General features: G+C 42.3%; 1 protein-coding gene across 1 annotated transcript; it reads right to left on the reverse strand.

Moving 5' to 3' along the window:
* Positions 1–12,730: 12,730 nt before the first annotated feature.
* LOC147684531 (extracellular calcium-sensing receptor-like) lies at positions 12,731–66,276 on the reverse strand. The gene is made up of 6 exons (XM_086939692.1): positions 66,080–66,276; positions 43,392–43,683; positions 37,562–38,398; positions 37,183–37,410; positions 19,096–19,219; positions 12,731–13,662 (listed from the first exon to the last, which is right to left on the reverse strand). Exons 1-6 carry the CDS (start codon positions 66,274–66,276, stop codon positions 12,731–12,733), a joined length of 2,610 nt encoding a protein of 869 aa, XP_086795818.1.
* Positions 66,277–144,179: the final 77,903 nt, after the last annotated feature.

Below are 144,179 nucleotides of genomic sequence, written 5' to 3' on the forward strand. Positions count from 1 at the left end.
CTTCAAAGTTACCAATGAGTTTAAGTAATCAAACTCAGCCACCACCAAGACAGCACACTTCTGGTCCTATAGATACTCTGCCTGAAACAAGGACTGCTGTGCTGCTGAAGGAATACCACTCTGCTGGACAGCCGTTTTGATGGACTTCAGCTATGTTGTGCTTATCTGCAGGCCAACTGCCCACTGGCCTGGGTGAGGAGGACTGGACCTGCATTACTTGACCCCAAAACCCAGATTGACTTGAAGGGCTAGTTGGCTGGCCTGCTGATCTGAAGCCTCAGGGACATGACAAGCTTCCAAATCCTGCAACAGGACTCTGCCATCTTGGAGTCTACTCTGCCAAGTGGTGCTACTACAGTCCTGGACCACTGGAAGTGGCCTTAAGGCAGAGGTCTTCAAACTTTTGTTGGTTGAGCCCCCCCAGCTAAATTTTTTTGGATGTTGGGCCCCCCCCACCACCTGACAGAAATTTTAAGCGCGTAATCGACACCAATAGGCCGTGGGAGGAGCTAGGATTGTGCCCACAGAGGCTTGACGTGCGCACCACTTGTTTTATTTGGCAGCGCGTGACCGCCTGCCTTTATTTTCTTCTGACCTTGCCCCTTTTATATGTATTGTTTATTTATATATTTTGCAAGCACGGCACGCTTTTACTATAGTGGCCTTGCACTTTTTCCCCCCTGGAGAAGCAGACAATGGCAGCCCCATGCCTTTCTTTCCAACAACGAGAACCCCCCCCATCCCCTTCTTTCTAAAATAGCCGTTGGACCCAGAAGAAGGTCCCTCCGTGGAAACCAGCAGCTGTGAGCAGTCACATTCTGAGGTAATATTTCACTTCTATGGGTAAGTAGAAATCCTCGTTGTACAAAGAGGCGTGGAGCTCTTACTACCATGGCTTCCCCTCAGTTCAAACACATCTTCAAAGAGTTTCTGAATTTTGTTTAAATCAACAAAAAGCACATGGTAACTGGGCTAAGTCGGCGCTAACACATCTGATGTACAGAGTGGGACGAAGCGGTCTGATTTTAATGGTTTTCACATATACATATATGCATTTACAGCCCACAGATGATATAGACTCGATATTAAATGACAACCTCCCACCTACGTGCAATCCATACCATGAAAATAAAGGGACAGAATCCAGGTGAATTAGGCTCCTTAAGATGCTTCCTGAAATAGTTACACAAAGAGCCAGAAACATCTGCTTGGAATGACTTAAATGTGCATTTTTATACAGAACATGAAATGATAGCGGTCTCCTTGATTTCCTGCCTGCCACTGCTCAACACTTACCAAGGAAGCAGTTTATATACCACGATTAGGACTATAAAATCCATTCAATTCATTATATAAATTTGTTACAGGAACCGGACATCATTTATCGGCACTACTACAAATCTGTCCAAAAAGCTTGTCGGATCAGTAATAATAATAATTGCTTTGCATGAGTGCTTGCTGGGAACAATATCCCCACTTAAAACAAACACGCCCTCAAAGTATGAACTACCTTGAAACATCAGCATCCCACCCTCTCACTTAAACTCCAAGCAGGCAACTACCACACGCACTCAAACACATACACATTTCATCGCACCATATGCTGGCAGCCGAGCTCTACTTCTCTCAAATCAAAAAGACCGACAAGAAGAGCTAATAGCAACAATGTATTTGTAAGGGAGCAACATTTAGAGCACATAAATATTTGACAGTTATATCCACTGCTTGGCAGATGTTCAATGCATGTTTTAAAATGTTTATTCAAGTTATTCATACTGCTTAAAGGGCCTCTTGCGGAATTGGGAGATTTTAAATATAAGCAGCACAGTTTCATGATAGTTGGACTGTTTTGTTAGGCACGGGGAGATTGTGATTTGCCCAGAATCACAGGATGTTCAGCTTTATTGCCGAAACTCGAACTCTGGAAACGTTGTCTTTCTACGAAGAGCTAACTCTCCAAGGAAGGGGTTACTTCACGGAGATAAAATGCTTCAGCTGCAGTGGGAGGCGAGGTGTCTCCACTGCTAAAACCGAAAGTCTGTTTGTTTGTTTGCTTTCGGTTTTAGCAGAGGAGGCTCCGTGCCTCCCACTGCAGCTGAAGCTGTCGAATTAACCCCCTCCTGGGAGAGTTAACATGTCAAAAGAATGGGCACGTCCTGCCCCATCGATCTCCCCTCCCACCCCCTTAGACATACCAGAATCCTACAAGAAGAATGGAGCGACGCCGGGAACAAAGGTCAGATTTAAGTGGAGTTCGCGCCCCCCCTGGGAAGGTGTCGCGCCCCCCAGGGGGGGGCGCCCCACAGATTGAAGAACACTGCCTTAAGGTGTGTGCCAGTAAAACTGATGCATCTTCTCTGCTGAGCTACACATCCCTGAGCAGAACTGATGCATTTTTGCTGCTGCGTGGATTGGACCCTTCAGAAAAGGTTTGCATTGCTGCTGCCTTGCACATCTTAGGACTAACGTATTGCTTTCAGAACTACTGCAATGTGATGCTTTTCCCAATGGCAGTCTTGCCAATTACGGGTAAACTCTGCATTGTAGCTTCCATGCTTATCGGAATTGATTATTCACCTCAGCTGTGCCTCGCATCCTCGATACTCGACTTCGCATCACAAGCCCTGTCGACAGGATCATTAATGCTGATACAACAGGACCTTGTGCCGAAGCCCCACGAAACCTTGGAGCCAGCGCATTGCTTCTGCTTCTGCTGCATGAAGCATCTTTGACATGGATCCATGTAATGCTCAACAAACAGGATTTATGATATTGAATTCAGTGGGCCTAAATGGGTCTCTATCACAGCAAGCCTGAACTTGGGACTTTTTCCCAGTCTGGCATGACCAGATATCCCTTGATAGTAGTTTGTGCTTTTTGGCACTCCTCATTATTTATAAAGACGCATTGAGAAGAAAATATTTTGGATAAAACAAGTGTATGATGAGGTTACCACATGGGACTTCCCTGCAGTGTAAGAAAAGCTTGGATTAGGGGAGGTGGAATAAGGAATATATGATGTGTAAAAATAATGCTGAACAACAATCTAGAACAAGTTGACTCCATAGAACTCAAATGGATTGATTTCCTAAAAAAGGACTTTTAGTTTCATGTTGACAACTATCGAATGAATGTACATAGGCACATTTGGATACCCTCATAAACATGTAGAATGCGGATGTGAATGCTGGCAATCCTCAGGATGTTTTGGGATATACCGCTTACTCCAACAAAATGTGATTAATTGAAACTATAGGATTTCTTTAAGAAAATATCAGCGTGGTCTACAACAAGAAAATGTGGTGGCTATGTAAATTCCATCCAGCTAAACTGACAATATACGCTAAGGGATTAGCTTTGAAGCACAACGGTTATCATCTGGGATATTTCACAGTAGAAAAGGGATTACTCTGCCAAATGTTTGCATATCAAGGTTAGTGCCAAGTCTTCATCATCACCTCCCCTGGGCATCTTGTCCTCACCTATGTGATATGTTGTCTTGTAAGGACATTAATAACCAGTTTATATCTCAGCAGGGAACTGTTCAATGTTTAAATTCAATCAAAGGTAAAAATGTTGAATATTATTTACATTTTGTGCATCCTAGTGTGCAGTAGGAGCAGAAATATGGAAGAATATAGCAATAAGGAGCTCATGGAGATCTATGATATATAGAAACTCTCTCTTCAAAGCATATTTGAGAGAAACCTTCATTCATCCCGCTTCTCATAGATCTATGCGGGTAGAGGTACCTGGATTCATGATAGAAGCCTTAACCAAATGTGTGGCGCCGAAGTGCACCCACTATGTTGTGAGCAGCGTCGTGTGGGCGGAAAAATGAATGCATGTCGAGGGTGTGAGCTATAGTTACTTTAGGGCACAAGTTATAGTTACTGGAGATAGCTATAACTGGTCAATTTCAGAGGTTTTGTTAATTTAAAATGGTATGTTCTAACTGACTTTTTGAAGAGCCCCATCTCATCTCCTTATATTTCAGGTCCTTCAAAATTGTCCTCTTGTACTTGCAGTTGGTTAAAGCATCGCTGCCTGTGTCATTCATATCTTTGAAAATGTATAATAGGCCTTCAGCCAGCTTCTCTCAATCATTTTTCTTGCACTAAAGGTTTCAGCTGTTTGTTCAGTTGCTCTAAATTATTAAGGACTCCTTGTTGCCAAATTCTTCCCTATTACTGCTTCTACTGCACACTAGGATGCACAAAATGTGAGTATTATTCCACATTTTTACCTTTGAATGTATTGTACCACTGAACAGTGACCTGCTGAGACATAATCTGCAGCCTGATTCATCAAGCATAATTGCGCTCGCAAAGGGCCAGATTCTGAGAATCTGGCCCTTTGCAAGTGCAATTTTTGCTTTTGGGATTCATCATCCCAAAAGCAAAAGTCTCTATTTAAGAACTCGCAAATTTGCGAGGAATAGCATTTAAGGGATCTCTATTAGAGATTCCTTAAATGCTATTCTTGAAACATTTAAAAATTGCGATTTCGCTATTTTGAGCCGCTATTTACTGCGAGGTCAACTTCGTGGTAAATAGCAAAAACTTAGAAAAATGCTTTTAATGAATGGGGAGTTATTCCTTATTTGCGATTAGCAATTAGCTAATCGCAAATAAGGAATCAGTAGGACTCGCAAAAAATATTGCGAATCCTACATGAATCCCGTTTTGCGAGTCTGGAATAGCGATTCCTTATGAATCGCTATTTCAGGCTCGCAAAACTTCACATTGATGAATCTGGCCGCTGGTTATTAATGTCCTTACAAGAAAACGTATCAGATAGGTGGATGAAAAGATGCCCCGTATAGGTGATGATGAAGACTTGGCACTAACTGTGACATTTAAAAACTTAGCAGAGCAGTGACATTTATACTGTAAAATATTCCAGATGATAAACAATGTGCTTCAAAGGTAATCCCCTCGCATACATGTCAATTTAGATGGATGGAATTTACATAGCCACCACTGGTAATTTTCTTGTTAAAGACCACACTGATTTTTCATAAAGAAATCCTGTACTTTCGATTTATCACATTTTGTTGGAGTAAGCGCTATGCCCCAAAACCTAATGCAGTAGGGTGTCATTCACTTCAACATTCCACGTGTTTATGAGGGTATCCAGAAATGTGCCTATTTTCATACACTCTACAGTAGTCAACTTGTATATACTTGAAACTAAAGGCCCTTTTTAGGTAATCGATCCATTTGAGTTCTATGGAGTCAAATTTTGCTATATCGTTGTTAAGTATTATTTTTACACATCATAGAATCCTTATTCTACCTCCCCTAAACCAAGCTTGTCTTGCAAAACAGGGAAGTTTAATGTGGTGTCCTCATCACTTGTTTCATCAAAAATATTTTTATCTCAACCCGTCTTTATAAATAATGAGGCGCGTCAAAAAGCACAAACCATCTATAAGGGATATCTGGTTGTGCCGCACTGGGACAAAGTCAGAAGTTCAAGCTGACCACGATAGAGTGCAGACAGGCTACAGAGACCCATTTAGGCCCGCTGAACAAAGTACCATAAATTCTGATTACAGAGCACTGCATGGATCCACATCAATGCATCACACAGCAGAAGCAGAACCCATGTGTGGGTTTTGAGTTTTGGTGAGACTTTGGTGCAAGATCCCATTGTGGTGTCATCAAGGATCCTGTTGACGGGGCTATATGTGAAGTTGGGTGTCGAGGATGCGAGGTGCAGCAGAGGTGATAATTCGATTCAGACAAGCATGGACGTTATGATGCAGAGTTTCGACATAATTGGCAAGACTGCCATCAACGAGGGATGTGAGGAGCTTCCACCGGAAAAGCATCACATGGTGGCTGTTCTGAAGGCTATGCGTTGGTCCTTAAATGTGCAAGGCAGCGACAATGCAAATCATTTGCAATGGGTCCCATCCATGCAGCAGCCGCAATGTATCAGTTCTGCTCAGAGATGTGATACTCAGCCAAGGAAATGCATAGGTTCTTCTCAGGGATGCGTAGCTCAGCAGAGAAGATGCATCAGTTCCACTGGCAAGCACCGTAAGACCACTTCCAAGGGAACTAGGGCCAGATGTTGGAAGGCAAATACCGGTTGGTAACGGCCGATTTTGGCCGTTACTGACCGGTATTTGAAGTTTGGGATGTAAGGGCATTTTAAAATACAGATTCGGTAATTTTACCGATTCGGTAAAATTACCGATTCTTTATTTTGACATGTAGGTAGCACTGTAATCAGTGCTACAGGGGTTTAAGAATTTGTTATTTACCACCAACTAGATGTTGGTGGTAAATAATTACCACCAAGGGCCTTTAAAAAGCATTTTTTTTGCTTTTAAAACAGTGCCATGTTGAAGACCTACATGCCCTAAGGCCATGTAGGTCTGCAACATGTGCACCCATGCACAATTGAGGGGTGCAACAGGGTGTCAAAGTGACACCCTGCCACCCTTCTATGTTTCCCCCAATTACTGAATCAGTATTTACCGATTCGGTAATTGACATTCATTCCTATGGGCCTCCAGACTCATAGGAATGAATGGCAATTACCGAATCGGTAAATACCGATTCGGTAATTACCGAATCATACCAATTCGGTAAATAAATCGGGAAAATTACCTACATCCCGATTGCCAGTTCTTAAATACCGAATCGGTATGATTCAGTATTTAAGAATCGGTAATCTGGGATTACCCACATCGGGCCCAAGGACCATGGTGGCACCACTTGGCCGGGTAGACTTCAAGATGGCAGAGACCAGGTGCAGGGATTAAGAGCCTGGTGTGTCCCTGAGGCTTCGGATTAGGAGGCCACCCATATATCCCTTGGAGTCACTCTGGGTTTTGCGGTCAAGTGATGCAGGTCCAGTCCTTCTCACCCAGGCAGGAGGGCAGTAGGCCTGCTGATCAGCACAGCACAGCACATGAGGAGTCCAGCAAAACATCATTCCAGCAGAGTGGCAGCTATTCAGCACTACAGTAGTCCTTCCTATCAGAATATCCACAGGACTAGAAGTTTACTGTCTTGGTGGTGGATGAGGTTGAGTACTTATACTCATTGGTGCCTTTGAAGTGCGGGAACTTTCAAAAGACATGTCTTTGAAGTGCAGACAGTTCCTCCCTTCCTGTCTTGGCTCCAGAGTCACTACAGGGAGGTTTGTAGCCCTTTGTGGGTGGACAGAACATAGCATATTCAGGTACGTAAGGCTCTGCCCAGCTTCCTTGCATCCTGCCAGAGATGGCCCATTGAGACACACCTAAGCTCCCAGTAGGTGTGGCTGTTGAGGAGGAATACCCAAAGCCCAGAAGCCAACTACACCCAGTCATGTGGCCCAGGCACCAAACAGCCAAATCAAAAAAAAATCAAATTTTCAAAAAGTGATATTTTCAGAGTTGCAATTTAAAATCGACCAACAGCATCTCAATATATCTTCCCTTAACCTATGGAATGATTGGAATATCAGTAACACAGGCTTAAGTCTTTGTTGAGTGGACATCAGACTGTCTCAGTAGTGGGATTCTTCACTATTTCCTGAAACATGTGTAACATTATTAGGTAATGCAGCATATCTCTAGTGATGTATATGTCACCTTGTTAGTTTAATTTCTCTGATGGCCTAAAGTTCCTTTCTTCTTTACATGGTCCAGCTGCCTAAAGTTTGGACACTCAATGTAAGCTGTGGGTTACCCTTCACAGTACCAATATGAGAGTTTATCAGTAATGTATGCGCCTGTTTGGAGGTAGAGGTTACCAATGAGTTAGCTTTTTATAAGATAAAAGATAGATTTCAAGAACCATACAGCTAGATTCATGAAAGAGCCGTTTTGCGAGTCCTCAATAGCGATTATTAAGGAATCGCTATTAAGGACTTGCAAAACAGGATTCATGTAGGAATCTCTAAATAAATTGCAATTCCTACACATTCCTTATTTGCGATTAGCAAATTGCTAATCGCAAATAAGGAATAACTCCCTATTCATTCCTATGGGCCTAAAGGCCCATAAGAATGAATGGGGAGTATTGGCCCATAGGAATGAATGGGGAGTTATTCCTTATTTGCGATTAGCAATTTGCTAATCGCAAATAAGATAGCGATTTCAAGGGTGCTAGGGGTGTCCAAAGGACACCCTGTAGCACCCCTGAAATGCAAATTTACACAGGTGTTGCGCACACACATGTCCAAAGGACATGTGTGTGTGTAACATGCAACAGATAAAAATGCACAAAAGTGCATTTTTCTATTTTTTCGCTATTTACCACGAAGTCAGACTTCGTGGTAAATAGCGGCCAAATATTGCAAATTCGCAATTTAACATTGGTTAATGAATTGCATTTAAGGAATCTCTAATAGAGATTCCTTAAATGCTATTCCTCGCAAATATTCGATTTCGCCAATAGCGATTTTTGCATTTGGAATGATGAATCCCAAATGCAAAAATTGCGCTCGCAAAGGGCCAGATTCTCAGAATCTGGCCCTTTGCGAGCGCAATTCCCTTTAATGAATCTGGCTGATAGTGTTAGGACAAATAACGTGTACCATGGATACCATTAGATTGTGGTGGATGGAAGGCGCTATGAGATCTCTATGTGTCTCTTCACACATGTAAGTGGAGGTGCAACACAAATAACAGGGATTGCCAAACTATATTTGTTTCATTTTTAATTTAATCAAATAAGCTTTACTTTGGCATTTTGTCATAAATGACAAGTACATAAATAGCTAAAACATAATGTAGTGCAAAATGTAGCTTTGACCGGCAAATAGACAAAATAGAACAATCTACTTACTGCACAAACAATAAAACATCAAAATAGTAAATATTAAGAATAATACAATTAATTCCTCTGCTGGTATGTCATGTCATACCATAAAAAGAGTGTTATGTTTTTAAGCAATGATGAATCAATATGCAATAAGACAGTCTTACAGAGAAAAAAAATCATTATTATTGTACATATTAATCAATTCCCAACCCCTCCTTCATCATACACTAAGAAAGATACATGTCATATACATGTGTATTATTTACTATTTGCCCATTAGAGTACAAAACCTCTATTATTAAACATATTGGGTTCCACTAAGTATAGCCTGTTTATTTCCAGAGTAGTGAACACAAAAACGAAAATATTAGAAAGTCTGCATATTAACTTTTAATGGTGCAAATTTACTTCTAATGCACCATATAGCAAATAAATATTTTGAGACTGCAAATACTATAGCTTGTCTAGTGTCAGTTTTTTTTATTCTAAATGCCTCATTATGCTAAAAGGTCCCAAAGTTCCTGCACAAGGGAACTGTCCATTTTCTTCTATCCTTGCTAAAAACAGGACAGAAGAAATTAACATGGACTCTGTTTCACTGATTGCACCACATGATGGGCAGGCCTGTTCTTCCCAGGAATGCCCGTTTGTAGGTATATGAACACAGAGGAAGAGTACCCGGTTTAAATTGAACATACAACTTCCTGGTCAAGTTGGGTTAGGAATCCTTATACATTAAAAAGCTACCTGTCAATTAACCCAATGTGGAACTGGCCAAAAGCATGTTTAATTTAAAGATTTTATATCGCTTTTTTAATTTAGCTTTGGAAGTGTGTAAACAGACGCTGCTGGGATTGTCCCACAGAACATCTTTCCCCATGTTTTTTTAGAGTTTTTCTGACAAACGTGGCCCAAGGTAATTTGCCAGCACCCTGGATACCAGGCATCTCTTCCAGGCCTTGTCCTCATTAGATCAGTTTAGGGGTAACCCTAACTCTCCTCCAATGGAGGAATAGCCTGTGGGCAATCCCCTCTAAAATTGAATCAACCCCCAGAACAAGACTAATTGGAACAAGTGGTGAACTAACCGGGAAGTTCAACAATTGCCACAAAAAGACAATCTCAGACAGAACAAGGTTTTTCGCTGGCTTATGACTCCAGAGCGCTAACCCATACAATACAGGCCACAGCACTTAATGTAGATAGATCTTAATGGCTGGGGAGATGGGCTTAAAAAAAGACCCCTGGTGCACCAGTATGATGCTCTAATCTGAGTCTTTGCTTAGAGATGTGTGTTTTCCAATCCATCTGCTCACAAAGGGTAATACCAAGAAAGGTGTTTACCTGCTGTAATGGGGTCCCATTTAAAGTGAGGTTTCACCATGTTGATCTACTGGGATTAAAACCATAAATTTGATTTTGGGCAAATTTATTTCAAGTCCCCTTAGTGCACAGAAATGACTAAATTTGTTGAGATCTTTCTGTATACCCATGGGTTATTTAGAAAGGAGGAGGGTATAGGAGCTGGTACGTTCATAGAGATTAAACTATGGGCATCATTAAACAGGGGCCTAAATTCCCTATTAACCAAAAAGGGTTTGGACACCTCCCCCAGGTTAATACATTGCACCTGTGCAAAATTCTGCCTGATAAGACTTTCTATAACGGAAAGAAGGGAAGGCGTGACTGCCATGTCAAACAACACCTACAGCAAAATTCTCCTGGGTACCAAGTCAAAAACTGACCTTGAGTCTTCAAAAAACAGTCTACCCCTCCAATACTATAGTTTTTCAGTAGAGAAGCTGCAGCCTAAACACCTGGTTAATTATTAAGATATTTTGGCAGAAGCCTGCGAGCAAGGGGCTTCGAATCAATTCTTGAAGTCTTTCTAAAATGCCGCTAGAATTTTTTTACATAGTATCTATTAAAATGATAGGTCAATAGTTTATTGGGAGCAGAGGAGAGCCTTTTTTGAAAATAGGGAGGTTTTTGCCCCTGCTCAAGAATGTGTTCTGGGCATACCTTTCAAAATGCCATTAAATAATAGCGTACGGTAGGGGTCCCATACCTAAGGTTCTGACATGAATAAATCACCAGGGGCCAGATGTAGGTAATCTCAATTTACCTATTCTTAAATACCGAATTTTACTGATTCGGTATTTAAGAATAGGTAAATGGGATGTAGATAATTTTTTGGTCCAAATTACCGAATCGGTAAGATTTGGTAATTAAGAATCGGTATTTACAGAGTAATTCCCCTCATTCCTATGGGCCTGGAAACCCATAGGAATGAATGGGAAGCCATTCAGTATTACCGATTCAGTAAATACGGAATCAGTAATAGGGGGAACATTTTCAAGGGTGACAGGGTGTCACATTGACATTCTGTTGCACCCCTGAAAAGTGCATGGTTGCACATGTGGCACACATACAAGCCCTAAGGGCATGCATGTCTGCCACATGGCACTGAAAAAAAAGCAAAAAATGGCTCTTTAAAATGTATTCGGAATTTAACACCAGCTTATAGTTGGTGGTAAATAACGAATCCTTAAATGTAAAAAGCACTCACTTGAGTGCTCCCTACATTTCTGATTCGGTAATTTACCGAATCTGTATTTTAAGAATTCAGTAATTTACTGATTCCTTAAATTACCGATTCAGTAAATTACCTAATCAGAAATGTGACCCCTACATCTCAAATGCCCAATACTGGTCGGTAACGGTCGAAATTCTGCAATTTCGCCCGTTATCGACCGGTATTGGGCCACCTACGTCTGGCCCCAGGTATTTTATCAATATATGGTGCTTTGTTGGGGGCAGTCTTTTTATGCTCATAATTACCTCATCGATCATAACTGCTGGATACCCACTTCTAGCGCATACTACCTTTGGACGTATTTTGTCCTTAGCGTTATGCGCGCCCAAAGGAACAGGATCACCACATAAACTTGAAAAATGCTTATTCCAGGCGTCAGCTACTGAGCTTTTTCATACAGTCATAATGCCCTCTGAATTCTATGTTGAGACCAGATTCTGGATTGCAGTGTGGTCGTTACGCCTTGTGGGGCTAGGTAGATTCCCATCTACCTTGGTCCCTTTCCTTCTAAGCAGTGTTGACTGACTTTTTATAAGTCGCTCGCACAGCTTGGGTTAGGCTTTTATCCTATTAGTTTATTGCATTAATTACTGCCAATTTAGTTTGTCTACACTGTACATTAAACCAAGAAGTAGTGATCTTTCTAACTCCCACAATTTAGACTGCCAGAGTAAATTTCGGTGGACCCTATTGAATGCTGCCTTCGATGAAACAGGCATGTACAGTTGATTTTGAGACAAAGGTTTTCTTAAAAAGAGGGTCAGGCAGGCAATGTTTGACGTGGTTCCCTGGATGGAGCAAAATTCTGCTTGATTCCATTTACCCATTCCATGCGTCGGACGGCCCCCGGCCATCCGACGTCTGCGAACGCGTCAAATTTGGCTGCACCGCGGCGTAATTTGTGCCGCGGCGAAGCGGTTAATGAGTACTAGATTATTCGACTATTCCTGCAGGTCTTGAGACGGTAATTTGCTGGGTCACCTTTTCATCCTCTTTAAAAAACCTAAACTATAAAACAGGACATAATGTAATTTGATACCCTAGAAAGGGTACTTATGATAAACAATGGATACCAATTGGAAACATATATGGTGCAATAGCTAAAATGAGATGTTGGAATCCCAAATATAGAGGTAGGCAGTCCAAGATATGATATGTCAGCAAAGGATATGAACTGCAAATCAACACAAAATATCTTAATTATAATCCTAGAAAAATTATATTATGAAAAACACATAAGGCCTTATGAAACAAATAAGGCACACTTTATTAACCAATGAAGAAGGTGAAAAATGACGGCTTGCAAACTGAGGATTTTTAAAGTAATCGGTATGAAGCATATCTACTAACACATCCTCCTCTACATTCAAACAATTTGTGTTTTAGTTCTACTAGGCTGTGCTGACTTTCTGACCACAAGATTCTTTGTTAACATCTCTGGTTTTAAAAAGATGATGTAAATCTTTGGAGCAAAAATGCAATACAGAAGACCAGCACCAGATGACAAGATAGCAAAAATCTCAGTTGCTACCAGGTATTTTCCTTTTGTGCTGAGATAGGCTGGAATAAAAGAGAGCCAGACACTCAAAAACACCAGCATGCTAAAGGTGATAAACTTGGCTTCATTGAAGGTGTCAGGCAAATTCCGTGCTAAAAACGCAATCCCAAAACTCACAAATGCCAAAAATCCCATAAAGGCCAACATGCAATAGAACATTTGTATTGAACCCTCGTTGCATTCAGCTTCAATCTTCCAACTGTTAACACTGTTGTTAAGTTCCGGGAAAGAGGGCCACGTCCACTGCCAGATAACACCAAGGCTCAGCTCTATGAAGGTGGCAGTTAGTACAATATAGAAAGAAGTCCTGTTGCCAATCCATCTCTTCAAGTTGCTATTGGGCTTGGTGGCCCTAAAGGCAATGACCACTGTGAGTGTCTTAGCCATTACACAGGAAACAGCAGTTGAGAAGGATATACCAAAGATCACCTGACGGACCATGCAGGTCACTCTGCTGGGCAGACCGATGAACACCAAGGAACAGAGGAAGCACAGCATGAGGGACACAAGGAGAATATAGCTGAGATGGAGGTTGTTGGCCCGTACCACTGGAGTGTGTCGAAATCTTATGAGTATACACAAGATACCAGTGGCATTGACAAAGAGATAGATTGAGATAAAAGCCAGGATTAACCCCAGGGGCTCCTTGTATGTCAAAAAGTCAATCTTCTTCAGAACGCATCTGTCTTTTCCATTGCTTGACCAGTGATCAGTTGGGCACATCATGCAGTCCAAGGAATCTAAAAATAATAGCAGATGGAATAATTTATATAAACAAGTCAACGGTGATGTATGATATTCGACTGGTAAATAACCTCACACACATATCCATTGATTTAAAGAGACCACTGTATGACACTTTACTGTAATACCATCTAGAAGGAAAGCTACAGATTTAGGAAACATTCTCAGCCATCATTATTCCAGGGTAACTGTAATACTGAATGGATCAAATGTTTGAATAATCTTTATATTGGGTGCACCACCATTCAGTGAAACAGAGACTTTCCCCAAAAGATGTGTAGCTGACTTGTCAGTGGGGGATTACAATTATTTATATGAATGATAAATATTCAATGAGGATATTTCTTGTGAATGAAGAATTCCTATTTTTTCACAGAGAGCATTATTGCTGCTGATTTGCAGGATAATGTCCATTTACCTCGCTAATGAGATGATCGGGATCCTGCTGCAGATTAGATACACGTTACATAGGGAATCGTGTGAGTGTGCAATATATTCTTATAATGTGTGGGATTCATGACCGAATAGCGACCATTATCCAGATTAGAAGTTTCTCTTTCAGTAAAGTGGAATAATTATTTTGTGAATATTTGAGAATTTATCAAAATTGTTGATAAGCACCAGGAACATATTGTGCCAGAATCAGTCAGTGGAATTACTGTTTTCCTTTGTTCATAATAGGGTTCCCTTATTTTTAAGTTCAAGAGCTTTGTGCAAAAAAACTATTGTCCTAAAAAGATAAAATCTTACAATTGCATATTCAAATATGATTTAAAAAACTAGTTGGAGTCATCCTTTAAAATGTGAGGAGTACTTATACTGAAATATGTTTCAGTTAATTTGTCTACCTTCTTGTTGCCCCGGGGTTTTTGGTGTAATGTCTTTACTTTTTTTTCAATGCCCATTCCAATGTTTAATTCTTCAGTTTTATTGCCCCAGGAGGTTATTGTTTTTCTTTTGCATGTTACATAGACCCTGAGTTAAGGTGCTGATGCTTTGTGCAAATGTATTATTTTACTTTAATCGAAAATTAATCTAATCGTTTTGCTCACCATTTGTGATTTGCTTATTAAAGTACAGGTGACATATTGATTGTTCTGCTGCATTCATGTTTAATATTGCAAATTTGACCCCCGACACATAAGCGGTATAGTGGTGCAGCCCAGCTAAAACGTCACCGCTTGCCTGCATGTGCGTATTTCTAGCGCTCTAAAAAATTCCTTTCAGCATTTGTCTCCTTTCTTTCAGATACCTCGGGCAAATGCAAAAAATGTGAGCACTTCTTTCTTTCTTATATTTACACTGGGGCATTCCCTATTCAATGTCTGATTCTTCCAGGGTGGCCCTAGATCTTTTGTCACCCATCTTCCAAAGCGATACTGGATGGACTGTGTTAAAACGAAGTAAGAGCGCAGACATGTCTTGAAGATGGTAATAGTAGATTTATTCTTGTAGTAATCTACAGGTCCTCAGTTACAAGAAGATCTATAGTAATATCTGGTAATCTCTGGTAATGCCCCACCAGGAGCAAGGTCCTCTCTGCTCAGCCCATCACACCAAGTGATTCTCAGCTACATACAAACCAACCTAAACACTCCAAGTGACCTCACCTCAGGCTGAGCAGACAGGCAGAGAACCACAGTGGAGAGACTGCATTAGTAAATAGCACATTACAACAGACTGATGTTTTCATTTCAATGAAAAGTGTGCTGCAAGCTATTCCTGGAGCTGTAGTTTTTTGTAGGAATTAATAACTGTTCAGGAATGTCCTCTGAGTGCAAGGTTGGTCTTATCTGTTCAATATGAAAGGTGCTTATCAGTGGCTTTTATTACCTTGTAAAAGGCCTGTTTCCCAATACTTGCACTCCAGGCTTCTTATAATCCCAGATTCTCTATAGCCTGTGTAAATGTTTCCTCCTCTATTTCCTGCCAGCACATGTAGCTGTGCGTAGTCTCTAACATAGTTTTATAAAGGCTCCTTTGCATCGGTATTTTTGATTCACCAATCCAAACTCTAAGCACACCTGTGCTGGGGATGCTGTTTTCGTTATACCGAACACCAATTTGTAAACTCTTGTTTTAATTTTATTTAAAATGCCTTCTTCACATCCTTTCAGTGTTTCCATTCCGTAGGTCACTGTTGGCATTAACTGAGCCCTCATCACCGTCAAAAGATGTTTGAATGATGGACAGCATAGTTTCGTACCTAGGATTTTAAAGCCGTAGTTCAAAGATGGCGTGTTTCGCCTGCATACATATGTTGTTTGCCGTTCATTTGAAACTCCACATTAAATCCTAAATATTTATAAGACTTTACTTCCTCAACTTTTTTCCCTTCCAAGAACCACAAATGCTTCTTTTTTCTGGGGTCTACCAGGCGGACCACTTTGGTTTTCAACAAGTTTAATTCTAACCCATGGATGTTCAGTGTAAGTTTTTAAGGCATCCATACTTCGCTGATTGGATTTAGGCTAAATAAGAGGATATCGTCTCTGTACAGTAAATATTCTATTTCTTCTTGAGCCAGTATAGGTGGATGAGAGGTGATTTTCTGCAAGGCTTGTGTGTGGAGTGCTAGATATATGTTGAATAGGCATGGAGCAAGTTCACACCCCTGTTTTAATCATTTTTTTGTGAATCCTTTATTTGTTACACTCTTGCCGTCTCCTATTTTGACCTGGCCCAGGTTCCTGTGTTTAACTCTTTATTGCATTCAAATGGCTACTTGGTTTGCCCTATGTGGCCAAGAGCCCTCCCGTGGCTCTCGATCAAAGGCAAACTTGAGGTTTAAAAGGCAGGCGAATAACTGGGTTTTCCTTTTTTTGGCCTTTTCAGCTAATAATACCAGGGATGTTAGGTCTGTTAGAGTCCCCATGGCAGCCCTAAAACCTGCTTGTAGCTGGGGTGAAAGGTTGATGTCTGCTAGCCATATTTTAAGATGCTGAAGTAAACAGGTTGCATAAAGCTTTACCTCCACATCAATCAATGCCAGACGTCTATAGCTTGTTGGTACAGACAGGCTTCCACTTTCCTACTCATTCTCAAACTCTCCTTTTGAACTTGCAGTTTGTGTTTGTCTTCCAAAAGTTCTTACATTTAGACATCTTTCCACAATGTTACTGGGATGTTGTTAAAAAAGTAGGTTTGAGTGTAGTTTTCTAGGATTTATGGATACACTATTGATTTGTAGCCAGGTACAATGTCCTTACAGATAGATCCTTTGACCAGGTTTGTAATATCAGCTGTGACAGTCAACAGCAATTGCCTGCCCTGTGATGCCAGACATGGCCCAGGTGGCTGATTAGGTGGTTTGGTTTTCTGAGGCAGTCTAGTAGCATTCTCCACTTTCGTGAGTTGGAAGATGTAAGAACAGTACTTACATCTGGTAAATGTATATTCATCTTTTTTCAATGATGCAAACTAGTTGTCAGATCACACATTGTGGAAATGGATCAGATTTGCTAGGTGAGGAATGGTTGTGTCACCAAGGGCGGAAACGTTTCAGTCCTGGAATTCCCTTTTGAGAAAGTGCATCACAGGTATGTGGTTTCTCTTGCAGGACAGAAAGAAATATTTTGTGTTTTGATGTTGCTGTCGTTAAATGTGATGCTAGAGGGTTGTGTGATATTAGCATTGCTGTTTTACCTATGTATAGACTTTAGGAAAAGTGTCAGAGCGCAGAGCTGTGCCAAATTTACTAGAATATGGTGTAGCCCTGCGTTTCCCCCTGAGCTAGTGCTAAATTAAGCTGCCTAGCACCAACGCTGGCCCCCTTGCACCATAGTGCAAGGGGGCCTGTGTTAAGGGTAAGATTGTTTATGTACAGGAAGGTTCTCCTTTCTGCACATAAACAATCTTTAAATGCTGTTTTGTAACTTCTATGTGTGCTGCTGCTAAATGCTGCACACATAGAAGTTGCAAAACAGCATTTTTTTAAATGATTGCTTATGTGCAGGAAGGGGGACCTTCCGGCACATAAACAATCTTTGGCGTTGTGCTGTTTCTATGTGTGCTGCCCAAACCAGCACACATGGAAACAGCAAGAACGAGGAGAAATAAAGCATTTCTCCTTGTTTCGCCTGTTTAAGACCAGATTTTCCTTGGTCTTAATTGTGGCGATGCCTCCTATTTACACTGCTCTTGTAAATAGGGGGCAGCATCAAAACCAATGGGTTTGTGGTGGAATCCCCAACACAACCTCCATTGCCTGCCCCTTTCACGCTAATTGTAGCATGAAAAAGGGGGCCTAATTTACAGGGCAGAGTAGGCAAAGCTCCTATCCCCATCACAATGTCACTAAAGGTGATGTTGTGGTGGTGATAGGAGCTTGTAAATATGCCCCCATGGTTGTTGCCACACTAAGTGGCTTAGCACCACCTTGCAAATATGGAAAATGGCGCCACGCCATAGGAGCGTCAAAACAGAGATGCTCCGGTGGCAAAGGGGGGTTTGTGTATATGCCCCTTTCTCTACATGACGGGCCATCACATTGTGAAAACCAGCCTAAAAACCATGTCTGCATCAATGTCATATAGTCCCCTGTAAGGCAATGATAGTAACTGCACAGGTAGTGCTCTGTGAATGAACCAATTATTCAAATATGGATGCTGTTTATATCAGTTTGAATCTTCCTGTAACACTGAACATGTTTACAAACTTTCATGGGTCTGGACGCCATAAGAGTTCTCAGTTGACCATGCGCATTTTCTATCTACGCAAGGGTTTTGAGTGACTAAAAGGATTGGTGTTATGTGCATGAATAGTGTCTTGTCCTCTGTGCAGTTTTGGTATTCCTTGAGGGAAAGATCCTACAACCTGCTAATTAGTTTTGGTTGATAGTAGCAAGTTTCAATCATGTGATTCAGGTACATTGACCTCCATTTGGGAAAAAACACACACACACACACACACACACGCACGCACGCACGCACGCACACACACACACACACACACACACACACGCACACACACACACACACACAAACACACATGCCAGTACTATTTTTGTGTGTTTTTAACTTGGGCTCCAAGGGACCGTCTTCTAACGAGATCCCTGGTCAGATGAAATGACCATTTCCTCATATATCTTGCTGTCCTGCCTGATATTTTGCATTACATTACAAGCTAGTTGGACTTCCGGCTTCCCGACATCTAGTGTTTTATTTTGAAGATGTATGGCACTATCTGTGGGCATATTCACCCGTTTGTAACATACATTTTATTATTCCCTATTCCCCCCCCCCCTTTTCCTTGCCCAATCCATCAGAAACAGATTAATGGGATAGACATGGTAAATATTTACCTTGCTTAAGGTGCACCAGTCCTAGTACCTTGACCTTCTCATTATATTTCATACATATCCACAAGGAGGGATATTCATTTTTTTCTGCATATCTTAAAATGCATTTCTCTTGTACAGCTCAACGTACCTGTTTGGTTAGCAATGCTCCCGTCAGGGCAGAGCACACAGGAGAAACAGCACTTGGGGCGTCCTGTGATGGCAGACATCCTGTATCCTGCAGAACAACTTTCACTGCAGACTGAGAGAGGCACCTGTGGCAAAGAAACATATTGTAGCATCAGGGCATCCCTGGTATCACCATGCCTTGCTTGAGACTTGTAACCACTTGACAGCAGTGGCAATTTGTCAATTGGTCAAACTTGATATAAACATCAGGCCATTAAACCAGTTGCCCTATTTAATTTTAGGATAAACACAGGCCATTTAATATATATATGAGATTTTCATTTGAAGTAATTCGATGTAAATTTATATAGAAGTATTTTTGTTGCTATCCTGACCATCTCACTTGATAGCATTAATTCTAATATTTGAGCACCCCTGTTTTAGGGCAGCCATGTAAATGTAGGACCCATTGTGCAAATGGAAACCGTTATTGCTGCAGCAGCAAATCTAAGCCATCACTAGGAGTAATGTAATACCCTTGATGGATACCTGAATTATTGTCAGATGATAAAGGAAAATGGTGCAATGGAAATTACCGGTCTAACTTTTTGCCCCCTAAAATATAAAAACCATTGGGTTATCATTTTTTTCTGGAACAGAAACATGCCATTAAACCGAATATCTTGTAATTGTTCTGGAAAACTAGTCTTGCTTTAGACTCTTGGGTGTTCATTGATGATTCGTATTGTGCCTAGGTGACCTCTGACTACAACCTCTGATATCTAACTTCTGTTTTTGCAGCATATTGTACATTTGATCACATTACGTTTTGAGTAAGTTTAATACTTGTGGATATTCGCAAAATCTGAATTTAAATTACTTCTAAAAAAAACAGTAGAAAGTCCAGCACTGTACATAGCCAAACACTGGTACTGCAACACTGTCTCATAGAAAATAGCCAAAGACGAACTGCCCCACCCTTAGGAAAGCCTGGCGCAACAACCAAACCACAGACAACATGACTGCCCTCAAGCACGCCACCCGCAAACACCACCAGCTGATTCTAGAAGACAGCATTCAAAGAACGACTGGACAACAACGCCCACAACAGCAAGGAACTCTTCAGCATCGTCAAAGAGCTCTCCAACCCCAGCGCCGGGAACAACGACATCACTCCCTCGCAAGACCTCTGCGACTCTCTCGCCTCTTTCCTCCACCTCAAGATCGCCGAAATACACAACAGCTTCGGCGCAACAACCACGCACCCAACCACCGAACCTACGCCCCCCGCCACCACCGCCTGACCTTCTACACGCCCACCCGCCAGCTACGGTCGACCAGCCTCACCCTCGTTGCCGTTCAACGCATCCACAGAGTCACCGCCAGTGGAAGATCCTTCTCCTACCTGGCAGCCAAGACATGGAACTCCCTCCCCATCCACCTCCGGCTAACCCAGGACCATCTCTCCTTCAGGAAGCAACTCAATACCTGGCTCTTCGAGCAGTAATGTACCCCTCCCCCACCCCCAGCGCCTTGAGACCCTTCCGGGTGAGTAGCGCGCTATACAAGTGTCATGATTGATTGATTGATTGATTGATTGAAAATAAAGGCAGTTGCAGTGCCATTGGTTGGCAATGTCTATTGCTGGACTTATTTCAAAATATAAGGCCCTGAGTTTACATTTTTGAGAAACTTTACTAGCTTTCGGTATTCCCAAACTCTCAGTGTACCTTACTACTGGAAATATTAATTGTATTACATCCAGCACTACACATGGCCAACCACTGGTTCGGCAGCTCCGTCCCATAGAAAGTAAAGGAGAATGCAGTACTAGTGGCTGGCGATGTGTAGTGCTGTATTTATTAGAAAACTGTCAGTTACTACATTTACCTAAAAGTGTAAACATACTCAAAAGTGCAGTTTGTGAACCAGGCCCTATATTTGCACAGAGAATGCATAGCATTTACTTATAAAGTATAGTGCTTCTTGTACAAGTATAAGGAGAAAATGATGGACAGAATGCTGAACAATGCAAACTAATCAGCTGATTACCCCATTGGCCCTGTTTGGTTTGTCGAGACAGTTTAAAACATTTACCAGGGCAGGCCAGTGTTTTATTTTTACGGTCACTAGCACTGCAAAGCTGAAAGTTAATAGGATCTCCTACAATGTATCATTGGGTCGATAAAATTTCAAGGATTAAAAAGTTTGTAAACCAGTAAGCTTTGGGAAATGAGAGGTTTCTAGATTGTAATCAATTTAGAGAGTGTTTGACAATAATGTGTGCACTGCACTTTAAGTTTTTTTTAATTATTTGTTGTGGTGTGATAAGCTCTTTAAGCCGCCTTTCCTCTGCAAGCAGCAAGTGTAAGAAGTGGGAGGTTAATACAAAATAAATCCTCCTCTCCAATGTTATGAGCATATTGCACTTTCATATTGTAAGTATCTAAAGATACCTAAAAGTGTGGTAAAATTGTATTTTATTAGTTGGATGTTTCATCATTAACTGTGAGAGAGCGCAAAACTGTGTTAGAATTTGTAGGGGTGCATCATATTCCCGAGTAGCTTGCACCCGCATATATAGAGGCTTATAATTATGTTCAAGTGTGACACAAAGCTATGAACTCATGTATCAGAATTATATCCAGCTGCAACATGAAGTGCTTTTGAAATCTTAATGCCATGTAACCTAGAAATGGATTTGTGAAGGTAATACTAATCCTGTTAAAGTGTGCTTGAAGAGACATCATGTATTTCAATGCATGTTTAGTAATTCATTATTGTATTCATGTAACGACATAGAAGTGTTTAGTTGGAAAATGTATTCTTTTCTTTTGTTATAATGATGTAGGCCTAACGAGTAAAACTGTTTGCCAAAGTTAGGGGGGTGACATCTCGAAATGTGCAGAGGCCCAGGTGGGGATAGCGGACTGTGTAGGCCGAGCTGTGGAATGTGTCTGCTAACGTTAAATCATGGAACTGCCTTTTTCCTAGAAGGTTGCCTTAAAGAATTAATTGCAAGTAGCACGTTGTTGCAAATCAATTTATGTGTGTTCCTTTGCAGGTGCAAGGTTAACCAAAGATAGTAAAGAAGGGCCCATTGTATATGAGAGTTAGGATGATAGTTACAGACCCGGAGGAGTGGTTGTGGAATTTTAGGGAAGCAACTTCAAGAGGAGACGACTGTGGGATCCAAGGGCGTTTTTCAACGAACAAGGATGAAGACATCAAGATGAAGACCCTTTGAAAACTAACACTCTGAGAGGGGCGTCTCTTGGGGCGTGTCAACCGAATAGTGGGTTTCGTATTAGGGACAGCACCCCGGGAGGAGAGCAGAGTAGAAGCGCACAAGGGCGAAGAAAGATGCTGGGTAGGCAGAGAGCTGCTGTGCGAGATGAACTCAAGAGGCTAAGTCCGAACTAAGTGAGTGTACTTCTTTGGAAGTCACCACGGCTGACACCTTTGTTAGGAGAGAATCCGGCTGTAGGGATGACACTTAGTATAGTGTAGGGACAGACTTATCCTGATGTATTTCTTCTTTTCTTCCATGCCTACCAAGACCCAGATCATAGCAATTCTTGCAAGCCTGGTGGTCCTGGAAATGATATTAGTGCTGTTTCTCAGTCGTTTGAGACTTTTCCGTAGGATTATGTTTGTATTAGTACCTGTGTATTTGCTGAACCTTTTACTGAGGTGTTTATATACACAATTGCTTTTGGCTTTATAATAAACTTTCAAACTTGACCTTTTGTCAGTGGTTCTTTGGGGAAGGAAATGGAAGTGTTTCGAATTGATTTGTAGAGAAAGATTACCTTCTACACTCTATGACAGGTAAAAAGGTCTAATTGACCCAAAACGGGATTCTGGAGATCTGGTTCAAATTTCTAGATTAAGTTTCCCACCTTTTCAACTGTTTTGTATTATTGTACAAGGCCACTTTAATCAGTAGTGAATTAATGAATTCTAGATGTTTATGTTGATAATCGACAAATGCTAATGTCCTTGGTGATTTGGTAATGCAAAATTGTGTTTGTAGATGCATTTTGTATTGGTGTATGATGCCCAATAAAAACAAAAAAACAAGAGGACAGAGAGTGTGCAGACAGAGCTAGAACCACAGGTAAGGACGGACAGGGAGGGCAACAACAATAAACAAAACCTAGAATGGCAAGGTAACAAAGAGAGAGTAAGGAGCAAAAAAGCAAAAGGTAAAAGGGGAAACCAAGGTACCAAGGAAGATGCCTGGAATAAGAGCAACTAGACAAAACCAGAACAAGTGAGTCTACAGATGAAAAGACTGTTGCAAACCCCTGCACATTGAACTTCCAAGGCAGAAATAGCTGGAGGTAGAGGTGCAGGGGCACAGATGCTGAGAGTGAGCCAGGTGTGGGTCATCAACCAACTGCAAGGAATCAGGGAACCACCAATGAAGGGAAGGCTACACAGGAAATGGAAGAAAAGAAAACTATGGATGCCAGCTGAACAAAAAGGAGGAGAGGGAAACCAGAAATGCAAAGTGAGAAAGGGAGATGAGAGTGTGACAAGTCAAGGAAGCAAGACTGAATGAGTCAGTATATTTGTAGGATACAGGAATAATGATGCCAAACTGAGTACTACCATTAGGACATGATTTAGGCAAGAGTTTGCAACATGAGAGACTAATGAAATGCATCAGGATGGTAAGGGGGGCATGTGAACTGGGACATAAAGTGGAGATGTGCTGTGTGTTGGCGAGTGTACTGGCATGGTTAGATCTGAAGGCAGGACCTCAAATAGTCCACAGGAGCAGTACCTAGTGGGTGCGTAACATGATCCTGACCACCCCCCCCCCCCCAGCATTACAAAAAAGAAGTGCACGAAACAGAATTGATATTTTGGGTCAGTGACTGCCCACCTCCAGGAATAATCTCAACTCTTGTCAGGGTTAACCCCTAAAGTCACTAAATGAACCAGAGCTGCTTTACTTATGGTGATGCATAAAGCATGTGTGCAGTGCCAAAACAGTAATAAATTCAAAACACCAAGCAATTAAAATCCATAACTTAGTTAGAACAATGGAGTAAAATTAATAATCAAAATGAAACCAAAACTACAAAAACCCAATAGTGGGAATCAAAGGTGTTAATTTTTGAAGTTGTAAGTAGAAATAGCATAAAAAATCACTATGCATCAAAAATCACTATGCGTCAATTGGAGTTAGTTACAATTTCGGGCTGACCATGAAGGATCACAAATTGAACACACTAATGACATTCATCTGAGTAAAAGATTTAACCATGTTTCTTTTAGGTCACACCTTTCAGGGTTTCTGGAGCATATTCTCTGGGACACTTCTAAGGCTCTCAGGACCACAGGGGCCCATTTAAGGGCGAGTACTTACTTCAGGAGCAGTCACCAACAAGGTCCTCCTGTCCAGGTCCAGTTACTAGGGATCAGGAGAGCATGCTAGAGAAAAGACCTCTTGCAGCTTGTTGGGTCCTATTGCCACACAAGAGGTCAGCCAACTGATCATTGGAGTTCACTTCTTTGTCCAGAGATCGAGGGGAGCATATCAATTCTTTCAGCTTTTCTCTCATGTCACAGCCAGCATCCAGTCCTCTTATGTTCTTCTGCAGGTCCAGAAAGTGTTATGTCTAGGTGCCTTGGTGTTCCACATTAATGCCTGGCACCAGATTTCAGCCCGTTAGCATAAAAATTCCTGGGGCATCCATGCTCACTATTTTAGTAGTTTCTGTTTGAATACTGCAAACAGGCCCAAAATGCTGTACATTAGGGAATTTTCAAGAAAGGGAGTACACTATGATAATCACTAGTGTCCTACCACATCTAGCACCAATCTCCAGTTTTAAACATGCACTGTACCCACAACAAACCCAGAGAAAGAGGTCTGGTTGGGCACAAGTAAGGATCTTCAACAATCAGACAGGGAATAGACAAGATTTTTACTGACATTCCGGTCTGACTTTTAAGTGGAACAAAGTGTTACATGTGGCCCAACTCACTTATTAGGTAGAATTTGACACTGAGGAGTCAATAGAATGCCTACTGCTTCTACCCTACATTTTCTATTGAGTCATCTCTGCCCATTCAGGCCACCCTATTTTTGTGCCTCTGGGAGGAATCACGCACATCTTTCCCACCTCTTCCTTGGCTGATCACAGGCTGGAAGCTGCACTAGAATTAAACCAATTTAGCCTCCAGGATTTTCAGGCATGGAAAAGGTAACCTTTATAAATTTACATTTCCTTAATATTTATTACAAATTCAACATCTCAATCGAATTGAATTTAGTAACTATTACACAAACTTTGTAAATTATGTTCCTAGCTGGGTCCATTCATGAAAAATAGTATTAGTATTTAAATCTGTACCCTGATGTACTATGTAGAACATCAGGGCTTGTGGGATTGACAATAGCTTTTATGGACTTGTCATTGTATGGACATGGTAATATTTCTTTTCAACCTGCCCCACTTTTAAATTGCATGCACCCTGCCTTATGAGCTACAAGGCCTACATAGGGGTAAGAAAGAGGTCTGTACTTGTCAAAAAGAATGATTTGACAGGTTGCACATCAAGTTTTGCACTGCAGCAGTTGGGCTACACAGAATAAGCCTGGGGCCATGATTGGACTGCTAGTGTAAAGGATGGCACATGAGATGCTGCATTCCATGGGTGCACTTTTTTTTACCATATGCCAGGAACTTACAGGCAAGTTACATGTGCCAATCAAAACGTCCTTAAAATGGTAGTGCCATCCATATTCCAGAAAGCATGCTCTTCAGGAGATCATACACCAATCCTAAATTCTATGTTATTTCTTTCTCAGTACTGTTGTTCTCAGAAAGGCAACCAGACAAATAAGTCTGCTTTGCCTTCAAATAACATTCTCCCACATGAGGTAACTGTAGTTCACCACCTTCATGGTTTAATTCCAGAGTGTTCAAGAAGCATCCAGCATAAGACGGCCTCTAAGAAAATCCCGCAGTGCCAGATGAACCAATCCCACAGGTCAGTGTGTGCGTTGGTTGTGTTGCTTTGTGTAGGCTTTTTATTTGGTACGATGGGCTATTTTTGTGGCTGTGTGTGGGCTGGGGTTATACATAGCTGTAAATAAAGAGTTGGCAGCACAGCAAGCAGAGCGACGTCTAGGCTTTCCCAGGCATGGACTTCAGATTTCACCTGTTTGGAGCTTTTCCTTCTTCATCAATACCTGCAACAGACTCCGCTCTTCAGTAACACAATGCTGTTGATCTGAACTTCTCATCCAATCTGCAGCTTGCCGGGATGAGTACTCAACGAAGACCACTTTTTCTAAACGTTTCCTTAAATGTTTCCAGGTCAGGAAGTAAATGTTTGACTGGAACTATTCTGGTCCCTGCATCTGACCGGGAATCCATCATGGTTGTCCTTAACTTTTGAGTTAGACCCAGTCTAGCGTGACCAGATAACTGTGATTGGCGCTTTGTATTTTTTGGCGCTATTTTTCATTTCACAATTCAGAACTCCGGTTCTACTTATAAGATTTTTGTCATTTATCTAATTCAAATGTATATTTTTCTAAAAAGGGGCAAACCAGCAAGCTGAGTGTGAGAAGCAATTTGACGGTTCTCCAGGCAGACAATTAGCAAAATCGTTCTAATTCCTATTTCTTGCACTTTGGGAAAATGAAGCATATGCTGTAACAAGGTTCCAGTACATGAGGTGCACCACTTGGGGCAGGAGGGATAGGACTCCAAGAGTCCAGTACTAGGGTCCAGGACATGTTCAGTAGGTGCTGGTCAGCTGGCACTTGAATGGGAAGGCCCTCTGTAAGTTTGTTGCGTACCTATAGCTCAAACAGACCTTCAGCCAACTGTTCCATAGAGTCCCTTCTGGGGTCCTTGGTTCAAGGCAAGCAGGTCCTGTGTTCCTTCAGATTCTTCAGACAGCAGGCAGTCCATCCTATGATTTTTCATTTGATCTGGCGTGTTCTGAGAAGGAGACTGTAGGGCCCACTTCAATGCTCAATGGAAACCTGCACATGGAGGGCTAGCCTTTGTAGACCCACAAAAGAGTTATGTTATGTTCCTCTGCTCCAAATGGGTTTGATCCAGGCTGACTAGTGTTATAAAGGGGAGGCAGGCCTAGGTGTGAGCGTTATCTGCCAGTGACAAGGTAGGCATCCTTTGAAGCTCAGGAAGGGGCTGTGCCAGCCCACCAGGCATCCTGTCCAGGGAAGAGTCCCCCTCTCCACACCCAGATCTCTTTGTGCACTGTCTGGGGGCAATAAACATCCCAAGGAAGCCATCAGGTGTCAGGTGGCAACTGGCTGGACACTGACAGGTCAGATTTTTGGTTTTACGCAGGAAAATTACACCTTTCTAAAAGTGACATTTCCAAAATAGTAATATGAAATTCAACTTGACCATTAGGCTGTATTTTTAGATTACTATTAAATCGAGTCCTTGAAACATTTTACTAACTCCTCCTAAACTGAATTTAGCACATATTAAAGGTAACTGTGTAGTTTTAACCTATGTGAGATACAGCCTAGCCACAGTGAAAACCAACTCTGCCAGTAAACGTAAAACTTAAATATACATGTCCAATTTTTTATATACCGTGCACCTTGCCCTACTGGCTTTTTGAGGCATACCTTAAGGGTGACTTAAAGGAAGGTTTAAGACTGGCAAAAGGTTTAGGTTGACGGGTTGAAATGTCAGTTTAAAACTGTACACCAGTGCTGCATGTGCATGCCTGGAGACAGGAATTTCACTGCTTCTTTAGTGGTTGACTGTGAAAAAATTGGGTTGTTGGTTGAGTGGGGTGGAAACCCCGCTCAGGCAACAGCCACAATCCCTGTCAGGTTTAACCAGTAAAGTTACTAAATTAACCGGTGCTTAACCCTCTGACGGCTTGGCCAAAAGCAATCAAAATGAACTGGCAAAGTGCAAAATATTTATGCAGCACACAGACAGTAATAAAATGAAAACACAGCAAAATCATACACCAATTTAGGAAAATAAAGACAATTGTAATAACTTATTTGAAAAAAATAAAAAAAATCCAATTAGTAGAACCGGAATTTAGAATTTTTTAAGTTTAAGATAAAAAACTAACACCTAAGGGATCAAAACGCCAACTGCAGATATGTACTCTTGTGAGGCCAGAAAAAAGTTCAAAGTTATGGCTGACTGGATGGAGCGTGGGTCAGATAAAAGGAATGGATTGGGACTTGTCTGCACTTTCCTCACAATTAGGAGCATGGAGGGGCAAACGAAGGACCCAGGTAACCCTCCACTCAACGTGTATTCAACAACAAAACCTGGTCCTGATCCTCATAGGTAATACTTCTTACATCAGCTGTCTATTACTGTGTGTGGATCTATTTAGATATACCACCCACATTATTTCTGTAGATAGGGTGTAGCTTTTAGTTATATGACTAATAAAACCAGTGTGTGTCTACATACGCCTGCGTGGCTATCATCCAGACGATGTACTACGTGTCTTTGAAAAAATGTGTGTGAGGAAGGAAGGAACCTCACGGGAGCAACCACCAGGGAATTGCTGACTGGTACTCGTCAGTTTGTTCCTCTTAACATCATTGGCTCCTTCCAACCACGAAACAAAAAGATACAAAAGAAAGAGTGTAAAATGAAAAATGATAATATAAACTCAAAAGTGGTTCTACCTATTTACACCTATGTTCACCTGCCCCCATGGGTGAGAGAACCGCTATTCAGTGCTCTCCCCTGTCTAAAAATGGGTTAGATATCCCTAGCTGCATGATACTCTTTATTCTTTGCTGCATACCTACTCCTATTAAAACCTATACTCTACAGTTGAGCTTCGTTTTAATTTATAAGAAGCCAACATGTTTTGTTGCTTGTCCTTCTTGGTCGGCAACTTCTTCAGGGCTGGGGGTTTGTCTTGCCACACATTTCTGGAAACATCCAGCGCTCAAATCTGCAAAGACACAGACACACAAACGATAAAAACATAGAGTGACACTACTCATTAATATGCCCATATTCCAACTGGTTATCTTGTTTGCCAACTGTATCTTGGACGTTATTGGTTTACCTTGTGGTCACCTGTTAGCATACCTGTGGCCACTCATGTACCAGACCTAAATATAGGTCTTCTTTAATTCGATGCGGTCGCTGTATGTCAACCTAAAACGTGGTGGACATTGTGTTAGTATCCCGTCGATTTGTATAACGTTTGCAGTCACCCCACTACTCCTGATAGTGAATGCGTGTCTTACGTCACTGTCATGCATAAACTGGGCGCTGCTTGCGGTTCCTATGTGTAACCCGTTCAGCGACCATGATGTTTTGGCTTTTCATATTTGCCTCCCGCATACTTCCTTTCTTACTTTTGACTCCCGCTCTCCCGGTAGCACCGTGCCTGCCCAAGTGCCCATGCTAATACCATCCATACTCGTACCTTGTTTAAGCGCGGCACCCACTCAGTCATCTCCTCTTACCATCACATATGGTCGGTTATTTCTTCTATCGGGCTCCCGTGCCCGCTCCGTGCGCTGCACTCCCAGTGTTGATACTTAAGAGGACAAGGGACGCCCCGATGTAAAACGTCATGACGTGTATCTACGTGTCACGTGTTACCATTCCTGCTGGTGGCTATCTTGGAATGGTGAACACATTGCGCGTGTCATTGTTATCGCTATTATACTTCACGGTTTATCTTAAAAACACTGTGTTTGTATCCCTGGTTTGTCATCTTTTCTCCCGCCCCGGCGAACACCCTATTAGAGGTCACCCAGGTAGTTGCAATAACGTGCACTCCCCGTACGAGGTAATATTGGAGCATCTGTCATATATTGTTGATGGTGACACCCTTATCCACGGCCGGGTGGAATATTAGTCACTATTACCTTTCTGTATACTGAACATGTCCTTCTTAATACCATGTCACAAATGAACATCATTTTATACATGATATACAGAATAATCAGTACAATATTCTGTATGGCTGGGAATAATGCAGCAAGCTGGTTCTCGCTATTATTCAGTCTAGTGTGGTTTTTATTATTAGGTCAAGGGCAGATTCTATTGTTATTTCTAACCCCTCTCTCATATCCATTAAACGTTTATACATATCCCTCAACCATTCTAGTTTCTATTCAGAACTTACAGTAGGGATATAGTAGGCCTATGTGCTGTGTGTACTACCCTGCACTTACCTTGGAACTTAGAAGACATTTTGGGGAAAAATGCCTGTGAAGGTAAAGCTCAGTGGGGCAAGGCTACAACTGGTGTCTGAGGAGGAGGCTTTGTCATTGAGGAGCAGCTTGACGGAGCTGCCGTGAAGATTTCTACATTTGGACTTAGGGGCATATTTACAAAAAAATGGGCAGCCAGCACCAGGGAACAATTTTGTGGCTAGTGCCAACGCAGGCACCCTTACACCATGGAGCAAGAGTGCCTCTGCAGCAGGCTGGATTGTTTTTTTGCAGAAAGGGGCAACTTTCTGCACAAAAAATAATCAAGAGAGGTGTTTTACCCATTCTATGTGTGCTGCAGAATGCAGCACATATAGAATGAGGAAAAATGGAGGAGAAATTAAAACATTTCTTCTCATTACGCCTTCTCTGGGGAGTTATAAGGTTTTGGAGCTGCCCAGGTTCATGTGATTTTGTAAATCTGGGGCAGCATCAAAATCCATGGGTGTTGCGTGGGAACACCCTGGACAACTCCCATGGAATGTCTCCTTGACGCAGAGAAAGGTAAACCAGTGTTTTGAGCTGCTTTGCCTTACTCCATATCTATGAGGCCATGCAAAACCACACAGAGTGGCTTCGCATGACCTCATAGATATGACTGGCAGGCTTGTACCAGTTGAGTATAAAAAAAGTGACACTCCGGTGGCTCTTGTTAATATGTCCCTTAGTCTTTTTTTGAAAGCCAAAAACCTCCCGCGGCATGAGCTTGCAAGCTGTAGCTGATGAGGGCTTCACGTGGCCGGATACCCCTTCTGTGAAGGACTGCTAAACAGGATTTGCTGCTGCAGAGAAGAGTGTAGTGGGAGCTGCCAAAGAGTCATGTCGCTAGTTGATGCACCATGGGCAAAATGACAAGCAGGTAGGGCCAGGTCTCCTTTCGGTTCTAAGAGCACTTTCTAGACAAAACTTTACCAAAACCCAAGTTTTGGGTTTAGTGTATCGTGGCTCCTTAAGCACCACTTCGATGGGTCCACGACTGGAGAGGCACCACTTGGAAGGTCAGGACCCACTCATGCTGGACCCTGGTACAGTTTCGAAAAGGTTGAAGCCTTTTCTAAACCCGAAGCTTTGATCAGAAAACCAGCCAACTAGCCTTGGGGTCACTCTGGAGGTCTTGGTTTCAGTTAGTCGAATGGGGCTCAAACAGAAGGGCAGGCCTCCGAAGGTTCAAGTCAGGCTGCAGGAAGCGGAGCAGTCCCACTAGGTGCAGCAAATCAATGTCATAACAGACACAGCAGACCACAGCAGCAGGCAGTCCTCTGAGAGTCCTTCCACAGGTCCAGAAAGTGAACTGAAGAGTGGGTCAGGGGGTCCTATTTTAATACATGGGGCCTTCTTTGAAGTAGAATTTTCTAGAGATTCCCTTTGAAAGGTGCTTGTAATTTCCTGCTTCTCTGCTCTGTCTCCTGCTTTGCTGCAGGTAAAATCGGTTTGTGTAAAGTCAAAGACTGTTTTTTTGTAATATAAAAGTGAAGATTATGGCTTGGCGGGGGGTATTTTGCCAAGTCAAATTGGCAACTTAAAACTGCATACAGGCTATAATGGCAGACATAGGACATGTTTTAAAGGGCTACTTATGTGGGGGGCACAAAAAGTGCAGCAGGACCAATTTTAGCCAGGTCTGGGGGAAGTTTGTGTAGTTTATTTACACGGAACTCCGAGAACTCTGCGGAATTCCGCAACTGGTGGAGTGCATTGCGAACTGCCATTCATGTTGATTTTCCTGCGGCTTGAGTAGAAATTCTACCTAAGCGGCAGCTCTCACTGGCCAACTTACTGTTCGCAAGAGGGGAAAAAAACTCTGCTGCACTACGTGGAGGGGAGTTTTCTGTACTCCGTGAGCTCCGCTAAGTGTAGAGTGTAGAAAACTCTGCAAATTCCGTGAACGAAGCGAGTTCCCCGCCCTGGCCTACTTGCAGCATTTAATTTACAGGCCCTGGGAATATGGTAAACCACTTTACTCTGGTCTTATCAGTAAATTTAAACCGCCAATCGGGTGTAAGTCAATTTTACCATGTTTTAGGGAGTGAGCACAAGCACTGTAGTACTGGTTAACAGTTGTAAAGTGCATGCCTAGGCAATAAAAATGAATTGAGAAAAAAATAGGAGGGCAAAGATAAAACATTTAGACGTGAGCCTGCAGAGAGAGCCAAGTGAAACACTGGCAGAATGAATCCTGCAGTCCACTAGTAGCATTTCCTTACTGGCCTTGGCATATGTGAAATCATTACGAGGGACTTAAAAGTAAATTAAATCTGACAATTAGAAGTATGCCAATTCTAACATGTTCAAATGGGAGAACAAATGCACGCTCCCACTGGTTAGCAGGAGGAAAGTGTGCAAAGTCCTATGGCCAGCAAAAACAGGTTCCGCTAAGGAAGGCAAAAATACAGGGAATTTCCAACATTGTCATTTCCAATAAAAGCTTACTGCTTTGTCGGCTGCTGCAAAATGGCTAAGGGCTAAGGATCAGCTAGCCCCCAAAAAAGAGCAACATAAATAATATCATTAAGTCAGCTAATGGTCTGTTGCAACAGTCCCTGGCCTTACAAGAAAGTATATCTAAGGCATTTTACATAGATGCCATGTTAACCACAGTAATACTCTAGAATATACAGATACCCCATCTTCAATGAAGGGCAAAATTGGGAAAAGGGGCTTAACATCTCACAATTTTGGCAGTATCTTAGAAAATTGGTGGACAGAGTAAAACAATTTGAATGTTGTCTCTCTACATAGTAGGATTCATGGTTCATAGTCTACCTCCTCAACTCCACAAAACACCTGGATAAGAATGCAGCAGTTGTGGAGAGAGATCACATCACAATATCCTTAGGACTGTAGGAAAGCTGGAAAATGTGGACGACTTCTGTCTTCAACAATTTCTGTACCCTTGGTTTCAATCTTGGATGGTGCCAAAAGACCTGTCTGCCTGTTCTATGATCGCAAAGGCACACTATGCTCTGACTTTGAGGTCTCCCTGGGTGCAACACTTAAACCTATTATAGTGAGGCTATTTAGCCAAATGGATTGAAACAGAACCCTGCTTGCTACCTGGCTTCTAACAGAAAAGAGACCTATTTCCTGACTCCTCCAAAGTAACAATAGTTCCATACTATATTAAAGTAATCGAGCATTAGCTGAAGTCCTTTATGAATATCAAACTCAGGGCAATGTGGTTGGTTTAAATGTTACTTCACTCTGCTAAATTAAAGGTATTTCTTGGTGGCAAATCAACACTTTCAAAGGCACCTTGAACTATGTGGGGGAAAGTAATGACCTCCTTAACCCAACTGAGATGGCAAATGCCATACATACATAACATTCAAACTCTCATTAATGGGCCCCAATGGAGAAATGTGGTCACTGGAGATGCTGCTGCAGTGGCATAAAGATGATCAAAGGCACATGAGAGAGGTCCAGCATGCGTCAATGATAGGAGACAGTAGAGAAGATAAGACAGGATCATTACCAGGTTAGGGGCCTGGCAAGTGGCATTGATGCCTGATTTGTTGAAATAGTCACAAGTGGCATTTTGTCTCAACAGCCACTTGAATGATAATACTTGCTATCTTTATGAAAGACTTTTACTTATCTTTCCATGCCACAAGACCTCTTTCTGAAAACTTAGGTGAATGTGACACATCCACTAAGTGGGGATACCTACATATATCTCTCTTAAGTAGAGCTCAACTCTACATTATCTGATAAGAAGTAGGTCTGTTGAAATTGCATCTGTTTACAGGAAAAGGTCCAGCCTTTTAAAGACCAAGTGCTCACACTACAGTTAATATTTGTTCCCTTTCAAGAAATAATGGAACCTCAATTGGGCAACAGATACTTCTTGATAGAAGTGTAGGGACGGGAGGATGCTGGATGTATAGGCTCTGTATAGTTTGCCTGCTTTTCTTCATATTGTTGCAGCCAAAAGAATATGCAAAAGCGGTCAGTGGTTTTCGAATGGTCCCACGAACTTGAACTAAAGAACCAAATTAATACTGGTTCCTGACACAGAATGTGAACTCCCTCAAAGACAGCAGTCCTACAGTGTGCCCAACATTATTCCTGTGAGGAGCCAATGGTAAAGAAACTCTCCTTATGGGCATAAATTAAAGTTTTTGGATAGGTATGGGAGCTCTTAGGTTTTCAATCAGACTTCACAAAGTGCTTTGGAAGAGCTCTAATCTTATTGAATCAGTTCCTCCCATAAAAATCTTTCCAGGTAAAGACATATATATTGAAGTGTTTTGTACTGGTGGGAAGTTCACTTAATGCTTGGACTCAAGGATAACACTCTAAAAGTCTGCACAGAAGTACAGAAAGAAACTCTCAAGTGTCAATTATTGCAGGCAGCTTCATTGCTGTTGTGGCCATGGGACCTGACACATGGTTCTCCAAATGACTTACCATGCATGGAACTGGATTTGCAACTAGGTGGGCAATCTCAACAGGGTGATTAAAAAACTGTCAGGCCCTGTATCTACAAGTATATACCTTGTATGATGTTCTCCATAAATCTTTCACTCCTGTAGACTAATTTTTCTTATGGATATTCACTTCTCTGGGATAGAAGGAGCGCTCATACTCTCACCAGGCTTCTCTGATCATTCGCTGGTAGAGTTGCAGCTGTATCACTCAGAAGGACTAACAAGCAGTGTCCGGTGCACTATTGTCTGCTGTTTATTAGAAAAAGACTTCTTGGGATTCCTCCTCAAAGAGGCCAGTTCCTATTTATGCTTAATTTAGGCTTGGTCTCATTTGCAGCCACTGTGTGGAAGACATTAATGACAGTTAGTCAATGATAGTTCTGTCCATGGCCTACCTCCATGGTAAGGTAAAGAAACACAAATTGGTACACACTAACGACAAAGATCACCATGCTAGAATTAACATGGAAAGAGATGGGCATTGTAATGGAACCACTTTCAAGATGTTTGACCTTCATGGGTTATAAAAACACATGTGGTGGTAAATGCTTTGACTACAATGGTTTTTCACAAGGAAGGTGTTTTTCTATTAACACTTTGACGTTTACCTGTTGTGGTGTAAGAAATACCCTCTGCTTTCTTTGTTTTGCTGCCTAAAAGGAATACAAACAATTTGATTTGTAAAAGAACTGTTAATATAGTGTGTGAACATGTGAGATTGTTAGAGGCTGTGTTGAGTGAATTTAAGGAATTTGAGTGTGTCGTATATGTAAAAAAAAGCTGTAGTTTTCATTAAGCACAAATTGTGACGTGTGCCATTGATTGTCCTAAAAGTGATTAGTCAGAATCTGGTCACCATTTTCAAGCAGGTGTGTGACTAAATCAATAGAATCCTCCATTTGGCTTTCTCCAATAGTTGTTGCATGCAAACAGAGCAACAGGTATCTTCTATGCATTGATCTAACCAGGGAGATGCAATCTATTTTGGCAGATAGGAACCCTCTCCTGAGAAATAGCTAACTGTTAGCTAATTTATTATGGCATATTTAAGGTGCTTAGAAGTAACCAAGTATTCCAGGATAGCATCCTGGTGTATGGTGGAAATTAGTCTGGGGCTTGAGGAGAGACAGGATGCTATGTTGGGTCAGCTGGACACAAGAAGATATAGAATAAGGAAGTATAAGTGCATTTTAATAAGTTTGAGTTTGAGTATTTTTAAGCGTTTCATATGCAGGGACGGTATGAGATCAAATTCTAGGTGGTTAATTAGATTGTGGATACAGGACATGAGTAAAAAACCTGTGAATGTCCCATCCACCGCATTGAGTGCATATAGACACATATACATACTAAGTATGGTGAGAGTTATTGGGGAGTTTTGTTCGGTCGCAAACGGACCGATTCTCAGAATCGGCCCGTTTGAAAATGGAAAAAAGGCCTTTTCTGATGCATGTCCCTTTTTCCATTCTCAAATTAGAGAATCTCAATTTATTGTGATTCCCTAAATCGCGCATGCATTTAGGGAATCGCAATTTGCGATTCCCTAAAGGTGATGCATGTAGCCGGTGCGAACTGCGCATTTAGGAAAAGCGAATTACCATTAACTTCAAGTTCATGGTAATTTGTGCATGCTTTCAAAAATACATGAAAATGCATTTTTCAAAGTGCCATGTAGCGCACACATACCCTTAGGGCATGTGTGTGCTTCACATGTGCACACTTACCTATTTTTGGGGGGTTGCTTCAGGGGAGCCTTAGGCCCCCGGGCACCCTTGGATTTGCATTCGCAATTTGCGATTGCCAATTTGTTAATCGTAATTTGCTAATGCAGTGCCATTCATTCCTTGGGGCCTGTTGGCCCATAAGAATGAATGGAGTCACATTAGCTAATAGCGATTCTTAATTTCAGAATCGCTATTAGCTAATGTTAAGGCATCGCAATATTTATAGCGATTCCTACATTCATAGGCATTTGCGATTTCCAAATAGCGATTCCTTAAAAATCGCAATTTGGTAATCGCAAATTCGGATGTTGATGCATGTGCCCCACTATCTTGTATTTTTCTTTTGGAACAGCTAACGAACTGAATACATTTCAAAAATCCAAAGAATGTTGCACTCAATACATCTCTTCTAAAAGAGGGGTTTGTATTACCTAATTTAATGCCGGTCATTGCATTTCTTTTTTAAGAGCTGTGTCTATAAGGACCTTTTTACACAAATAACGGAACCACGTTTGCACAAATTCACTGAAATATGAGAAAAAAATGTATTTAAACAATGTACAAAATGTTTAGGTGGCTTCAACCCTTAAACCAAATGATCCTATTCTTTAAATTAATATGTTTGCAAAGGCTGTAGTCTAGAAAGGGATGCCATCTTCCCAGAACAGCCTTGCATTGATGGCTCATTGATATTGCTGCTCAGTGAAGGTATCACAAATGATTCTCACCTGAGTGTGCTTTCCACCCCATAAGATAGCACTGTTGTTAATGACCAGTTTTAATCCTGAAGGGGCTCTGCCATTGTAGGTTCCCACTTTTACAAAGCTGCTGCTGTCTCTGGATGTCATGTGCCAGTATAACACATCAAATAATGGTGGGGAGTCTCCCTGTGAATCAAAAAGCTTTTCACTGGCAGCAGAGGTCTTCACATGAACATTCTTCACATAGTGCAACATCTGTATACAAAATATGAGAGTGAAATGGATAAAAAAGAATGGGACTTGGTTTGCATTGAGACTTTAATGATACAGTTGAGGCACTGAAAGAAATAATACTTGAGATGCAATGCTAGAACCAGTGAAAGTGCCAATACATGGGTTCTCTCACCTGCCATGGTTGAAAACCTTTAGGGTCTGCACAAGATCTATTGATGAAGGGACCATCTTGATGTTTGCAATGAAGAAGATCGTGAAGTGCCTGAGCCAAGGCATAGGTGGCTTTGTGTGCATAGTAGGGAAACATGAAATAATCCACCTCAAACACAGAAGTATCAAGCTGTTGTAGCCTTTCTGTCCCAGTGCACAGCCCTTTCACACCTGTCATGTTCCCAACAATTGTTTCTTTTAATGTTTCTGCCCATTTGCAACTGAAGACCTGTTCCCAGAATGACTTTAGGAATATATCCTCAGAGTCCTTCTGTGGGTCAATATTGTAGAGGAATTCTTTGAACCCATGGATTTCTCCTCTCTGCAGTGTCAGTCCCAGTGTGCCATTCAATTTTTCCCATAGGCCCCTCTGGGAAAACACTGGTGAAGGAATCCAGCTTGTCACCCCAATCCATATTTTAGTAGATGTCCTTTGATGAGATATTTCATTTAGAAATGGGGCCATATGCACTGCAAAGGCGTAACAGACTATAACTTTGGCTGTGGATGAATGTATGATATGAACAACATGGGCTAGGGAGGCCCTGTCTGCTTGAGTGGGAAGGGTTTCAAAAATGTCAATGCAGATCCCATTTCTTACTGCTGCTTCCTTAAGCATCTGGCTGCCTTGAAGGCCAAGGTCATTATTGGAGGCAAGAATTCCAATCCATGTCCAGCCAAAGTGGAGAAGTAAGTGAACAATAGCTTCTACCTGAAAGACATTATTTGTCACTGTCCTTAGAAAGGATGGGAACTGGGCTTTGTCACTCAGGATGGGGAGTCCAGCACCGTAGCTAATCTGTTGAAAGGAAAGCACATTTACGGTGATAGTTAACAATACTTTGGTCCTGATTACATTTCCATTTTCAAATATATACCCCATATGTTTGTAATTAAATATATGTCTGTGATTACATGACCAAAGGGGTGTCGGTGGGACTACGGTGGTTCCAATGTGGCGCCATGCCTCTGTTCATAGAGAGAGCCTGAAGCAAATGCCACCATAGTACAGCCCCACTTGCATGTCGGGTACACTGTGTACCATGCACCATGTCATACAAGCCACTCAGTCCACGCACAACAGTGCAAACAGAGAGGGGTACAACATGTGTCCCTAGATACAGTCCACAATGGGCAAAATCACCCAGGGGCCCTGTTTGAGGACCTTTCTCTGCCTTTCCACCAACCTTTTCATGGCGGGGTTCCCGCCATGAAAAGGTTGTCAAAAAAGCAGGTTATGGTCAGCATGGTGGTCCAGGAATCAGCACTGCCTCAATGGCCAGCTGCTTTCTCACCACCACAGATCCTAGATCCTGGTGGTGGTGGCGGTCGTGTGGCAGTCTGACTACCATGCTCATAATCGGGCCGTCTGACTGCTGAGGAAGCGGTGGTCAGACCACCACAGACGGTACGGCAGTCTTCGGGCAACCGTACTCGTAAGCAGACAGCAAGAGGTTATAAAAGGCTATTGTGCTAGCTCATAAAAACATAATAAGTAGTTTGTAATTGGTTTAGTATGTGTTCCTGGTGAGGAGGCCATGATCAGGATTTTTCGCTGTGTATCTTTCAAGGGCACTTTGTTAGATATTTCTCTGAGGTCCATGCAATACTTTTGTTTTTGTTGCAATCCATAAATGCAATGTAATTTCCCTGTTTTATGTACACATCATTCAATAATTCGCAGCTAAGTAGGCATGTCTAGATGTATCTTTCTTAATGTATCATGTATATTCAAATAATGATTAGCGCCTCATCATGTGACTTTATCAATCCGGCCCTATTATGTCGTGTTGCACCATGTTGTGTGTGTGGCTTTTTTGCTTAGAATCATATAAAAATGTCCTTCTTTTAGGACGTGTGCCAGACTTTTCTGGGCTTTCTTTGGAGGCAAACTCTATGTGGGTCCTCTTGCTGAACCATACTTTGCTACTGGATGTTCAATTGTTTTAGACACTAGCCTTATGCATTTCTCCTGCATTATTTGATTTTCATTTATTATGATTGCTAAAATTTCCATGATTTGACTAACAACTTTTTGCTTTCTGTAATGATCTTAATTTTGAATAAACCTTTATGGTTTCGACTTTGAATTTTAACTTGTGAAAGTTTGTTGATGGTGTGGGGCTTAGTGTTGTAACTTCCTCTTTGAATTATTGTACTCCATTGGAGTACAATACATCAGCGGCAGACTGTGAGAGCCGCAGTTAAGCGAGTTCAGCTGCTTGGAGAGTCAATGCAGCTGTCTGTCCGGAGGGTGTTAAAATAAACTCCTTTGATGTTCCCAAGACTATTGTTTTGTTACTGGCGACGATGAGCGGAAAACACCCACCGAGGAACCCAGTGTGCCAAGAAAACAACTGACGAGTTTGGCTATTTAAAGCGCTGCCTGCAGAAAATGTGCTAAGAGGTAATAATGTCCTTAACGAGTGAGAGAGCACATGGAGGGCTAAAACAACGAATATTTTTCAGTCGTGGATAAAGAAACTGTGAAGTTTATTTGTAAAACAGATGTGCATTGTTCAAATTGTAGTGCGAAGAATGTGGTTACACGCGCCCAGGCTTAGCGGTTGAAGACATTACAGAATGGAGGCCCGATTCACAGAACTAACTTAAGACAAAATCCTAAACTTACTACCATTTTGGTATTCACAGAAGGCACTTACTCATTTCGGTATTCACGGAAGTTAGGAGTCCTAACTTTAGGACTCCTAAATGCCTTCTGTGAATACCGAAAGTCTTAAAATTAGGATTTTTCTCAGTTTAGTAGTAGTTAAGTTAGGACTCCTAACTTTAGGAATCCTAAATGTCTTCTGTGAATACCGAAAGTCTTAAAATTGGGAGTTTTCTCAGTTTAGTTGTAGTAAACTTAGAAAAATCCTAATTTTAAAACTTTCGGTATTCACAGAAGGCATTTAGAAGTCCTAACGTTAGGAGTCCTAACTTTACACCTACTAAACTGAGAAAACCCCAAATTTTAAGACTTTCGGTATTCACAGAAGGCATTTAGGAGTCCTAAAGTGAGGACTCCTAACTAAGGATTTTGTCTTAAGTTAGTTCCTGGGAATCGGGCCCATAGTTAACAGAGAGCGTGGAAGGTGTCACTCAGGCATTGGATTAGCGTGCCAGAACAAAAGCGCATTGTTCAAGTGAAAGCATGAGCAAGTAGGCTTGTGCTCAGTTCCATCGTGTGAAGGAAATCAACAGCATTTGAGCACTGAAGCACATTATTAAAGAAGAGTAACAGGCACACTGATCCATTGTGCTGATACTTTTATTTAAAGACAAAAACGTGAATCTTGCCATGTACTGCAGGTCTGTGTGCTAATTCAGTGATACCAATTTAACAACAAGTTCATTACAAAGAGCCTTGGCAAACTATTTGTTTTAATGTATTATATTAATTGTATCTTTATTTAATTGTAGTGTTTTTAGCACATCTAGAATGGTCTGAAGAGAAGAGAAAGACTTGGAACAAATTTGACCATGAGTTTGGTTAACTTGTTATTTAACTTCTTTATGTTAGATTTTTATTTTAGATTATTGTATTACTTTATTTTATTAGCGTGTTTATTGTCTTTCTTTTCAGCATGACGGTGTCTAGTGGTATGAGCCAACCTCCACAGTTTTTAAGTGAGCGAGGTGAACCTGTTCTTCCGTGGAAGAAATGGAAACCACTTTTTGATTCCTATATTTTAGCCATTGGTGGTGAGAAGTTCTCTGCTGCAAGAAAACAAGCTGTATTACTCCACAATCTTGGTATTGAAGGAAGAAACATTTACGACAGTCTAGATCCTATACCAATTGGCAGAGGAGGACGAGAACCAAGTGATGTTTATGAAATGAGTTTACTACAACTACAAACACATTTTGGACCATGACTAAATGTAGTTATGGAAAGACACATTTTTTATGTGTATGCAAGCCAATGGAGAGAGAGTTGGCAATTATGTCGCAGCATTGAAGTCGTTAGCACAAACCTGTGAGTTTGAGCAGTTAACTGACTCTCTTATTAGTGACCAACTAGTGTGATGCACTAATGACTTGAAAATTCAAGAAAAGTTATTATCTAAAAACCCAAATCTTAAAGAAGCTACAATGGGTCAAGGAGATGCGTAGTAGCTCAATTTCTAGTGATCCTGCTTCCAGTGTTAGCAAAGTGGATCAAGAATATGTTCCGTATGTCCTTCCAGTTGCAGCAGTTAGTAAGTTGAATGCTAAACAGGACAAGACTTCTACCAAGTTTGACAGGCAAAAATGGTAAGTTAAAATGTCCCAGATGTGGCAGCCAAAACCATGGACTTAATGTTCTGAATTGCTTTGCAAGAAGTACCAATTGCAGGAACTGTGGTGAAAGAGGACACTATGCTAGGATGTGTAGGAACACTAAGGTAAACATGATAGTAGATGATGATGAATTCTCACAATTAGCAATTCATTGCATCACTGACAATAGGGAAAATTATTAAAAAGTAAATCTAAAATTTATATATACCATACCGCTGACAAGATGTATGATCACTGTGAAGTCTTGGGGCCTGATTACGAGTTTGTCAGTGTGGCAGTGGCCCGCCACACAAGCACCACACCGCCAAACCCGTACTGAGACTGCCCACCAGATTCTGAGGCAACAGGGGCCCGATAGCACTGCCTTCGTTTCCTCACTGCCACACTTTTCATGGCGAGTTTACCGCCATGAAAACCACTGTGGTGAGAAAACTTGTAATATGCCGCAACTGCACCACCATCATATAGTGTGCCTCATACAGCTGCAAAAACACCAGGGATCGTGGATCCCTGGCAGTAGCAGTGGTCCCATGGCCGTATGACTGCCCAACTTGGAATACGGTGGTCCGATAGCCGGTGTGGCCTTAGCCACACTGCCACCATGGGTTTGGCTGTCCATCGGACCACCAAAGTCATAATTAGGCCCCTACTTTTAATTCACAGATAATATTTCTTTCATTGCTGCTATTGTCAGTGAAGGGGATGGCAGATCTTGTTGAAATGATCACACTCCCCCGATTACTATATTGTTTTGTAAAACTTCCCTTGGTCCTGCATTTTTAAAGGATTAGATCAAATGATCACAGTGCTGTTCTGTGCTAGAAGGCCACATTGAGGATTCCGCATAACACTGCAGCTCCCAGTAGAAGTGGGAGACCTTTGCCTTCCAAAGGTAAAAAAATTACTTGACAGCTTCCACACAGTGTAGGTATAATATTCTCTGAGACATCACACAATCTACAAATGTGATCAATTATTAGTTTCCCTAATATGATTTTGGTTTGGCACTACTAATAAAAATACTCTGCTCCAACATCATATTCCCGTTTCTCCTAGCTTCATTTATTTTGTTTTATGAAACCAGAAAAATACCACATTTTCACACATACAGGCCCGGGTACATATAGTACCAGATACTGGGGACTTATAAGTAAATTAAATGTGCCAATTATGTGTATGCCAATTTTACCATGTTTAAAAGGGAGAACACAAACACTTTACCACCCCTGGTTAGCAGGTATAAAGTGCACAAAGGCCAGCAAAAATCTAGTAGTGAAGGCAAATAACCTTGGGGAATAGAATGCAAAAGATGGTCATTTCAGACAATAAGACATCATAAAGACAATAAAAAGTGTGGCAATATTTATGTGAGTAGGAGAGTGGAAGGAAGGTAAGCATTGCGGAGCAGGACAACGATTCTAATAATAAGACTTTAGCGAAAAATCAGGCAGACTAAGCAACACTGAGTGTAACACAACAAGGTTGTACATGAAAGGTCACTAACGTACCTGAGGGATCCGGCTGACTCCAAGTATTCTGGCCATAGGCAGAGCTCCTACGGTCAGACCATCTCCAAGGAAGCCGACTAACTTGGGACTCTTTTGATAGCTAAAGTTGGGTATTGTCTCTTTCCCTCCTGAGAGCTGCTGCAAGGTGCCCTGAATAGCAACCATTTCAGAGGAACATGAGTCATAAATCTGAAAACCCAAGGTGGTATTAGGTAGGAGATCAGGACTTCTATTGATCTGACTAATAGCTAACACCATGGCAAGGACACATTGGTAGAATTCCGTATAAATCCTATAAATAGAGAATAATGGTTCATGATGACAATTAGGGATTCTGTTTTCACACATTTATCAGCATTGACTACCACTCACTGAATGCAAAAAAAAAATTACAATTTTCAAACACCTCAAGCAGTCATGGTTAGCAGTGCAACAGAATTAAATTTGTACTTGTATTTGCAGTTCAGAATGATGCCAATGAGTGACAGAGTGCCTTCGAGGTAAGTAGGAGCAGTTAGGAGGCAGTACCAAAACACTAGCACTGTAGTAGGAGTGCAGTAATCAACACTTTTATCAGTTATTGAGCTCATCATCTAGGTCATTGTGCTTGTTTGATCAAACAGCCCATCTGGGTCCTATCTGAGGTTAATAGGATCAGATAAATGTTGACTTGCAGCAAGACAATTTTCATCAGATGAGCTATGCTCTGCTTCTATCATTTGCATTCTTCAGTTCCTGTTTGGAGAATGGTAGAGCAGGATCTCTGCATCTGTAAAGAGACTTAAAATGTTGTTTTAATTCAAATTTGTTTTAGAAGCTAATGCCTGATGCTCAACTAGCTGCATCTCCAAGGCTTTATCAGAAGGTGGAGGCTATTTAGCCAGAAATTGGGTAAACTGTGAATTCCCACTTCTATTTAAAATCCTGCAAGCTAAATTGCAGAGATTATGCATGAAAATAGGTAGCACATTTCATTATTTACCTTGCTGCTGCCTAGATAGCGGTGATCACCTACTATTTGTCTGGCAGCATTGCAAACAGCAAAGAAAATTCACTCTTAACCTGGATGCCAACTAGATAGCAGAGATCACAGACAATCTGGTGGAGAAATCTTAAAATGTATGCTGGCCCTGATTAAATAGCAGATATCCTGAACTAGAAAGCCTGTTGGAAGATGATGACTGACATTTCACTGTATATGAGGTGCACTTGATGACTACAGTAGTAGTAAGTAGGGGGAGGAAGGATGTTGTGGAAATTTTAGGAGACTGCCAGAGGGATGGTTCTTACAATGCTGTGGCATGATGTTCATAAATGGCAGCGTTGGGCTTTTCATTCCTTATTTAGTCTCTGCTCTTCCTCTGCAGACTTCTTTCTGCATCTGCTCTCACAAACATCTGGCCATCCATGTACTTCATCGTGAAGTCTCAATCTATTTCTGACAGCCTTTTGCTTCTGTTTCTCCTACACTCCTATGCAGTCAGTGCCCTATGATTTCCTCAGTGTTTGTTCACTGTAATACTTCTGTAATTTTGGGCTCCTTCTGGCTACTTACCATCTCAGGTTGGCCCAGGCAGTCTATGCATGTGATGCATTTTGTTGTACAGGCCACCTCTGATCCCTTTCAGTTTTTTGATTGTTCCAGATCATAACTACTTACCTACCTATACTTGGACTCCCAGTCTTTGCGATGAAGGGTAGTGGGTAATGGAGGATATGACTATCACAACAGGGATATTGATGGCCAAAAAAACTGATTCAGCCTTTCATTCTTTCAAGATTGTTCAATTGAGCTTGATATTAACACCGGTAATGTAAAATATCTGAGAGCAGCAAGTTAGCCTGTCACCGTGGTAAATAGTGACTTTTCTCTGCTACTTTATCACTGGCTAAATAGTAGAAAAGATTTGCTATTTGGTGGGTGGCCTTCAAAATAGAAGGAAACTATGCTATTTACCCAGCTGCTGGCTAAATAATAGACATTCTGCACTGTTGTGCCTGCAGCCATGCAAATTGCAGAAAAAAGTTCACTATTTATTCTGCTTCTGGCTAAGTAGTGGGGAATCTGCTCTGTGTAGCCAGCAACCATCAGAATGACCAGGAAACATCACTATTTACCTGGTCACTGGCTAAGTAGGTTATGTTCCACTCGGCCAGCAGTCAAGAAAATAGCAAAGAAACGTCTGTCATTAAGTGACTGCTGGCAAAACATCAGGCAATATTTAAAATAGGGCCTGCAGCCATAAATGTAAGTATTTTCCTGGCTTCTAGTTAGATAGCTGATATTATATACTATTTCAATGGTAACCTAGCAAATGGAAACCAAATATAAATATTTACATAGCTGCTGGCCTAATAGCAGAAATGATGTATTGTTTGGCTATTTTCCTTGCAAATAGAAAATAAACATCAGTATTCACCTTTTGGTTTGCTAAATAGCCGACCATTTGCACAACTTGGACAGTAGCCATCCAGGTAGCAGAGGAGCTTTACTATTTACCTGACTGCTGTCTAATATCTGAAATGTTGTGGTATTATACCTTAGGTAGATTTCATCAGGTGCTTACCTCCAGGTAGAACTGCAAACAAGGAGTGAATATAATTGGCATCCATACGCATTATGAAATGAAATGCTGATTCATGAATATTTTATCCACAATATTTGATAGTTACACACATACAAATGGAATAATATTTTACAAACAGACCTGTGAGCTTGTATGTTGGTTCACGAAATACTTTATCGCAGGGGTGTTCCAGAGTGACCTGCCTAAATGTTTGCATTAGGCAGGTGCCAGATTACCACCCACATTGATTGCCTGTACTTTCAGGAATGATGGTCTGCAAGGGAGTATTGTAGGCAGGGGAAACCCAATCAACCCTTGTAGGCTTGGGCGCTGTGTAATTAAAGTCAGAGTGTGCTACAAGGGACTTATTCAGAAAAAGTTAAGTTTGTTTGATGAGTAGTACAAAGGTACCCAACTCAATAGTATCCACAGGATAACAGTCTTGATGTAAAAAAGTAAATGAATTAATGGAAGGAAAAGAGAGAACACAAAGAGCATAAATTATATTATGAAAAGATTTTTACTGCAACAAAATTGGGGAGATAAATACAGACAAACTAATTAGAGCAAAAAGTCATGAACAGAGGTAAACAATATTTTTTCACTACAGTTCATAACTTAAAAACATCAACTCCAATTGGTAAACCACGCAACCTAGATTAGTTAATAAACATGGTTGTGAGTTAGTGTCAAAACAGCAATAAAGGAGATGATGGAATGTCGACGTTTCGGTCTAGAGGGCAGTTGTCAAATAGACCATCATCAGGATGATATTTTTCTATGCTGAAGAGACTCCCTGGAATTTCCAACAGAATGCCGAGTAGAATAAAAAAACAGCAAGAAACGTGGGGCGCAGTGTCAACCACGAATAAAATCTGAAGCGAGGTCAATAGATGTGGCCTGATTCTTTAATATCCAAGATTTTATTCGTGGTTGACACTGCGCCCCACGTTTCTTGCCGTTTTTTGATTCTACTCGGCATTCTGTTGGAAATTCCAGGGAGTCTCTTCAGCATAGAAAAATATCGTCCTGATGATGGTCTATTTGACGACTGCCCTCTAGACCGAAACGTCGACATTCCATCATCTCCTTTATTGCTTTTTTGACACTAACTCACAACCATGTTTATTAACTAATCTAAGTTGCGTGGTTTACCAATTGGAGTTGATGTTTTTAAGTTATGAACTGTAGTGAAAAAATATTGTTTACCTCTGTTCATGACTTTTTGCTCTAATTAGTTTGTCTGTATTTATCTCCCCAATTTTGTTGCAGTAAAAATCTTTTCATAATATAATTTATGCTCTTTGTGTTCTCTCTTTTCGTCCATTAATTCGTTTACTTTTTTGAATCAAGACTGTTATCCTGTGGATACTATTGAGTTAGATACCTTTGTACTACTCATCAAACAAACTTAACTCGGTCTGCAAGGGAGAGCAACCCCCCCATTTCTTATGACTGGATTCCAGAATGCAAAACTCTTTTTTTAAAGCAGCCCGTGTTCCTTTAAGAGCAAGTGCTTCTTCTACAAACATTTTCAATTTTGATATACTTCAGCCCCCTGAGGTTGCCACCCTGATTTCCAAAAGGAAAGGGCTCCTAAGGGGCCCCTTCACCTTTGCAAATTAGGTATCTCCCCAACTCTAGGGTCTTTAGCTCATTATTGATTTGTGAAAGCAATTGCAGTTGTATACTATCAATATGTTAAGTTCCTTTCAGATATCGAAAAGAGAGGGGAAAACAACTTTCATGTCCCATTCTATCTGCAATTTAGAACCATCCACAAAAGTCTGTTTACGAGTCAAAAGAATTTTCCAAATCATAAAAGAGGTTTTATTCATAACTATAAGTACTTTTGTGGTCAGAAACCCTGCGATTTTGCAACATGAGCCCCTTAGTGCAAGAACTGGCTTATATGCAAGCACTAACTTATAGGTAGCCTGGGCAAAATTGTAATTGCACCGGAGTAATCGGAGTACTTTTGGTAATTTTACAATATTCTTGTGATGTAAAATGTATGCAAATTACACAATTTAACCTGATTCCATAATTAAAAGAAATCGGGGGCAATAATTCAACTGCAGGAGCAAACTAACAACAAATTAAGTGAGAGTGAGCACCTGCTGGCTTCTGATGTTCCTGTTATGTTGCCTTTAGCACTATTTTGTTAGCACAGAATGCACCCTTGGTCCAGTTTGGATCCAAGGGTGCATTTTGTACTAACACAGTAGCTCTAAATGCTGGATTTTGCTCCTTCGTGTAATTGTACTGTAATTCCATGTAATTACACAACAGCAAATTATGCAAGTTACACACACCACTACTTATAGATATAGAGGTCCTAAATGTTTGAAAGTTTCCAAGTTGTTTTACAGGCATGGCACAGAATGCCACTTCATTGCAACATGGGCCAAGACACAGAAACTTGGGAGCCAATTTATGGAGCTGGCTTTTGCCCCACACATGCTCCTACTCCTTTACTCTAACCTGTAGAAGTGGCCAATGATACAGATGATCAGAACATTTGCAAAACTAGTAGAAGCCATTTACTCTTCTAAAGCTATGTACTCACTCTTACTCTCAAAGCTGTGGGAATACACCCGGTCCAGATATAGGATTACTAAAAGCAGCAAATCAGCGCATTCTGGAAATATACATTCTAGTTCAGTTCAATTATCAAATCAGACTAATCATCTGAAAACAATTGTTTGTAACAGCAACGGCCAGAGTTGGAAATGTTGCAATCCAGGGACAATGTATCATCTGATTTAGAATGATCTTATCAAAATAGAAACAATTGCACAGGCCTCCATGTGAAGTCACCAACAACCTATAATTGAGAGGCTTCAATGTTATCTCATCACAGAAGGAAGACAAGATAATGGCCTGATTTAGAGATGGGGAGAGAGTTAACTCTGTCAGGTTGGGGAGGACAATACCCCTGCCATCCTTTCTCTTTGGCTCCTGTCAGCTGACACTGAGGTGAAGTGACTCTGACTCCTCCTCTGGCTACTGCTAGCACTCTTCCTTTCTGGCCCATTGTACACACACATAGTGTGACTGATAGAATGCAGCCTACATCTTGTTCAAATTCCTTGTGACTTTCCTAGATTGCTAGCGGATACAAATGGTCACGTAGCAGGCCTTGTAGGTTACAAGTGTGAGTGTTTCTGTATTAGCAAAACACCCTGCTCTTGGTTTGGCTACCTCCCACACTCTAAGGATCTTGAGATGAGTGCCCAAAGATGTGTGAATAGTTGATTCAGTAGATATATGAAGTTAAAACTACATGTTATAATAGTTGTTTGGGTGAGTGAATATCTTTATGGGAGTGGTGATGACCAAATATATTTCTCTTTGGTGCATGTCCAACAAAGTAGAAAAATAAAAGGCAGTGTATATGTCAGTTTATATGTCAGTTTTAGTATATAAATAAGTATTCATAAGACTCAATGATTCTGTAAGTGACTATATGGATGACTGTATACTTGTAATAAGGATTTTATAATACAGTAAGTATGACTTACTATGTAAATTAAGTATGGGCGGAAAATCCGTTCCGCTCGCGGATTTTGCGGATTTTCGGTAAATTCGCAATCCGCGAGATTCGCGAATTTCCCGCAAAATCCGCAAATCCGCGAGCAGCGGATTTTATGGCTTGCTCGCACTGTTCGCGTGAGTTCGCGGCTTCCCAGTTCAACTTCGCGCCCCGCGAATAAGCGCTAAATTGCAGAAATACGATCTTAGCAAAACTGAAACTACTTACCAGGTTCAAAAGTTCAAGCTCATCATTAGTAGCCATTTCCTGTAGTGCTTCCTGAGGGGCCCCTCCAGAGTTCAGTTGCCTACTTGCAACTATTATGTGACCCTGCTCTGACCCTCAGAATAGTTACACAAAGGTCCTGAATTACAGCTAAGGCAGACAAGCAGGAGCCAGGCTGGAAGTTCAAATCCAGTGACACATTAATAAGCCCCTAATTCATTATTGTCAGTTGGGGCAGGGCAGGTGTTGTAACTAATTTTGCAACAATGAAAGCACTTAGCAAGTGCAAAAGATCACTAATCAGGAAGCACTAAGGAAGCAGGTGCCAGCTAAAAAAATATTATGTGACACATTAATCAGCCCCAAATAAATTCAGGATGACTTGAGGCAGGGAAGGTGTGCTTTGCTTTGCCACAATAATGTACACTGGACAACCAGAGGGTGCTGTGATGAAACAGAGGGTGGCATGGGTAGGCCAGAGGGTGGCATGAGTAGTCAGAGAGTGGCAGTGGTGACAGAGAGTGGCAGTGATGAAGAAGAGTGTCCCAAACAGGCTGGACACGTAGAAACAACAAGTTCGCAAAACTTGCGACCCGACAGGTAAGTTCGCGTTTGCGAAATTGTACAAAACCCTCGCGAACTGGCAGAAACCCGCGCGAACACAAAAAAAATCCGCAAATTCGCGAGAATTCGCGGATTTTGCGGATTGCGAGTTCGCAAATCGCAAAATTCGCGAACGCGAGATTCGCAAAATTTGCCCATGCTTAATGTAAATGAATAGATGAAGTGATGTTTGTATTAGTGTGTAGCTAAGTAAGTATGTAGGTATGATCCATTGTTTGCATAAGTGAGTAGGATAACTTCATATTTTAATAGGTTGTGTGCTGGTGTGTAATGACAATATAGGTGTATAAGTATTTTTCATAGTGTTCTATTTTTCATTGACAGCATGTATGATTGAATCTACAGGTAAGTGATTAGATGTGTGTATACATCTAGGAATCACTGAGTGGGTTTTTAGATACTTGTATTGCTGTGTCAATGGATTCAAATATGATACTCTGTATTTTACAAAGAGTAATGAAAGATTTTACTAGTGTATGAAAAGGTGTATGTGATTGTCACGTGGATGATATCATCAGTGATGTCATCAGTGATGTCATTTGAGATGTCATCAGTGATGTCACTGACCATGTCATGAATGATGTAATATGTCACATCATCAGCAGTGGATTGTGGGTGCGCGAAATATAGTTAGTACAACTACCTATATAGGAGCAATTTCAATGGTTTTGTATGAGTGAAATGTCCAGCTAACTCTAACACCCCTAAAACTTATAGTTTTTTGAGTGAATTTGAAAGGTTTTTTAAATGCTTATTCCTAACTATATAAGGCCTGAAACCTATGGTTTTTTCAGTGAATTTCAAAGGTTTTTTAAATGCTAATTCCTAACTATATAAGGCATGAAACCTATGGTTTTTTCAGTGAATTTGCAAGGTTTTTTAAAGGCTAATTCCTAACTATATAAGGCCTGAAACCTCTGTTTTTTTCAGTGAATTTCAAAGGTTTTTTTAATGCTAATTCCTAACTATATAAGACCTGAAAGCCCACCAGGAGTCTCCAGTATGCGCCAGGGGACTGCATTGCAGAGAGGTGTAATGAAGCCACGCCCCTTTTTACACCTCTCCGCAACGCAGCCCCCGTGCATGTTTGAAGAGGGGGAACAAATTCCCCTTGCATACTGGGGGCCCCTGGGGGCCAACTAGCCCACCTGGAATCTCCAGTATGCGCCAGGGGGCTGCATTGCAGAGGTGTAATGAGGCTATGCCTCTTTTTATACCTCTCTGCAACGCAGGCCACTGGCGCGTTTGCAGAGGGGGAACTAATTCCCCTTGCATACTGTGGGTCCCTGGGGCCAACTAGCCCACCAGGAGCCTCCAGATTGCGCCAGGGGGAAGAAATATCTAGTTATATGACAACAGGATACCAACATAACTTGAAGGAAATAGGAACGCCCTGAAGAAGTTCTGTTGTACAGAACGAAACGCGTCAGCGGGCTGTAGTACATAAACTTAAGGAAAAAAAAGCATTTGAATATTCACCAAGATTCAGCGCTTCAATAAGGACTCTAAGTGATATGATTTGATTGGACTTATTGTGCAAGTGGTGCTGTGCCAAACTTTGGAATATTCTCCACTACTCTCTACCACTTACTCTCTACTACTCCACTACTCTCTAATACTCACTCCCTACTACTCATTCTCTACTACTCTACTACTCTCTCTCTATTACTCACTCCCTACTTCTCACTCTCTACTACTCTCTACTACTCACTCTCTACTACTCTCTCTCTACTACTCTCTACTACTCACTCTCTACTACTCACTCTACTACTCACTCTCTACTATCTCTGCTACTCACTCTCTACTACTCTCTACTACTCACTCTCTATTACTCACTCTCTACTATTCTTTACTACTCACTCTTTACTACTCTCTACTACTCACTCTCTACTGCTCTCTACTACTCACTCTACTACTTACTCTCTACTCACTCTCTACTACTCACTCTCTACTACTCACTCTCTACTACTCTCTACTACTCACTCTACTATTCACTCTACTACTCTCTACTACTCACTCTCTGCTACTCTCTTTACTGCTCTCTACTACTCTCTACTACTCACTCTCAACTCTCTATTACTCACTTTCTACTCTCTAACTCTCTACCTCTCTCTACTTCTCTCTCTACTAGTCTCTACCTCTCTACCTCTACCTCTCTACCTCTACCTCTCTCTACACGCACACATATACACATATATATATATATGCATATGCATTTATATATATGTATGTGTATATATATATACATACATACAAATATAAACATATATAATCTGCATATCTATATAAATACAAATATAAATGCATGCATACATATACATATATGCATACATATGCATGTTATTTACATGAAAGTTTTAAAAACACTAATAAAAGCAAAGCTAAAAAGCCACCTCATTACAAAACAGAATGGCTTTAACTTAAACGAGGGCGAGATCTATTGCATTTTCATGCTTGTTTACTTTGGTTCCATCAAGAAGGCATTCAGATGTGTCACACATTTGCCATAAATTCTGAATGTTAGCACTCTAGTTGCTCATTAGATCACTGTAGTGAAGATACTGCTCACCAGGGAAGTCTGCTGCTGGTATTCAAAGTGCATGTTTCAGTCTGCATGTCAGAATTTTTTTAATGAAGTAGAAGAGGATTTGAGAAGTCACTCAAAATGTGCCCTAATTTTTCTTTCTGAAGCACTAATCATACTTTCTATGGCAAAATGAACCCCCTCATTTTGTTCCTTTTTAAATTAAATGTTTTAAGACTTACCACTTCATTCCAATCAAGATGGCTTCTGGTGTGCCAAAAAATGTGTCATAGGTAAGACTGTTAGCGCGCTAGTTGTTCTTTAGAACACTCTGGGACATTCTGTCATTGGGCTATACTTGGGCTACATCTGGGTGATATTTGGGCTATATTTGGGCTCTTTTGTCTCTGGTGGCCATCTTGGGAGACTGCATGTCAGAATGTTTTAATGAAATTGAAGAGGATTTGAGAAGTCACTCAAATTGTGCCCTAATTTTTCTTTCTGCAGCACTAATCATAGTTTCTATGGCAAAATATACCCCCTCATTTTGTTCCTTACTAAATTAAATGTTTTAAGAGTTACCACTTTATTCCAATCAAGATGGCTTCAGGTGTGCCATACCTTTGTAATAAGTAGGACTGTTGGTGCTTTAGTTGTTCTTTAGAACACTCTGGGCCATTCTGTCATTGGGCTATACTTTGGCTACATCTGGGTGATATTTGGGCTACATTTGGGCTCTTTTGTCTCTGGTGGCCATCTTGGGAGACTGCATGTCAGAATTTTTTAATGAAATAGAAGAGGATTTGAGAAGTCGCTCAAAATGTGCCCTAATTTTTTTTTCTGCAGCACTAATCATACTTTCTATGGCAAAATATACCCCTTCATTTTGTTCCTTTTTAAATTAAATGTTTTAAGAGTTACCACTTTATTCCAATCAAGATGGCTTCAGGTGTGCCATACCTTTATAATATGTAGGACTGTTAGCGCTCTAGTTGTTCTTTAGAACACTCTAGGAGGCTGCAGTAGAACACAAAGGAATCAACTGACAGTCTCTGTCCTTGTTGGATGTACATGTTTTACTGAGAATGTCAGACTTCATTCTCACATGACTGAGAAAGATACCGTAATGTGAATTTACAGAAAGTATGCTTTCAGTTTAGCTTATAGATCCCCTTCCAAACCACTGTGGGAAAAGCATGATTCATGAAATCCCAGCAGAAGGCTTTTTCACATGGTAAAATCACCATAGAACACACCACAATTCCTAAAATGAGTATGGTACCATCAACAAATGATTTATAATGTAACTAAAGTCCTAAAACCCTCTATTAACTACAATGATTTTTAATGAGGTGCTATCATGTATATTGGTCCCAAGATGGCTGCCAACACTTCTTGGATGAAGTGCTGACAGCCAATCAGATCTTATGATGAGATGTGTGGTTAGGCTCCGCCCAGATATATATATGTGTTTTTGAAGTTAATTTTCATAAAAACCACTGGAACAATTTTCACCAAACATAGCAAAGGCACATCTGCGTACCAGTCCCTACAATTTTGCCAAGTTTGGTGTAATTCCGTTCAGCGGTTCGGGCTGTAGACTTGTCAGACCGTCATATGGAAATTAACATGGGGAAAACACATTTTGGGACCCCCCTTTTTTCTCAGCCCCCACTTCACGAATCCCCTTGAAAGGGAAGGAGCGCAGCGGAGCTTGCCAAAATTTAGTAAAATTACACGCAAATTCCTCAACCGGCGCCAAAGTTATTCCCATTAGAATGCTGCGGATTTCCTACGGTAGCTAATCCTAACTATATATAGGTAATATATATATATATATATTCACAGAAAAAACCATAGGTTATAGTGGATATATAGTTAGGAATTTGCATTTACAAAACCTTGAAAATTCAATGAAAAAACCATAGGTTATAGGCCATATATAGTTAGGAATTAGCATTTACAAAACCTTATTTTACTCGCATAAAACCATTGAAATTCCATATATAGTTAGCTAACTATAAGCGCTAACTATATATCGCGCACCCGCAATCCACTGCTGATGATGTCACATATTACATCATTCATGACATGGTCAGTGACATCACTGATGACATCACTGATCACAACATCCAGTGATTGTATGTGTCTGTAAAGTTTAAATATGTTTCACATATTGAAGAATGAGTGGATGTATAAGTGTCTGGATGAAGAATTTAGTAGGTGCATGACTGACTGTATGAGTGAGTGATTAAATGTGTCTCACTGAGTACATGGGTTAGTGACTAAACTGTCTTAATTCGTGCATCAGTATGTTTGATGTTGTGTAAGCTGCTGCATGTGTTGATCAGTAGCTATAAGAGTGGCCATATGGGTTATTGATTGGTTGCCCAAATATTTGAATGGGAGGCTGAGTGTGTGTGTGGGTGGCTGGGAGGTGCGTGACTCTGTGCATAGATGTGTAAGCAGTTGATTCACTAGGAGTATGAGTTCAAGAGTGCATGTGGAAACAGCTATATGGGCGGTTGACTGTGCATGGGTGTGTTGGTGAGTGAATGGATTTCTCATTGCTACATGTGCAAGTAAGTACGTATGTAAAACACAATACATGTGAGAGTTGAGATATATAAATAACTGAACATAAGAGCCAGTGAATGTGTGAGTGGCTGTATCGATCACTGTGAGCTTGTATCAGGGATTATATAAGAGAGTAAATATGTGTTATTATATGTTTGAATAAGTAAGATGTGTATAACTGTATAGTTGAGGAAATGGAGGTGTGATTGATTCTTTGCATGACTGACTAGGTGTGTGAGTAACTCCATGGATGAGTGACAGTCTGTGAGTGTCTGTTTATACTGAGTGTATGTAAGGTTATATTAGAGTCTGAAGAGGTTCATTGTATTATCACATGAGTGATGTGATCAGTGATGACAAATGAGATGTCATCAGTGATGTCATTTGAGTTGTCATCAGTAATGTCATCAGTGATGTCATTTGAGATGTCATCATTGATATCATTTGAGTTGTCATCAGTGATGTCATTTGAGATGTCATCAGTGATGTCATCAGTGATGTCACTGACCATGTCATGAATGATGTAATATGTGACATCATCAGCAGTGGATTGCGGGTGCGCGATATATAGTTAGCGCTTATAGTTAGCTAACTATATATGGAATTTCAATGGTTTTATGCGAGTAAAATAAGGTTTTGTAAATGCTAATTCCTAACTATATATGGCCTATAACCTATGGTTTTTTCATTGAATTTTCAAGGTTTTGTAAATGCAAATTCCTAACTATATATCCACTATAACCTATGGTTTTTTCTGTGAATTTCATTGGTTTTTTAATAGCAAATATGAAAAGCTTTAAAATGTCAAGTACGTGATAGATAAAAACATTTTCGTATTTATGCACGCTGATGTGCTTTGAACGCTGCCCCCCCCCTCCCCTCTTTTGCCTTAGTAGTACTCTCTCTTTGCAGATACTGAAGGGTAGTTAACGCAGGCCTTTACCCCCGTTGTAATCCGTCGTGCCTCCTTGTCTCTCCATTTGATTGATTGTTGTCCAAGCATTTACTGTTTTAGAATTGGTTCTCTTTGGATCATTCTCTATTTACAAACAAGCACAAAGTCGCAATACTCTGTTTAGTCTTTGCAGATAGTGAAAAATCGTGTAAAAAAATAAAAGTAATCGAGCAAAATCAGTAGGCCACTAATTGGATCTCTTTTTGACCTCGCTAAAATAGAAATATTAGGAACAACCCTTCTTGAGAAATACGAAAATAGTGAGATGAACTGAGCTCCACACCATGAGGGCTGCAAGACAGCTCGGCTCCATCACCCATCCCGCACAAAATAATGACAAACCCTATGCAAATATTAAAAATATAGACAACACACCAGCAAAGAAACAGGGTAAAACATTTTATTAAAAAACTATTTACATAACGTTGGTTTATAAGATGATGTCAGTAGTGGACCGATGTGTGAATAGATCGAAAACAGCACAAGGCTCCAAGATCCGGATAGCAAGCTCCTGGATGTTGGGTGCCATAGTTTAGAGTTCTGAATTTCAGCCTTTTTCAATGCCTGTGCTTTGTTGAATCAAAATGGCGGCTTGACACAAAGCTGACTCAAGCGTTGTTACTGATGCTATGCAGACCAAAACTGGTTTTCAGTTTGTACATTTTTCTAGATTTTTCAATCCATGTTTGGTTGACTTTGTAGAACGATGGCTTCAGATTTTCAACATACGGTGTGGTGGCGCTGACTGGGAGGGGGCGCTTCGCTCCTGCCCCCTCCCCAAGTAAGATTTTCATACGTGAAAGTACGTTAATGGTTTTGGTCCCTGAGATGCTTCGATGTCACTACCATTCTCAAATAGCATAAGTTCTGGATGTTGGGTGCCATAGTTAAGAGTTCTGAGCAGCGCTTGTAACACTGTCTGAAGCTTATTTCCACCTACTGCAGCTTCACTATTCTCAAAGTAAGTGAGTGTCGTTTGTGGACCTGACTGCATTAGAAAACAATGTGATATGTTACCTTCCTAAACAGCTTGACGGAGGCCCCTGAGGGGCGGTGTGATGGCCATGGACTCGGAGAAGACGCTTGGCTCCGACACCCTCCCCAAGTCTTATAGCACTGGTGTAGCCTGAGATCGCCCCCGACATAGGCGGCCGGCTCCCGGGGTCCGGCGGAACTTTTTGCCTTTTGATGACTCTTCAATTCTGGACCTTGTCCCACAATCCGTTTGACCTGAAGACAAGCTGTAGTGGGGCGCCCCTTTATCGTTTTAGTTGCCATTCCGCCCGCTTTTGCTACACTGTGCCTCTTCCGCCATTCAGCTGTTTTCCGCCCGCTCTTGCGACTACAGCGTCTCGCTCACCATGTAGTTGAGATGCGCCCGCTCTTGCGGTGCAGCGATAGGCGGCTGCCACAGGACTCTCAAAATGGCGGCCGGCTCTTCGGTTTTGGGCCTGGTCCACTAAAATGGCCCTGGGACACCTTGGAACTCGGACGCTTGTCTGCTAGGGCTTGGGTCCCATTCTCGAAAAGCGTCCCCTCAGCCGTGAAGATTCTACAAAAGTCTTGGGGGCCTCCGACTCCCGCAGGCTTCTGGTGGGGAGCGGCTGCCATGATTGCTCGTGGAATGGCCACGACGGAGCTACGAGATGGTAGTGGTCTCATGCTGACGCCAGCTTTAGTCTGAAACATCCAGAAACACTGTAGACTACCAATTCGATCAGTTCCGGTAGCGCCCCAACATGACCCGGAAGAGAAGAACTTGCCCTCCCCTCTTTGACTGATGGTTCTTGTTGCCTGTCCCCTCTGTTGTCATTTAACAGAACTTTTTGGACTGCTGAAAGGGGTTGTGTTCTGAACGGTGGTTGGTGGAGACATTTAGACTATATTCTTGACCTACGTTGTCGCGTAATGCGTTTTATGACACGCCGCGTTAGCGCACCCGGAAGTGATCCGAGGCGCGGCGCGCAGCGCGTAACGTAAGCATAACAGGTCATGTGACTTGTTAATAAAACTTTTCATTGGTTCATTTTACTTTTGTTAATTTAATGATGAAAAGCTTGGTCATATGACCTAAAAATTACGCTTTTTATTATTTTCGAACAATATTTTTTTTTCAAACATATGTTATAATATTCCAGGCTAATGTACTTTCCCGGAAAATTTACAACTGTCTTGCAAGTAAAATATATTCCTTTTTCGAGAAAAAGGGCGTTTCTTCCTTCCATGACGGAGCCGTTGAGTAAAAGAGATTCGGCCTGCTGTCTTAGTCGCCGATACGCCTGATTATCAGATTCTTATCGATCACTTTATGTTGCAGACATGAAAAACACAACTGCCCTTGACCATTTATCTTTACTGCGTTCCTACATATTATACCTTTTATCCGTCATGTAATTGGACTGCTTTATTTCACTTGCCTTTTACTGATTCGAAAACAGTCACTAAAAGTAAAAACTTTACAAATGAAAATACTACTACCGTGTTTTGTTTTAAAAACCTTTATTGTGAAAATGTCAGTATACAAATACGGGCCTATAACCACGTGGGCCGGCCACGGAGCAAACTGAAATCGTATATGATGAGGAGACATTTACACTGTAGAAGAACGTAACGAGCGGGCCATTAGGTGACAAGAACAAAGGTGTCTAACAGTTGCGGAATCGGTGGACGTACATTTTGTAATTAAAATACGACAGGGCCACTTACAATAACATTTTCTAGATATACATTTGCGGGCAAAGAGTTACGAGTCCCATTTATACCGGCGCCATTTTGGGCGAGGCCGGGCAGGTCCAAGATATAGTCAAAATGTCTCCACCAACCATCGGCCAGACCAGAACCCCTTTCGGCCCTTTATGCTACAAGATGGTGTCTTCCATTCAGAAAATATTGGTGGCAGCATTTTGAAAGGAAACAGAAACAGCCGTTCTCCTAGTGAGTTTCACATTGTTACATTTAGGAAGAATGTTGAAGAGTAGTATGTGGAAAATCTGAAGCCATTTTTCTACAAACTCTCAATCAGACTTGGATGGAAAAAAAAAACCTGAAGAATGTACAAACTGAAAACCAATTTTTGTCTGTATAGCACCAACAGTAACGCTTGAGTCAGCTTTGTGTCAAGCCGCCATTTTCATTCAATCAATAGCGTCCCCCTGCACACATTCAGGGACCTGGTCGTGTCTTCAGATGAAACGCATTGTAGGAAAAGAAGCAGAAAGGAAAAGGAAAAAAGTTCCGCCGGACCTAGTGAAGCTGCAGCAGGTGCAAATAAGCTTCAGACAGTCTTACAAGCACTGCTCAGAACTCTCAACTGAGGCACTCAACATCCAGGACTTGCCATTCGGATCTTGGCGCCTTGTATTTTTGTTTTGTTTTTGATGGAGGGGAAACAACAAAAATCAGACATTGAAAAAGGCTCAACAGTGCAGGGCGCCTTGTGCTGGTTCCGACCTATTCACACATCGGTCCGCTACTGACATCACCTCATAAACCAACGGGGCACCCCACGCCGACTTTCGGCGCAGCATTGTAGGATGGCCACACCAGTGCGGCAATTTGCTGGACACCACCTCGGTGCCATCCAGATCTCGGCGCGTTCATTCAATCAATAGCGTCCCCCTGCACACATTCAGGGACCTGGTCGTGTCTTCAGAAGAAACGCATTGTAGGAAAAGAAGCAGAAAGGAAAAGGCAAAAAGTTCCGCCGGACCTAGTGAAGCTGCAGCAGGTGCAAATAAGCTTCAGACAGTCCTACAAGCACTGCTCAGAAATCTCAACTGAGGCACTCAACATCCAGGACTTGCCATTCGGATCTTGGTGCCTTGTGCTGGTTCCGACCTATTCACACATCAGTCCACTACTGACATCACCTCATAAGCCAACGGGGCACCCCACGCCGACTTCCGGCGCAGCATTGTAGGATGGCCACACCAGTGCAGCCACTTGCTGGACACCACCTCGGTGCCATCCGGATCTCAGCGCGTTCGAGTCACTGTGCCGGAAGAGTGACCGGAACTCAGCTGAACACGCCGTCTTTCGGCGCAGCATTGTAGGATGGCCACACCAGTACGGCAATTTGCTGGACACCACCTCGGCGCCATCCGGATCTCGGCGCGTTCGAGTCACTGTACCGCAACAGTGACCGCAATTCAGCTGGACACGCCGTCTTTCGGCGCAGCATTGTAGGATGGCCACACCAGTGCGGCAATTTGCTGGACACCACCTCGGTGCCATCCGGATCTCGGCGCGTTGTGCTGCCTTCGGCCTATTCGCACATCGGTCCGCTACTGACGCCGCCTCACGTGCCAACGGATTTTCTACGCTTTTTGTAGCCCTATGTCGCATAACAGGTCATGTGACTTGTTTATAAAACTTTTCATTGGTTCATTTTACTTTTGGTTTCCTAAAGATGGAAGGCTTGGTCATATGACCTAAAAATAACACTTTTCATTGGTTTAGAACATTTTTTTTTCCCAAACGATGAAAGCCCCACCTTGTTTCTGGATCATTCAGACTGAAGCTGGCGTCAGCATGAGAGCACCACCATCTCGTGGCTCCGTCGTGGTCATTCCGCGAGCAATCATGGCAGCCGCTCCCCACCGGAAGTCTGCGGGAGTCGGGGGCCCCCAAGACTTTTATACAATCTTCACGGCTGAGGGGACGCTTTTCGAGAATGGAGCCCAAGCCCTAGCAGGCAAGCGTCCGAGTTCCAAAGTGTCCCAGGGCCATTTCAGTGGACCAGGCCCAAAACCGAGGAGCCGTCCGCCATTTTAAGAGCCATGTGGCAGCCGCCTATCGCTGCACTGCAAGAGTGGGAGCAACTCAACAACATGGTGAGCGAGACGCTGTGGCCGCAAGAGCGAGCGCAACTCAGCTAGATGGCCGCCACCTGGGGAGGCCCGTTCACGCCGGCTCCCCCACGCCCCCCCCCGGGCCGCCGCACGCCAATTTTCGGAGCAGCATTGTAGGATACCAAAACCAGTGCGGCAGTTTACTGGACATCACCTGGGTGCCTGTCGTACATGTTGTGTCAGCCATGTGACACTGGACACAGACCGCTACTGACGAGGCCTCCCCCCGCACCACCCGGGACGCCCCACGCTGTTTTTCTGTGCTGCATTGTAGGATCCCTAAACCAGTGCGGCACCCAGGCGACATCACCTGGGTGCCGTCCAGAACTCTGCACGTTGTGCTGCCTTGGGACTATTCGCACAACAGACCGCTACTGACGAGGCCTCCTCCCGCCCCACCCGGGACGCCCCACGCCAATTTTCGGAGCAGCATTGTAGGATCCCTAAACCAGTGCGGCACCCAGGCGACATCACCTGGGTGCCGTCCAGAACTCTGCACGTTGTGCTGCCTTGGGACTATTCGCACAAAAGACCGCTTCTAACCATTGTTGCTTTTTGTGTGGAGAAATGTTTAAATGTTTTTAGTTTTTGTTCCGTTTGTTAAAGTTAGTAGTTAATAAAGTTTTATAACCTTACTTTGTTGGAGTGTTATCTATTTTTTTTAAAACGGGTGAATGGGGCATTGATTCGGGTTATTGTCATGTGTGGGCTTTGGAAGTGTGCTGCTGCAGGATCGGACATTTCAAACTCAAATGCACGTTCTTTTTCTTACCTTTCCGAAGCATGGAGCGCAATAGCAGGCAGAGAAAGGGTGATGCACGTGTTGAACACTACCTGACCTGGCAAGTTGCTGGCAGTGCCCCCCCGCCCGCTCCTGAAAGAGGGCACACACACACCGCCGCCCCGAGTACTTCACAAATCTTTAAAAGACCATGCGCTTGTTCATGAGGCTTAAATGGTTTATCACCTCTTCTAGAACCCCTACATCGACCCTCTGACGTTTCATGGAAAAATTACCATGTAACACAATACCAAGCCCTGTCAGCTGAAACCCCCAAGGAATCGTGGGGCATATTATCAAGGGGGTTTATCTCCGCTTTTTTGGCTTTAAAAACCATGAAAGCGGAGATAAAATTATTTCCCTATTATCAAGCTGTCGCTAACACCAGTTAGTGACAGCTAAAAGGAGATAGCGACCATCTTGGGCCCCGCTTTGCATGTCAGTGATACTTATCACTAATGACATGCAAAGTGGCGTGCCAAGATGTTAGCGACTGGAAACAGTCCCTAACATCGCTATCTCCTATTACCAACTTTTGGAGATATTCGCGCTAAGCGCGAATATCTCCAAAATCTAACACCTGCCCTGAGCAGTTCTTAGCCATGTTATCCAATGGGAGGTGGATAACATGGCTAAGAGCATTAGGTCGATAATACATGAATATCGCTGACTTTTCTGCGATAATAGCAAGGTTTATCTGCGATAAAAATCGCCGATGTGCGGCGATAATTTTTGTCTCTAAACAAGTTATAGACAAAAATTATCGCTAGTTGTTCGTAATATGCCCCCGGGTTTTTGCTTGCAGAAATCGGGAGGCGGGAGACTAGCACTGAAATCAGTACTCACACGCCTGAATCAGGAGGATTGGCATGTCTGAATTCTCTACAGCTGGGGCCATAAACTACATCCGCAGGGTTAGGTGATAGCCTGGAACCAGCCTGGCATCTAAAATGGCTGCCGTGCACGACAAAATTGTGGCATTCGAAAAAAGGCAAGATGGCGCAGCCGCTGGGAGAGATATATCAACATATATCAGCCTCCTCAGCCACCCTCAGGAAACATAGGGGATTAGGATATGTCTCCCGCACCCCCTTATACCTAGTACTTTAATTAACGAAGCACAAAATGGCGAATTCCCGTTTCGCTACCAGTTTGCGGCCCAGTTCGCGGCCCGTGAAGCGCTTCTACCGTGAAAAATCATTTTTTTTTTATTTTCCCCACGGGACCCTTTAATAACCCCAACAACATTCCTAGGGGGTCAAGAGGGGGATACCTTGCCCCCTTTCATTAAATTCCCCCTTAGTTTTTCACCTTTTCTTCTCTCTCGATCCTACCGAGAGACAAGATGGCGGCCGCTCCGGACTGTCACGCAGCAAAAAAAAAAAAAAAGCTCACGCACAGCCGCTGGAAGAGATGTATCAACATATATCAGCCTCCTCACCCACCCTCAGGAAACATAGGGGATTAGGATACGTCTCCCGCACCCACTTATAACTAGTAATTTTATTTACGAAGCACAAAATGGCGAATTCCCGTTTCGCTACCAGTTCGCGGCCGCGCTTCTACCGTGAAAAATCATTTTTTTTTTATTTTCCCCACGGGACCCTTTAATAACCCCAACAACATTCCTAGGGGGTCAAGAGGGGGATACCTTGCCCCCTTTCATTAAATTCCCCCTTCGTTTTTCACCTCTTCTTCTCTCTCGATCCTACCGAGAGACAAGATGGCGGCCGCACCGGACTGTTTAGAATGTTGACAGACACCGGAGAGCCAATCAGCTTTCTGCGCGCAAAGTTCCGATAAGCGAAAAGTAAGCGGACCGGATCGCTGCCCGGAGCGCTGTTACAGATATATATCTTGATTTAAACGTTAATTTCTCAAAAACTACTGGAGCACATATATTGAGACCTAGCAAAGGCACATCGGGCTAACAGTCCCTACAATTTTGCCAAGTTTCGTGCAAATCCATTCAGCCGTTCGAGCTAAAAGTGAGTCCAACCGCCCTATGGAAAACTCAATGCAAAAAACGCGTTTTGGGACCCCCCTTTTTTCTCAGCCCCCCCTTGACGAAACCCCACCAAATTTTCAGGGGCTGCTCAGAAACAAAATGTGCCATTTTCCTGAAAATTTCAGCCGATTCCGTCCACAAACGCCAAAGTTATTAGACATAGAATTTTCAAAAGTCCCATAGGGAAAAAATTCTAACTATATATACCTACTGGCGATAGCCAGTAGGTAATATATATATATATATATATATATATATATATATACATATATATATATATATATATATATATATATATATATACATATATATATATATATATATATATATATATATATATATATATATATTCACTTAAAAAACCATAGGTTTCAGGCCTTATATAGTTAGGAATTAGCATTTAAAAAACCATTGAAATTGCTCCTATATAGTTAGTTGTACTAACTATATTTCGCACACCCGCAATCCACTGCTGATGATGTCACATATTACATCATTCATGACATGGTCAGTGACATCACTGATGACATCACTGATGACATCTCAAATGACATTACTGATGACATCTCAAATGACATCACTGATGACATCACTGATGACAACTCATTTGACATCACTGATGACATCACTGATGACATCATCCAGTGACTGTGTGTTTCTGTAAAGGTTAAATATGTTTTACATATTGAAGAATGAGTGGATGTATAAGTGTCTGGATGAAGGATTTAGTAGGTGCGTGACTGACTGTATGAGTGAGTGATTAAATGTGTCTTACTAAATGCGTGGGTTAGTGACTAAACTGTCTGAATGTGTGCATCAGTATGTCTGTTGTTGTGTAAGCTGCTGCATGTGTTGCTATATGAGTGGCTATATGTGTTATTGATTGGTTGCCCAAGTATTTGAATGGGAGACTGAGTGTGTGTGGGTGGCTGGGAGGTGTGTGACTCTGTGTATAGATGTGTGAGGAGTTGATTCACTAGGTGTATGAGTTCAAGAGTGCATGTGGAAACAGCTATATGGGCAGTTGACTGTGTGCATGGGTGTGTTGGTCAGTGAATGGATATATCAGTGCTACATGTGCAAGTAAGTGCATGTGTAAAACACAGTGCATGTGAGAGTTGGCATATATAAATGACTATACATGAGAGCCAGTGAATGTGCGAGTGGCTATATGGATCATTGTGTACGTGTATCAGTGATTGTATAAGAGAGTAAGTATGTGTTAGTATATCTTTGAATAAGTAAGGTGTTGTGTGTATAACTGTATAGTTGAGGAAATGGAAGTGTGATTGATTCTTTGCATGACTGACTAGGTGTTTGAGTAACTCCATGGATGAGTGGCAGTGTGTGAGTGTCTGTATAGGTGTATGAGTGCATATAATAGTGTTGTATTGATGAGTGACTGTATGTATGAGTGATTCTATGGGTGAATGAGTGAATGTGTGTGTAGACCTAGGAATCAGTGAGTGCATATGTAGCAACTGGTATTGGTGGGTCAATGGTTTCAAGAATGGTAGTCTGTATTTAACACTGGGTGTATCAAAGGTTATATTAGAGTGTGAAGAGGTGCATCGTATTATCACATGAATGATATCATCAGTGATGTGATCAGTGATGTCAAATGAGATGTCATTAGTGATTACATCAGTGATGTCATTTGAGATGTCATCAGTGATGTCAACAGTGATGTCACTGTCCATGTCATGAATGATGTAATATGTGACATCATCAGCAGTGGATTGCGGGTGCGCGAAATATAGTTAGTACAACTAACTATATAGGAGCAATTTCAATGGTTTTTTAAATGCTAATTCCTAACTATAAAAGGCCTGAAACCTATGGTTTTTTAAGTGAATTTGCAAGGTTTTGAAAATGCTAATTCCTAACTATATAAGGCCTGAAACCTATTGTTTTTTAAGTGAATTTGCAAGACAAAAAATATATTATGACGGCTATTTTTCACTTAGCTTTTTGACACAAAACCTTCCTATTTCATTCAGCAGCTTGTTAAGGAGACACCAGTACAAAGGAAGCATAATTACTTTTGACAATGTCTGGAGGCAGGAGGGTCTGTGAACAAGAAGTTGGTCGAAGGGATAACAGTCTCCAAGTGAACTGCAGCCAAAATCCCGATTGCCACATCACCATCCTTGTAATAGCTTTCCATGGTTGGTGTAGAAAGCCCAGAGAATGATGGTCCGTCTGTGGTGCAGGCGTGGATGCAGTTTCCCACATGCATGTCAGTATAATAACACGTGTCAGGAACATCTTATAGGATGAAACATGTTGAAACTCAATTATGCTTTTCCATAATCAGTAGTTTTTCAGCAGTCTGTAGCTGACACTGGGCCTAAAACAAAAAGCAACAGTCAATAATTGATAAAGAAACATTGTTTTAAATGTCAATAAATGTTCTTTCTTATTATTAGTAAGCATGGGAGTAATTTTAATAATGCAGGAATAATTTGAGTAATTCGGTATCACTGTTTGGTGCAGAAATACTGATAATGATGCCTGCCTATGTAATTATGAGTAATTTGGGGTGGTAAATTAACATAGTGACAACAAATTTAACAATTGCGAAGGGCTGCTCACGATTCCTTTCGTGCTATTTTGCATTTAGAACTATTTTTTTAGCGCAAGATGCATCCTCACCTTCATTTTTTACATGTGGGTGTATTTTGTGTTAAAAAAAACTTGTGCTAAATGTCAGAAGTAAGTTGGGGGCAAACATTACCCCAAGAGCAAATTTAGCGAGCATGAGTCGCTTCTTTTGCTGTTATTTTGCTTTGCTGTATTTAGTGCTATTTCTGAGTGCAAAATGTTTCATCAAGTCCATTTTGGAAGCGAGGGGGCTTCTTTGTGCTAAGAAAAGTGAGCTTAATGCAGAATTACTCTTAATCTTCTAGTCTAATTCCGCATGCAGAATTTCTCTTCTAGTCTAATTCCGCATGCAGAATTTCTCTTCTAGTCTAATGCCACATGCAGAATTTCTCTTCTAGTCTAATTCCGCATGCAGAATTTCTCTTCTAGTCTAATGCCACATGCAGAATTTCTCTTCTAGTCTAATTCTGCATGCAGAATTTCTCTTCTAGTCTAATTACGCATGCAGAATTTCTCCTCTAGTCTAATTCCGCACGCAGAATTTCTCTTCTAGTCTAATTCCACATGTTGGATTACTCTTCTAGTTAATTCTGATTGCAGAATTACTTTTCTAGTCTAATTCCGCATGCAGAATTTCTCTTCTAGTCTAATTCCACATGCAGGAATACTCTTCTAGTTAATTCCGGATGCAGAATTACTTTTCTAGTCTAATTCCATGTAATGTAGACAATTGTTTAGGTAATTCTGCATGATTGCATTACACGGATTTGAACAAGTTATACCCCGCCCTAATCAATTGACTGCTTTCCATACTCTTGATCGGATAAGCATTGTGGGGTCTTACTTCAGATAGTAATAGTGAGACCTTGTACATGTTATAATTACAGTGGAATATTAAGCTGAAAGTTGGATTTGAAAGTGAGTTCACATTTATAAGCCTTAACTAGTTGAGAATTATTCTGTTTGTTTGAATGGATATTGTGTTTTCTGTACAATTACATCTGAACCTGCGTCACTCACAGCCATGAATAATTGGTGGGGTTCATGGATCGATGTGAAACACACAATTCCAATAAAAACTCAATCTGTGAAACTTAGCATGTATTATGGTGAGTTGAACGTTTTAAAAAAAGCTGATCAAAGTAAAGTAGAGTCAATAGAACCCAACAATGGAATCCATCCACACCAGAAAACCATCTTCTATACATTGGATTCCAGCATGTAAAAATGCAGAAGAGTGATCTGGCCATGAGGTGTAAGTCACTGACAGAGGTCAAAGCACTCACAGAACCACTACCCCAGTAGTATAATCACACATAGTCAAATAATCCATCATTCCCAAAGCAAACACAGGAGCCTGTTCTTCCAGGTAGGTTATAAGTAGATCTTGTCAGAATACGACAAAGTATTTCAGTCAGAACACCTTAAAAAGATCCCACAATGGTTGTTTAAAAAATGTTGAAAGATATCAGTGCCCTATGGCACACCCCAACAAACGGAGTTAAAAAAAAGTCTGAAAACTCTGTGCCCAGAAGGCTTCAACCCTTCTACACTATATTCCTGATGCCAATCTTGAAGACTTGATGAGCACCACAAGGTCAATGATTTCAATTTCGGAAGAGAGATCAAACAGGATCACCACCGCAGTAATGCAGAAGTCAAATAAAGACCTGAGCATGACCCTCATTTGTGTTGTCCCATGTCCATGATCTACTGTTATATTTAAGTAGCCACCCTCTTCAAATAATACTAGCATATATCTAAAATGTATTCCAATCACTGATAATGATCATTATATTTAGTTTTGTAAAATGGTAGTGTTTTGTTAATAATATTAATCATGACAACATGTATGGAGTGTCTTTTCCATTGTATATTAGAACATTGGAATGTTGAGCACTCACTTGTAGAGAATAGAGTAGCTCCAGGTTTATAATGGCTGGTTTTGGACCTGGACCTTTCTGCACGGTCACCCCCAAACCTTTTGCCTTCCTCCACCCTTTTTTTCTGACCTCATTTTTGTTGGCTTTAGGATTCTGGGCATTGCTAACCAGTGCTAAAGTGCATATGCCCTCTCCTTAAAACATGGTAACATTGGCATATGCATAATAGGCATACTTCATTTTCTTTTAGTTCCAAGTACAGTGGAATATATGTGCCCAGGGCCTGTAAATTAAACAATACAAGTGGGACTGCACCACTGACTGTGCCACCCACTTCAGTAGCCGTTTAAACATGCCTTGGGCTTGCAACTGCAGAGCCTGCTTATGCCGTTTAAACTGCTATCAGAATTCTGGTCTCTAGTTGGCAGAGGTATTACCCATGTCCAAGTAGGGACCACAATCCTAGTCAGGGAAAGCTAGAAGCACGCTTTAAACTAACCTGTGCTCACCCTCTGGTAGCTTGGCACAGAGCAGGCAAATTTAACTTAAGAGGCAATGTGTAAAGTATTTGTGTGACACACACTCAGTAACACAAAGAACAGGTTTAGCAAAGTAGAGGATATTTATCTGAGTAAAACAAGACCAAAACAACAATACTCCAATCAGAACAAAGTCCAGATACAGATTTTTAAATAATAAATGCAAAGACATTGCTTAGAATACAATAGCGCTAAAAGGTTAAGTACAGTCGCTAGGGACCAGGGAAAATCCAAAGATCAGGCACACTGTAATGTAACCCCTTTGGTTTTGCTTTGTTCGCCCTAAGTTGGCAGGGTATGCCCAGACGTTGGTCCCTTGCTCACTTTGCCACTGGATTCAAGCTAGCCTGGTTGATGACGGCTGATTAGCCAGAAACCGGTCCCAGGATGCTTGTTTCTGGTCCAGGGAAGACATGGCTTGGCAGTTTGGTCTGGACTGTTCCCATGAGGCACAGGGTCAGACTGATTTGCATATGGCCATGACTGAACTGGGGTGGCTGAGTGAGCTAAAGAAAGATGATGGATTTAACCCAGATCAGTTGACTGGGGTGAGTGCTTGCAATTTTCAACACTCCGTCCATCATCCCCTTTGGTTTTGCTTTGTTCGCCCTAAGCTGGCAGGGTATGCCCAGACATGGGTCCCTTGCTCACTTTGCCACTGGATTCAACTTAGCCTGGCTGATGACGGCTGATTAGCCAGAAACCGGTCCCAGGATGCTTGTTTCTGGTCCAGGGAAAACATGGCTTGGCAGTTCAGACTGGACTGTTCCCATGAGGCACAGGGTCAGACTGGTTTGCATATGGTCATTTCTAAACTGGGGTGGTGGAGTGAGCTAAAGAATGATGATAGATTAAACCCGGATCAGTTGACTGGGGGTGACTGCTTGCGATGTTCAACACTCCGTTCATCATCCCCTTTGGTTTTACACTGTAATGTAGGACAGGCTGGCTATGAGACTCAAGCAGGTCCTGCTGAAAAAGTAATTGCATGGAGTAAAGCATCGACGTTAAGAGCACAATGCGTACGTTCTGATTCCCGCTGTGGGTTCCGGCAGCGTCAACGAGCTCTGTAGCGATGCAGGCAATTCATTGTCATCGCTGTGCTGAGCAGAGCATTGTTGTTGGCCTACGCAGGTTTTAGAACCACTGCCGTCAAACAGCCTCTGCACCAACAGGCGATGTGTCGGTTCCGATCTGTGCAAAGGTGGAGATGCATCAATTTTGTAGCAAAACAGCTGCAGAACCCACTTTAGAGGACTAGGACTGAAGGGGGCACCTATGGCAAGGGTAGGACTCATGAAAGGCTGAGTCTAGCAGTACCAGCAGAGTTGCAAGTAGTATTTTACGTCCCTGAGACTTCAGAAACTGGAGGGAAGCCATCAAGCCCTTGGAGTAACTCTGGGTTCAAATGAGATGGGTCCAGTCCTTGTCCTCAGCAGGGCAACAAATCAGGTGCTCAGAAAAGCAGAGAAGCAGTTCCTCAGAACAGTTAGGCAAGGTAAAATGGCAATCCTTATAGCACAGCAGTCCTCACTCCAGCAGGGATCTTCACTGGTCCAGTAGTGTAGTGATTTAGTAGGGTCAGAGCCCCAGTACTTGTACCCAAATGTGCCTTTGACATGGGGGTGATGTCAAAGCAGCTCCTTGAAGTGCACAGGCCCCTTTTTAGCCCAGCTCTGTCCACCAGACTATCTGTGGGGGGTAATCAGTCCTTTGTGTGGGGACAGTACACATCCTATTCAGATGTGTCAGCTCCCTTCCCCTTTCCTGCCCAGGAAGTCTTTCAGAATTCAGATGAATCCACCCTTCCCGTGATTTTGCTGTCTAGAGGGAATGCATGTGGTGTAGCTGTCACCTAACCCAACCCTGATGTGTATTGACGACAGGCTGCAGGTACACAGACCAAAGTTAAGAGCAGAGAAATTTCAATTTTCTAAAAGTATAGAACAACAAACAAGGGCTTTGACTCATCCACAGTAAAGCAGAGTCCAATACTAGAATAAACAAAAAGGGTGCAAATACTGTGACTGATTTTGCAAACAAAGGACAACTTAATTGGGGTCCAAACTAACAAAGAATCAATTGCTAGTCGGCTATTGAGACAAATCAAATGTATTTATTTCAATATACCATATTTTTGTATAAACAACCAGAAATAACAAAATACTTTTTTTGTATATATATATATATATAAAGACGGACAAGAAATGAAGGAAATAAATTACGAAGTAGGACAGACAGTCCGTGCTGTGAACACGAATTCCACAAATCTTTCAAACATCAGTCATTCCACATTCACACTCACATTCCTTCCATAACATGACGAACACTGTACATGTGGGATAAGACAAACAAGGGGGTGAAAGAAGGTCAAAAAGCAGAGTCAGGAACAAATCAGAAAAACCGCTCAAAAATATTAATCAAAATACTTAATATCACAACAATTATATGACAAGAATAATATGTACAGTTCCTTCTAACCAAAGACCTAACAAAAGAAGGTACACAAGGTCGACGCGTTTCGAATCGGACCCTTTGTCCGATTCTCATCAGGACCAGAGAATCTGAAAAAAGGAAAAGATTTCCTTTAGTATGTTGCGCTTATTATAAAGAGTGTGGACAGCGACCATAAAAACTCAAACAAAGCCTCCTACCTGTGTGTGTTCAAAGTTAAGTCAGTGTCACGGACAGGTTGCTGTGGACAGAGAGTTAGCCCATAGTTAGTAATTACAACGAGCCTGCAGTCGTCTAATGAGGCGAAAACTGGGGGGCAGAAAGTCACATGAAAGTACCTGCATGTAGTCTTTTGATAAATCGGACGGTTAGTCCAAGTAGAGCTGCGTTGTGTGCGGGTCGTCAGGGGGCCTTCACAGAGGGACGCTTTCTGTATGAAGGCTGTAAATGTGAAAACATAGGCGACATAAGCTATTTGAAGTGAGGGCGGGGTCTCGTGGAGCGAATGCTCAAAACTAAATGGGGCGCTAGCTGGGACTTGAACAAGGATTTCTTAGACCAAAGGAAGCCTCTTTTCTTCAGAATAAAAGACCACGCATACCAATTTTTTATGCACTCCCTAAAGTCCATAAAAATTAAACCAACCCACCCGGCAGACCCATCATTTCCGGTTGCGAGTCACTGTGGGAACCAGTGTCTAAGTACATCGATTTCTTCTTAAAACCATTCACCTCCTTAATCCCAGCTCATCTACAAGACACTACGGCATTCATCAACAGACTTACTAACATTACGTATGATCCAACCACCCAGCTGCTTGTCACAATGGACGTGGTCGCCCTATATACTCAGATTCCCCAAGAAGAAGCACTCGAGGCTTTGAGTTATTTCTTAAACAAAAGGGAACAACCAGTGAGAGTGCCTACAGACTTTATTATCTCCCTGGCCAAACTAGCACTTCAAAAAAACTTCTTCATGTTTGGATCTGATTTCTTTTACCAAATCAAAGGGGTGGCCATGGGCTGCCCCTTTGCTCCAGAATTGGCTGTCCTGTTTATGGGCTTGTTTGAGGCGAAATTCATTGTGGACAATAACCCATACAAAGAATGTATCAGTCACTACATGCGTTATGTTGATGACGCATTCTTCATTTGGAATGGAACGGAAGAACACCTTAAACATTTCTTGGAATGGTTGAATGGACGCACTCAGGACATTAAATTCACCATCAATCATAACACCCACCAAATTACTTTCCTTGATGTCAAAGTCTATGCACTGGAAGGGACATTGGCGACCACTCTATTCAGGAAAACAACAGACCGAAACCGGGCATTACATTACACCAGTAATCACCCGAGAAACCTTCGCCAAAATCTCCCTTTTGGCCAATTCTTAAGAATCAGGCGTAATTGTTCAGTAAAAGACGAATACTTTGATCACGCCCAAAAACTGCTGGAACGTCTTTTGGAACGTGGATACCCCAAAAAATTGCTCAAGAATGCCATGCGTAGAGCATGGTGGACCCCACGTGAGACCCTGCTGGAGAAAAAGAAGAAGCGAAATCTCGAAAGAACAGTATGCGTAACTACATTTTGCCCACACGCAAATCAACTTAAGAAAACCATTAATCAGAACTGGCATTTAGTGAGGCATCTCGAAGATAGCCTGCTCCAACCACCCCTGTTTGCATTCAAAAAAGAAAAAAGCATTGCCAACTTTTTAGTTCGTGCAGCAGTTCCCTCAAAGGAACCACCCACACTAAGAAATCTACTCGGCCTACAGCCCATACGGGGGCACCATAAATGTGGCACCTGTGTTTGTTGCGACAAGACCATTGAGGGCGATGTCTTTTCCTACAATGGCATATTCTGGAGACACCTCACTTTCACCAATTGTAAATCTAGAAATGTCGTATACGGAATTCTATGCCCCTGCCAAAAATTGTATGTTGGCAAAACATCTCAGGAAATTCGGCAGCGTATTTGCCAACATAAATCGAGAGTGAGAAAAGTTGTTGCGAATGCACCGCTTGTCAACCACTGGATTGCTGAAGGACATACTGAACAGGATATTAAATGGACTGTGTTGTCCAAATTGGATCTAGATATACGGGGTGGCGACATTGAGGAAAAACTTTGTCAACGGGAAGCTACCCTCATCTTAAAATTTAACACGGTCTTAAATGGGTTAAATTAACTCTCTGAAGTCTCTCGAGTCTTCTAAAACACATTTCTGGCCATCTCCCGCTTGCTTCAAACTGGAAACTACAACTCCCATAACCCTCCCTTAGACCATGTGACCCAGTCCTAACCTCGCGCTTTCCGCGTCTTCATTTACTGTTCCTGCCCGAAGACAACACAGAACATGAACATCGGCGTGCATGAACACTGAGATGCGCCCCGGTCCACACTGCGTGAGGATTTGAAAAAAGGTAATACTGCCACGCCGCGCATTTCTGCGTTCGCACCCATCTCTCGGCTCAAGAACCTAACGTGTTCTTCCGGTTTCTTTTTCAGCCAGCGGCTGCCATTTGCTGACCTGCCGCACTAGTCATACTTTTCCGAAGCGGATTACGACCTACTCCTTTCACCCCACAGGTATTTAGCGCCCCATTTAGTTTTGAGCATTAGCTCCACGAGACCCCGCCCTCACTTCAAATAGCTTATGTCGCCTGTGTTTTCACGTTTACAGCCTTCATACAGAAAGCGTCCCTCTGTGAAGGCCCCCTGACGACCCGCACACAACGCAGCTCTACTTGGACTAACCGTCCGATTTATCAAAAGATTACATGCAGGTACTTTCATGTGACTTTCTGCCCCCCAGTTTTCGCCTCATTAGACGACTGCAGGCTTGTTGTAATTACTAACTATGGGCTAACTCTCTGTCCACAGCAACCTGTCCGTGACACTGACTTAACTTTGAACACACACAGGTAGGAGGCTTTGTTTGTGTTTTTATGGTCGCTGTCCACACTCTTTATAATAAGCGCAACATACTAAAGGAAATCTTTTCCTTTTTTCAGATTCTCTGGTCCTGATGAGAATCGGACAAAGGGTCCGATTCGAAACGCGTCGACCTTGTGTACCTTCTTTTGTTAGGTCTTTGGTTAGAAGGAACTGTACATATTATTCTTGTCATATAATTGTTGTGATATTAAGTATTTTGATTAATATTTTTGAGCGGTTTTTCTGATTTGTTCCTGACTCTGCTTTTTGACCTTCTTTCACCCCCTTGTTTGTCTTATCCCACATGCACAGTGTTCGTCATGTTATGGAAGGAATGTGCGTGTGAATGTGGAATGACTGATGTTTGAAAGATTTGTGGAATTCGTGTTCACAGCACGGACTGTCTGTCCTACTTCGTAATTTATTTCCTTCATTTCTTGTCTGTCTTTATATATATATATATATGTATACACAAAAAAAGTATTTTGTTATTTCTGGTTGTTTATACAAAAAATATGGTATATTGAAATAAATACATTTGATTTGTCTCAATAGCCGACTAGCAATTGATTCTTTGTTAGTTTGGACCCCAATTAAGTTGTCCTTTGTTTGCAAAATCAGTCACAGTATTTGCACCCTTTTTGTTTATTCCATTTTCTAAAAGTGGCATTTCTACAATTATAATGTTAAAACCAACAGTACCACTAAAGAGGATTTATCACCACCATTTCTTTCTAATCAGGAATTAAGCTTAAAAGTGCTTTAATGAATCCACCGTTTTCATCACCCACACTTTCTGCCCAGGCTGTAACTCCACAATTATAGAATTTTTTGACATCACAGCCTGAATGGCTTCCAAGTCACCAGAGGCTTGCTTCCACAACTTGGCCATTTGGCTTCTAAAGGCCAGCATGTAGCTCCCTACATCCAGGGAAACCTTCCTGTGAGCTTGCAACCACCTTTCCTTCACGAGGCTCAGAGGTCCTACCACAGAGTGCCCATACAGAAGTTGAAAGGGGCTAAAGCCCACTCCTTTCTGTGGTACTTCCCGGTAGGCAAACAATAGGTATGGTAAAAGGATGTCCCACAAAATCCTCAGGGCGTAGGTAGGCCCCTAAGCATGCCATTCAGGGTCTGTTGAATCTCTCAACAGGCCCATTGGTTTGTTGATGATAAGGAGTGGAGAACTTGTGAGTTACTTCACATTCCTTCTACATTAACAGCATATAAGCAGACATAAGGATTGTGACCCTGTCAGACACACCTTCTTTGGTGGAACCCATTCGCGCAAAAATCCCCATCAGAGCCTTTTCCACCCCAGGTACAGTCATGGTCCTCAGAGGGATTGTTTCTGGGTACCTAGTGACAAGGTCCTCCAGAACCAGACTAAACCTGTTGCCGGACGTAGTCTGGGGATCCACAGGCCCACCAATGTTGATGCCCACCCACTCAAATGGTGTGCCAATGACTAGCAAGGGATTAAGGGGGCCTTTCAGTCTCTGCCCTGTTGTCCCACTGGCCTGGCAGGTTACAAAGGTCCTGCAGAATGCATCTGAGAAAATCCGGATCTTGGGCCAAACAAAGGGGGTCATTAGGATGACGGGTGGACTTATTCCGCCCCTCATCCTATTGGATAATAGGACCGCCCGACATAAGGGCAGGGGTCCTGGGGGGCATTAGGATGCGCCCACCACAGTGGCAGGCGCATCCTGCATTTTTAACATTGTGGCGGCCCCACATTGCTAATAACCCACTGCTTTGGCTTCAGCCTGTTTCCTCATGCCCTCAAGGGTTTGGCATTCCCTTTGTGCACTACATATCTCCTCCTTGGTGGTCCCCCATCTACATGCCTTCCAGAAAGTGTAGGCAGGTCACCCAGGGAAGCAGTGATCTCCTCAATGGGTTCCGGGGCCATTGAGGTGCCCCATCCACCTCACTACGAAGACACTCAGAGGCTGGTTTTCTAGGCCCTCTGCCTTTCCCCTTTCTAGCAGCTAGCTGGGCCAATATTCTAGGCTCCAACCATTGTTGACTACCATCCTGGGCAGCCATGGACCTTATTGTTTGGCAGATCCAATCAGGTAACCCCAACATCTCCACATGAACCTTGAGGTACACTTCTTTCCAGATAGTGTGCTCAAGGTCATTACCCAATAAATAGTTCAAAGGCATGGCAGGACTCACAGCAACTTTCAGAAGACCTGTAACCTCCTCCCACCATGCAAAGGGAACATGAGACACTGAGTAGTGACCCTCTCTGTTGTCAGCCACCACAACTTGGTGGAATGCATAAGGGATTGCCTGGTATGGGGACACCAGCTGACTCCTTACCATAGTCATGCTGGCACCTGTAACACTCCGAGCCTCAACAACTTGTCCATTGATGGTGACCCATTGCCTGTACTTAGTGGTACTTGAGGGCACATGGATCTAAGGCACCATATCACTGTCACCCAGGGACATTAGGCGAACCCCTGTTAAGTTACCCTGGGCAAAGCACTATGATACGCTCACGTAGTTTGCGAAGTTTGCGCAATTTGGCACAACGCGAACTGCACGTGGCACAGTGCAAACATGCGTAGCATAGCGTAGTGTATTGCAGCTGTCATTTTATGCTCGCTCGCTGTCCTCAACATCAAGTTGCCGGCCGCGAGCAAGCAAAATGACATCCTCGCGAGATTTTTTCCTTGTTCGCGATCAGCAACATCAAGTTGCTGATCGCGAGCATGGTAAATAAACATCTCAGTGAGATTCTCAAAGCGGGTAGGTCAGGTTTCTCATTGCGAGTGGTCGCGCATGCTCACGACCGCTCGCGATGAGAAACTACCAGTCCGCGTTGAGAAAGCTGCAGCTCGAGTATAAATCTACTCAAGCGGCAGAAAAGTACAGCTTGCACTGTGCAAGATGCCGTTTTCAATGATTGCACAGTGCCAGATGCTTGTCCGCACTGTGCAATCATATAAAACGACATCTTGCACAGTGCGAACATGCTACTACGCAGTTTGCGTAGTGCTACGCGTAGCTCGCGCAGTGCGGAGTGCACTTTGTGTAGCTACGCGTAGCGCTACTTCGCGAACTACGCCCACCCCAGTGTTAAGCCCCTATTAACTGGGAGAAACTCCTTCCCCGGCACATCACTAGCCATGCCTGGATAATTTCCTCCAGTGGAAGGTGGTGCTCTTTTTGTACAATTGGGATCCTCCTTGTAGTGTCCATACTCGTAACACTCATAGCACTTATTGGGCTTGGGTTGCTGACCTTTGTCAGGTTTATTTTTCTTCTGGTGACCAGATTGGGAAAGAGAACCAAACGCTTTCCCCTGTCAGTGGTGCTGGGAGCCTTTAGAGAACTCTGTCTTTTTATCCCCCTTTCTTCTGTTGGGAACCCCGACCACCCTTTTGGGTGTCCCTCCAGAGGCCTTCTTGGACACTCTGATACTGACACAGATTCCCCCCTCTTTCAGCAAGTTTCCTGGGGTCAGTTAACTTGCTATCAACCTGGTGTTGGCACAGCTCTGTAAAACAAATATCAAGCGTATGCTCCTTCAAAATCAAGTTGTACAGCCCTGAATAATCATAAAGCTTATTGCCCCTCCCCAGCCCTTCAGTGCCTTGTTGGCATAATCCAAGAAATCCACCCATGTTTATGAAGACATCTTGTGGGTGAACAGTCACAATATCGAGAAAAAAAATATCGAATTGACAGAATATCACGTTTTTTATATAGAATGAACAGAATATCGAATTGCCAAAATATGGTGGTGCAAAATATCGATATTCAAGTAAGAAAAATCGATTTCCATAATATTGAAGTTAGTAATATCGACAGTCATAATATAGTTGTTAAAAATATCAAATGTTTTTATAGTGTTTTAAGTGTTAGTATATGTCTTACAAGTATGTATTATTTTTGTAATGTATGTTTGAATTTTTTGTAAGTAATGAATTTTATGTTATTTAATTTTTGAGCAATTGAATTCCATAGCGGGTTGTGGGTTTATAGGGGACTAGGGTGGAAAGTAATTTAATTATAGTAATTATTAATTATTTTTAATTTAATGTCACATTTTTGTTCTGTAGCGGGTTGTGGGTTTATAGGGGAACAGGGTGTGAAGTAATTTAATTGTTATTTATTTTTATTTATTGGTATTGATAATTAATGTATTATTAATTAATTATTAATTAGTACTTGATTTTCATTAACTGGAAATGCATTTGAATAATTAGTTATTAATTTTTATTAATTGATTAATTGATAATTATATTAATTGTATTTGTTTATTATTAGTAGTGGGTTGTGGGTTTATAGGGGAATAGGGTGGGAAATAATTTAATTTAAATTAAGTACTTATTGAAATTATTTTTTTGTATTGATAATTAATTTACTGTTAATTCATTATTAATTGGTAAAAAAAATACTTATTAATTTTTGGTATTGAACATTAATTGGTTGTTAATTTATTATTAATAGGTAAATACTTTTTAATAAAGAATATTTACTGGTATTTATAATTACATTATTATTAAATATTTTGTAATTGATAATTCATTTTTATTGATATGGATAATTAATTTATTCTAATTTGAATATTAAATCATTACTTTCCCTACTGTTGCACTCACTGGAGTGGGAATAGTCATTTTTACCCCTACGCTGTCCAACGCTTTTCCTACTGAAGCACCTGTGAAAATGCAAATCTTTTTTTCTCCGGTGAGAAAACATTTATCCCTGTGGGAAAGTCCTTCCCTCTCATCCACAACAAATTTGGGGTTGATCTGTTCCCCTTCACATTCTGAAAGGCGAGTTACTCGAGCCCTTGAGTGGAGTATAATATACAATGATTTCCAGGGAATCTTCACAATCACGTTTGTGGGTGTTCCCTCACTTCCAAGGTATGGATCTCCTTGGAACACCCTCTTCCTACCTTGTGAGTGTATCATGTAAATGTGCAAGTATTGTATAAATGTTCAGGAACAACAAGTAATCCTTTGTGAGTGGCAGAACGTCTGCATGTACAGTCGAAGTCAACGAAGGCACGTTGGCAGACATCTTGGGGCATATTTATGAGTTTGTCATGCAGTGCAGTACAGCAAGTCACCTTGCTGCACTGAACTGCGTGACAGGGAAAGAGAATGAATGTGCAGTATTTAAGGCAATTTGGCACATTCCTGCCTTTTCCCCTACGCTGGTGCCCGTTTGGGAGCCTAGCATCAATGCAGGAACCCTTGCACCATAGTGCAAGGGTGCCTGCATTGCATGCAGGATTGTTTTTAACAATCCTGAGAGGCACATTCCTCATTCCATGTGTGCTACAATATGCAGCACATATTGAAAGAGGAAGTAAAGAGGATAAATAAAGATATTTCTCCTCATTACACCTCTCCTGGGAAGGCATATCGTTTTGGCAAAAATGCATCAAAATCCATGGGAGGTGCATGTGAACACCCATGTGATGCCCATGGAGCACCTCTCTTGTGCAGAGAAGGCAATCCAGCAATTTGCTTTGCATTGCTTTACTCCAGATCTGTGGAGACACTCAGGGCCATGCAAAGTGGCCTTGCATGGTTTCATATATCTCACTTCAGGCTTGCGTCACTCTTGCATCACATGCATGGTGCAAGAGTGATGCAAAATGGAGCAGAAATAGGCCCATAAATGTTTTCAAGAATTGTGTCATGAACATTGTTAATCATAATAATCAATAGAAAACCAAACAAATGTCAGAGTAGCACAAAGTCTAAGCCTTTACAGACCCAACTTGCACCCTTTCTCACAATGGTGATAGGTTATATTAGTTTGTAAAGTAAACATGCTATTATGTTTGTGAGCATCAAACAAAAACACATCAGCAAACTCAACATGGAAGAAGTCCACGCACTACTAGGCTCAGCTGGTAATTTCCTCTCCTACACAAAATGGTCACTAGTTTGCTTGGCCTGGAAAAGAAAAGTATGCTTCATTGACCATAAATATTGACCAAACACATCAGCAAAGTCAGCATGAACAAATTCAATAACTTGACACGGCCAAGTGGCGTTCTTCCAACCATCGGAGCTGGTAATCTTCTGACGTACACACAGATTGACTTGAAAAAGCAAAGCATAGTTCAGTGATGAAGAATACCGACCAAAACACACAAGTCAGTATGCCAAAAAGAACTGTTTTGAACAAACACACAGAAGTCACAGGTTGTTTTCACTTGGAAAGCAAACATGCTCCAATGTATGTGTACATCAGCATTAAAAGATCAGGAAAGTTCTAATGGGCAAAATCCAAGCTCCGGCAGGTCTAAGGGATATGACACATGAGCCCTCATTTACTAGTTTTTGACTCAGGGCAGCACAGCAAGTCACCTAGCTGAGGTTCCCTGTATCAAAAGAAAAGGACAGTAATGCGCCTGACCTCTGAGATATGGCACATTCCTGTCCTCTTCAACTGTGCTGATGCAACGCAGGCACTCTTGCACCATGGTGCAAGGATGTCTGCTTTGTCGGAATGATTGTTTTTGGACAGAAAGGGGCACTGTCCAGCACAAAAACAATCAATGGACTCAGTTTCCTCCTTCTATGTGTGCTGGTGAATGCATCAGACATAGAAAGAGAAAAAGAAACTGGGAGAAATAAAGATATTTCTCCTCATTGTGCCTCCCCTGAGGAAGCGTAGGCTTTTAACGCATTTCCAGGTTTATCTCGAAATGCATCAAAATTCATGGGTGTTGCGTGGGAGCACCCACCGCAACGCCCATGGAAGGCCTCTTTGATGCAGAGTATTCCAATGCAGCAACTTACATTGCTGTGCCTTACTCCATATCTACGAGACCATGAAACGCCACGCAAAGTGGCTTTGTGAGGCCTCGTACATATGGGTCTGCACCGGGCGGTGCAAAGGCTTGTAAAAAAGTCGCCTGGATTTCAAATCTTCGTGGGTTGGAAACATGCTCCAATACTTTCAACACCAAAAAAAACACATGGAATGTCAGTCTGGTTACCCAGTCATTGGTGGGTCCATCTCACAGACCTCTTAGTCACTCACAAAAGTCACCAGCTACATTCAATTGAAAAGCAAACTTACTTCAGTACTCACAAACATTGACCACATCGCAAATTTGGCTTGAGTGATGCCCTCTCTTCGGGGACTGGGACTGAGAGACAAAAGCACCACTGATCCCACCGCATTCTGTGATAAATCAGTGCCCAGGGATCTGATTGGGGGTAAATCTTTGATCATTTTGGCTTTGATGTCTACCGTAACAGAGAAACAAAGGAGGGTTCCATCATTCCAATGTTGTCACAATGCATGCACTGTTTTCCTATTCTAAGATACATTTTCTAAGTTGTTTTCCCTTACGAGCCCTTACAAGCCTAATTCCTTCCACTAGTGCTTGTTTTTGACCCTTCAGTTTTATGGCGTGAACTCATGATGTGTTTGTTACTAAAATCGTAAACACATAAGTGACAAGCCTTTGCTTGCATATATCTCCTTTATTGCATATAAAAAGTATCATGTTATAAATGAATTACTGTGCTTCTGTTTTTCTAGGAGTATCCATTGCATAGGATCTTACTCCCTGCCTGCTATAAGAAGTGCAGCAGGGGACCAGTAGAATCTCACTTCACTGATCACCCTGCAGGCTTTCTATATTGTACTAGATTAACACTTATAAGGCACTTTATACCCCTCAAAGGGCACTGGAAAGCTTTGGCAGAGGGATTCCACGAATCACCTTTGGAGGGCAGGGTCACACTAGGACAGAAAACAAGCCTGGGCACCAAAATGAACGTGGCCCCCATTAGTGAATTAGGCAGCTGTTATGGTGTTTTGCAAGGTATGGGAAACTGCATTGATGGATTTCAGCGACATCAACAGTAAAATAAAATAATTGCCCAGTGGGCCATAAAACAGGCCCAAAAACAACCCAAACGCCGGCCCACACGCTGACGTAACTGACCAGCACTTTGGACACTGCCTGATTGCCCTACAGGGCAGTCCAACCCTGCCACACTGCAGGACAGAAATTATATATTATGTACAGTGTCAGTACTCCGATGCAGAATATAAATGTCATAATTTAGACAGTGTCAGTACTCCAATGCAGGAGTAGAATGATATAAATGCCACAGTGCCAGCACTTCAAAGTAGGACTAGAATGATATAAATGCCACAGTGCCAGCACTTCAAAGTAGGACTAGAATGATATAAATGCCACAGTGCCAGCACTTCAAAGTAGGACTAGAATGATATAAATGCCACAGTACCAGTACTTCACTGCAGGACTGAAGTGATATAAATGCCACAGTACCAGCACTCCAATGTAGGACTAGCATGATATAAATGTGACAGTGCCAGTACTCCACAGCATGACTTAAGTGATATAAATGTGACAGTGGCAGTACTCCACTGCATGACTTAAGTGATATAAATGTGACAGTGCCAGTACTCCACTGCATGACTTAAGTGATATAAATGTGACAGTGCCAGTACTCCACTGCATGACTTAAGTGATATAATTGTGACAGTGCCAGTACTCCACAGCATGACTTAAGTGATATAAATGTGACAGTGCCAGTACTCCACAGCATGACTTAAGTGATATAAATGTGACAGTGCCAGTACTCCACAGCATGACTTAAGTGATATAAATGTGACAGTGGCAGTACTCCACAGCATGACTTAAGTGATATAAATGTGACAGTGGCAGTACTCCACTGCATGACTTAAGTGATATAAATGTGACAGTGCCAGTACTCCACTGCATGACTTAAGTGATATAAATGTGACAGTGACAGTACTCCACAGCATGACTTAAGTGATATAAATGTGACAGTGCCAGTACTTCACTGCATGACTTAAGTGATATAAATGTGACAGTGCCAGTACTCGACTGCATGACTTAAGTGATATAAATGTGACAGTGCCAGTACTCCACTGCATGACTTAAGTGATATAAATGTGACAGTGCCAGTACTCCACTGCATGACTTAAGTGATATAAATGTGACAGTGGCAGTACTCCACTGCATGACTTAAGTGATATAAATGTGACAGTGCCAGTACTCCACTGCATGACTTAAGTGATATAAATGTGACAGTGCCAGTACTCCACTGCATGACTTAAGTGATATAATTGTGACAGTGCCAGTACTCCACAGCATGACTTAAGTGATATAAATGTGACAGTGCCAGTACTCCACAGCATGACTTAAGTGATATAAATGTGACAGTGCCAGTACTCCACAGCATGACTTAAGTGATATAAATGTGACAGTGGCAGTACTCCACAGCATGACTTAAGTGATATAAATGTGACAGTGCCAGTACTCCACTGCATGACTTAAGTGATATAAATGTGACAGTGCCAGTACTCCACTGCATGACTTAAGTGATATAAATGTGACAGTGACAGTACTCCACAGCATGACTTAAGTGATATAAATGTGACAGTGCCAGTACTCCACTGCATGACTTAAGTGATATAAATGTGACAGTGCCAGTACTCGACTGCATGACTTAAGTGATATAAATGTGACAGTGCCAGTACTCCACTGCATGACTTAAGTGATATAAATGTGACAGTGCCAGTACTCCACTGCATGACTTAAGTGATATAAATGTGACAGTGCCAGTACTCCACTGCATGACTTAAGTGATATAAATGTGACAGTGCCAGTACTCCACTGCATGACTTAAGTGATATAAATGTGACAGTGCCAGTACTCCACTGCATGACTTAAGTGATATAAATGTGACAGTGGCAGTACTCCACTGCAGGACTGGATACGCCACTGCAGGACTAGAGTGATTTAAATGCCACAGTACCAGCACTCAACTGCAGGACTGAAGTGATATAAATGCCACAGTACCAACACTCCACTGCAGAACTAGAATGATATAAATGTGACAGTGGTAGTACTCTACTGCACAACTGGAGTGATGTAAATATGACAGCGCCAGCACTCCGCTGCAGGACAGAAAAGATATAAATGTGCCATTACTCCACTGAAGGACTAGAGTGATATCATTGTGAAAGAGCCAGCCCTCAACTGCAGGACTGGAGTGATATAAACATCACAGTGACGCTACCTCAATGCAAGACTAAAGTGATATAAATGTGACAGAGCCAGTACTCAAGGGCAGGGCTGGAGTGGTATAAATATGATGACCTCAATACTCCATTGCAGGTCTGGTGTGCCGTGCACATGACATTCCCAGCACTATACTGCCGGACTGAAGTAATATTATATAGACAGTGCCAGAGCTCCAATGCATGGTTGAAGTGCTTTAAATGTGACAGTACTGCAGTCCTAAATAAAACCTAGTAATCTCCAATTCCCCCAATGTAAAAACATATGGCTCCATCCAGGTCGACTGGTCTGACCAAATGCAGATCCCTTTCTTCCTATCTGGCACTTATACCAAAACCTACAGGCAACCCAAGAAAGAGAAAATATGGTTCAGGGACACATCCAACCTTGATAGAGAAGCCATGGCCATCATGGCCCTTCCCAACGTATTGCACCTCATCTTGATATTAACACCTCATCTTGATATTGATATTCATATTGATATTAACAAGGCCACTGACAAGTACAACTTCTGCATGAAATCCCTTTATCGACAAATGTGCACTCCTGAGGTGCAAACTATCCAAACCAAAACCCTTAGGCCCTGCTTCTCAAAAGAACTTTACGTAGAAAGAAAGCTTATCAGAAAATGTGAGAAAGAATAGAGACAAGCGCCATCTCACCCGCGTACATACCTGGCAACTCACACAGTGCCACCATGTGTCACACAATTTCGCCTCCCTTCACACGGTCACGCAGTGCGAAGCCAAAGTAACACGGTGGCAGGGAAGCAGAAGCTGAAAACCACTGTAAGCAGTGGCTGTTCAGCTCGTTTTGGGAGGCTGTAAGCAGCTGATGTCCTTTAAATGGTGTGAAAACACCCCAGGACATCTGTGACAGCCTTTGTTTTGTTTTTTTGAAAGGGGGTAGGGGGTTTGGTGAGGGGCAGAGTGCCTCTTCGATAGCTCTCTGCACTAGGCCCTGCCACTCGCAAGATGAAGTTATTTTGTAAGTTGGCAGGTATGTGAGTATGGTGTAGCTGCGTAAATCGAGAAAACAATACAATGACCGAATCCTCAGAGCCAAATCCTCCCCTATTAGAGCTGTCATAAATTCTGCATGGAATAGACCAAAGCACCTGTTTAAGGTCATCGCACAGACTTCAAACCCTTCCACCACTTCAGTTGTTAAGTCATCCGTGGTCTGCTGTAACTACTTTATGGATTTCTGGATTTCTTTGATAAAATAATTAGAGAAATCCATATCTCACTACCCACCAATGACTCCCTAGAAACGGTTGACATTCTACCAGGCAAGGCACTACAATCATCGTCATCTTTCCATCCAATTTCTGCACAGGACCCACAATGAACAATCTCCAAAGTAAAACGCTCAAACCACCTTCAGGATGCAATTTTAGGTTCTATCAGCAAATCTCTTGACAGGCACCTACTACCTATATGGACCACCATGGTCAAATCCTCTCTCAAACAGGGTCTTTTTCAAGAATGACTAAAAGTGGGTCAAATCTCTCTTCTCTTGAAAAAACAACCTCTTGATCCAGAAAACTTGAACAGCTACCTCCCACACGCCACACTCCCATTTTTAGGCAAAGCCATTGACTGTTGTGTAGTGTCCAACGCGCTTCACACATTCGAACAAACAACCTCCTAGACACTCGTCAACCAGATTTCTTCCAGGGTTCCAGAGCAGAGACTGCGATCCTTCAAATAGTCAATTACTCCCTTAGAATCCCCAACTCTGGTAACTCCTGCCTCCTGGTCCTCCTTGATGTATCCACTGCATTCAACACTGTCAACCATCTGGTCCTCCTTCGTACTCTAGAACAATGAATGGGATGTGGAGGCGCAGTCTTCAGCTGGTTCTTCTCATACTTAACCACCAATTCCTCCAAATTGTGAAAATGGGCAACTCGTTCTCTAGACCAGTCAGTGTTCAACAAGGATTCCTCAAGGTTCAATCCTCTCTCCAACCATTTTTGGCTTTTACCTAGAATCCCTATTTCTGTTTCTCGAAACTGTGGGATTCTCTTCTACCTCTACACTGATGACACCCAAGTAAGCATGGAAATCTCATCCCCAGAAGACGTTGCCCTGCTTTAAAAAACGCTCTGAAAGATTCAAAACTGGATGAAACAGAATTTCTTTTGATCTCACCTTTGAAAGCAGAACAAGAATGGTGGTCTAACCTTCCCAATGTGGATGTCTGCCCCGCCAATGTTATGAGTACCAGATCACTTGGCATCAGCCTTGATAATCATCTCAATCTTCACAGCAACATCAGAGCCAAGACCAAAATCACACACCACAAACTTAGGCAGCTTTGGGGAATCAGACAATTGATTCTGGAACAAGACCTGAAAACAGTGGTGCAGTCTCTCATTCTCTCCATAATAGACTATGAAATTACCCTTCTCCTAGCCATTTCCAACATTTGCCTAGGCCTACTAAGAGCACATTACATTCTGCAGCATACTTCGTTTTAGCTCTCGAAAAATTTGACCACATTTCCCCTGACCTACTAACCCTCCAATGGCTTCCAATTGAAGAGCGGGCCCAATTCGAAACTGCTTGGTATACTCACAGGGCAATGCACTCCTCTTTACCCTCCTATCTAAATGAAAAGCTGAAAATCTCCAGAGCAAATAGGGTTTCCAGAAGTGCCCAATCCCTGCTCCTGGACCTCCCCACCTTCATTTGAGAATGATACGTGAACCAGTCTTTTTCTGGCAGTGCCACTGGAACCCGGAGCTCTCTGCCTCCCTCCCTCCACCATAGTCACCTTCAAAAAGGACCTGAAGCTCTTCCTATTTGACAGACATCTTGGTAAGTCACCCTCGACCACACATAAGTACTCTCTCCACCGTGATCTTGAACTACCTTCGTTATATGAACCCTGCCATGTAAATCAATGCTTTAACTATGTCTGTCCTCTGACCAACTGCTGGTACTGTCTCTTGTAGTAACTTCTGTACAGATTTACCAGTCTAAACGTCCAAGTTTAAATATTATAACTGAAACCCGCTGTCACCCAAGTATCCTGCTTGTTGTAAAGAACTACGGGCCATACCCATGCAATAATGCAAACATTGGGGCCGATTCACAGAACTAACTTAAGACAAAATCCAATCCTAAACTTACGACTTTTGGTATTCACAGAAGTTAGGATTTTGTCTTAAGTTTGTCTTAAGACAGACTTAAGACCGACTTAAGACCGACTTAAGACAAAATCCTAACTTAAGTCTGTCTTAAGACAAATTTAAGACAAAATCCTAACTTAAGTCTGTCTTAAGTCTGTCTTAAGACAAACTTAAGACAAAATCCTAACTTCTATGAATACCAAAAGTAGTAAGTTTAGGATTTTGTCTTAAGTTAGTTCTGTGAATCGGGCCCATTAATAGTAAAGTTCTACTGTTCAGGTCTGCAATGCTTTGACTCAGCAGCACCAGCCTCTGCCTGCAGGACTGTAGTTTGTGGAAAGGGTGGATACAATCAGTATCACTATGAAATGCACAACTCCATCAATGCTCATTAGGCAGTAAGTACAGTGAATGGACCAGTGGTATCATTTCTCTACAGGTCTACAGAACAGCACCACTACTTCTTATCTTCACTCTGTTGATCAGCTGTTAAACAGCAGCACCTTTTCTGCAGCACCCTCATGCAACAGCGACAATACTGCGGGTCTGACACCATGGTGCCCTTATAAGCGTTGTAGGGAACTGGCACTAATAGGCTGCAGGCCTGCAATGTGTTGCTGAAGACAGCAATGACAAATTCAGCTGTACTTCGCCGGTTGAATGTGACAGCATCAGTTCTTCTCTGTAGCATCACCCTTCAGTGACTGAAGAATCACTATAAGGTCTCTGCATGGCTATTATTAATCTGTGTCAGAAGCTTGCACTCAGCCACTCTTTCGCAGACAAAAAGCAAGCTGGGTCCAACAGAACACATAGTTCAAGTATTCTACGTAATCATTATGTTACCACTTTAAGTGTGGCTCACTGGTTAGAGGAGGCAGACCCTGAAGCAGAGGTCAGACCGGGACCAGGGTTCAATTCCCGACGCGGCAGGGTCCTGAGCTCAAAATGTCCACGGACTCAATAATTCTCACTTCGGTACCTACTCAAATCAGGGGCTCACACTCTGCACCTCTGGGCAATAGCTTGCTCAATCTCCACTACGGCCCCCGCAGCGGGATGCCTGGTCTTCACCTTGGGGGTGCCCAGTAGGGGTTATCTCACAGGGAAAAACCAGGACGGGTTCCCAAAGAAAGCGCCTTGAGACCCTTTGGGGTGATTAGTGCGCTATATAAGAAGCCAACATTACATTACATTACTTTTGTTCATACAAAAGTCGTAACCAAAATGTAACACATACCAGTAACCGGAGCCCGACTAAAACCTCTGAGTGGTTTAAAACAGTTGCATGGCTCAATATGAATTGCACCTCCCTGTTCATACACACTCATCCATGTTGCTAGGTAACAATAGCAATGCAGGCAGATATAGCACTTACTGAGTTATCAATGGGGAATGCAGGCATCCTGTTCAGTAAAGAGGCCCCTGTGTCTCTGCAGTGAAATGAAGAGTTTTCTGCATGATGACCACTTAAATATGATTTTATCTCCCCAGGCTGGTTTACAACAAATGATTAAGTTTCTATTTAATCACCCTGATGGTCCAACCTCCATCCCATAGGGGTCCTCCGGACGGTAAGGGCTGCGTAATGACAGGAGCAAATTGGTATCTTGTAATGCATAGCAATCAATGCCTGCTTGTCAGCCAGAGAGATGTAATCATCAAAAGACAAGCCGCACCCACCTGAGTATGAGATCTCCTCCCAGAAAATCACTGTTGGAATTCTTAGAGTTAGCTGTGAGGTTTTTCCAGAATTTCAAGAAAGAAGAGGAACCCACTTTTATCTGTCAATTGGTACATAGATTTCAAATTGTGATAGTTATATCTAACAGTCATGTTGATTAAAATTAGAACCAAAATAATTCCCTGCAGCATCCTCCAACATACTCAAAGAAACACAGAATGATGCTCACCAGGTACCATTTTAGAGACAATGCCGCGGGGACCAATGGCGATTTGTGCTCACATAGCATTATGCTATTGCAGAAGGGACTACAAACAAATTGTTCACCCCTTCTGTAATAGGGTTCATGCCTGTGAACATTTTGCATAAGTGCAATCAAAAGGGTTGGTCGCTCATTTGCATGGGAGCGTAGCCCCATTAAAATGAGGGAGTCATTTTTGGAGCAGTGCAGTTTAGGCTCCACCCTTACACATCACAGAAGTGCAATATTCATACGTGGGGCATATTACCAACAACTAGCGATATTTTCTCGCCGAGCTGCGGCGATTTTTAACGCTTAGGAACCTTGCTATTATCAAGGTTTATCTCCTAAGCGATAAAAATCGACCGATATGCATGAATATCGCTGAAAAGTCAGCGATATTCATGCATTACCGAGCTAATGCTCTTAGCCATGTTATCCACCTACCATTGGATAACATGGCTAAGAACCGCTCAGGGGCAGGTGTTAGCTTTTGGAGATATTCGCGCTTAGCACGAATATCTCCAAAAGTTGGTAATAGGAGATAGCGATGTTAGCGACTGTTTCTAGTCGCTAACATCTTGGCACGCCCACTTTGCATGTCATTAGTGATAAATATCACTGACATGCAAAGCGGGGCCCAAGATGGTCGCTATCTCCTATTAGCTGTCGCTAACTGGTGTTAGCGACAGCTAGGTAATAGGGAGATAAAATTATCTCCGCTTTCTTTGCTTTTAAAGCCAAAAAAGCGGAGATAAACCCCCTTGATACTGTGCCTGAACTTCTTTAACATAAAGGGAAGCATTTAGCTGCATTACTGAAATGTACTCTCTGTAGAAACGAGGGCTCTATAAATGTGTTATTCTAATGTGTAGGTTAACATGAAAATGTGTAGTTCTTTTTCATAAATACACCTATGTTTCAAGTTATATCGCATATATTGAAAGTGCATTGCATAGGTAACAAGACATTCATGGTTTCATATTTTGCATTTATTCTGAAGTATATGTGCACATATAATCACATATTTAAAGTGCGCATTGAAGTGCTTGACTAAAGTTAGCTTGACTAAAGCCCTTAACTTGAAATGCATTTTGCTTGCCTTGCGTGTTGTTTTTTGCAGGTGTGTTCTCATGATTTCTTAGCTAGAGAAATGAGTATTGTTGTATAATTGAAAGCGAGGCCGGAGAAGAGAAATCTTGGCAAGGAAGCGACGAGCTAACAAGCAGAAGAAGCCTTCTATTTATCCTATATAATAAACCAGGACACACCAAGGTTGAAGAGACTCTCAAAATGCGTGGGATGGGAAAGTCGAAGGATGTCGTCGATACCTGCTGCGGGGAGGAGAATTAATTGGGATTTGGTGATGTGGAACGGGATGATCGTTCTTGAAACTTCTTTGGCTTAGTTGGTGTTCACAAAGTTAGAGAACAATACAGACCCCTTTTGGTTTTTGAGAGGAGCAGACCTCTTTGCTTTCCTTAATGTGCGTGTTTGTGGCTTTATGCTAAACAAGTGTCCCTATTTAGAAGATTTCTGGTCAAATCTTCACTTTGTTGACACCTTCTATATTTCCCAATTTTCTGAATGCTTTGAGATCGCTTCCCATGACCTGATTGCAATTTAGTTTATGAATCCATTCATGTTTGGGGAGGAAGAGCTGAGTTTCTTGAAGAAACATCGACTCCTGATTCTTGGCATCTGTATTGTTCTGCCTGCATTTTTTGTATGTTTTATGCTAATGAGTCAGAATTTGCTACAATTCCTTAATTTGCCTGTTATAATTCTTTACCCTTATAATTTGATCCTGATTTTTGCATTTACTTGATTGATTGCTCACATGTAATACACCCACTTAACCTTAATTACCAATTCCTGGTCCTCATTGTGTGGTCAAATGGGCTATATGGAAGCTGAAGTGATTAATGAATGCTAATTCCCTTTGCCTCTCAGTCAAATAAAAAGATTAATCAGATGAACATTGATAACAGCTTTTGTGCTCGTCTCCAGATGGTAGCAGAGTCTGATGGTTAGTTGCTGAAACAAAAGCAGTTAGTGTATCTCATTCTGACCTGTTCAACCCCAGCCCTAAAGCCTTAGTTACGATTTGAGGCTCAGTAGAGATCCAGCAGTTTGGGAGAGAGCTGTAACAGCGGAGGAGTGAGTATCAATATTGTTGCACATTGTAATTGTTTATGTTCACCTTGCAGTGTATTTTGGCAATTGCAAGGTGTGATGCTGTAATGTTTAGGTTGTTGTGCGAATGTGGCTTTCATATAAAGAAGTTGAAGTTGTTAATGGGCTTGACGTATCCTAAGATCCCAGGATAGTACTGAGTTAATGGTACAGAAAACACTTTGTTTCGAATTGTCTGCTGAGTTTACTGGTGCTAGTCGTGAGACGTCGTCGGTTGTTCAATCGAGATAGGGATAAATACTTTTGTATGAAGGTAAGGTGTGGTTAGTGTAGTGGATCCTGTTGATCAGGGTGATTCCCCGCTGGTGGAGGTTTCACTTGAGTGTATGCTTGAGTAGGTCTGAGAGTGTCGCTCCGGACCATTGAATACTATTGATTCTCTAGTAGAACAGACAAAGATGTTGAATTTGCTTTGTGTGTGTAGATGTGCGTGTAATGTAATGCTCACGAAAAACTGTAAGCGAGGTTGAACTGCTGCGAGGATGAGAAGCATGTCACAGTGTGCTGCGATGAGATTGGTAAGTTGGTGTTGAGAGATTGATTGATTATGTCATAGAGTGCCACACTGCTATTTGTTGTCAACGCCAAACAAGAATTGTAGGTAAAGAGTTATTTCCCAGTCTGAAACAAATATATTCATCTTTATTGACATTGTTGAAAAATTAAATGCTTTAAAACCATACCAGATTTAATTAGGGAAGAGGTGGAAATACCTGTTTGGGAGAGAGAAGAGTCCCCACCTGAAGTTACAACTGATCATTATGTGGCCATAATTGTGGGCCTTCACACATGCATTTGGCTGAATCAATGCATAAGATCACAGAGAAAGAAGGTGCATTGATGTTTCCACACTATGGCACATTTAATTTGAGAATAATTGAACAATTGAGAAGGGTATTATATATAATGAAGCCACCTCCTAGGCCCTCAGAAAAACACTTAGGCCTAGATGTATCAAGATTCCATTTTGCGAATCTTAAATAGCGATTTTTTGCGAATCGCTATTTAGAATTCGCAAAATGGAATGTATGTAAAAAATTGCATTTTTTTTGCGATTCCTTATTTATCTTTATTTGCGAATTCGCATTTTGCGAATTCGCAAATAAGGAATAATTCCCCATGCATTCCTATGGGCCAGGAGGCCCATAGGAATGATTGTGCAGTAATTCTCAAATTGCGAATTCGCAATTTGCTAATCGCAATTTGAGAATTATTTCAAGGGTGCAGGGGTGTCTCATGGACACCCTGCTGCACCCCTGAAACTTACATGTGTGTGCATATGGCACACATACATGCCCTATGGGCATGTATGTGTGTCACATGCCACCTTCAAAATAGTCATTTTTTGTTTTTTAAAAGGATTTCGCAAATTAACACGAACCTCAAATTGGTGTTAATTTGCGATTCCTTAACCCGAATTCGCAATTTAAAATAGTTTCATACATGCCATTTAAGGAATCGCAAAATTGCGATTCCTTAAATGCATAAGCAAAATAAGGAATCGCAATTTTTTGCGATTCCTTATTTTGCTAATTTCTGATACATCCCAAAAGATGCTAAATGTCCGTTTGCGATTCCTTAAGGCCGAAATTCTGCGAATTTCGGCCTTAACGAATCGCAAAAGGCTTGATACATCTAGGCCTTAATGACTTATGAAACACTTAACTCTTGTGAGCATGCGGCTAATACTAGGCAAAAGACAAGAAACCAAGGAATTGTCCAAAAGGCAGTGCATGCTTGAGCAGATGCTAGGGGGGGTGCTGAACAACAGGTGGAGGAATAACATGATAGAGGGAGCTAGACTGTACCTTGCATTGAAAAGTGAGGAAACTAAGAAATAGAAAGAAAAGGGAAAGAAGAAGGAGGAAAAGACAGGAGACACAGAAATTGCAGGTGAAGCCAGTGATGATTTCTTGGATATATTGTTATTGGTGCGGAGTTCCTTTACTTCCTATTCAAGTGAATGCCCCTTGTGCTGAAAATACAGATCCAACTGTGAGCCAGACATGGTTTACCCCTTCATGAGGGTTTGCTGGGGATCACCAAATCTTGACATGCCGATTTGTATAACACCTGCGAGTGCTAACCACAGTAGATGGGATGGTGCCTAATACCGTTGTAGCACAGAATGTTATCAGTGCTAAAGGAATTAGAGGATTGGATTAGGTTTTTCCGTGGGTCCCCAAGAGAAGTTAGACGCTCAGGCTCAAGGAAAGAAATAATTCAGTCCCCAGTGGGAGAAATTGCAGTTGATGTAGGTAAACTAAAGAAAGAACTGGATGAGATGATACGATTAAATCATGATCTTTACAGATTAGATGCTTACCAAGAGAATACACTTGTATTCATGTGCAAGGATGTTCCTAAACATGCAGAACAAGCTCATGAGAAGTTTTATGATTTGGCTTAGAAATCGGAAGTTATTTTGAGTAGGACCAAGTCCCTACAAAAAAGTTAATATGTATGTTTGGATGAGAATGACATAACAGCATGAGAACCTCAGGAATGAAATTGCAGATTAAAGAACTAATTAGAAACATTAAAAAATTGAGTGAGCTAGATAAGTGGGAAGGCAGAATAGCAAAAAATAAGGAACAAAACAAACCAAGAGGAGACTCACCTCTGTACACAGTTAAGGGGGAGTGCACCTCAACGTTTCCGTTAAGGGAAGTGCAGGTTGGAGTGTATATCAATGTGAATTGGAGTAGGAGTGATCTTGCAGCATTCGCTAATGGGTTCCCCAAATTGAGAGAGAAGCCAGTGGAAATGTAAACACAAGTTGAGCGTTGTGAAGATTTCACAGGTTTTGTGGATGGATTTGAATACTTTGTTCGACATAGTTGTTCAAAGTGATTTGTGGGTAGAATGCAGTGGCTATAGAGTGGTCAGATAAAGAGCCTCAGAGAAATCCATTATCAAATGCTCCATCACAGTGGTGATGAAAAAGTATCAACAAGTGATGACCTTTTTGAGAGAGAGAATACCAGCTAAAGACATTGATTGGGCTAAGATTGGTAGGAAGACCCTAGAGTCTAAAGAGTCAGTGTTTGCCATTTTTGAGGAATTGTTACAGGTGTGCATACAGCATAGTGGAAACAAGACGTTTGACCCTAAAGACTTGGGAAATGTTGTGTTCGAGTTAGAGGTGGGTTTGACACTTGAAATTAGCTTGATTATTCAGCAGCTTTTGATTTGTTGGCAGAATAAATCCGTTGATAAAATCTTGAGGTATGCAAAATTTTGCAGTGATGAATTGGAGATGAAGCAGAAAAGGTTGTAGGAGAAATTGATGACAGCACAGATGAGAGTAGCACAGAGAGCAGGTACTAGGCTGCCTGTTGTTGGACATCTAAGACAACACTTTGGGGGGGAGGCACTGCTCCACTTATTCTATTGGATTTGGGTACAGCATTTATTAAGGTGTCCCAGTCCAGCCTGGTGGACAGACTGGAGTCATTAGGTTTTGAAAGTTCTGCTCTAGGATGGCTTGTTTCTTTTCTAAATGACCGCATGTTTCAGGTCTTTTCGGATAATGTGAGATCCAAGCCACAAGCCCTGACCTCAGGAGTTCCATAGGGTTCTTTTCTGAGCCCCCTGCTATTTAACATCGATGTCTGTCCATTGGCGGACTTAATAGAAAGTTCCAGGCTTACCCTCTTTTCACAGCCCAATATATAATTATCATCTTTTTGTTATCATCGTCACAGGCCCATGACCCATCTTTGTTTAACGTGGGCTTGGTGAAAATATCCTCATAGATAAATAAAAATGAACTCAAGCTTAATGAAGACAAGAATAAGGTCATGGTTCTGGGCAACTACGCTTCTCTCTGGGGCCCAAGACATTTGCTGGAATCCTCAGGGACTGTGCCCCGTCTACTAAGGTGAAAAATAAGGGCTTTCTCATTGATAAAAGCTTTCAATGAAACCACAGGTGACTAAAGTAACTGCTACCTGTTTTGCAGTCCTTTAATGAATGAGAAAGATTATTTGGCGAATTTCCTTAGCAGCTCCAAGAACTGTAATTCAGTATTGCAGAGCTTTTTGTTGTTTCGTCAAATAAAAGAATAAAAAAAAAAAAAAAAAAAAAGAACTGTAATTCAGGCTTTAGTCGTATCCAGACTTGATTATGGCAATGTGCTCTCCCTGGGTGTTGATAAGACCTCTGTCAATCATTTACAGATTGTTCAAAATGCTACCACTAGGATGCTCTTTTGGTTACCGAAATCTGATTCAGTCTCTCACTTGTTTTAAGAACTACATTGGCTCAGGGTCTCTAAGCGTTTTGAGGTTAAAAAACTGTGCTATATGTTTAAGGCCTAACAAGGCTTATGGCCATGATTTATCCAGGAACTGGAGGTTCCTTACCAGCCTACTCACTCTTTGAGATCGTGAATCGAGCATTGTCCATTATACCAAGGTTTTGTCTAACTCGCATGAAAGGCCGCTCTTTTGCTCACCTAGTTCCAATACAGTGGAACTCTCTGCCTGAAGCTTTAAGAAACTACAATGCACTACTTACCATTCATAAAAGCCTGAAGACCTGGCTTTTCTAAGTTTAAGGCACTTGCACACCATTCCTGCATCTGCCCTGCACTGGGAAACCCTCAGGGTAGCTGTGCGTTTTACAAGTTGCATAAATAAATAAATTAACGAATCCTTGTCATTATTGCAACAAGTTGGGGCATTGCAAGCGGGAGTATTTTCTTTTACCTAATAGAATGGTGAATGAGAACCAGGCTCAAAATTCAGGGTTTGTACAGCCTCAGAGTAACAACCCAGTGCAGTCACAGAATATACAGCCTCAAGCTCCTGTGATGCAAGTTTTTTAGACCTGATGCAGCTGTAAAATACCAATGGTCACTGATTTAATTCCAATTAGACCCCGAAATTGCATTTAAGGATTACAGTTCTGAACAGTTCTAATGATGGCGCCTGAGGGGTGAGGAAGATTGTGTTCTTGGTGCAGTCTTAGAAGTGGACCTGAGGGGTCCATTCATAGAAGGTAAAGTGAATGGCCACCCCGTATCATTCTTGATTGATACTGGTGCTACCCACTCTACTGTTAAAACAGTGCAAGCCCCAAGCCGACCCCTCTCTGGAAAAAGAATCCAAGTTGTAGGAGTTGCAAATGAACAAATGACAAGCCTTGTAACAGGAGAGGTACCTGTTAAAGTATTGTCTTTTGAGGACTGTCTCCAGTTTGTGGTATGTGATTTAAGTCCTGTAAGCTTACTAGGATACTAGGATGTGAGCTGTTGTGCTAATTAAACTTCACCATTTACTGTACCGCAAAAGGCATAGAGTTGCAGATTCATGATGAAGATGTTGCCTTCAAGATTGGCGAGTCAAGATACAAACATTGGATTGTACCCTATGATGCCAAATGACAATTTACCCCTGGATCTTAAAGATACTGTGAAGCTAGAAATTTGGTAATTTTCTGGAAAGGACATAGGTCTCCTCAAAGAGTTGAGCATGTCTGCATTAATGTAAAATCCAATCTGAGTACACTAGAACCCTACAATATAATTTGACCCCTGAAGCATTTGCTGTGATTACTCCAGTGATTTGACTCAAGGCATTTTGAAGGAAATAAAAGGGAGTGCCTGTAACTTGTCCATTATTGGCTTACAGAAGCCTAGTGGTTAATACAGCATAGTCCATTATCTAAGAAAGATAAACACCATAGTTTTTCCATGTTGTCCTGTGGTACCGAATCCAGCTGTAATTTTTTTCAACTTTCATGTGAGGCTGAGTAGTTCACTGTTATCGATTTGTGTCAGCCCTTTTTCTCCATATCCTTGCACGGGGACAGTCAGTTCCTTTTCACTTTTTGGTCCAGAACTGGGTTTTGCCATGGTGCCAAGTCCCACAAGGGTATACAGAGACCCATCAATTTTCAATCAAATTCTCAAAAAGAATATTGACTCCTTAATCTTGCCCTGAAACTCAGACAAATGCATTACATTGACAACCTTCTGGGTGCGTCAGATGCACAGGAAGCTTACAAACAGGATATAATTGCCCTTTGGAGCCACTTAGCTGAGCATAGACATAAAATGCCCGGAGTAAGTTGCAGTACTATCAAAATGAAGCTATGTATCTCTGACTCGCAATGAGAGGGAACAAGGAAGGTGTCACAAGAAAGAATCTTGGTGATTCTGAAAATGAATGGGTAGAGCCAGCGGCATCTGCAAATGTGCTTGTGAACATTACAGATCACACGTTTCTTGATTACTGCAAAAGGCTGGCTGAGGTGCTGCATTCTTTGTCTCACCAGATTTGAGACACCACAGCCTGCCACATCAAGAGCAGTGGCGTAACCTAAGTCCGACGACTGGGTTAAGGTGAAGAAACATGTCCCGAAAATGTGTTTGGAACCTCGTTGGCATGGACGTTTTCAATTTATTATGGTGATGACCGCTGCTGTCAAAAGTGGATGTCTCCCCAACTGGATTCATGCTGCCCATATTCACAGAGTTGAGTGTCTGCATGAACCTTACCAAGTTGTTCTGATCGCAACCACTGCTGTCAAATATGGAGGTCTCCCCAACTGGATTCACGCCAACAATACTCGCAGAATTGACTGTCCCCTTGATGATATGACCTGCACCTCTCCGGGAATTTCCAGCTGTGACAAAAAGAGAGCAGGTTAGACAAACTGTAGTGACTAACAAGAACTTAAGACAGCACATAGTGATTCTTGATGAGTTAGCAGTTAAAAGTGAGGCAGGAAAGTCTCATCCTGTGGTGTTGCCTGGACCAGATTCAGAACCTAACAAAGGGCTAGTGCTGTGGTAACATGAGTGAGAGCTAGAGCACCCTGGCCAAAAAGACACGGGAGAGAAAGACCGAGTGTGCTGTAGGGGCATGTGTCCCAGACCATTCCAGAGGATAATGAGGATTTCATTACAAGACCGAAGGCACCATTATGCAGAATCTTAAAGAATACTAGTACATCATAAAACAATAGAATTTTCTTGAAGGGTTATAAATGTCTATTGCATGCAGTCATCCTCCTCTTTTAGCTTTGACGATGCAAGGAACGAACCATGTCAGTGATTAATGATGCACTCCATGCATTACTTTCTAGAACAATGAAGAAAGAAGTCTCATAGTGGCATAGAGTACAGTGGGTAGGGTGAATTGGGATAGATTAGAGTGGAGTAGAGTGGTGTAGAGTGCTGTTGTGCACTGTAGAGTGCAGTGGCATAGAGTGCAGTGGCGTAGAGTAGAGTGGCATGGAGTAGAGTGGCGTAGAGTAGAGTGGGATAGAGTGAAATGGTTAGAGTGAAGTGGTGCAGAGTAGAGTGTCATTGAGTAGAGTGGGGTACAGTAGTGTGGCTTAGCGTACAGCAGGGCAGAGTAAAGTAAAGTAAAATGAAATGGGGTACAGTGAAGTGGGGCAGAACATATTGGCATTGAGTAGAGCGACTTACTGTAGAGTGGCATACAGTCAAGTGGGGCAGAGTGAAGTGTGGTAAAGTCGAGTGGCGAGTACAGATGTGTTGAATTGAGTGGTGTAGCGGGAAGTGGGGTAGCTTAGAGTGGTGTAAAGTAGAGTGGCATAAAGTGATGTGGTACACAATAGACTGCATAAGTGTATAGTGCAGTGGCTCTGAGTGGCATATAGTACAGAGATGTAGAGTAGAATGGCAAACAGTGAAGTGAGGTAGAGCGAATTGGGGTAGAGAGAAGTGGGGTAGAGTGTAGTAGGGTAGAGTGGTATAGAGGGAATCAGGGTAGAGTGAAGTATGGAAGTTGGAAATGGCGGAGAGTACACTGTGGTACAATAGAGTGCCATTGAGTAGAGTGGCATAGAGTGCAGTGGTGCAGAGTAGAATGCAGTGGTGTAGAATGCAGTAGTGTAGAGTAAAGTGTTGCAGACTAGAGTGGAGTGCCGTAGAGTGCAGTGGTTTAGAGAAGTGTATAGTGGCACAGAGTGGAGTAGAGTAGAGTGGACTAGAGTGGCATAGAGAGAAGGATAGTAAAGTGGCTTGGAGTGGAGTAGAGTAGAGTGGCTTAGTGTAGAGTCACATAGAGTGAAGTGCCGTACAGTAGAGAGGCATAAAGTGAAGTGGGGTAGAGTGAAATGGTTTAGAGAAGAGTGGCATATAGTTGAGAGGTGTAGACTAGAGTGGCATTGTGTGGGGTGGGGTAGAATGGCATAGAGTAGCACTGTATGGAGTCAAATGACTTGCCTTATAGTGGAGTTGCATACAGTAGAGTGGCATTCAGTGGCATGAAGTTGTATGGAGTGCCATTGTGTAGAGTGTAGTGGCATAGAGTGCAGTGTCATAGAGTAGAGTGGTGCAGAGTACATTGCTACGGCGTGGGGGTGGAGTAGCATAGAGCAGTGCAGAGTAGATTAGTGTGGCATAGAGTGCAGTGGTGTGAGTGCAGTGGAGTAATGTTTTTCAGAGTAGAGTAGAGTGGAGAATAATATGCTGGGTACATTGTAGTGGAGTAGAATGTTGTATATTAGAGTGGCATTGACTGCAGTGGCATAGAGCAGAGTGGTGTACAGTGCAGTGGCATAGAGGGAAATGGCATAGAGTGCAGTGGCCTAGAGCAGAGTGGTGCAAAATAGAGTAGAGTGGCATATATTTCAGTGGTGTAGAGTAAAGTGCTATAGAGTGTACAGTGCAGCTGCATGAAATGCAATTGCCTACAGTAGAGTGGTGCAAAATAGAGTGGTGTACAGTGTAATGGTGTACATTGCAGTGCATGCTACTCTACTTTAGTACTTTCAGAGAGTACCACGGTACTGAGAAAAATACATCTAATATATAAATCAATGTAAATAATTTTCCCTACAGACTATGCTTAACTGACTCTTGTTCCTATAGCTTACAACATAGTATTAAGCTGTATCACTCATAAAAACCCACAACATAGCCAAAGTGTGGTCTAAAACATACGCCTGCCTTTTTATTTTTTAAGGGCTTTCAATAGCCAATTATATTGTGCATTTTCATCACTATGTACCGTGGTACACCAAGGAATACTGTAATATATTGTGCCCAATATAGCACTACGATTTAGTTTCCTATTCCTACAAAACTACCGAACCAATTTTCATGAAATGGGAAAAGGTATCCTTACTACACTATAATCTATATTCCTGCCACAATTCATGAAAAGCCATTCCGTTCTATTTCGGTTTAGCCATTTTGCTGCTACGTCTGTCTAAAGACTCTATAGAAAATGCATTGGAGGAAAAAGATGTTTTGGGACACCTCCCTTTTTTCTGTGCATTACCCTTATCTAATCACCATAAAACGTTGCATTGTCAGCCAATGTAGACAAAGCAATAGGTCTGCAAAGTTTCATGGACATTTGTCAAACGGTATCTAATATCAGCAAGCACAAATTCAAAGTACTCCTATCTCTGGGAATCCTAACTATAAATATAAAGTGGCAACCATCTCTCCATCATCAATTCATTGATTATAATTTATATTGGTAAAAATTCATGAAGTTCCTCTCCAACGTTGAGACCATTGTGTTCCATGTCTCCAAATCGATTAAATAACATGGTTCTAACCTATGGAATATCATTTCCTGTTACTATTGACTCAATTAATCCAAAAGCATGTTTTCTTTGTCCGATCAGAGTTATAAAACAGTTCAAAATGTTTGGCAGTGATATATTTGGGGTCTTTCAGGCACATGCATCAACCTTCGCCTATTTGCGCCCGCAAAAAGGGCTTCTGCGGTGCATTACACTGTAAATCTCTAGCAATCTAAAAAATCACAATTTATTGTGATTTCATAAATTGCGATTGCATTTAAGGAATCGCAAATTGCGATTCCTTAAATACAATGCATGATGAAATCGCAAATAGCGATTTCGCTAATAGGGGTCGCAAATTACCATCAAGTTGAACTTGATTGCAATTTGCAAAATCTTTGAAAAATGCCCTTGGGGTATGTGTGTGTGCGACATGTGTGCACAGATCAATGTCAGGGGTGCAACAGGATATCCTTTTGACATCCTTGCACCCTTGAAATTGCATGCGCAATTTGCGAGTACCTATTGGGTACTCGCAAATTACGCATGCAATTTCTCATTCATTCCTATGGGCCTTTAGGCCCATAAGAATGAATGGGATGGCATTCCTTAATTGCGGCTCACAATTTGCGAATCGCAATTAAGGAATGTTTGGACATCGCTAATTTTATAGTGATTCCTAAATGCATAGGCTTTTGCAATTCCTTAATTGCTATTCCTTAATAATCGCAATTAAGGAATCGCAAAAGCCTACATTGATGCATGTGCCCCTTTGTTGTTTATGGTGGTAAAACGGTCTAGAATTTTTTTTTCATCTGGAACATAGTACTAGCTACGCATCTATTTCAGCTTCAACATGTTATTACATATTCAGTAAAGTCAGATTTGGAAATTATGTATTTGTATATATTGTATCTCTTTTTGGTGTATGGAAAATCAAAAGTTGTTACCTTATTAGTGTATTTGCAGGACTTTCACCCAATACATGGAAAGAAAGCAAGTGTTTCTGGTTCAATACTTAAAATGACAGTTCAAAATTATATCTCTTAATGATCATGCTTTTGATATGTTATAGTTGGGCATGGGTTAAGGTGAGAGCCTAAGATGCTATCACTCATAAGTCTGTCCCAATATCTATACATCCTTATCAAATTAGATTGTGTCGAAGAAGTGATGAATCTAACTACATCTGTATTAGATCCTGTATCTTGCAACATAATGCTGTTGCTGAGTTTGAAAACCAGATTCTCTTCTTTTAAGTTCTTACCTCTAATTTCAGCAATTTTTAATACATTACAGGGATAGCTTCATGCTCTAAGTCTCACTAACAAGTAATTTTTGCCTCATAGGCATTTTTAACTCATAGACTTCCACACTGCTTGAATTCCTTTTTGCTCTAGTTATGTCCCAATATGGTATGTTCCCTTTAATATTTACAGTGTGGCAATTTAAAGCATGCAAGATGCTGTTGTCAGCAGTGGATGTCCTGTATCATGCAGTGTGTGATCTGTTATTTTCCCAAACTCCACTCTTAGGCCAAGAAAGTTTATTAATGTTGGACTATACTCCTCGGCCAGTTTGAAAAATATGTTATCATACAATATTAGTAAGCAATGTTTTCAATTCTCTTTGTCTCCAACACAGAGTAAAAAAGGGTCATCTATGTAACAGAACCACAGTGGCACCTTTTGAAGAATATCTTGGCACAGATCACTAAGACAGGTTTCAGCCATGGATAATAACATCATTGTGTGTTCATATAATTTTAAAGGCCTAGTACCAAGACACTGCTTTGCTGCCTCCAAGCCAAGGCAATGGAATATGTTTGTGTACAGACTGTTGGCATTCATAGGTACTATGTATGTGTTGGTATCAAAAAGTTAAAAATCTGTACTATCCCCTTAAGTAACGTGGTAATGTCTCCTTTGTGTGAATAGAACGTGAGCTATATGGATAGCTGTTTTTTTTTTTAACTGTAAATTGACAACATGGTGGGTCTGCCAGGCAGACTTTTGGAGTTCTAACACATCTTTTGCAGTAAGTAGAAAGTGGCTATCTTGCGATACTCATTTTTCAAGTAGAGATATACTGCATGTTCAAGAACACTATCATTCCTCCAAATGGTCACAAAATCAATGTAGTTAGTTATAAATTCTTCATAGTATGATTTATTTACTTTTATGTAGCATTCACGATGATGTACCCGCTGGGGTGTGACTGTTGTTTGACTGGAACTGGATTAAGTCATTTCTAGAGGACAGATCGCAGCAAGTGTGGCTACTAGCTGTTTCATCTGCCCCTCAAAAAGTGACTACCGGAGTAACGCAGAGTTCCACCCTCAACCCACTCCTTTTCAACCTATGCGTCACCCCCTTGATCTATCTTGTTGAGGAGATGGGGGCTAAGATCATCGCTTACGCGGATGATACCCAGCTCCTCTTCACTTGGAAGGATACTGACACCTCTCCAACTCAAGCTAAAGACTTTCATGCTGCAGTATTTAAATGGCTTGTATCAGCTCAGTAAAAATGTAATGTGGATAAGTCAGAGATTTTCTTATATGGATCCGTTCCTCCACAGTTTAGGGAAGCTCTCTGGCTGCCAGATTACCCTCTACCCAGTTCTACAGGACAGGCAATTAACACTTGGGAGTCTGGTTTTAGGAGAACCTTAGAGAAACTGGAGGGTCAATGTTTTGGCACACTGAAATCCCTTAGGAAGTTCCTGCCTCTATTACCCAGGACTGCTGAGGAGATGGTCACTCGTGCTCTGATTCTCAGTCGCCTTGACTACGCCAACGCTTATTTTATTGGCCTACCAGGATACCAGCTCAAAAAACTCCAAGTAGTACAGAATGCTGCAGCCAGTGCTTTGATGGGCATCCAAGGAAGGTCTAGCATAAAATGCACCTGCAGGACCTGCTCTGGATTCCGTGGCTCAAAGAGTCAAATTTAAGGCTCTCACTTTGGCCCACTCAGCCCTTCACAGATCTGTCCTGCTCTACCTGAGGAAACGGTTTACTTTCTACTACCCCCGAAGTCATCGTCGCTCTGCCTCACAGTGTCTAGCATCGATCCCTCGCTTTCAGCTGGTTAGAGTTGGAGGGAGTTCTCAATCTTTTAAAGCAGCTGAAGCCTGGAACTCTCTTCCTCTTGAGTTGCGGAGCATTCATGATCCTCGTCTGTTCAGGAAGAAACTAAAAACTCTATTGTTTATCTAATTGGCAGTGACAAAAGGTTCCCACAGCCTTCTATTTGGCTTCCACGCCGGAATACTCATGAGTAGCTGTGTGCGATATAAATTTCTGTAACATAACTAACCCTGGGCGAAGAACTACGCTCCGTTCGCGGAGTTTGCGGAGTTTCGGCAACTCCGCGCTCCGCGGAGAACGCGAAGTTGTTGAATACTCCGCAAACTGCTGCGTAGCGTAGTTCTCGCGCTCTCAATAGCATTTTCGCGTGCGCGAGAATGCTTGTCGGTAAGATCGAGTTGCCGAACACGCAGAAACTGCAATCTGGCACAGAATAATTTGCGAACACGTTAGTAGTGACCGGAAATAAGGGGACGCGAGCGGGCGGGACAAACCTCATGGGTAACTTCGCGCGCTACACATCCCGAGCATGCAGGCAATCAATCAATCAATCAATCAGGATATTTGTATAGCGCGCTACTCACCCAGAGGGTCTCAAGGCACTTGGGGAAGGGGGGTCCGCTACTGCTCGAACAGCCATGTCTTGAGTTGCTTCCTGAAGCAGAGGTGGTCTTGGGTCAGGCGGAGGTGGATGGGGAGGGAGTTCCAAGTCTTGGCTGCCAGGTAGGAGAAGAATCTTCCTCCCATGGTGGATCTTCGGATGCGTGGCACGGCGGCGAGGGCATGGCTGGTCAATCGTAGCTGGCGGGTGGGAGTGTAGAAGGTCAGGCCGTTGTTGAGGTACCTGGGGCCCAGGTCGTGGAGGGCCTTGTGTGTGTGGGTGAGGAGTTGGAACGTGATTCTCTTGCTGATGGGGAGCCAGTGAAGGTCTCTCAGGTGTCCGGAGATGTGGCTGTGTCGGGGGATGTCCAAGATGAGTCGTGCGGAGGCGTTCTGGATGTGTTAGAGTCTTTTCTGGAGTTTGGCTGTGGTTCCGGTATAGAGGTTGTTTCCGTAGTCCAGTCGGCTGGTGAAGAGTGCCTGTGTGACCGTCTTCCTGGTTTCGGTGGTGAGCCATGGGAAGATCTTTCGGAGCATGCGTAGGATGTTGAAGCATGATGATGAGACGGCGTTGACTTGTCTGGTCATCGAGAGGGAGGAGTCCAGGATGAAGCCCAGGTTGCGTGCGTGGTCCGTTGGTTTGCGTGCGCTGCCCAGCGCAGGGGGCCACCAGGAGTCGTCCCAGGCGGAGGGTGATGATCCAAGGATGAGGACTTCCGTCTTGTCTGAGTTCAGTTTCAGGCGGCTGCTCCTCATCCACTCGACTACGTCTTTCATCCCTTCGTGTAGGTTGGTTCTGGCGGTTCCTGGGTCGTTGGTGAGGGAGAGGATCAGCTGGGTGTCGTCGGCGTAGGAGATGATGTTGAGGTTGTGTTGGCATACGATGGCTGCGAGGGGGCTCATGTAGACGTTGAAGAGGGTGGGGCTGAGTGATGATCCTTGTGGTACGCCGCATATGACTTCGGTGGCCTTGGATCTGTACGGGGGGAGGCGGACTCTCTGGGTTCTTCCGTTGAGGAACGAGATGATCCACTCCAGTGCCTTCTCTTGGATTCCGATGTTGCTGAGGCGCTGCACTAGGGTGCGGTGGCAGACCGTATCGAATGCTGCGGAGAGGTCTGGGAGGATGTTATGTTATGTTATGTTAAAATCAATTTGTAAAGCGCTCGTACGCCCGTGGGCTTCATGGCGCTATAGGAAGTATGAAGAGTCCGAACAACATAACACTAAGCTGACAGAGGTTAATGGTAGGCGTGAGAGAATAACCAGGTTTTTAATCCTTTGCGGAAGGTGAGCAAATCCTTACTCTGCCTAATTGGCAAGGGGATGGAGTTCCAAAATGAAGCTGCTAGATGGCGAAAGCAGCAGCCGCCCTGTCGCTTCCTTTTAAAGCGAGGCACCTCCAATAAGGATTTTTGAGCGGAGCGCAGGCTTCTAGTGGGAGTATATTTAGAAACCAGGCTGCAAATAAAGGCAGGGCCTTTATCTTGAATGGCCTTGAAGGTGATACAGCCAGCTTTAAAGGAAATGCGTTGGGAAATCGGAAGCCAGTGTAGCTTTTCTAGTCCTGGTTTGATAGAAGACCATTTTGGCTGTTTTAGGATGAGTCTAGCCGCCTGGTTCTGGGCCAGTTGAAGTCTCTTCAATAGGCCCACTGGGAGTCCCAGGTAGACACTATTGGAATAGTCTAAGCGGGACATAACCAGGGCAATAGTGACCTGGGTTAAGGCAGACTGAGTAAGTAGATGGGCGATTTTTTTTATTTTCCTCATTTGGAAAAAGCTTGCGGAAACCACGGCACCCACCTGGGTTTTTAAGGACAGGTCCGTATGGAGCGTGATCCCTAGGCTCTTTACAGCAGTAGACTTTACAGGAGGGGTGCCCAGGTCTGCTGGCCAGTAGTTGACACTCCAGCTGGATAAACTGTTCCCGGGCAAAAGTAGTTCTGTTTTGCCCGGGTTAAGTTGCCCGGGATAAGTAAGGATGGGGGCCGCTGTTTCCCAGTTGTCGAGCAGGGCTCGGATGTCGTCAGTGGCTGCGATGAGGGCGGTCTCGGTGCTGTGGTTGGTGCGGAAGCCAGACTTTGAGTGGTCGAGGCTGGTTGGGCGAGCGCAATTGGTGATCCACTGTGTGAGGTTGTTGGCTGCTTGGTTGGGGTCCGTTGAGCTGGCGGGCGGGTTCTGGCTCAGTGAAGTGGTGAGCTGGTCGGTGGTGATCTTGTTCCGGTTCCTGCGGGGAACCTGTTGCGGGTGGTGGTGAGTTGTGGTCTTTCTGAAGCTGAAGTGGACGCAGCTGTGGTCTGTCCAGTGGAGCCCGGTGGAGTGGCTGAAGGAGATGTACTTGCTGGAGGAGAAGACTGGGTCAAGCGTGTGTCCGGCGTAGTGGGTGGGGGTGTTCACCAGTTGCATGAGTCCGAAGTTGGCGAGGTTGTCCAGCAGGGTGGTGGTGGTGTTGTTGTTGTTGTTCTCCAGGTGGAAGTTGAGGTCCCCTAGGAGGATGTAGTCAGCGGAGGCGAGGGCGTGCGGGCTGATGAAGTCTGCGATGTCTTCGCTGAATTGTGTGCGAGGTCCTGGGGGTCTGTAGATGAGGGTGCCTCTGAGTGTGGTCTTGGGGTCGGTGTGTATCTGGAAGTGAAGATGTTAAGCGGCTGTGAGGGTGTCGTCTGAGTTGGTTGTGATGCGGATGGTGTTCTTGTGGACGATGGCGATGCCTCCTCCTGTCTCGTTGACACGGTCTCTCCGGGTGATCTTGTATCCGTCCGGGATGGCGATGGCGATGTCGGGCGCTGAGGAGGCGTTCATCCATGTTTCCGTGAGGAAGGCGACGTCTGGAGATGTGGTGTCGAGCAGGTTCCAGAGTTCCACGGCGCTCCCGAAGACGAAAAATGGCTTGCGAACGGGTCAAGCAAGCTACTACGCATGCTCGCGGAGCTATGCGTAGTTCGCGGAGTGCAAGTGCATCTTCGCGTAGCTCGCGGAGTGCGGCTACGCGAACTACGCCCAGGCTTAAACATAACATAACTGTTGTGATAGAATCAGTTCACAAATGTGAGAAATAAAGTGTTCTGTTAGTAAAAAAAAAAATGAAAAAATGTATCATTGGCATCAAAAAAATTGAAAAGATTCCCCTCATTTCCTGGGTGTATATATAAAAGGAAAAGTTCACTATATAGGATTAGGGCAACATTTGCTTACATGGAGCATGATAATGACAATGTTCTAATGCACAAATATGATAGAAATTTATTTATTTATTTTATTTATTTAAACTTGTATTGCGCACAGCTACCCTCAATGGGTTTCCCGGCGCCAGAGATAGATAGAAGAAAGAAAACAAGCGGAAGGCCCAAAACAGAACTGGCTGTGCAGGGAAATTAATTGAACAAAAGGGTCTTCAGTTTTTTACGAAAAAGAAGGAGATCAGTCTCAGCCTTCAAAGCCGGCGGGAGAGCATTCCACATCTTTGGGCCAAGATAAGAAAACGAGCGGATGCCCATTTTGGCCAGTTTAATTCTGGGAACAAAAAAATCGCCACTAGTGGAAGATCTTAAAGTCCGACCAGGCTTACAGTCTTGAACCAGGTTCTGCAAGTATTTAGGGGCAGAACCCTGCCTGATTTTAAAAAGGAGGCATAAGGTTTTAAATTTTACACGGTTCGGGACTTTAAGCCAATGAAGGTCACGCAGAGCCTGAACTGCGGAGGATCTCCGAGGTACGTTACACAATAAACGGGCTGCCGAGTTTTGCACCACTTGAAGCTTGTTTATAGTGGCCTTGTCGGCCCCAAGATAGGGGACATTCCCGTAATCAATACGGGAAATCACAAGAGCCTGGATGACAGTTCTCCGAGTAGAGCAAGGCAGCATCCACAGGATCTTTTGCAACCATCTTAGGGTGGAAAAACAGATTGCAGCGACCTTTGTTACCTGCTGTCTCATAGAGAGTCTATCGTCTATGAGGAAACCTAGGTTGAGGGCAACGGGGGCTGGTATCGGCAGAGGACCCATATCACTGGGCCAATGTCGAGGGCCCCACAGGTCTTTATTCTTGCCCAGGATAACGACCTCGGTCTTGTCACCGTTGAGCTTGAGCAGATGGTCCTGCATCCAAGCAGCAATGCCTGACAGGCCAGATTTCAAGGCCGAGATCTCATGGCCCTCACTGCTGGAAAGAGAGAACACGATCTGTGTGTCGTCGGCATACGAATAGATTGTCAACCCAGCGTCCTCCACGATGGTAGCAAGGGGTCTGATATAGATATTAAACAGCAAAGGGCTGAGAATCGACCCCTGGGGGACGCCGTGTGCCGATGGATAGACAGCAGATTCAGCTTCTGTCGAGAACACCTGAAAGGTGCGCTCACCTAAAAAGGAGGTAATCCAGGCCAGTGCAGATCCAGCAACACCAAGGGAGCGGAGAGAATCAAGAAGAATGGAATGAGACACGGTTTCGAACGCTGCACTCAAATCCAAAAGGATGAGTCATAAAAATGACAGGATATAGAAACAGACTGATTTGAAATGTAGATATGAAATGTGGCTCTTGTGAGTAAGAGCGATGATAATAACAGACCATTTCTGGAGTTTCAGTTCCATTTTCTTCATACTTGCACTTTATTATTGTCACAATTAGGTGCATGTTCTTAAAAGTATCTTTCAATGTTCATTAATTCAGTATATCGCTCAAATTCCAAAGTGTTTGCATTGTTGATCAGCTAATCCATAATATATTTTGTGGGATACAGAGAATATTAGTTATGACATCTTTCAATGAGTAAGAGATCTTTCTTATTTTGGGGGGAAACGTAGTCATGTTCTGTACCTTATTCTTTTAGTGGTTTCCACCTAATGAAGGAATGCTTCTCTTTTACTTTGCAGTTGCACCCACATTATTAAGGGATATTGTGTAAGTCCTTTGGTAATATGTGTTTGGTGAGGTGGTTGGAGCTGTTATTTTTATAATTGACATTTATAAATTGGTGGTGGCTACACTGGTGGTTTTGGTCACATCAAGATTATTTCACAAGACAAATAGGTGTTAGTGTTGGTACGCTCTGGCTGTGGGTGAAGGGTATTACAATTACACTTAGGGTAGTTTCTTTTTATGAATACACAAGTACTGCCCAATATGGTTTTATTGTTTGATCATTTTTGGTAGTGTGACCGTTATTATGTTTATATGTATATGGTATTTCCCCTGCGGCTAACATTCCTTTCTCCCTCTGAAGCCTTTAAATTCCATTGTAGCGCCCTGAAGAAAGTGCATGACCATATTTGGTCTAGCACTGAAACAAGCGTTGGCATTAATAAATTAGAGGCCTCGTGATTATGCCATTTTTGGAACACATTTAAGAAGATTAAATGACCCTACACAGGCAACTTTATTATAAAAGTATATGTACTGCATGTTACAAACTGTCAAGACATGAAATATCAAGTTATTGATTGTTTATAGATAGCAGAGTCACTTACATGTATATCTGCATTTTCTAAAGAATAATATATACATGTGTATATGATGCGTAAATCTCTTATTGTGTCCCCTTATGGTTTTTAATATGGTGTGATGTTGGTTTCAATTGAGTTATGCTTGTTGAATGTTTGGGAACTTGTGTGAATGAAGGCTGATTTTTTTTTAATACAATATGTGGAGAGGAGTTTGAGTAGCTTTGCTGGAAAACATTGACAGTATTGTTTCAGAGTGTTTTGTATAATTATGACTATATATAAAAAACATAAAGCTGTATGGGTAAAAAGAAAATATGTTTTGAAGAAAAATATAAACAAAAAGTTAATGAAAAGATGTGTGTGTGTATGTACATTGCACGTTGGGCTCAGCCTATATATATATATATATCTATACTACTATTATAAAGAGAGAACAGAAACCTTTTGGCAAGGTAAACTCTGGAACCACAGCGCCAATCCACACACCCAATACATTGTTGTAATCCTCAGGGTGTGTAGATGGACATAGGCTGCATAAAATTTAAAAAAAACGTAAATTAAAGCCAATCCACACACCCAATATATTGATGTAATCCTCAGGGTGTGTAGATGGACATAGGCTGCATAAAATAAAAAAAAAGCGTAAATTAAAAAATTAAACTTTAAAAACAAAGTAGTCCCCTAAAAGTAGCGCCAGTCACGATGTAGCACTGGCCGCAACCTAGCGATGTGCGCAACGTGCGTGATGACGACAGGCGGGGAGGAGCGGTGACGAGCAGCGAGGAGTGGCGGTGAAGTCCGGAACGCGGGGAAGAGCGGCGGCTCAGGTAAGGCAAAGGCAAAGGCGAGGCGGGCGAGAGGCGGGAGGCAGTCTGGGCAATGTCGGAGCGGGCGGGGTAAGGCAAAGGCAAAGGTGAGGCGGGAGGCGGTCTGGGCAATGTCGGGGTCTGCGTGGGCCGGGGCGGGAGTGCACCCCAGCCCCCTTCTGCCCCGGGCAATGCTGCCGCAATTCAGAAATGCTGCCCCTAGCCCTCTTTTGCCCCAGGCAACGCCGGGGCAGGCTGCTAGTATATATATATATATATATATATATATATATATATATATATATATATATATATATACTATTATAAAGAGAGAACTTGCACCTTTTGGCCAGGTAAACTCAGGAACCACAGCGCCAATCTACACACCCGATACATCTATGAAAATGTCAGGGTGTGTAGATGGACGGAGAGATTTATGAAGCAATAAATCTTTTTTCTTGGTAACCCTGGAGTTTGCTGAGTGATCCTTATCCGAGTGCTCGAAAGGAACGCCGCTACATTGTGCATATATATATATATATATATATATATATATATATATATATATATATATATATATATATATATATATATATATATATATATATACTATTATAAAGAGAGAACTTGCACCTTTTGGCCAGGTAAACTCAGGAACCACAGCGCCAATCTACACACCCGATACATCTATGAAAATGTCAGGGTGTGTAGATGGACATAGGCTATATAAATAAAATAAAAAAGTAAATTAAAAAAAATTAAGTTTCTAAACAAAGTAGTCCCCTGAAAGTAGCGCCGGCCGGGACCTAGCGCTGGCCCAAAGGCGAGATGCACCCCAAAGTTAACGGAATATGAATGAAAGCATTAATATAATTTAAATTCAAGAAGGAGACAGAATTACATTGGATGACTCGGAGCATTTAACTCGGCCTGCTTCTGTTTCACTGAAAGGAAGGATTATTGTTAAATTGAGAGCACATCACGGACATTAATTTTTTTAGATGATCTGATGGTTTATGCATTCTTGGCGTGTATTTGTCACATATATGTTTGCATTTATTTCATGTACAAGGTTGATTCTAATTATGCAGACTGGGGGTACCACGTTTTTGGTAAGAGAGTTGGTGCATTATGGGTTGAAAAGGCAGTAAATTCTGTTCTTGGGTAGGTGTGGTAAAGAGGTCACGGGGTTTCACTAATTGGGGACTAATTGAAGAAACGTGTGCAAGCAAGTTTAAAATATAATCATTGTGCAAGAGAGAAGTTGATTCGGTTTTTATAACGAAGAGAGACATGCACACGTTATCCTGTTAGCCATGACCGCTTAAGGTAAAAGAACACTGTTTGTTTTTTGGTTGTTACGAATAATGGGCAGGTTGGGAGGCACTGTTTTGTTTTTCATTTTATTATGATAATGGAAGGGTGATTTGAACGAGGGCAGCGAGGGTGGGGTGGTCAGTGACTAAATGTATCATGTGTTATTATCATTTAGTGCGCATTTGTTTTGTGAAACAGTTCAAACAGCTCTTTATGATTTATTTCAGCACCCCTGACGAAGAACTTTTTATGTTCGAAATGCATTGGGTCTTTTATTGCACTGGGCCAAAAGGGCAGTTGGCATCACGTGTCTATGTCTAAGTTTGGATAACCAGCATATGGCATTTGAAAATGAGGAATAAAGCATTCCAGTTCAACTCATCTGTCTCCGGAGTGATTGCACAAGAATGGAAAATATGGATAACTTTACACGTTTACCAAATGGGAATACAATGGATTACTTCGGTGAAATGTTAAAAATGGTCTAAATGTGAAGGACTGTTGTCCTATTCTTAGCAGTGCAGCAGTTGGTGTTGCTACGTTCGCACCTTTGAATATTATCCAGGGTGTGTAGATGGACATAGGCTATATAAATTTAAAAAAAAAGTAAATTAAAAAAAATTACGTTTGTAAACAAAGTAGTCCCCTGAAAGTAGCGCCGGCCGGGACCTAGCGCTGGTCGCGACGCAACGTGCGTGATGACGACGAAGGAGGAGGGCGGTGCAGTGAGGAGCGGCTGTGCAGTGAGGAGCGGCGGCACAGGTAAGGAAAGGGAAAGTGAGACTGTCTGATGCAGGGGGAGGCAAGAAGGAGGCAGCAGTAAATAAAAATGTCGGAGCGCGAGTGAGTCGGGGCGGGAGGGGGCGCAAGTGAGTCAGGGCGGGAGGGGGCGCGAGTGAGTCGGGGCGGGAGGGGGGCGCGAGTGAGTCGGGGCGGGAGGGGGGCGTGAGTGAGTCGGGGAGGGTGGGGGGCGGGAGTGAGTCGGGGCGGGAGGGGGGCGCGAGTGAGTCGAGGTGGGAGGGAGTCGGTGCAGGAGGGGGTCGGGCGGGAGCGGGTGTACTGCCCCCAGCCCCTTTCTGCCCCAGGCAACGCTGGGGCGGGCTGCTAGTATATATATATATATATATATATATATATATATATATATATATATATATATATATATATATATATATATATATATATATATATATATATATATATATATATATATTCACTGAAAAAACCATAGGTTGTAGACCATATATAGTTAGGAATTCGCATTTACAAAACCTTATTTTACTCACACAAAACCATTGAAATTCCATATATAGTTAGTTGCACTAACTATATATCGCGCACCCGCAATCCACTGCTGATAATGTCACATATTACATCATTCATGACATGGTCAGTGACATCACTGATGACATCACTGATGACATCTCAAATGACATCACTGATGACATCTCAAATGACATCACTGATGACATCACTGATGACATTTCATTTGACATTACTGATCACATCACTGATGATATCATTCATGTGATAATACGATGAACCTCTTCAGACTCTAATATAACCTTAGATACAATCAGTGTAAACAGACACTCACAGACTGTCACTCATCCATGGAGTTACTCACACACCTAGTCAGTCATGCAAAGAATCAATCACACCTCCATTTCCTCAACTATACAGTTATACAAACTTTACTTATTCAAACATATACTAACACATATTTACTCTCTTATACAATCCCTGATACAAGTTCACAATGATCCATACAGCCACTCACACATTCACTGGCTCTTATGCACAGTTATTTATATATGTCAACTCTCACATGTACTGTGTTTTACATATGTACTTACTTTGACATGTAGCACTGAGATATCCATTCACTCACCAATACACTCATGCACACAGTCAACCGCCCATACAGCTGTTTCCACATGCACTTTTGAAACCATACATCTAGTGAATCAACTGCTCACACATCTATGCACAGAGTCATACACCTCCCAGCCACCCACACACACACTCAGTCTCCCATACAAATACTTGGGCAACCAATCAATAACCCATATAGTTACTCATATAGCTACTTATCAACACATGCACCAGTTTACAGAACAACAAACATAATGATGCACAAATTAAGACAGTTTAGTCACTAACCCATGCACTCAGTGAGACACATTTAATCACTCACTCATACAGTCAGTCATGCACCTACTAAATCCTTCATCCAGACACTTATACATCCACTCATTCTTCAATATGTAAGACATATTTTAACTTTACAGAAACATACAGTCACTGGATGTTGTCATCAGTGATGTCATCAGTGATGTCATTTGAGATGTCATCAGTGATGTCATCAGTGATGTCACTGACCATGTCATGAATGATGTAATATGTGACATCATCAGCAGTGGATTGCGGGTGCGCGATATATAGTTAGTGCAACTAACTATATATGGAATTTCAATGGTTTTGTGTGAGTAAAATAAGGTTTAGTAAATGCGAATTCCTAACTATATATGGTCTACAACCTATGGTTTTTTCAGTGAATTTTCAAGGTTTTGTAAATGCTAATTCCTAACTATATATGGTCTATAACCTATGGTTTTTTCAGTGAATTTTCAAGGTTTTGTAAATGCTAATTCCTAACTATATATGGTCTATAGCCTATGGTTTTTTCAGTGAATATATATATATACATACATATATAAACATATATCATCTGTATATCTATATAAATACAAACATAAATGCATGCATACATATACTTATATGCATACAGATGCATGTTATTTACATGAAAGTTGAAAAAACACTAATAAAAGCAAAGCTAAAAAGCCACCTCATTACAAACAGAATGGCTTTAACTTAAACGAGGGCGTGATCTATTGCATTTTCAATGCTTGTTTACTTTGGTTCCATCAAGAAGGCATTCAGATGTGTCACACATTTGCCATAAATTCTGAATGTTAGCACTCTAGTTGCACATTAGATCACTGTAGTAAAGCTACTGCTCACCAGGGACGTCTGCTGCTGGTATTCAAAGTGCATGTTTCAGTCTGCATGTCAGAATTTTTTTAATGAAATAGAAGAGGATTTGAGAAGTCACTCAAAATGATCCCTAATTTTTCTTTCTGAAGCACTAATCATACTTTCTATGGCAAAATTAACCCCCTCATGTTGTTCCTTTTTAAATTGAGTGTTTTCAGACTTACCACTTCATTCCAATCAAGATGGCATCTGGTGTGCCATACTTTTGTCATAAGTAAGACTGTTAGCGCTCTAGTTGTTCTTTAGAACACTCTGGGACATTCTGTCATTGGGCTATACTTGGGGTACATCTGGGTGATATTTGGGCTACATTTAGGCTCTTTTGTCTCTGGTGGCCATCTTGGGAGACTGTATGTCAGAATTTTTTAATGAAATTGAAGAGGGTTTGAGAAGTCACTCAAAATGTGCCCTAATTTTTCTTTCTGCAGCACTAATCATAATTCATATGGCAAAATATACCCCCTCATTTTGTTCCTTTTTAAATTAAATGTTTTAAGAGTTACCACTTTATTCCAATCAAGATGGCTTCAGGTGTGCCATACCTTTGTAATAAGTAGGACTGTTAGCGCTCTAGTTGTTCTTTAGAACACTCTGGGACATTCTGTCATTGGGCTATACTTGGGCTACATCTGGGTGATATTTGGGCTACATTTGGGCTCTTTTGTCTCTGGTGTCCATTTTGGGAGACTGCATGTCAGAATTTTTTAATGAAATAGAAGAGGATTTGAAAAGTCACTCAAAATGTGCCCTAATTTTTCTTTCTGCAGCACTAATAATACCTTCTATTGCATAATATACCCCCTCATTTTGTTCCTTTTTAAATTAAATGTTTTAAGAGTTACCACTTTATTCCCATCACGATGGCTCCAGGTGTGCTATACCTTTGTAATAAGTAGGACTGTTAGCGCTCTAGTTGTTCTTTAGAACACTCTGGGACATTCTGTCATTGGGCTATACTTGGGCTACATCTGGGTGATATTTGGGCTACATTTGGGCTCTTTTGTCTCTGGTGGCCATTTTGGGAGACTGCATGTCAGAATGTTTTAATGAAATAGAAAAGGATTTGAGAAGTCACTCAAAATGTGCCCTAATTTTTCATTCTGCAGCACTAATCATACTTTCTATGGCAAAATATACCCCCTCATGTTGTTTCTTTTTAAATTAAATGTTTTAAGAGTTACCACTTTATTCCAATCAAGATGGCTTCAGGTGTGCCATACCTTTGTAATAAGTAGGACTGTTAGCGCTCTAGTTGTTCTTTAGAACACTCTGGGACATTCTGTCATTGGGCTATACTTGGGCTACATCTGGGTGATATTTGGGCTACATTTGGGCTCTTTTGTCTCTGGTGGCCATTTTGGGAGACTGCATGTCAGAATGTTTTAATGAAATAGAAAAGGATTTGAGAAGTCACTCAAAATGTGCCCTAATTTTTCATTCTGCAGCACTAATCATACTTTCTATGGCAAAATATACCCCCTCATGTTGTTTCTTTTTAAATTAAATGTTTTAAGAGTTACAACTTTATTCCAATCAAGATGGCTTCAGGTGTGCCATACCTTTGTAATAAGTAGGACTGTTAGCGCTCTAGTTGTTCTTTAGAACACTCTAGGAGGCTGCAGTAGAACACAAAGGAATCAACTGACAGTCTCTGTCCTTGTTGGATGTACATGTTTTACTGAGAATGTCAGACTTCATTTTCACATGACTGAGAAAGATAATGTGAATTTACAGAAAATATGCTTTCAGTTTAGCTTATAGATCCCCTTCCAAACCACTGTGGGAAAATCATGAAATATTAGTTTTCTTTCAAACAATATTCATGATATCACAGCATAAGGTTTTTTCACATGGTAAAATCACCTTAGAACCCACCACAATTCCTAAAACGAGTATGGTACCATCAACAAATGATTTATAATGTAACTAAAGTCCTAAAACCCTCTATTAACTACAATGCTTTTTAATGAGGTGCTATCATGTATATTGGTCCCAAGATGGCTGCCAACACTTCTTGGATGAAGTGCTGACAGCCAATCAGATCAGATGTGTGGTTAGGCTCCGCCCAGATATATATCTTTTTTTGAACCTAAATTACTCAAAATCCACTGGAGCACATATATTGAGACCTAGCAAAGGCACATCGGGCTAACAGTCCCTACAATTTTGCCAAGTTTCGTGCAAATCCATTCAGCCGTTCGAGCTAAAAGTGAGGCCAACCGCCCTATGGAAATTAACATGGGAAAAACGCGTTTTGGGACCCCCCTTTTTTCTCAGCCCCCCCTTGATGAAACCCCCCCCAAATTGTCAGGGGCTGCTCAGAAACAAAATGTTCCATTTTCCTGAAAATTTCAGCCAATTCCGTCCACAAACGCCAAAGTTATTAGACATAGAATTTTCAAAAATCCCATAGAGAAAAAATCCTAACTATATATACCTACTGGCGACCGCCAGTAGGTAATATATATATATATATATATATATATATATATATATATATATATATATATATATATATATATATATATATATATATATATATATATATATATATATATATATATATATACACTGAAAAAACCATAGGTTTTAGGACTTATATAGTTAGGAATTAGCATTTAAAAAACCATGAAAATTCACTGAAAAAACCATAGGTTTCAGGCCTTATATAGTTAGGAATTAACATATAAAAAAACCATTGAAATTCCTCCTATATAGTTAGCTGGACATTTTATTGATATAAAACCAATGAAATTCCACATATAGTTAGTTGCACTAACTATATATTTCGCGCATCCGCAATCCAATGCTGATGATGTCACATATTACATCATTCATGACATGGTCAGTGACATCACTGATGACATCACTGATGACATCTCAAATGACATCACTGATGACATCATCCAGTGTCTATGTGTTTTTGTAAAGTTTAAATATGTTTTACATATTGAAGAATGAGTGGATGTATAAGAGTATGGATGAAGTATTTGATTGTATAAGTGAGTAAGTATGTGTTAGTATATCTGTGAAAATGTAAGCTGTTCTGTGTTTAACTGTATAGATGAAGAAATCAAAGTGTGATTGATTCTTTACAGGACTGACTAGGTGTGTGAGTAACTCCATGGATGAGTGGCAGTGTGTGAGTGTCTGCATAGGTGTATGAGTGCATATGATAGTGTTGTAATGATGAGTGACTGTATGTACGAGTGACCTTATGGGTGAATGAATGAATGTGTGTGTAGACGTAGGAATCAGTGAGTGCGTATGTAGTAAATGGTATTGGTGTGTCAATAGTTTCAAAAATGATACTCTGTATTTTACACTAGGTGTAACAGAGGTTATATTAGAGTGTAAGGAGGTGCATTGTATTATCACATGAAGTATATCATCAGTGGTGTGATCATTGATGTTAAATGAGCTGTCATCAGTGATGTCATCAGTGATGTCATTTGAGATGTCATCAGTGATGTCATCAGTGATGTCACTGACCATGTCATGAATGATGTAATATGTGACATCATCAGCATTGGATTGCGGATGCGTGAAATATATAGTTAGTGCAACTAACTATATGTGGAATTTCATTGGTTTTATATCAATAAAATGTCCAGCTAACTATATAGGAGGAATTTCAATGGTTTTTTTATATGTTAATTCCTAACTATATAAGGCATGAAACCTATGGTTTTTTCAGTGAATTTTCATGGTTTTTTAAATGCTAATTCCTAACTATATAAGTCCTAAAACCTATGGTTTTTTCAGTGAATTTCAAAGGTTTTTTAAATGCTAATTCCTAACTATATAAGGCCTTAAACCTATGGTTTTTTTAGTGAAATATATATATATACACACTTCGAGATCCAGCCCTGATCCGCTTGGGAGAGGCATCCCCTTTGTCAGACAGCTGGAAGGAAGCGAGAAGCTTATCGGGAGCCCCCTGGCTGCGAAAGGCACGGAAACGATGTGAGTGATGGAAGGGCTTCTGATGGTGGCCCGCCTCGGAAGAGAGTGACTGAACTGTTCAGCAGCTAGGATTTGTGGAGGTATTCTACTGAAACACGGCGTACTGAAGACTTTTTCTGCCACGGTGGTTGTGATTTACTTACCTGCGCATCAGAACAGGTAAATGGAACTTTCCTTTTGATAGCATGAATTGCACCCAGCTCTTGATGCATAAGGTGAGATTTCGCCGAGATCAGCATTGAAAACCAGTAAAAAAGTAATGGAGCAGCTGTGTTGCATTGTGGGTATTGAAGTCCCAGCACAGAGATGTGAACGTAATTTATTTCTTTTGGGTCCACGAATTCCAAAAAGAATTGATGTTAAAAAGACCTTGCCATTGTGTTGAAATAATCACCTTTAATGAATCGAACTTAAGAAAATGTGCAACTGTCTCCTTCAAAATCTGGATGTATTGGACTGAGTCCTTCTTCAATGTCTACAGAGTCCTGTTATTTAAACCTAACGAACCCACCTGTGTGATGAAAGCGGCATTTGAAAAAGAGTCCTGCACTAGAAACGCGTCATGCCCATTTGAAAATCCTTTTAAATAAAGAAGTAATTTCTTTGCAGTATCGCTGGTGTGGTCTGGCTTACGTGACTTAATGTGCACGTGTTTTTGCTTACAATTGAAGTGTCTGACACACTTCGAGATCCAGCCCCGATCCGCTTGGGAGAGGCATCCCCTTTGTCAGACAGCTGGAAGGAAGCGAGAAGCTTATCGGGAGCCCCCCGGCTGCGAAAGGCACGGAAACGATGTGAGTGATGGAAGGGCTTCTGATGGTGGCCCGCCTCGGAACAGAGTGACTGAACTGTTCAGCAGCTAGGATTTGTGGAGGTATTCTACTGAAACACGGCGTACTGAAGACTTTTTCTGCCACAGTGGTTGTGATTTACTTACCTGCGCATCAGAACTGGGAAATGGAACTTTCCTTTTGATAGCATGAATTGCACCCAGCTCTTGATGCATAAGGTGAGATTTCGCCGAGATCAGCATTGAAAACCAGTAAAAAAGTAATGGAGCAGCTGTGTTGCATTGTGGGTATTGAAGTCCCAGCACAGAGATGTGAACGTAATTTATTTCTTTTGGGTCCACGAATTCCAAAAAGAATTGATGTTGAAAAGACCTTGCCATTGTGTTGAAATAATCACCTTTAATTAATCGAACTTAAGAAAATGTGCAACTGTCTCCTTCAAAATCTGGATGTATTGGACTGAGTCCTTCTTCAATGTCTACAGAGTCCCGTTATTTAAACCTAACGAACCCACCTGTGTGATGAAAGCGGCATTTGAAAAAGAGTCCTGCACTCGAAACGCGTCATGCCCATTTGAAAATCCTTTTATATAAAGAAGTAATTTCTTTGCAGTATCGCTGGTGTGGTCTGGCTTACGTGACCTAATGTGCACGTGTTTTTGCATACAATTGAAGTGTCTGACACACTTCGAGATCCAGCCCCGATCCGCTTGGGAGAGGCATCCCCTTTGTCAGACAGCTGGAAGGAAGCGAGAAGCTTATCGGGAGCCCCCCGGCTGCGAAAGGCACGGAAACGATGTGAGTGATGGAAGGGCTTCTGATGGTGGCCCGCCTCGGAACAGAGTGACTGAACTGTTCAGCAGCTAGGATTTGTGGAGGTATTCTACTGAAACACGGCGTACTGAAGACTTTTTCTGCCACGGTGGTTGTGATTTACTTACCTGCGCATCTTGGGAAATGGAACTTTCCTTTTGATAGCATGAATTGCACCCAGCTCTTGATGCATAAGGTGAGATTTCGCCGAGATCAGCATTGAAAACCAGTAAAAAAGTAATGGAGCAGCTGTGTTGCATTGTGGGTATTGAAGTCCCAGCACAGAGATGTGAACGTAATTTATTTCTTTTGGGTCCACGAATTCCAAAAAGAATTGATGTTAAAAAGACCTTGCCATTGTGTTGAAATAATCACCTTTAATGAATCGAACTTAAGAAAATGTGCAACTGTCTCCTTCAAAATCTGGATGTATTGGACTGAGTCCTTCTTCAATGTCTACAGAGTCCCGTTATTTAAACCTAACGAACCCACCTGTGTGATGAAAGCGGCATTTGAAAAAGAGTCCTGCACTCGAAATGCGTCATGCCCATTTGAAAATCCTTTTAAATAAAGAAGTAATTTCTTTGCAGTATCGCTGGTGTGGTCTGGCTTACGTGACTTAATGTGCACGTGTTTTTGCATACAATTGAAGTGTCTGACACACTTCGAGATCCAGCCCCGATCCGCTTGGGAGAGGCATCCCCTTTGTCAGACAGCTGGAAGGAAGCGAGAAGCTTATCGGGAGCCCCCCGGCTGCGAAAGGCACGGAAACGATGTGAGTGATGGAAGGGCTTCTGATGGTGGCCCGCCTCGGAACAGAGTGACTGAACTGTTCAGCAGCTAGGATTTGTGGAGGTATTCTACTGAAACACGGCGTACTGAAGACTTTTTCTGCCACGGTGGTTGTGATTTACTTACCTGCGCATCAGAACTGGGAAATGGAACTTTCCTTTTGATAGCATGAATTGCACCCAGCTCTTGATGCATAAGGTGAGATTTCGCCGAGATCAGCATTGAAAACCAGTAAAAAAGTAATGGAGCAGCTGTGTTGCATTGTGGGTATTGAAGTCCCAGCACAGAGATGTGAACGTAATTTATTTCTTTTGGGTCCACGAATTCCAAAAAGAATTGATGTTAAAAAGACCTTGCCATTGTGTTGAAATAATCACCTTTAATGAATCGAACTTAAGAAAATGTGCAACTGTCTCCTTCAAAACCTGGATGTATTGGACTGAGTCCTTCTTCAATGTCTACAGAGTCCCATTATTTAAACCCAACGAACCCACCTGTGTGATGAAAGCGGCATTTGAAAAAGAGTCCTGCACTCGAAACGCGTCATGCCCATTTGAAAATCCTTTTAAATAAAGAAGTAATTTCTTTGCAGTATCGCTGGTGTGGTCTGGCTTACGTGACTTAATGTGCACGTGTTTTTGCATATATATATATATATATATATATATATATATATATATATATATATATATATATATTCTGAACTCCGTTCCAAAATCCGCTTTTCCAGCAAGAAAGGATGCAGACCCAAAGCTAGTGCTGAAGCTGTTTTATTTCGCGCGCACCTCCGCCACATATATAAACATTAGACAAACTAGACTTGGAAGGACACTAGCAACTCCTTACCTTGTGTGTTTGAGTACCCACAGAACACACTTGAAAGCGCCACAAACTTAGCAACGGGCTAGGTAGGCCGTGCAACAAAGGGCAGTCATGTGCTCTCGTTTCACAAATCGTAGTTAACAGATCACTTTGTTCAGCTGATTTAAGTGAAGCAACCTAATACTAAATGTCCCAGAATTCACTGATTTGTTACATGAAAGCCAACGACTTAAGGCATGGTGTAATGTTAGCAACTCATCCAAACTTCAGAAAACAGCCTACCTGGCTCTTGGGAGCTGCTGCTGGCAGCAGTGAGAGGGGGAGGTCCCCCTTGCAGCCATGTCTTCATGACAATGGAGAGGGGTGGGGAAGGGGTGTTTAACAATGACCTGTCACTGGCCGGAGCAGGTGGGGGTGGGATTAGCTTTATGTCCTGTGAAGAGGGCTAGGAGGCAGGATGACAGAGGGGGGAGGTGCGTGCCCACAGGCTGGAGCATGCCCTTCCACCACCAACCCACAGCTTGAGCAAAACAAGATAAAGTAAAAAAAAAAGAAAAACAGTAGAAAAGCATGCTAAGGGAGACTCCACTACAACCGCTGAAGAAATGCACTCATGTGGAATGTGCAGGCCCGTGTACAGTGATTCCAGTCCTTCTCCTTACAGATGCTCTGAAGCAGCTTTTCGTCTGCATGCCATGCCAACCTAAACAAGTGGACAATAAAGTGAAAAACCTGCAGCCTTATACTGCTGCGGACGTTATCAGTGCTCTCTGTTGGAAACAGCAAAGGTCGTCCGGTGCCGTGCGCACAGAAGGGGCAGTCTGCGGTGGCACAGGATACCTGTGTGCGCGCGACATGAATGACAATAAAAAACAAGCCTGTGGGAGCACAGCAAATGAAACAGCCACGCGCCTTTATTTAACATGATGAAAATAACAGGACCAAGGCCCGAGGCGAGCTGTGCAGGATCACACAATCAATGGTTTCCGCTCCCAACGTGGCGAATGTTGGTTCCATCCATCACACGCGCTTCGCAAGGCTGGACTTTAACAAAGGTTGCTTTGATGGTCTTCAGCTTGGCAGGAACCCGTCCCCATGCCTGCAAAACCAAGGCCACCGACCAGAGCTTTTGGCCACTCTCTTCAAATCCCATCTCCCGAAACTCCAATATAATAATAATAATTTAGCTAACATTATTTTTTTTTTTATCGACTTTTCAAGGAGGAAAGAAATATTGAGGACAGCGTTCACCAATTGTGCTAAGGTACTGTCATATCTGTCTTTTGTGTGCGGATTGCACCTGCGGCTGTCTGTAATATTTGAGCGTGACATGATTGCACCAGCGGCTGTCTTAAGGACTTCTATTCCCATTAGGAATCGAGCGTGAGATGGAATTGCGCTGTATTTAGTGTTTTTTTTTTAAAGAAGAGACATTTCCGGTTTTGCCGCGTGTATTTGGATGTCATTGAACTTTGTCTGAAGTAAAGTTTCTTCAAGTATCTACTTTGAAACAGATTAACTTTCCCTGGCATTATTTGAAAATGGAATAGAATTACCCGTCTTGCTTAGAATCCGTATTGCAGCTGCCTCGAGTGTTCATTCTGCGTTCCACTGAGCTGCCTCGAGTGTTGATTGTGCGTCTTTCTGAGCGAATGCCCAGAATTCTTTATGCGACGGGCCTCTGCCCTCTGCGCTTGTCAGAGAAAAAGCAGAGCAGAGGTGAGGTGAGGCTGCAGCGTAAAGGTGTCACCCCATCATTATCCGGTCTCCCCTTGGCACGGGAGACCGGCGGGCACATCAAAGGCTTCCCCCAAGCAGGGGGAAGCGGAAACCACGTCCTCTCGGCCCCGCCCACAACCAGGCGGCGGCCATCTTGAGGCGGCTCGGGCCGCGGCGGTGATCTCGGGAGTAAAACGAGGGGTGGGCACCCTCGAAATTAAAATTAAACACATTAAGATAAAAGAGAGAAGCCCCCCAAGTCCCCCCCCCCCCAAAAAAAAATTCCGAAAATTCGCGGGGGTGCGCGCACGGGTGCGCGCTCATAGATATATAATTTGTTTCTCTTTTATTTTTCTCAGGAACCACTGGAGGGATTTGCACTATTTTACCAAAAGCGTGATCTGCGTACCAGACACTACCATTGTGACAAGTTTGGTGTAATTCCCTTCAGCGGTTCAAGCTGTAGCCGTGTCTAAAGGTCCTATGGAAATTAACATGGGGAAAACACGTTTTGGGACCCCCCTTTTTTCTCAGCCCCCACTTGACGAATCCCCCCCAAAATTTCAGGGAAGGAGCGGAGCGGAGCGAGCCATCTTCTTTGAGAAATTTGCGAAGATTCATCAGCCACCGCCAAAGTTATGCCCAATAGAATGTTGGGGATTTCCTATGGAAACTAGGTCCTAACTATATATACCTACTGGCTACCAGCAGTAGGTAATATATATATATATATATATATATATATATATATATATATGAAAAGTAATCCCAACCTGTCAGTGGATGACAGGCAACATCAGGGTGCAGACCTCATTACGCCACAGCAGACAGCCAAAACGAAGCTCACAATGAATCCAACTCAAGTGAGTAGCAGGAATAAACGTTTATTTAATGAATGACGCGTTTCACTCCACTGGGGAGCTTGTTCATATATATATATATATATGTTTATATATATATAAACATATATATATATATATAACAATCAGTGTGGAGTTGACTTATGCAATTTGTAAAGATTTTGAGTGGGCGGTTATTGTTTGTTTTTCTGGTTAAAATGCCCCTGGATCCGTCCCCTAGTGTATAATTTGCAAAGGGGCACTCTTCTTTATCTCTCATAGGGGCAACCTGACCCCTGACACTTGTATATCATTACGCCTCCTAGAAAGAAGCTAATTTATCATCCCAAAAGTTCTCTGAATCATCAAATGTTATATGGATGACTTGTATACTGGAAGGAATCTTTCTTCTTTTGGTAATACACCACAGGAGGCTTTTTTAATGTTTTACTCAATCTCAGCCAGGCACATTGGCTGGGGTTATCCAACTTGAATTTAAGAGGTGGCTGGCACAAATGTCTGAATGGATGATGAAAACTGTTTGAAATGTAACTCTGATAAAACTGAGGTGCTACTGTTTTGTCAGACACCAGAAGATGGGAACAAGGATTAGTAGGCAGAATAGGTGGACCTCGTCCCCAAGCCCACAACAGTAGTTAAAACTGAGGTCCCAATTCACAAAGAGCCTCTGCACTCATGGCGAGATCTCCGCACACATGGCGGGATCTCTGCATTGCAATTTCTCAATGCGGGGATCCCACCATAACTGCATTGGCTCATTGTGAATTGGCCCCAAAGGGGTCACATTTGACAGCACACTATCTTTCCACACCCTGATACTGTCTTTAGCAGGTACCTGTATTTTGCTGATAAGTACCTTGAAACAAACCTTGGAATACATGCAGATTGAACCTCAAAAAAACATTGTGTCTGCGTTAATTACTTTGAGAATTGATTATAACAATGCCTTGTTTTTATGCCTGATAGGTCGCCTGCAGATAGTTCAAAATGCAGCAGCACACCTGACTCCACCGGTCTCTCACTGACAAACAAACAATTAGGCCACATCCTAAAGAGTTACACTGGTTGCCAATGACTCTGGTAATGACAAATCGTGCTTTTTACAAAACGTACCCAAAATATCTCAGCAACAGGCTTTGCCACTATTAACCAGTTATAAGATCCTCAGATGCTTTCCTGTTGTCCAGGGAGCCACTCCTTTTCAAAGTGACAAAGAAAATTCAGTTTAGATGATAACTTAAAACATGGTTAATCCTCAATCGGACCCATATGCACCCCAGTAATACAATGTTATTATTCGTTGCCCCAAACGCTGGAGCAGTCAGCCTCATGTATGATATTTCATTTATTTATTTCATTATTTATTCACAGTTTTTATATAGCGCAGACAAGACAGAGATGTTTGATCGCATTACATATGCCTAATGGTGTTACTTAATGATCAGAGAGATGAGGGAGAGGGGATATACTATAACATGGGAGAAGATTGATGACAGTTCAGTCTAAGCTATAGGCATCCTTTAAGCACTTGATAACTCCTTTAATATAAAGTTATTATCAAATTAGGATGTGGCATTCAAAAGATTATGGGGAAGTATCCCGTGTTCTTTCCAACTTTTCTTGTTGTGGTGCTTGCTCAACCTGTCTGGGAGAGTATGCGATGGTTTATTATTTCTTTTTGTAATTTTCATGCAAGGGGATTTTTTTATGTTAGTAGGCAAGCAGCCAATATTTATTGGGCACAGCCTGAGCAGGACTGTTTAATCAAGATAGATGCCTGTAGATCCAGTAGGCTTCATTAGTAGTGAACCTGTAGTTCTTGTGATGCATTGACCTCCTGAGATACGTAGTTGATTTTTGATGTAAATGTGCATGGACTCGCATAGTACCTTGTGAGTACTAAAGGCTAGTTTGACCAAGCGCCTAGCTTCCAAGGAGAGCCATTTGAGGGTTGGTAGGACAGGCGACATATGGTAAAAATTCCCGGAACCTTAGACTAGGCTGGCGACTGTGTATCAAGTCGCTTTGGGAGGAAAGGCGGCAGATGATTTTTGGGGTCCCTAAAATTTTTACTAGTGTGGGGTACTTAGTTGTGATCTAGTCTTGGGAGCACCAGGGATTGAACCACATGTTTTAAGTCCTCAGTTCAGATGAATCACTTGATCCCTTTTAATAGCTTGAGCTGAGATTGTGTTCCCTTTGGTGAGTTGTTGATTTGGTCTCAAAAGTTATGGGATTTGTCTAGGAATAATCCCAGGGATTTTATGCTCATCAGGGTGATCAATTCAAGTCAAGTAAAGAACCCTCTTTGATTTAGCTTCTCACTGAGAAGTATCTTTTGGAAGGACAGATCAGGAGAAGTTCAGAACTTTTGAGTGTGTTCAGTTTAAGATGTTGCAATAATGTCCATGGCTGTATTTTACTTTGAGAGTTAGTTTAGCAAAGGTTATGTCCACTGGAGTGGTGATTTTCATGTAGAACTGTGTGCTGTCTGCCTTTAAGTGATATTTGAGGTTTGTGCACTTTAGATTAGCAGCAAGCAGTTTCATGTATATGTTGAAGATTGTTGGCAAAAGTATGGAGCCTCGTGGACCTGTTTGGTTTGGTGGAGTGTTGCTGCTTGCTAGGAGGTGCTGGCTATTTTGATATATTGGTCTTGGGTTTCTAAAACGCAGGTGTACCAACTAAGGACTGGGTGTTTCAGGCAATTCGAGTTTCAAGAGCTTTTAGTAGTGCGGTGTAATCGACTGCGTTGAAGGCTGCCATTAAGTTCATGAAAAAGAGGAGTCGGCATTCTACATTGTCCATGATTTCAAAGGCGTTGATGACAATTTTGAAGATAGCGATTTCAATCTGTCTTGCTCTAAAGCCTGATTTGTTTCATTGTTTCCATTGAGGTAAGTTTTGAGTTGTGCTTTCACACAGCTTTCTAGTGATTTGGTCAGGAAGGAGAGGGTGGGGTTAAGGCAGAGATTATTGAGGTTCTCTGGTTCTAGACCCTTTATTTCAGCAGGGTGGTGACTTACCCAATTTTGCGTAGTTCTGGGGTGTGTCTGAATTCTAGTGATGAGTAGATGAGAATTAGCCAAATTGGTTTCACTGCTTCACTGATTTTTTCCAGGAAATAGGCAGGGATGGGGTCAGAGGATTGACAATATGGCTTAGTTTTGACTCTGGATTTGACCAGATCGTCTTCCTTGAAGGTTGTAAAAGTGGACCAGCTGGGATTATATTTGGGTAGCATATCCGGACAGTTCTGATTTGTGGGGTGGATAACAAAGAATAGCTCGATTGTCTTGATTTTGTCATTGCAGAAAGAGATGATTTTTTTGCAGTCTGCTATTATATGTGAATGGCGAAGAGCAGATTGTTTCATTATTTGCTAGTTTTTCGGTTGCTATTTTCCTAGATTGAGCTCTGTTTTTAGGAATGCTGACTGTCTTGAAGATGAAATTTGCATCCTCAGATAGGTTAGGGAGTGGGTTGAGGGCACTAACTCTACTTCGTTTTCCTCCGCTGAGAGATTTCCTTTCTTCATTAACTTCTTCAGAGTACCAGGGGTTGGACTTTGCTTTTATCAATCAGCTTTTGAGGGATTTCAGTACCATGGTATCTATGACCTTGGTGAATGAGTCACTGTACTGGTGTGTCAGATCGATGAGCCCAGAGACTGGGGGATATGTTGTAGTGCAGGTGCAACTTCGTCGGCGTGGTAGATGAAGTTCAGGTTTCTGAGCTCTCTGGCCCCGCTATTCTGCCTCTCTGGTTGAGTGCGGGGTTTAAGGGAAATGGAGAAGGGACAAATAAGTGATATCATGGTCAGGTCAGACCACTGGGTTGACAGAGGTCAGCTTAACTGAGCCATTTTTTGCAACAAGAAGGTCCAGGGTGGACCTGTTAATGTGTGTGTCAGTCTGAACATAGTTGGGTGAGTTGAAATTAGCATGAATTGCAGATAATAGAGGAATGGCTGGCAGTGGGGTTGCCCCAATGTAAGTTGAAGTCTCCTAGGTAAATGTTGCTCTTTGCTTTGACATCGCATTCCATTAGATTATAGCTAATTGTTCCCTGGAGTGTGGTAGATGATGTGTGTCACTCCTTAGCATGACCTATTTTCAAAAGATTACCTTGGACCAGTGGACGCCCACCACTGGAGATCCCTCACTGGAGAAGAAGCAGACTGTGCCCAGCAGCAGTGGGTTGATGCCAACCCAAAAGAAGGAGCCTATTGGTCTCATGGATGGATGCCTTCTCCTTAGATAATCCTAGGGAATTATAACTGCTTTCAATAACTACACAAATCCAGAAGTTTAGTTTTATGTTTATTCCTAGTGATTTGAAAGCTAGAAACCTTCTTTACTTTAAACTTTGGGTGATTTCCATATTGAGACCTGTTCCAATTCAAGCATCGCAGAGTGACTTTGTGGGAGGGGTCATTCCCACAATGCAATTCCCACCGCTGCACAGCTGGTGTTTGATACTTACCTCAACCTGGCATTTGCATAGATGGTAATTGATATTCCTAAAAGGTGCTGGCACCACCCAGTTATTACCAGTCAGAAGAAGGTCAGTTGGGAGGAGAGGGGCCACCAGGGGATCAGCACAGGTGAATGAAGCCAAGTCCCTGGGCGCAGTCCTGGGCAGGCACAGGGTATATAAGCAGCCAGCTCAGGGACAGTGGGTACATCTGCGGTTCACTGCACGGACAGGGTGAGCTGCTCAGGCGAAGAAGCGTGGACTGCCCTGGAACTCAGTAAGTTTTTCATGCTGCTCAACCACACATGCACTAAGAGACATATAATATAATGCAGAAAACTTGTTTTCCAATTATTTTCGGCGGTAATGAGGTCGAATGTATAACATTGTCCAAAAGTTTGGGCAACATTTACGAAATGCATTTTAGAGATTTTGTAAAGGTAAATGGTGATACAAATTTCTGATTTAATGTAAAAATATCCATTTTGAGAGTGTGCTGTAGGGGTTCACTTCTCGGGACAAGAAAATGTAAAGAGATTTGAGGACTGTATAAAAATGCCAAATAATATGCAAAGTTTGGTACGGGATGTTTGGATCCAGGGCTAAGGAGAGATATCACCAGGCACCAGGCATCCCAGGGGTCGCAGCTTCCACTGTTGCAACAGGTCCGGTGGTACCCTGATTATTGCTGCATTTAACAGTTCATGGGCAGGCCAGGGGGCCATTTCCTCACGTGCACTAGGGCCCATGGCACGCTGACTACGCCACAGGGGGCCTGCATTCATGCAGACCTACAATCGTTTGCTGCTGGCATTGTGCCCGTAGCCTCCTGTTGAACCTCTAGCCTCTTTGTGCACCCTGCTCCTCCTTAAAACCCTGGCTAATCAGGCGCGAATCAAGCGTCACGAGGCCGTCCACGGCTGCATGGCTGGTACTTCCAACCAGTTACTGTGGCGCCACTACTGCACGGGAGACAGGATGCACGGGTGTCTTCAGTTCGTCACGTGAGGTGCGGTGCGTGTGCAAGTACACGGTAGGGCAAGCCATTCAGGGATACGGCTGTGAGAAGTATTCAGATAATGGCTGTCTGGCACCCCATGGGTGTTGCTGTCTCACGCTGTGGTGCCAGGGCTGACACATAAGGAGACGGGGTTAAGAAAAAGACACTGTGCAGCAAGTCAATGGGAAGTCACGATGCACCGCGAGCGTGGATCCGAGACCCGAAGGCGGGTTTTCAAATGAGAACCCGGAAGTAACGATGCAGGTTAAAATACATTATATGAGAAGCAGGGGGTGGGGGCTGCGTGGGTTAGAGTTTTTTTTTTTTTGGGGGGGGGGGGGTTACGTAGCAGTTGAAAGGGAGAGGAGTGCGGATTGTGAGTGGTACTGAAAGTTCAAATATTTTGTAAAATAGAAATGTTTTATGACATTTAAAAAAATTAAAGGAGAGAGTGTGTGGGTGCGCGCGTTTTTGTCTCGATGCGCATGTCAAAATCCCACGTGATATCCGACAAACACCTCATCATACCCGATTTAAAGCACCTGTACTCAACTATTTACTAAAACATACATTTATTAGGGGGGTATAATACCCCAAAAAATCTCTAAAGCTTCGCCCCGTTCGTATTGCAAATTTGGCGGCAGATTTACAAGCCCCATGCGCCGCCGGCGCATCACGTTGCAAAACCTGTACTTTGTAAAAACAGAGGGCTTTCATTCACAAGAATGGCATTTGGTTTTCAATAAACTAATTGTGTGATTTGGTAAAGGCTTACTGAACTGCAAAATGGATTTAGAAATGGATACTTAGTCACAGTTTGGAAACAGCATGTCTAGGTATTTCTGAAACATTTTGATTCAGTATCAGATGTATCAATCGTTTGCGACCAAAAGCTACCAACACTTCAAAGAGGAGATAGCTCATTGACAAAAGGGAAACCATCCCCAAGGCAACACTTTCCCTTTGTGAATATTTATTTTGAAAACACTATTAGGTAGCTAGTAACGGTCCACGGGACCAATCCCAAATCTCAAACATTTTTTTCTAATTGAATGTTTCTTTTTAGACATAGGCCCACTTTCCTTTAAGCAAAACTGACAGCTTTAAAAAATGTTTTGCTTTTAAGGTGATTACAGACTTGGTAGTTTACTGACTATAGACAGAACCCCATCTCAGAGCTGGCCTCCAATCGGAGTGAGTCACAGTCTACGAGCCACATCATTAATAGTCATGAAGTAGGCCAGAATGCAACATACTTCAAATAGGATCTTTGATGAATTACTTATTAGTACATAGGTTTTCGCACAATTAGAATCGATTTGCAAACGGTCCACAATTTGCAACCTACTTTTTGTGAATCATTTCTTAAAACACATGCAGCCAGATTCATCATTGAAAATTGCGCTCACAAACAGCCAGATTCTGAGAATCTGGCCCTTTGCGAACGCAATTTTTGCATTTGGGATTCATCATCCCAAATGCAAAAATCGCTAATGGCAAAATCGTTAAATTGCGAGGAATTGCATTTAAGGAATCTCTATTTGAGATTCCTTAAATGCAATTCATTAACCATTTTTTATTTGCGAATTCGCAATTTTTGGCCGCTATTTACCGCGAAGTCTGACTTTGTGGTAAATAGCGAAAACTTGGAAAAATGCACTTTGGACCTGTGTGTGCGCAACATCAGTCTATATTTGCATTTAAGGGGTGCTACAGGGTGTCCTTTGGACACCCCTGGCACCCTTGAAATCGCATCCTTATTTGCGATTAGCAAATTGTTAATCGCAAATAAGGAATAACTCCCCTTAGGCCCATAGGAATGAATGGGGAGTTATTCCTTATTTGCGATTAGCAATTTGCTAATCGCAAATAAGGAAGCTGTAGAAATCGCAATTTATTTTGCGATTCCTACATGAATCCCGTTTTGCAAGTCCTTAATAGCTGTTCCTTAAAAATCGCTATTAAGGACTCGCTAAACGGGACAATGATGAATCTGGCTGATGGTCCATTGAACTTAAGAACACCTTACTTTATCCAGGTCCATGCATAATTAGTTCAACCAGCCCATGGTTTTTTCCTTGTCGTTTAGTGTGTGCAGCTCTGTTGATACCAATATTAAATCAGGACTAAAAATCCCAGTGTGGAAAACCTGAAATGTCTGTATGTTTATCGCAGAGTAACCAAGGGTGGTACAGGCATCCAAGACACATGCTGAATAAGGTCAGTTGAGTAAACATCTAGAACAATCAAGTCACATAAAACAATATCATCAAGCTGTGTCTTGATGCTTTAGGTAGTCATGCTGTAGGGTCAATGCTGGGGAGACACATTTTTGCTGGGTCATCAGATGTTGGCTTCCTCATAATAAAATAGCCTGGATTATGTCAACAGATAATGGTCTTCTATCAAAAATGTTTGCCTGCAGCCTGAATTCATTAAAGTCTATCTGATACTACTCCTACCAGTGAACAACTGCCTCTGGGTGCATCAAATTCTATTCTGGATTTGAGTTGCAAGTGAGATATCTGGGCACCCATTACTGTTGGAGGTGGTGTCCTGTTATGTGGGATCCCCTTCCCTTTTTACCAGCTATATACAGATACACTTGCCTCTTGAACTGGAGCGGGAGTAGGGGGAACTGGGAGGATGGTCGGTGGAGAAGCATTACCACGCTTTTACCCAAACCGCACTACTACCAACTCCACCCTCACTTGCAAGCTACATCATGATGACCACCTCGTCTACCATCATGATCACTACAATGGAAGAGGCCACTTTAAGACATGGCTACCTAGGATAGAGTGCACATACATGGCTGCCCAGGGCATTGGCGTCAATAGCAGCCCATATGGGCTCCACTAATTGTACATGGATGTACATTATTGGAAAGATATGCACTGAGCATGTACTTCTATATGTGTACCAATGGGATCACACTGAGTACATAGGATAGTATCTATGTGCCCTGGACATCAGGAAACATGTGAAGTGGAACATGTGAACATGCAGCTGTACTGAGCATGTGGAGAAATACATCCACTCATCAGGATGCATTAAACATTTAAGAGCTTGATTCAGAGATTGGCAATGGGTTACTCTATTATAAACATGATGGATATCCTGTCTGCCCTACTGCACGTGCACAGAATTGAATGTACCTGTAATACGGTGGGTGGGATATCTGTCACATTGATGTAGTGGCGCTAACAGTCCTACTTATTACAAAGGTATGGCACACCTGAAGCCATCTTGATTGGAATAAAGTTGTAACTCTTAAAACATTTAATTTAAAAAGAAACAACATGAGGGGGTATATTTTGCCATAGAAAGTATGATTAGTGCTGCAGAATGAAAAATGAATTGCACCCAGCTCTTGATGCATAAGGTGAGATTTCGCCGAGATCAGCATTGAAAACCAGTAAAAAAGTAATGGAGCAGCTGTGTTGCATTGTGGGTATTGAAGTCCCAGCACAGAGATGTGAACGTAATTTATTTCTTTTGGGTCCACGAATTCCAAAAAGAATTGATGTTAAAAAGACCTTGCCATTGTGTTGAAATAATCACCTTTAATGAATCGAACTTAAGAAAATGTGCAACTGTCTCCTTCAAAATCTGGATGTATTGGACTGAGTCCTTCTTCAATGTCTACAGAGTCCCGTTATTTAAACCTAACGAACCCACCTGTGTGATGAAAGCGGCATTTGAAAAAGAGTCCTGCACTCGAAATGCGTCATGCCCATTTGAAAATCCTTTTAAATAAAGAAGTAATTTCTTTGCAGTATCGCTGGTGTGGTCTGGCTTACGTGACTTAATGTGCACGTGTTTTTGCATACAATTGAAGTGTCTGACACACTTCGAGATCCAGCCCCGATCCGCTTGGGAGAGGCATCCCCTTTGTCAGACAGCTGGAAGGAAGCGAGAAGCTTATCGGGAGCCCCCCGGCTGCGAAAGGCACGGAAACGATGTGAGTGATGGAAGGGCTTCTGATGGTGGCCCGCCTCGGAACAGAGTGACTGAACTGTTCAGCAGCTAGGATTTGTGGAGGTATTCTACTGAAACACGGCGTACTGAAGACTTTTTCTGCCACGGTGGTTGTGATTTACTTACCTGCGCATCAGAACTGGGAAATGGAACTTTCCTTTTGATAGCATGAATTGCACCCAGCTCTTGATGCATAAGGTGAGATTTCGCCGAGATCAGCATTGAAAACCAGTAAAAAAGTAATGGAGCAGCTGTGTTGCATTGTGGGTATTGAAGTCCCAGCACAGAGATGTGAACGTAATTTATTTCTTTTGGGTCCACGAATTCCAAAAAGAATTGATGTTAAAAAGACCTTGCCATTGTGTTGAAATAATCACCTTTAATGAATCGAACTTAAGAAAATGTGCAACTGTCTCCTTCAAAACCTGGATGTATTGGACTGAGTCCTTCTTCAATGTCTACAGAGTCCCATTATTTAAACCCAACGAACCCACCTGTGTGATGAAAGCGGCATTTGAAAAAGAGTCCTGCACTCGAAACGCGTCATGCCCATTTGAAAATCCTTTTAAATAAAGAAGTAATTTCTTTGCAGTATCGCTGGTGTGGTCTGGCTTACGTGACTTAATGTGCACGTGTTTTTGCATATATATATATATATATATATATATATATATATATATATATATATATATATATATATTCTGAACTCCGTTCCAAAATCCGCTTTTCCAGCAAGAAAGGATGCAGACCCAAAGCTAGTGCTGAAGCTGTTTTATTTCGCGCGCACCTCCGCCACATATATAAACATTAGACAAACTAGACTTGGAAGGACACTAGCAACTCCTTACCTTGTGTGTTTGAGTACCCACAGAACACACTTGAAAGCGCCACAAACTTAGCAACGGGCTAGGTAGGCCGTGCAACAAAGGGCAGTCATGTGCTCTCGTTTCACAAATCGTAGTTAACAGATCACTTTGTTCAGCTGATTTAAGTGAAGCAACCTAATACTAAATGTCCCAGAATTCACTGATTTGTTACATGAAAGCCAACGACTTAAGGCATGGTGTAATGTTAGCAACTCATCCAAACTTCAGAAAACAGCCTACCTGGCTCTTGGGAGCTGCTGCTGGCAGCAGTGAGAGGGGGAGGTCCCCCTTGCAGCCATGTCTTCATGACAATGGAGAGGGGTGGGGAAGGGGTGTTTAACAATGACCTGTCACTGGCCGGAGCAGGTGGGGGTGGGATTAGCTTTATGTCCTGTGAAGAGGGCTAGGAGGCAGGATGACAGAGGGGGGAGGTGCGTGCCCACAGGCTGGAGCATGCCCTTCCACCACCAACCCACAGCTTGAGCAAAACAAGATAAAGTAAAAAAAAAAGAAAAACAGTAGAAAAGCATGCTAAGGGAGACTCCACTACAACCGCTGAAGAAATGCACTCATGTGGAATGTGCAGGCCCGTGTACAGTGATTCCAGTCCTTCTCCTTACAGATGCTCTGAAGCAGCTTTTCGTCTGCATGCCATGCCAACCTAAACAAGTGGACAATAAAGTGAAAAACCTGCAGCCTTATACTGCTGCGGACGTTATCAGTGCTCTCTGTTGGAAACAGCAAAGGTCGTCCGGTGCCGTGCGCACAGAAGGGGCAGTCTGCGGTGGCACAGGATACCTGTGTGCGCGCGACATGAATGACAATAAAAAACAAGCCTGTGGGAGCACAGCAAATGAAACAGCCACGCGCCTTTATTTAACATGATGAAAATAACAGGACCAAGGCCCGAGGCGAGCTGTGCAGGATCACACAATCAATGGTTTCCGCTCCCAACGTGGCGAATGTTGGTTCCATCCATCACACGCGCTTCGCAAGGCTGGACTTTAACAAAGGTTGCTTTGATGGTCTTCAGCTTGGCAGGAACCCGTCCCCATGCCTGCAAAACCAAGGCCACCGACCAGAGCTTTTGGCCACTCTCTTCAAATCCCATCTCCCGAAACTCCAATATAATAATAATAATTTAGCTAACATTATTTTTTTTTTTATCGACTTTTCAAGGAGGAAAGAAATATTGAGGACAGCGTTCACCAATTGTGCTAAGGTACTGTCATATCTGTCTTTTGTGTGTGGATTGCACCTGCGGCTGTCTGTAATATTTGAGCGTGACATGATTGCACCAGCGGCTGTCTTAAGGACTTCTATTCCCATTAGGAATCGAGCGTGAGATGGAATTGCGCTGTATTTAGTGTTTTTTTTTTAAAGAAGAGACATTTCCGGTTTTGCCGCGTGTATTTGGATGTCATTGAACTTTGTCTGAAGTAAAGTTTCTTCAAGTATCTACTTTGAAACAGATTAACTTTCCCTGGCATTATTTGAAAATGGAATAGAATTACCCGTCTTGCTTAGAATCCGTATTGCAGCTGCCTCGAGTGTTCATTCTGCGTTCCACTGAGCTGCCTCGAGTGTTGATTGTGCGTCTTTCTGAGCGAATGCCCAGAATTCTTTATGCGACGGGCCTCTGCCCTCTGCGCTTGTCAGAGAAAAAGCAGAGCAGAGGTGAGGTGAGGCTGCAGCGTAAAGGTGTCACCCCATCATTATCCGGTCTCCCCTTGGCACGGGAGACCGGCGGGCACATCAAAGGCTTCCCCCAAGCAGGGGGAAGCGGAAACCACGTCCTCTCGGCCCCGCCCACAACCAGGCGGCGGCCATCTTGAGGCGGCTCGGGCCGCGGCGGTGATCTCGGGAGTAAAACGAGGGGTGGGCACCCTCGAAATTAAAATTAAACACATTAAGATAAAAGAGAGAAGCCCCCCAAGTCCCCCCCCCCCCAAAAAAAAATTCCGAAAATTCGCGGGGGTGCGCGCACGGGTGCGCGCTCATAGATATATAATTTGTTTCTCTTTTATTTTTCTCAGGAACCACTGGAGGGATTTGCACTATTTTACCAAAAGCGTGATCTGCGTACCAGACACTACCATTGTGACAAGTTTGGTGTAATTCCCTTCAGCGGTTCAAGCTGTAGCCGTGTCTAAAGGTCCTATGGAAATTAACATGGGGAAAACACGTTTTGGGACCCCCCTTTTTTCTCAGCCCCCACTTGACGAATCCCCCCCAAAATTTCAGGGAAGGAGCGGAGCGGAGCGAGCCATCTTCTTTGAGAAATTTGCGAAGATTCATCAGCCACCGCCAAAGTTATGCCCAATAGAATGTTGGGGATTTCCTATGGAAACTAGGTCCTAACTATATATACCTACTGGCTACCAGCAGTAGGTAATATATATATATATATATATATATATATATATATATATATATGAAAAGTAATCCCAACCTGTCAGTGGATGACAGGCAACATCAGGGTGCAGACCTCATTACGCCACAGCAGACAGCCAAAACGAAGCTCACAATGAATCCAACTCAAGTGAGTAGCAGGAATAAACGTTTATTTAATGAATGACGCGTTTCACTCCACTGGGGAGCTTGTTCATATATATATATATATATGTTTATATATATATAAACATATATATATATATATAACAATCAGTGTGGAGTTGACTTATGCAATTTGTAAAGATTTTGAGTGGGCGGTTATTGTTTGTTTTTCTGGTTAAAATGCCCCTGGATCCGTCCCCTAGTGTATAATTTGCAAAGGGGCACTCTTCTTTATCTCTCATAGGGGCAACCTGACCCCTGACACTTGTATATCATTACGCCTCCTAGAAAGAAGCTAATTTATCATCCCAAAAGTTCTCTGAATCATCAAATGTTATATGGATGACTTGTATACTGGAAGGAATCTTTCTTCTTTTGGTAATACACCACAGGAGGCTTTTTTAATGTTTTACTCAATCTCAGCCAGGCACATTGGCTGGGGTTATCCAACTTGAATTTAAGAGGTGGCTGGCACAAATGTCTGAATGGATGATGAAAACTGTTTGAAATGTAACTCTGATAAAACTGAGGTGCTACTGTTTTGTCAGACACCAGAAGATGGGAACAAGGATTAGTAGGCAGAATAGGTGGACCTCGTCCCCAAGCCCACAACAGTAGTTAAAACTGAGGTCCCAATTCACAAAGAGCCTCTGCACTCATGGCGAGATCTCCGCACACATGGCGGGATCTCTGCATTGCAATTTCTCAATGCGGGGATCCCACCATAACTGCATTGGCTCATTGTGAATTGGCCCCAAAGGGGTCACATTTGACAGCACACTATCTTTCCACACCCTGATACTGTCTTTAGCAGGTACCTGTATTTTGCTGATAAGTACCTTGAAACAAACCTTGGAATACATGCAGATTGAACCTCAAAAAAACATTGTGTCTGCGTTAATTACTTTGAGAATTGATTATAACAATGCCTTGTTTTTATGCCTGATAGGTCGCCTGCAGATAGTTCAAAATGCAGCAGCACACCTGACTCCACCGGTCTCTCACTGACAAACAAACAATTAGGCCACATCCTAAAGAGTTACACTGGTTGCCAATGACTCTGGTAATGACAAATCGTGCTTTTTACAAAACGTACCCAAAATATCTCAGCAACAGGCTTTGCCACTATTAACCAGTTATAAGATCCTCAGATGCTTTCCTGTTGTCCAGGGAGCCACTCCTTTTCAAAGTGACAAAGAAAATTCAGTTTAGATGATAACTTAAAACATGGTTAATCCTCAATCGGACCCATATGCACCCCAGTAATACAATGTTATTATTCGTTGCCCCAAACGCTGGAGCAGTCAGCCTCATGTATGATATTTCATTTATTTATTTCATTATTTATTCACAGTTTTTATATAGCGCAGACAAGACAGAGATGTTTGATCGCATTACATATGCCTAATGGTGTTACTTAATGATCAGAGAGATGAGGGAGAGGGGATATACTATAACATGGGAGAAGATTGATGACAGTTCAGTCTAAGCTATAGGCATCCTTTAAGCACTTGATAACTCCTTTAATATAAAGTTATTATCAAATTAGGATGTGGCATTCAAAAGATTATGGGGAAGTATCCCGTGTTCTTTCCAACTTTTCTTGTTGTGGTGCTTGCTCAACCTGTCTGGGAGAGTATGCGATGGTTTATTATTTCTTTTTGTAATTTTCATGCAAGGGGATTTTTTTATGTTAGTAGGCAAGCAGCCAATATTTATTGGGCACAGCCTGAGCAGGACTGTTTAATCAAGATAGATGCCTGTAGATCCAGTAGGCTTCATTAGTAGTGAACCTGTAGTTCTTGTGATGCATTGACCTCCTGAGATACGTAGTTGATTTTTGATGTAAATGTGCATGGACTCGCATAGTACCTTGTGAGTACTAAAGGCTAGTTTGACCAAGCGCCTAGCTTCCAAGGAGAGCCATTTGAGGGTTGGTAGGACAGGCGACATATGGTAAAAATTCCCGGAACCTTAGACTAGGCTGGCGACTGTGTATCAAGTCGCTTTGGGAGGAAAGGCGGCAGATGATTTTTGGGGTCCCTAAAATTTTTACTAGTGTGGGGTACTTAGTTGTGATCTAGTCTTGGGAGCACCAGGGATTGAACCACATGTTTTAAGTCCTCAGTTCAGATGAATCACTTGATCCCTTTTAATAGCTTGAGCTGAGATTGTGTTCCCTTTGGTGAGTTGTTGATTTGGTCTCAAAAGTTATGGGATTTGTCTAGGAATAATCCCAGGGATTTTATGCTCATCAGGGTGATCAATTCAAGTCAAGTAAAGAACCCTCTTTGATTTAGCTTCTCACTGAGAAGTATCTTTTGGAAGGACAGATCAGGAGAAGTTCAGAACTTTTGAGTGTGTTCAGTTTAAGATGTTGCAATAATGTCCATGGCTGTATTTTACTTTGAGAGTTAGTTTAGCAAAGGTTATGTCCACTGGAGTGGTGATTTTCATGTAGAACTGTGTGCTGTCTGCCTTTAAGTGATATTTGAGGTTTGTGCACTTTAGATTAGCAGCAAGCAGTTTCATGTATATGTTGAAGATTGTTGGCAAAAGTATGGAGCCTCGTGGACCTGTTTGGTTTGGTGGAGTGTTGCTGCTTGCTAGGAGGTGCTGGCTATTTTGATATATTGGTCTTGGGTTTCTAAAACGCAGGTGTACCAACTAAGGACTGGGTGTTTCAGGCAATTCGAGTTTCAAGAGCTTTTAGTAGTGCGGTGTAATCGACTGCGTTGAAGGCTGCCATTAAGTTCATGAAAAAGAGGAGTCGGCATTCTACATTGTCCATGATTTCAAAGGCGTTGATGACAATTTTGAAGATAGCGATTTCAATCTGTCTTGCTCTAAAGCCTGATTTGTTTCATTGTTTCCATTGAGGTAAGTTTTGAGTTGTGCTTTCACACAGCTTTCTAGTGATTTGGTCAGGAAGGAGAGGGTGGGGTTAAGGCAGAGATTATTGAGGTTCTCTGGTTCTAGACCCTTTATTTCAGCAGGGTGGTGACTTACCCAATTTTGCGTAGTTCTGGGGTGTGTCTGAATTCTAGTGATGAGTAGATGAGAATTAGCCAAATTGGTTTCACTGCTTCACTGATTTTTTCCAGGAAATAGGCAGGGATGGGGTCAGAGGATTGACAATATGGCTTAGTTTTGACTCTGGATTTGACCAGATCGTCTTCCTTGAAGGTTGTAAAAGTGGACCAGCTGGGATTATATTTGGGTAGCATATCCGGACAGTTCTGATTTGTGGGGTGGATAACAAAGAATAGCTCGATTGTCTTGATTTTGTCATTGCAGAAAGAGATGATTTTTTTGCAGTCTGCTATTATATGTGAATGGCGAAGAGCAGATTGTTTCATTATTTGCTAGTTTTTCGGTTGCTATTTTCCTAGATTGAGCTCTGTTTTTAGGAATGCTGACTGTCTTGAAGATGAAATTTGCATCCTCAGATAGGTTAGGGAGTGGGTTGAGGGCACTAACTCTACTTCGTTTTCCTCCGCTGAGAGATTTCCTTTCTTCATTAACTTCTTCAGAGTACCAGGGGTTGGACTTTGCTTTTATCAATCAGCTTTTGAGGGATTTCAGTACCATGGTATCTATGACCTTGGTGAATGAGTCACTGTACTGGTGTGTCAGATCGATGAGCCCAGAGACTGGGGGATATGTTGTAGTGCAGGTGCAACTTCGTCGGCGTGGTAGATGAAGTTCAGGTTTCTGAGCTCTCTGGCCCCGCTATTCTGCCTCTCTGGTTGAGTGCGGGGTTTAAGGGAAATGGAGAAGGGACAAATAAGTGATATCATGGTCAGGTCAGACCACTGGGTTGACAGAGGTCAGCTTAACTGAGCCATTTTTTGCAACAAGAAGGTCCAGGGTGGACCTGTTAATGTGTGTGTCAGTCTGAACATAGTTGGGTGAGTTGAAATTAGCATGAATTGCAGATAATAGAGGAATGGCTGGCAGTGGGGTTGCCCCAATGTAAGTTGAAGTCTCCTAGGTAAATGTTGCTCTTTGCTTTGACATCGCATTCCATTAGATTATAGCTAATTGTTCCCTGGAGTGTGGTAGATGATGTGTGTCACTCCTTAGCATGACCTATTTTCAAAAGATTACCTTGGACCAGTGGACGCCCACCACTGGAGATCCCTCACTGGAGAAGAAGCAGACTGTGCCCAGCAGCAGTGGGTTGATGCCAACCCAAAAGAAGGAGCCTATTGGTCTCATGGATGGATGCCTTCTCCTTAGATAATCCTAGGGAATTATAACTGCTTTCAATAACTACACAAATCCAGAAGTTTAGTTTTATGTTTATTCCTAGTGATTTGAAAGCTAGAAACCTTCTTTACTTTAAACTTTGGGTGATTTCCATATTGAGACCTGTTCCAATTCAAGCATCGCAGAGTGACTTTGTGGGAGGGGTCATTCCCACAATGCAATTCCCACCGCTGCACAGCTGGTGTTTGATACTTACCTCAACCTGGCATTTGCATAGATGGTAATTGATATTCCTAAAAGGTGCTGGCACCACCCAGTTATTACCAGTCAGAAGAAGGTCAGTTGGGAGGAGAGGGGCCACCAGGGGATCAGCACAGGTGAATGAAGCCAAGTCCCTGGGCGCAGTCCTGGGCAGGCACAGGGTATATAAGCAGCCAGCTCAGGGACAGTGGGTACATCTGCGGTTCACTGCACGGACAGGGTGAGCTGCTCAGGCGAAGAAGCGTGGACTGCCCTGGAACTCAGTAAGTTTTTCATGCTGCTCAACCACACATGCACTAAGAGACATATAATATAATGCAGAAAACTTGTTTTCCAATTATTTTCGGCGGTAATGAGGTCGAATGTATAACATTGTCCAAAAGTTTGGGCAACATTTACGAAATGCATTTTAGAGATTTTGTAAAGGTAAATGGTGATACAAATTTCTGATTTAATGTAAAAATATCCATTTTGAGAGTGTGCTGTAGGGGTTCACTTCTCGGGACAAGAAAATGTAAAGAGATTTGAGGACTGTATAAAAATGCCAAATAATATGCAAAGTTTGGTACGGGATGTTTGGATCCAGGGCTAAGGAGAGATATCACCAGGCACCAGGCATCCCAGGGGTCGCAGCTTCCACTGTTGCAACAGGTCCGGTGGTACCCTGATTATTGCTGCATTTAACAGTTCATGGGCAGGCCAGGGGGCCATTTCCTCACGTGCACTAGGGCCCATGGCACGCTGACTACGCCACAGGGGGCCTGCATTCATGCAGACCTACAATCGTTTGCTGCTGGCATTGTGCCCGTAGCCTCCTGTTGAACCTCTAGCCTCTTTGTGCACCCTGCTCCTCCTTAAAACCCTGGCTAATCAGGCGCGAATCAAGCGTCACGAGGCCGTCCACGGCTGCATGGCTGGTACTTCCAACCAGTTACTGTGGCGCCACTACTGCACGGGAGACAGGATGCACGGGTGTCTTCAGTTCGTCACGTGAGGTGCGGTGCGTGTGCAAGTACACGGTAGGGCAAGCCATTCAGGGATACGGCTGTGAGAAGTATTCAGATAATGGCTGTCTGGCACCCCATGGGTGTTGCTGTCTCACGCTGTGGTGCCAGGGCTGACACATAAGGAGACGGGGTTAAGAAAAAGACACTGTGCAGCAAGTCAATGGGAAGTCACGATGCACCGCGAGCGTGGATCCGAGACCCGAAGGCGGGTTTTCAAATGAGAACCCGGAAGTAACGATGCAGGTTAAAATACATTATATGAGAAGCAGGGGGTGGGGGCTGCGTGGGTTAGAGTTTTTTTTTTTTGGGGGGGGGGGGTTACGTAGCAGTTGAAAGGGAGAGGAGTGCGGATTGTGAGTGGTACTGAAAGTTCAAATATTTTGTAAAATAGAAATGTTTTATGACATTTAAAAAAA

Source organism: Lissotriton vulgaris, chromosome 10 (assembly GCF_964263255.1).
Source record: "Lissotriton vulgaris chromosome 10, aLisVul1.2, whole genome shotgun sequence".
NCBI lineage: Eukaryota > Metazoa > Chordata > Amphibia > Caudata > Salamandridae > Lissotriton > Lissotriton vulgaris.

Excerpts from the sequence above, each read along its gene's own strand:
- LOC147684531 (XM_086939692.1), bottom strand. The coding sequence starts at position 66,276 with ATGCATGTGGGAAACTGCATCCACGCCTGCACCACAGACGGACCATCA. Across the intron at positions 37,411-37,561 it reads AAGGTTTTCAACCATGGCAG|ATGTTGCACTATGTGAAGAA; the intron begins GTGAGAGAACCC and ends TTTTGTATACAG. Across the intron at positions 13,663-19,095 it reads GAGCATTGCTAACCAAACAG|ATTCCTTGGACTGCATGATG; the intron begins GTACGTTGAGCT and ends TATTATTTTTAG.